The sequence below is a fragment of the Dreissena polymorpha genome, chromosome 1 (assembly GCF_020536995.1).
Source record: "Dreissena polymorpha isolate Duluth1 chromosome 1, UMN_Dpol_1.0, whole genome shotgun sequence".
Taxonomy (NCBI): Eukaryota; Metazoa; Mollusca; class Bivalvia; order Myida; family Dreissenidae; genus Dreissena; species Dreissena polymorpha.
The window spans coordinates 196,537,648-196,681,826 of NC_068355.1; the positions used below are offsets into that span (position 1 = coordinate 196,537,648).

Consider the following 144,179-nt stretch of genomic DNA (forward strand, 5'->3'; position numbering starts at 1 on the left):
TGCATTGCAAAGGAAGGAAGCATGTCCATCAAGCAGATATAATATCCCATGTTAATAAGTCAAAACTTATTGAGGAGATTGAATCTAGACTGGACATCAGTAAATGGAGTCGGGAATCTCTTCTTCCCACTCATGGCATTGTGGACTTCATGTCTAAGATGCGACATATGCCACCTGCACAATTTTACACTCTGGGTGGTGTCATCAGCTCAGCATTAAGCATGTGTGAGGGGCCAGAGTACATTCATCTTGTACAAGACTCATACGTTGAAATGTCTTTAAAGGAAGGTGAACGGTTGCAGCACGGAAACGAAGAAAAAGGTATTGCAATTATTGACATGAGCAGAGACACACCAATCCCACAACATCTTAATAAATTATGGGCATCCAAGGAAAATAAGCGTAATCTTCAACTATTGGTAAGGGATGTAATGTACAATGACGTCTGTGCCAACCCTATCATTGCAAGTTCAGTTGCCTCTGACAATGAAGCTCTTCCAGCAATTAAGATTGGTAATGAAGTCATTCCTGAACTGTTCAACTGGATTGAGGAGGCCGATGCCAGGGTATTGGCTCACGTTGAGTGGGCTGCTCGTATCAAACAGTTTCAAATAGCTGTTGTGATGTCAAACAACACTGCCAGCTTTGCATTATTGTTTCACTTCACTACATATTTTCAGACACCCGGTATGAAAGAAATATGGCAGCAGTATGGTACTGGTGAGAAGCATCGACTGTTTCTGTTGCATCAGGCAATTTCTCGACTTGGGACACTGCAGGCAAAGACAATGATAAAGGCTCACATATTGACAGGCGACGACTGCGTGAATAAAGTGGGAACCAAGCATGCAGCTGTGACCTCTGACCCAGAACAATTGTGATTGAATTTTCGAAAGACTGATACCTTGTCAGAGCAGGATGAAGCATTAGCAGAAAAGTTTCAGGTAAGCGTCTGGGCAGGGGCCAGACTGACGAATACTGCGGACACATTTGATCATATCCGACAAGAGAACTATACCAGTGCTAGTGCTGGACCAGATTGCCTTCCTCCTACAATATGGGTAATCAAAGGGCATATTCGTAGAGGAGCCTTTCTAATACATAGATTATGTAAACTGCTTAAAAATATTGATGGTCCCGAGACACGGCTGGCAACAGTTAAACATGGTAGATGGGAGGAGCACTTTTGCATTATGTTGCCCACAAAAGCCTGAAGCCTTTACCATGAAGCTTGCTGATATTGTGAAAGTGTACAGGAAAGTGCGATACTCGGCATTGTCCGTTCCGTGCTGCTGGGGCTTTGCATCAAAATTTTGTTATGGTAAAGTGGACAATTAACCTTGTGGAAACCTGACTTGAAATGACTAACTGTGGATCTGTATGTAATCTATGTGAAACAAAGTATTTTTATACCTATTTAAATGAGAATGATTTCATGTTGATGAGTTGTGTGCGTTTTTGCTATAATACCATATGGAATAAGATGTAAGCCCGTTAGCCTGTCCATAGGACTGGGGATAACTCAGTGATTACCCAACCAACACATAACATTGGTTCAAAGTCTTCCCGTCATCAAATAGATGTTACGTCGGTTTGACTTTGAGCCAACGTTGAACAAATATCACTGGTTTGCTTGTTAAGGGGTTTGGTCATTATCACATTTCCATACCATCTGAATTTGGGTTTGAGTCCCGCTCACTTTAGTATTTTTCCAACGAATGTGAAAATTTTCAATTTACTAGTCACTTATCTGTGAGAACAACATGCGTAAATTATATAAATGTGCCAACATTACGTAAAACGTCCACAACAATATTGTAATTGAATTAATTACGTCAAAATTTGTCACATTAAAGTTTATACACTGGCTTTTACTGTCTAAGGTAAACTCAAGGTCGTTGATGTTTCATATGACCTTGTACTTGACCTTTCCGGACCAATTACACTCAATTTTTAGCAAGACATCTCATAACGTACCAAAAAATATATAATTTAGAGGTAAAATATTTTATTTTACTCCAAAAGGCAATATTTTTTTCTTTTTCAACATCACCGTCGGCGGCCATATTAGATTTTGGTATTTTTAAGCTCCTGGCAGTGTGACGGACAAGCACCTCGGTGATTTATCATGTATAAGTACTAATTAACTCACATCAAGTGAGAAAATCTCCCAATCCAATTTTGCAAACGTGACTTCAGACCTAGTCCTGCACTATTAAGGGAAAATAACTCTAATCTACAAGTTGGCAACATATTGTCGAGTTGCTGACCTTTGTGTATCAAAATGCATATTTTACTACAAACTACAGGTTTTGATATTTTCAATAAACATTCGTACATGATGTTTTTTTTTAATTAAAATACCGCAGCGATGGCTTCACATGACATTCTTGACATTCTTATTTTTTTTTTGATTTTCTGTAGTGAACTGTATCTGCATATACTAAGCAATGTAACGAAACATTTAAACATAGTTTCTATTCCATTCCAATTTAGTATTAAAAACGCTATATTTATTCTATTTTAATCAAGCATGTCATCTATGGAATCTCTTTATTTGCAATTAAATACGTTGTTTTTCAATACACGTTTATATGTGTTGCTATGAATATTTTTCAGAATTTAAATCATTTGGGTGGAGAATGAAATCCATGTACTGTCAATGTGTACAATGTCCCAATTAAATAGATAGAATACTAACAATGTGTTTTAATTATTTTCATTAAATAAAATATCATGAATCAATAATTAATAATCCAAAATATCTGAAAGTAAAATTATGTCTATTTCCACAGAAATTGTATCAAAATATGTAACTAGTGCAATACTACAAGCATGGAAAATAGATTTGAATGGTATATGAAATTTATAAATTTTAACAAAATCATTAAATATTATCTCCGAAATAACGGACACGTTATGTACACAATTGTAAAATTATTTCCACAATTTCGTAATAATAATTAAAATGGCAAAATAATACATTATGACTATTTCATTGCAACATTAACTTTTGCTTAAACTCATTGTCAATTTACAACTTCTGGATATTATCAGTACTTAAAGGATTACAAAAAACAAGATTAATGGGCAGCTATGACACAACTTAACATCTTCTTGTACGGGAACCGACCTATGACCAGCATCTGAGTAAACCGATGTTCGTCATCTAGCAGTGAGGTACACATGGATCCTAGTCGTCATGAAAATGTCGCACGAAATGGATCATAAACACATGGGTATCAACAAATACGGGATTTGCATTTTATAAACTTACTGTTACTATATATTTATATTTAAATTGAGGCTGCATTTTATTTTTAAAGAAAAAAAAAGATTGCACCTTTTTCAAGTTTTCCAATAAATGTTATCTGATGAAAAATAGTGTTTAAGTTTTATGCAAATAGCATGAAAAAAATTATCGTTATGCATCGAAACATTATGCATGTTAAATTCCACCATGTGCATACCGTGCCAGCCCTATTTATGACACCGTATTGTATAGCTTATATTATGGGTCTTGAGAAGTCAGGTAACCGAGCATGATAATGGTCATCTTGAATTATCTCCATCTAAATATGAATGTCAAAGCCGACAATCTTTACAATACAATTATTGGATAAACGTGTTCCTCATTGTACAGAATAAACAACAATTTTTTAACTTGTGCAATAATACTCCAATGTAAACGTCTTCCGGCTGTTGATGTGTAGTCGACCGTGGACATCAGTCTGAAGTCCAGAGGAAGCAATTGTAGATATAACCACTCGGACTCGGGATTGGTTCCAGCACTCAACAGGATAGAAAATATATAGTTGTGTCTAGTTGAAATGTATGGTACAATGTTAAAATATTTCAGTACAAGCTTGAATTCAGTTTGAGTTTTTAAAAAGATCACTACAAACCAACTGTGTTTGGTGAACCAAGTCATCTACACATATGTCTATTATATAGCTCATTTTGATTTGTTTACACAGATATCCAGCTGTGTTAATTTTTTCATAATTGCGACTAGACTAATGTACTTTCTACTGTGTTTTCGTAATTGTTTGTGTATAAACATCACATTAGCCTAACTATTATGATAATAGATGCCCATGATCATGAATTATTGCAAAAACATGTGAATCTGTTGTGTCCCTTTTTTATTTTTTACTTTTTTGTTGTAAAAAACGAAAATGTATCTAGTGCTCTCCTTTAACGGTATATTTTTCAGTTTTCCAAAACATTTTCTTATACATGTAGCACTGTGATGAGGCCAAAAAAACGCATGTGTATTTATTACTATAAGTGTGTAACTTCCTTAACAAAATAATCTGACCGTCAAGTAGTGCTGTTATGGGCTAAAATATTCACAGCTGATCGTTCTTACAGGAGCTTGTTGTAAAAAGAAGAGTGATTAAGAGTTTTCTACTTTTTAATTTCGAGACTTTTCCACTCAATCTAATCTTTTGGTTAATATTAATTTACTGAACCTTGTGAAGCCTTGTTAAATCTGTTGATACCTAATTAGTGGTGTCGCATTCAAATGTGTATGATGTTCATTTTAGATGAGTGATAATACATGAATTCAACAGACAATATAATCAAAGTACTCGAAGTATTGGTGGGGCGATTTTGCTCAAATTGTGTCTTCGTTAAAACACTATACACCGTGATGCCAACAAATCAGCTTGTTTAAAGAAAACAGATGGAAGTAAGAAAGGGTGACAGGCTGTCAACATTATATGATTTAGCTATTGCGGTTAAATGTAAATGCTGCTTTTGAAAACAAGGCATTGTCGTATTTGCCAATTGATAGCTAAACTGCGAAGATAGTATACACTGACCCAGTTCAAAACTTGAAATAGATTTGATACGATAAATGTTAGTTTTTGAGCATTGGATACTAAAGGTCAATTTCAACCAGGGTTCAATGTTAAAAAGCCAATCCAATTCCAAACTAGTCATAAATTTGATAAAGACACGAATTGCAGTTATTTCTATTTAGTACAGTAAGGTTTCTGGTTCGTTCTTGCATAAGTACACGGGCTTCCGTGTGTGTCAAAGTATACAGTTAGTCCATTCAGTATCAAGAAAGATACGGCAAATGTTAGTTTTTTTAGCAATTGGCTACTAAAGGTAAATACCAACCAGGGGTTAAGCTACAAAAGTCAACATAAAGGTCTTGTCCACAGGGGTATTCTGTCCAAGAATTAAGGAAATCCATTCATGTCCACAAAATGTATTATTCAAAAAGATCCAATTATTTCCCATAGCTTTGACATCTTATGATTGGTCAATTTTTGCAACGGAAAATACCGATGTACTTCGTCAGTGTTTTTTGTGGCGCATAAATACCATGCGATAGGAGCTATTTTGTTTGCGAATGTAGAATTTGGGGATGCAAAGGGGTTGGTTGCAGTAACGGACTTATTTCTCCGGTATCGTATATAATGTTACATAAGGGGCGAATTGCAGAAGGCAATCGCCCAAAACAGGAAAGCTTTTTGTATTAACCCGATTTTGAATCAGCGTATTGATTCCAATAAGCATTACATTAATTGCAATAATTGTAGCAACATTTTCTAATAATATGGACTTAATACTAGCATGTGTGCATGGGCAACAGTATTTAATAAAAACAGTTTGGTCGAATATAACTTCAATTGTAAGTATATAAAACATATTGCGCACCTCTATGTATAATATCAACTTACTTTTATTAAACCGTTTATATAATGCATTAGTGAAAATGTCACTTGTTTCAATTGAACTGTCAATATATTAAATCATGTTTAATAATATGACCTTAATACAACGATAATTAAAATTTAGCTTTCATGACATCGTTTGATTATATAAGTACATATTTTCCTTAGATTGCATGCATGTTTTGAACAATGTAAGTTGTATTGAACACAATCAAATTAACGTTTAATTAATCAGGTTATACATTATAATTTGAGACACGTATCTTAATAAATACAATTTAAAGCGTTCCTTTCCCTTACACGTCATCTTATATTGAAGTGTGAAAACCTAGAGAATAAACAGTCGAAAATACCTTTTGATCCGACGTTCAGTTACGAGTGATCTAAAGATTTTTATTAAATCCAACACTTATCTTAGGTTTGTTTGAGCCGGGATATATTTCCTCGTGTCGTATCAACTTGTGATTCGATAGTCATTGTTATTGATTTAAGATCTTCCTTGTGTCCCCTCCAGACTTTAAACCCGTGACTGAAGAGAGTGAGTGTTGCTCTGAGTAGCTAATACTTTCTGTTCAACGGTATCAATTTAATTTTATGGTGATAGATTGCCGTCTAAATATAACACTTGCACGCGATTCGTAATCAAATTTAGTGGTTGTATACACGTTAATGCACAGAACCCATGTTACATTTTCCGTAATAGAACAACATGGACTAAAAGATTCGTGTGGGAAGTAGCTTCGAAGAAAAAAGTCATATTTCGTCTTTGTTGCATCATGTACACATAGAGATTTTTCACCTTCTTGTTTGATAATTTATACTGAAAGTGCCAATATTTCAGCGTCCAAATGTACACAAGCATGTTCAACGGTGATATAGTCATATAACTTGCACGTGACCATTCATATAGTTAAGCCAGTGTTTTAACTTTCTTTAACGTATGGTGCCCATTTTCCAGCGTGCAAATGTCAAAACCAAGCGCTTTCCCCGAGCATTTTCATTTTCCGAACTGTCAATCAAAAATAGTTACCCATATTCAACAAATGTGTGCATACATCAAGAGAAGCTTGATGTTTCTCTCTAGATGTTTAAAATAGCATTTTCTTATTATTTTAAAAACAGCAAATAGAACAAAATAGTCCATAATGAAGAAGTGAAGCGTTGGTTTTGCCGAGGCAAGTGAAGGTTGATTGGTTTTGTTAAAACTAAACTTGTTTTTTTTTTCATTTTTTCATCAATGAAATACAAATTTTTCCTTGTGCCAATACAACATATTTTAAAAACAAAATACTCATAACGTTTTTGTAGGATAGATATCAACATTATCTTGTGTTGTTTCCATAATATATGTACTATAAAGCATATGCTGTCATTAATAACTATATTATGCAGTTATGTATACATATAAACAGGTACTTGAACATACTTGCATTTATTATTATATTTGAATAGAAAATACATGTACTTCTAAAAATACTTGCTTGAGTGAGTAAAATGAGCTAAGCAATAGCAGCTTTTTATTACCCGATTTCTTACATAAGTTTCAAATACATCTGGGCCCGTATTCACCAACCGATTCTTAGACTTAAGAATAAAGAATAGACTTAGAACCAAGAAAAATGTGTTCAGTGTTTGAATATATACAGGCCTCCACTGGTGATTATGTCATTATCAAAATGTTCTACATGAAGAATAATATAGATAGAGATGTTTACTGCAGAGTTTGACTCAAAATTGAAAAAATTCTTGAATGTTCTACTTTAAAGAATTTTCTTTATTCTTAGACTTAAGTCTAAGAATTGTTTGGTGAATACGGGCCCTGGTTTGTTCAAGATAAATGTATGGGTACAAATTGCAAACAAATGGCCACCAAAATGAACAGATATAGGTTCGGCAAGGACGGATATCTAAGATTCCTTAATTTTTCTCCAAAATTTGTGTACACTTTTATTTTGGTTGCAGAATACAAAACAAATAGAAAATATTTGAAAAACGAACAGGAAATCAAAACTTATTACAGTGCTAACACTTAAAAAGTATATTCGGAAATGTACACATACATTACTAACGCATTACTTTACACTTAGATGTTACTTTACACTTGTGATCCTTTAAGACACTTGATGACGAAGTGCATATTTTTATGACGTGTTGATCAATCAATGCGTATATATTAAGAAAGTATGTATAATATTATACATGCGAGTAACATCAATATTAACACTCATTGATGTTATCGGGACTGCATGGTTTAGGAAAAAACAATGAGTCTTAACATCCTAATTATGTTTTAGGCACTGCAAAATAGTTAAAGCATATCATAACGAACCAACAATTAAAATGATTATTAAATATAACAAATGTAGAAATGTTGGAGCTAAAATGAAAAAAAAAACTTTGTTACAGCAAACTTTCGAAATGCTACCATGCAATATATGTGAATATATTTATAGTTATGGAATGTGCATTATCTATTCTGAAACGCAAATATTAAAACCATGTAAAACAATCAATATCGCAATATTGTGCTGTTATTTTTAAACATGTATGGCTTCTGGACAATCTATTGGTCATTATTATTAAACACGAAATAGTTTCGAAAAAAATAGAATGACAGAAAATAAGTTACATTTTCCATTACACATAGAACATGATTAAGTCCATTTAATTTCGACAATAAAACGTAATATTTTAAGATAATTTTAATGAAATGTGACATTTGAAGACCTTTCATTATTTTCTCATTGCAAATTATAATTTACCGGCCAAAAATATGTCCAAATGTTGTTCCGTTGTAGCCTAATAAATATCGACCATATTGATCACTTGGGAACCCACATTCTCCGACAAACATTGAGTGACGCCAGTTTGCTTTCCGGATATTTGGCGAGTGTTGACAGTTTACCAGAATCGATCTTCCGACATTTATTTCGATGGATAACCTGTGTGACATTAACGAAACACACTAATAGTCTCAAATAGAAGAAACATTAAAGTACAGAACGCGCAAATGAACGCAAACAATGATTTATGGCAAGATCGTATTTCAACATGGTTTCAACTATGTTACAAGGGATAAAGTTTTCTGACGTTATCCGAGTATTGTCTGTTTAGTTTTATTTTCACAATTCGTTGTTGAAATCGAATCGAAATTTTCATTTTAAACGTGTTTTTCTTGGAAAGGTAAAACTGTATGTGTTTACTCTCTACAAGGGTACATCAGGCATCTATATTGTCTCCAAATGTTTCTGATAGTGTGTTTGTTTTTTTAATCTGCACAACAGTAGGCTAAACACACAATTAATTGTGTGAATTTTCTGTCTTATTTTAATGTGCAAAGTTTGTAAATGATACACTATGCATAATGCAAACACATCATTAATGTCATGTTCATGTTGTGATGAATACACTATGCATAATGCAAACACATCATTAATGTCATGTTCATGTTGTGAATGATACACTATGCATAATGCAAACACATCATTAATGTCATGTTCATGTTGTGGTGAATACACTATGCATAATGCAAACACATCATTAATGTCATGTTCATGTTGTGGTGAATACACTATGCATAATGCAAACACATCATTAATGTCATGTTCATGTTGTGGTGAATACACTATGCATAATGCAAACACATCATTAATGTCATGTTCATGTTGTGGTGAATACACTATGCATAATGCAAACACATCATTAATGTCATGTTCATGTTGTGATGAATACACTATGCATAATGCAAACACATCATTAATGTCATGTTAATGTTGTGAATGATACACTATGCATAATGCAAACACATCATTAATGTCATGTTCATGTTGTGATGAATACACTATGCATAATGCAAACACATCATTAATGTCATGTTAATGTTGTGAATGATACACTATGCATAATGCAAACACATCATTAATGTCATGTTCATGTTGTAAATGATACACTATGCATAATGCAAACACATCATTAATGTCATGTTCATGTTGTGATGAATACACTATGCATAATGCAAACACATCATTAATGTCATGTTAATGTTGTGATGAATACAATTGTGTTTTATGTCTGCTTCTTATACAAGCAGTGCATGCACTTAAGTATTACAGGCTGAATCCACACGTAATGGAAGAGTTCTCTTAGTATATATGTCATCAATTCCAACTACAAATGCAACATCTCCAGCATTTGTTTATGTATATTTGAATAGTTATGTCCTATTGTACATACCTTGTATCCAGTATACATTTTACGTGTTATGTCCTCAAATATGATCGAACAATGACATGTATAGTATATACTATGTTATCAGTACTAATCCAATTGAATTTTCCTACTACGATGATTTTATACGTTTAAAGTATGGTCTTTTTTCAATGAACGGTTGTCTTCAAATGTTCTAGATTTGCAAAACTAAATGCAATATTAAAACTATAATATTGACTTTTCATCAACTACAGAGTCGTTTGCCACATTCCACATCATTACATTTTGTATGTTAAAATTGCTCCCAACATTTAACATAGACTTATCCATTTATTAAAGCCGTATACCTATGCATTTTATATGATATTAACCTGATCTTTAGAAATACGTATTACTACTCAATTTCGAAATCAGGTTACAACGATCCAAGAGTAAGGGTTGTGTGATTTATATCGACAGATGTTTGTTGTATGCTAGCATTATTATCTTTTGCATGTATAACCTGTTATGCATATGTACTCCTTACGTGTGCTACTTTGCTAAACTCACCTTTTTTATTTAAAAAACTGTATCGTATTTGCACATTAAAGTATATACCGACATACTTACTGCGTTTACACGAGCAACTATGTATCATGTTGTTTTTTAACACAAACTGTTTGTGTATGTGTGGGTATAATAATTGTGAATTAAATACGTATATAACGGTATAGTATAGCACATATTTTATATATTTCTTTCCTGACCATGGACTGTAGAAAAGATAAGTCAAATGAACGCACTACAAAAGGCTCCAATTTTAATATTACATGAATGATACAAATAGGCTAAACGTATCTGAGGTAAAGAATATATAGGAATAATGAAACATTATCGTGTACAACATTCTTATTATCAATCGGAAGTCTTTAATGTAAGGCATTTGATAATTTTCTTTACAATGCATACATACAGCCCGAAATCAAACAAAATGCATGAATAACATGGGTTTTCGCCTCGGAACGATCAAGACAAAGCATTTGAAACTTAAACGTGTTTTAGACATCTTAAACTCATCCTTTAATGAAGCACTTTACATAGTAGGTACACAATTGACTACTCAGACTTTAAATACAGACACCAACTATATTATCATGGTCGGTTATGTGGCTACCGGTTTAAAACTATACTACTTGTTGCTTGTATATAATAAATAGTGTTGCATACGAACCGTGTTGTTTATGTATTTTATCCGACAGCTTGTCTAATCCGAAGAATTCCGAATACTTAAGAACCGCGTCAACATCGTCGCCATTCGTCAGAATTTCGAATCTAAGGAACTCCAGAATATGTCCAAATATCTTACTATCGCAGTCGATTACGTATCTTCCATCCTTGTCTTTGTCAATATATTGTCGTCCGCTAAACATTGCCGCCAACATGCTTCCAGGGTATTTGGTCAGTGTGGACAATTTTGTTGTTACATATCGACCGCCAACATTTAAATCGATGACATTTCAACAAAATGAAATACAATATAATGCATTGACGAATAAATGTTTGGTACAGTAGAGGAAGAAACCGGCAGATTTTCAAGCAGGCATATAAACAGATTGAAAGAAAGTCTCACCAGCAGTGTGTTGACATCAATAACTCCGAAATAACCCCATAATCGCCCTGAGTTTTAAAATATAAAGACGTCTATTGCGCTCATCCCATTTTCTAAAAAATCACTGCGTTTTTTAACACTATTTCTATAATCCAGATTATCATCAGCATCATCAATAAAATAGTCCATTTTATATTATTTATGTTTTATTTTCGAACATTATTGTAATATGCATAATATAATAACACAAATACAAATAAGGAAATTGTGTTTGTATCTGATATTGTTTTTTACACATAAATGACAAATATGTTATGACGCCATTATGCCCGTATGGCTTCAATGTGCAACGGGGACCGACCTCAGTGGAAACGCCATTGAGTGAGCCATTTCGTTATATTTATGTTAAATCATGCGCACGTGTTGCATGTCATTAATGCAATATTCTTCATACAAATCAGACTACAGTCCTGAACTTAATATGTTTAAGAATTGTTTGCATGTCTATACGTATACCCCATACAATAATCGATAGTAACAACAGATTCATGTAATCGCACGCGGTATAATTAAAACTACTGCTAATTTGTATTTGTAATTTGAGTTTAATGACAACGGGATGTATAAGGACCAATGGCTCAATATCAAGCACACTTCATTACGTTATGAAACCTCTAGTTTGAGAGATATCTACACAACGCAACTATGACCAAATAATATATGCTTTTGATTGTATTAATGTACATTTTGATAAACGTTACACGTTAATGTCGCGTCAAATACAACTTTAACATAGTTTGCGGTACACATTGTTAAATGTCAATACAACGTCAATGTGTGTCAGAAGAAAACATTTACGGACGATCTTCATAAATAATACGAAAACGATAGTCCAATGCCAATAACTTCGTCATAAATCAATCAACCGGAACGAAACTCACACTTCATCTGTTAATAATGCTGGTAGTCTCGCGTGCTTGATGACAGCTCTATTTATGAATGCGATGCGCAAAACACTTCCGGATCACGGTTATAATAAAATGCATGACCAATGCCAAAAACTTCGCACAAAACAATGGACCTACACAAAACACACACTTCATCTGTAAGTTATCTAGGTTGAAAAACACACAAGTCAATATTTGAAAGCGAGCAAGAAAAAAGTCCTGAAAATGGAATGGACAGTGCGACTGCGATATGCCACCATACCGTTTTACATTGTGTATTTGACAACGGCGTTATGACTTTTATTAAGAAAGTCCATCGTCTGCTACAGAACCGGGAGCCAAAGTACACTTAACGTCACGTGTTATTAGAGACATGGGAATAACACACATTGCATCATTTATACAATTAAATACATTTTTGCAATAATGGCTTCGTCCGGTGAGTTTGAGATGGCGGGTTCACTCGATCTTCTGCTGTGCAGAACAACTAATAAAGCGGCGCACTATACATTCGTCACATTGAGCGCCTTACAAAAATGCCATATTTTATCCGTGTAAGATATGTGATTTATATATAATATGTAGAGGAGTCGCGCAGTGCATTTGTTTTCAGAACGAGCGAATTTAACTACTAATGCAAATATTGCGTCTTAGCTTTCATACTTAATATTACTAAAATGATTACCAGCGTGGTAACATGAATTTGAAAAAATAAAGTAACAATTGTGTATCGCATATATGAAATAAACAAACGTTAACATATACCGAAGTGAAGATTAAATTTCACTGATATTAATATTTGCAAAGATAACAAGCACGTGTTTTCCACTTATCGTGTTTTAATTTAATTTTATATAATTTATCTACTCATTATGAACACACACATACCATACCATATATCGCAAATATGAAATAAACAAGCGTTAACATACCCTTTTGTCCAAATTCTTATGCTTTCCAATGCCGCTTATATCGGATCGTTATACCAATGTGAAGATTAAATTTGACTGATATTAATATTTGCAAAGATAATAAGCACGTGTTTGCCTCTTATCGTGCTCTAATTTAATTTTATATAATTTATCTACTCATTATGAACACAAGCATACCACTGATTGTATTCTGACGTCAGCAACGCCATTATTGAATGCTTGTGGGCAGTTTACACAAAGGTTTAGTATACATTGACATTTATTTTGTACTTATCACGAGATACTTAGTAGTTCATTGAAATAAAGTTATGTATACTAATTTCAAGAACAAACGATGACTCGTGTAAGAGGTAATAACATATATTGGAACCATTAGGTTAACACGTATCTATCTTATGCATATACATCGTGATATGTATCCGATACAATGTATCGTGATACGATTGATAATTAAGCAGTTGTTACCTTAATATTCCGTTATACCTTCAACACTGTTTATGCGGGTTTTGTTTATTGCTGTGGTATTGTTAATAAACTTCTAAGGTATATACTTTCATATTATAAGTCATGTTAATGTATACGAGTCTTTCGATGCATATCGATTGTTCATTTACAATATAAAAAAGTACACGTTCATATCCGTTCTAACCCCTTTATTGCTGTTTTAGTGCTAAGTGACACAAAATCTCGATCTTTGGTTTTGTACTTTAGGGCAAGTGTTAAGTTAATCAGATATAGTTTATGCGGAAAAGCATCGCGGACGCTGTCATGAAACGGATCGGCCATATTGTTGGACTACACACCAGAAGATCGTGTTCTATCTAAGATGTCTGAAACGTCTACACAATGTTTTTCCAGGATTTTTCTCGACATTATTCCTACACCCATTTAGCCATTACCTTTCATTCTAAAGTGCCGCTATACAGTTTTAAACCGTTGTACCTGTAGGACGTGTGGCTGATGCCAGACCTTGTCTTATGTATTGTTAAGTAAGGCTCGAATATCTGAGTACACTTTTTAACGATACCTTATTATATCGAGCATTCACAAGCTTAATATAACTCGTGTGAACAATAACTGCAAACTCATGTACCAAGGTTTTATTTCCGAAATTCCGAAATCCAAAACAATAGGAAGTAAAGAGGAAGTGCGTAATCTTAAGACAGGAACAACTCCGGGAGGGTAAAAGTTCCCTCCCGAGCTGAAGAAGCACGCAGGAGAGACGCCGCCTGCAAAAAAGACGAAACTAGTTAACATGAATCAACACAGATTAAGTGTAAGGACGTCCACAGGAAGTTTTGGGTTATCGTTAACATTAACATTGAACGTGTCTATGGTCAGATTGTTATCATTATATATGTATAATCAACTAAGATAGTTACAATACAGATTGTAATTTAACAGCTTAGTTATATTCTATTTGGACTATGATTGTCCTTACTCTGCACTGAATGTGGTGCGAATGTCTTCGGTATAATTACAATTCCGGGGCAGTAAATGTTTTATAGAATGTTTAGTTTCATCAACACAATTCGAACGAATTGCTTTCAGCTCCAATGCAGCCCTAGCCAACTCCTTTAGAAATTATTTGAAATGAATCGCTATCTGATAACAGTTTCCATGACTGACGCTCACTTGTGCTCATACAAACTTTAAATATTCACATAGCACACATTAAATGTTACGAATAAACAATCAGAAGTCCTGACTAAAAGGTTACATGATTTCAGTTCATTAATGGTTGAGCGAATATTTTAAACTTCAGGTAAAATAGCATATTTTGGAATAAACGTGCTCGTATATATGTACGAACTAGTAAAACAAACGCTAGCTTTGCATTGGATTGTTATACTGGTTTATAGCCTCTTCTTTTTTGGATTGGATGTGTTCTCCCCAAAATGGCAGCCGCTATGTCACATAATGCCGGTAATTTCTCAGAGAAGTAGTTTGTATTAAAACACTCATAGTTTGTCTTAATCGTATTTTCTTCAAATGATAATGTCTTTGTCTATCTATCAAACCATGCATGTTGGTGTATTGCACATTATATTGGACTTTGTATACTCTGGCATTAAAGAATCGTCCCCGAGATGCATTTCGGTGAACTGTGGATTTAACTATTATGATGCTTCTTTCTCCCATCTTTAAACAATATTTAATTCAGTAAATATAATTTTTAACTTGGACAATAACACACGATATGACCAGAGGACCATTGTGCGGCTAGGGCCAATTATACACGTACGACCCATCTCTGACGTGTGTTAATGCTTGAATTGTTTAAACTTTATTTGACGTTTTAAATGTAGCTTACTTGAGAACGAAAGGCTCATTTTGACCTATCTCCGTAAATAATACATTTACGTACATTTCTTAATGAACAAGGTAAGAGTTCAACAAGAGATTGCCAAACAATATTGTCCGCTACCGGTGAAACTCCAACATTGTCAGTATTTCTTATATTTGTTGCCATAGAAACCATAATTCTTGACGTAGTAGCAAAATGAAATGACGTGCATAATCTTCATATTGTCATCTATTTATGTGTCAAGTTTCATGAAAAAAATATGAAGAACTTTTAAAGTTATCGCGGATCCAGAAAAGTGTGACGGACAGACAGACAGAGCGAAAACCATATTGTCCATCCGTTAACAATTGAACTTTTGCTCAACATCATGCTCTCAAGCCATCCTCAATTCATAGTTTACAACCTTAGTCTAGAACAGACGTTTCACATGACCAGCGTTTTTTTCTCCATTTCCCATCATTTTTTTTGGAAATTAGTATTGTTCTTTTTTTTTAAAATCAAATGCTGTAAATTTAGAATAAAAGTGATACAAATATTTTATTTACTAAGGTTTAACTTTTAGAGATGGATTTAAGATTAATTAAATGTTGAGACTTATTGAAGATAAAAGTTTTTAAAAATCTTTAATTGTGAATTATCATTTACCATTTGGGAAAAATATAAACTTTTTCAATTGGTCCTCCTACAAAACCCGAATTTTAAACACTGGACCAGCAGTAGCAACATGGAAAATGATTTTGAAAGTATCGCGAATCATTCCTTAACCAATTACCAATAAAAACAGTTATGTCTGAGACAAGATAAATATACGAAAAGGCCGAAGTAAATCTGAGAAAACTGTTTATTCAGTCTCTTGGCACATCATAGTGTTTCCTGAATAAATATTTCAACACATCACACGATGGAAACATTTGTATCACCAATACATAACTAGCAAACCTCTTACTAATAGTTATTACAATGAAACTACAAAATGCTATAATCATAAATGCGACCAACCAAGTCAAATGTATGCAGCTTTGTTAAAACCATTGAACTTCATTTGTTTTAATTTTGATATTTTTTTATCCCCCCTCCCCTGTTTTTCTTAACAGCAAATATCATTAAATGTATGTTGTTCTATTTTAGTATTGAAAAATGTGTTCTTTTGGGAAAAAAGACAAATAATACTTCCGAAAAAACAACAACACACAACTAAGTTCCCATATACACTATTATAAGCATATATGACCTAATCTCTACGATAATTGGGTATAAAAATATTTTACAGAAAATTCATCATTATCACAAACTTTTCCTTAGACTTTTTAATGAATCTTAAAACAAATCCAATATAAAGAAGTGAAGGCACTGCCTTCACAAAAACTATATATACAAACTGCTCATTTTTTTAAATTTTATTTTTTCTAATTTTTTAAAAGGTTATTAAATATGAATTCTCAAGACTACCTGACTACTTAATGTAGTCTATAAAACAATGATTTATTGAACAACACGTTTTGAAAACCAATCATTCATCAAATTAAATATCAATCTAAAAATTCAAAGTCAATTGAAAAGGCATACCAAGTAATTATTCAAATTAAAATCATAAACTAAATCCATCTTCAGCGATTTTTTTGTCCAATTGGGAAAAGTTCCCGTACCGGTCCAATTGGGAAAAATTGAGTCGTGAGAGCCTGAAATTGGGGAAAATCGAGTCTTGAAACCCTCAAATTGGGAAATTAGTGTATTTGATTTTATGCTCCCAAATACTTTTCAATTGATAACTAAGTGTTTTAAAGCTGTCAATATTATATTTACCTAGGTTCAAACCATAGAGCTGCATAGGGAAACTAACAAAATGTTGCATTTCCCCCCCCCCCCCCAAAAAAATTTTTTTTTTTTACCTTAAATTGGAAATTTTTTGGACAGAAATTGGGAAATTTGTAGTTTTTTCGTTATTGTGAAAGTGCCGTGTACCGGTACTTTATAAAGAAGGAAAAAAATCGCTGATCTTCTGAAACAACACCTGAATTAACAAACACTGTTCCTTGCGATAATTCTATGCTCTTAATAGATATTAAATTCCACATGTAAAGCATATTTACCCAAACAAAAGTTTTGTTCACATATATATCGAAACATAGAATATATTCACCACTTTATTCAATTCAAAGCATGTTATATAAAAAAGTTATCACTGGCAATGTCGATAAAAAATTTCATAACTCCTATTCCAATGCAATCGTTAGTCTCCGTAGTGCGCCTTTACACTAGTCAGTAGCGCGTCGCACGTTTTCTTGGCGTCTCCAAGCAGCATGTTGGTGTTCTCTTTGAAGAAGATTGGGTTGTCAACAGCGGCATATCCTACACCCAGAGACCTCTTCATTACGACAACCTGGATTAAAACACATTTCAAATATGAAATAGGTATTTCTGTAAAACACAAATTATTTGTTGGACACTAATATTTGGGCATTTTTGTTCATCCTCTCAGCACCGAAATCAAATGTCGAAATGACGTTGAGGTCGGAAGTTGTAGATCAGACATTTTCAATAAAAATTTTAGGATCAAGGGAAAATACCAGAAGACACAAAAGTTCATGTCTGGAAAATACATGAATCTAAGCAAGCAGTTTTCTACATGGCTCAGGGCTCGACAAGATGCAATAGCGTTATCATTGATTGGTTTGATATTTGTCAATGTACACAATTCTTTGCTTTAGACAACAGCATTACCTTAAATTCAGTTACTTATCAACATTGTGAAAACAACAGTGACACCTTTTGATGAGTAAATCGCTGATATATCAAATAGGACAATAAAAGCTCTTATAATTTGTAAAATAGTTTCTTTCTCTGCACAGACAGACGCCTGTCCTTGGCCTATCCACTATGCACCCTTCTACTTGTTGCGGGGATATACAGAACGTATTAAATAACTAATTTAGAGATCAGTAATCAAGTCAGTCGTAAATGAATATATTTCATTCTCTCAACGTTTGTGTAAAATATAACAAGGGCTGTTTGTAAAACATGCATGCCCCCCTATATGGGCTATAAGTTGTAGTAGCAGCCATTGTGTGAATACGTTTTTTGTCACTGTGAATGGTGGTAGTGGTGGTGGTGGTGGTGGTGGTGGTGGTGGTGGTGGTGGTGGTGGTGGCAGAAGAAATAGTAGTAGTAGTAGTAGTAGTAGTAGTGGTAGTAGTAGTAGTAGTAGTAGTAGTAGTAGTAGAAGTAGAAGTAGTAGTAGTAGTAATAGAGTAGTAGTAGTAGTAGGTGGTGGTGGTGGTAGCAGAAGAAATAGTAGTAGTAGTAGTAGTAGTAGTAGTAGTAGTAGTAGTAGTAGAAGAAGTAGAAGTAGTAGTAGTAGTAGTAGTAGTAGTAGGAGTAGTAGTAGTAGTAGTAGTAGTAGAGCAGAAGTAGAAGAAGTAGTAGTAGTAGTAGTAGTAGTAGTAGTAGTAGTAGTAGTACTAGTAGTAGTAGTAGTAGTAGTAGTAGTAGTAGTAGTAGTAGTAGTAGTAGTAGTAGTAGTAGTAGTAGTAGTATGCATTACAAAAATGCAGTTAGCCTTACATTTGGTAAAATTTAAATATATTACAAGGGAGACAAATCTGTAACAATAAATTTAAACTTATTGCATTTGTTTCCCCTGTAGTGTATTACCTCCCCTGTCCTGCTTATATTTATATTAATCAACAAAATTAAACATTAACACAATATTTAATATACAACATATACAAAAAATCTCATATTCTGATAATATTTTTATTGATCCACTGTATTTTACTAAAACGATGATGTTTCATTGGATTGATAATTATAGATTTAGGATTACAGACCAGTTGCTTCAGTAATATTGTTCAGAGTGTGCCCTGTTGGCCGCGTATGCATTCTTAAATTATCATTCAAAAAACCATTTTAATATTTCGAGTCACCGTGACCTTGACCTTTGACCTAGTGACATCAAAATCAATAGGGGTCATCTGCAAGTCATAATCAATGTACCTATGAAATTTCATGATCCTAGGCCCAAGCGTTCTTGAGTTATCGTATGACAATCACCTGGTGGACGGACCGACAGACCGACCGACAGACCGACATGAGCAAAGCAATATACCCCCTCTTCTTCGAAGGGGGGCATAAAAATGCTGTGACAAGTAACAAACACTAGCATTGTTGGAAGATATGAAAGCCCACAAAGGCCCTACGCACCTGTTTCGCGACCCAAACACGCAGCACGGGCATTCCAGCGATGATTGAGTTGGGGTCTTCCTCTGCAGCTGAGTTAACCGTGTCGTTGGCGCCGATGACAAGAACTAGGTCAGTATCCGGGAACTCATGGTTGAGTTCGTCCATCTCCTGTACAATGTCGTATGGCACACCAGCCTCAGCCAGGAGTACATTCAGTTGTCCAGGCATACGACCTGTGTAGGGAGAAGTTGTGGTTAAAGACCAATCGAACATTTCCATGAGGCACAATGCTGTGCAATGCTGTTCCAATGCGGAGATCTAAGATCTAGTGTGTTGAGTTTGTTGTGGTCTTGTGTTGTATTGTTCATTATCATTAATAAAGGTCCACATCCTAAAAGAAGGTTTCTCTCTTAAGGTTTTAGTTGAAGTTCCACTTTGTGAATATAAGGAAAGATTAGGAATTTCATCACCATTCAACAAAAACAAAAAACAAAATAACTTGAATAAGACATTGTTGTTTATTTGAATATTTTTTCGCTTTTAACAGTACTAATGTCAAAACACACCTGGAAGGTAACTTATGCAAGTTATTGATAACTCACCCACAATCATACAAACAAGTATCATATCAGAATACATATATACCATACTGTTAAAACTCACCAGCAACTGGGTGAATTCCGAAGCGCACATGCTTTCCCTTCTTCTTCAAGTAGTCTACCATCTCTGCAATCGGGTACTGGGCCTTTGCGACGCACAGTCCGTAACCAGGGACAATGATGATGTTCTTGGCGTTCGCAATGTACTCTGTGCAGCCTGTCACATCTACCTCAGTGTGGGTGCCTGTATTGGATTGTTTAATACTTTAATTGCCAAATTAATAACCATTCGGAGTCCTTTTTCATTAGTTCATACACCTAGCAAGATGTATCTTAATTGTTGTCATCACTGTAACGTAATTCATTAAAAAAACAAGGGACAAAATTGTCACAAAACCAGGTTTTCATTGTGAAAAAAATCTGATAAAGGGAGACAACTCAAACTGAACTTTTGAAATGAACAAACAACATTAACCCCATTTGTAAGTTTGTTTTAAAATAAATCTATTTTTAGTCGTGGCGACCTTGACATTGGAGATATTGACGTGATTCTTTCGTGCGACACACCGTCCCATGATGGTGAACAAATGTGCCAAATGATTTTAAAATCTCATAATGAATGACATAGTTATGGCCCAGACAAGCTCATTTATGGCTATTTTTTACCTTTGAACTTAAAGTGTGACCTTGACCTTGGAGATATTGACGTAATTTTTTCGCGCGACACACCGTCTAATGATGGTTAACAAATGTGCCAAATGATTTTAAAATCTCACAATGAACGACAAAGTTATGGCCCGGACAAGCTTGTTCCGCCTGCCCGCCAGCCAGCCCGCCCGCATTCGCCAATCTAAACCAGTTTTTTCCTTCAGAAAACCTGGTTAAAGATGCAAACAACTCGAAGAACTTTTCATTTAAGTTTATTCTGTTGATTTAGAAGACATAAACGCCAGACAGGCGGTACAAACAGGACCCTTGTACTGGAGGCCAAGCCACTGTAACAAACAACTTAAAACTGACATCCTACTTTATGACTCTCTGAACTCTTTGAACACAGAATTTAAATTGCATTTCCGTTTAAATCTTGATAAACCAAACCTGCATATGGATACAAAATGGCAATATATTTTTTTCTATTTGATGGGGGCCTGTTAGCAGAGGCCCCCTAGCTAATAGACGATGAGACTAGCTTGTTTAACGATGAAGCACATTCCCTCACCTGTGATCTCCATTGGTTTACCACCAGCGTGGGACTTGGTTCCAATGTTGTAGCCTCCAAGAATGACGTTAGCCAAGGACCGGTTCATGGCCTGAAATTATAACCAATCATGTCTTGCTAAACATTTTATCACACATTGAAGCCACAATTTCAAAGTAATATGTTTTTTTCGATAAAATTTTAGGCAACAGAACAAATTTCTGCAACATAAAACTAAAATAAAAAAAAAAATTGAAGCTAAATATTTAAACATATTTGGAGCCAAACACTTTTCAACAAAAATTTTATGAGATTTTTGTACTGAAAATATTTTTTTGTGAGCTCTAAATTTGTTGTTGTTTTAACAAGAATTTGCGCCCATTATGCATGAAAAGAACACGTTTACAGGCCAATATTGTTCACACATAATCTACAAGACTTTGTACATCAGACAAGTGTGTATCTACTAAATAACTATGAAGATTCCTGTATAATCACACTTTCTTTAGTGTTCTGCAATCACAACGCACCTTGCACATGATATAGGACAGGATGGCTCCAGAGGACCCGATGAGGGCGCCGACGATCGTCATCAGGTTGTTGTTCAACATGAAGCCTTCAGCGCAGAGCGCCCATCCAGAGTAGCTGTTGAGAACGGTGATCACCACCGGCATGTCGGCACCTGTAAAAATACCAGACACAGACAGAGTTAAAGTTGTGTTTAGTTACGGTCAAATTTTGAACTAAGATCTCAATCTTCACTGTGGTACAAAGAATTCATACAAAAATCAATAACCCAACTTTCTATGCAGATGTCGCGATGCTGTAAATGTTCAGCATAATTTACATGTGATTTTATCGGGACAAAGAATCAACAGGAAATACATTCACACACTTAATTTGAAGCAAGAATTTGTTAATGTCGCTTTTACATTGAACTAAGAAAGTATGTTTTGGATTACAAATTTGTGTGTAATCAATGATAAATTATAACAAGAATATTGCCAAGATATAAAAGTCCCCTACCAGCTGCACCATTGTCAGAAATTTCACCATTTTCAGATTTTTTGTTTTTGTTTCCATAGCAACCACAATTTTTGATATAGGAACAAAATGAAATGACATGCATAATATCCATATTGCCACCTATCCATGTTGCAAGTTTCATGAAAAAATATTAAGAACTTTAAAAGTTATCGCAGGATCCAGAAAAAAACACCATTTTCAACACTATTTCTAGTCTATTTGTTGCCATAGCAGGTTTTTTTTTTAGAAAAAGGGGAAGACGCTGGACGCTGGGTAAAAGGCGAAAATCGAGCGCGAAAGAGACATATTTGGGGGAAAAATAAAAACTGTTCATTTTAATGTCTATAGCTCGCCTACAGACTTCAGGTTTTGTTTTAAAAAAAGAGGCATGTCTCTGACCTTTTTGTTCTTAAACACATGAACAAGTATGATATTAAAGTCAAAGTCCTAAATATAGTTGCAGGTGTAGATCTAATAATGAGAAATGTTTTCAACTGGGGCCGGGGAACGTTGTCAATATTATGATTTCAATTTCATGATGAATGGGTTGACGATATAGATCTGCTACAGTATTGGAAGGGAAAGGTGCGGCAGCTGCCGATTGTCTACTTTCACTTTCACAATAATCCGACAGTATTAATCGATGTTGATAACATGTACCTCCGAATCCTGCTGGGTTTCAACGGTTTTTGATGATTCATTCTTAAAAAATGCGTCAACCAATTAATATTTTCCGAGTCCGATCGTTTTATTTTGTTCGTGTATGAACGCCAATTGTGAGACTTTTTTTCTGTTTTAACGTTTATATCTTGGCTTTCATATAACCCGGATGAAAATTGGACTGGTTTCCGGTAATTAATTGACAAAACACTCTTCTCGCGCAAGACCGGAATCCAGTAAAATAGTCACATGATTAATACGATTAGTTACCCGGTTTCCATGACGTACTTTAAGAGCTATATATAGAATCACTGGGATTCCCAGATTTGAGTGTTCGTCGGGAGAGAGAGAGAGAGCGAGATCGTTGTACATGGTACAAATTGGATACGTGTCGACTTTCCCAAAAGAAAAAAAACATGTCTTTGAGGGTAAAATATTATATTTGGGTGAAAATTATATTTTTTGGGGGGAAATGTTATTTTTAGGGGAAAAATTCTGGTAAGGGAAGACGCCGAATATCGGCGTCACTTTCTTAGTAAAAAAAACCCCTGCATAGCAACCACAATTTTTTACGTAGGAACAAAATAAAATGACGTGCATAATGTCCACATTGCCATCTATCCATGTTCCAAGTTTCATGAAAAAATATTAAGAACTTAAAAAGTTATCGCAGGATCCAGAAAAAAACACCATTTTCAGCACTATTTCTAGTCTATTTGTTGCCATAGCAGCGTTTTTTTTCCTTCTTTAACTAGTACCGGGGAACGGTACCTTTCCCAAAGCCTACCGGAGGCTTCCCAATTTTAGCACCGGACCTTTCCCAATCTCGATATCTACCGTTCCGAACGATTTTAGGTGCCGTTCCCAATAGCCAGTGCCTTTTATTTTCGCTGGAAATACCTTTTGATATTGTCGAGCCTTTCATTTTCGGCCATTTATTTTCGCCGGACATTGTTGCGTAGAAAGTAAACAAAACTTTTCAAATGGGGCGCAACTCTAACCGCTGTGTAAAATGTGAATGGATTACATAACCGCGACGAGTGATCGATATTTCCCGTGAAAGAATTCCATCGCTAAGACCAGTCTTCCTTACATCAATAAACTTTCTCAACACTAATTTTTCGTTGACATAAAAAAAAAACGTAACCGTATTGAGTTAAATGCGCATATTACTTCTATGTATAGTTTTTTAAGTGTTAAATCCGGACAGTAACTATTCGGATACGGATATAAACAAATAAAAGTTTAACATAAAATTAAAAATAATGAGGCATGGGTGTAAAATCCTATAGTTATTTACAACATATACATAAGCATTTAATGGCAGATGATCTTAATATCTTATTTGATGATTTGAAAAAAAAATCAAAACAAAATATAAGACTTACCTTTGAAAATTATTGTTAAAGCATTCCACTCTAAAAACTCATTTTGGTTACGTGTGACTATTCTCACTGTCTATTGTTAAAAGATGTCAATCCAGTACAAGATTCATTGTTGTTGTTTTTGTTTAGTTTTTAAGTTTATAATTTAACTCACATGAAACATTGCAGGGCTTGTAAGACTTTTAAGGGCTAAAACAAAATTATTAATATTATTTTTTATGCAACCTCAGTGCTTATGCCTATCACTGGAAGATATTTTTTTCCAATTGACGGGCACATCCTAACTGAAGTGGCAATAACACAATTTTCACATGACATGATACGATAGTCAAAATATCATAACCGTACTGTAGTTTTTCTGTCAAAACCTAGAGTTTAAAATGCTTTGTGATGCAGAATATAGCCCCTAATGATAGATAACATGCATTTTAAAGGTTCCCAATTCATCAATTTTGCGACTCGAATTTTTCCCAATTCATTGATTTCGCGACTCGTTTTTTTCCCAATTTGAAGATTTCACGACTCGAAAAATTCCCAATTGTAGGGGTACAGGTACCTTTCCCCTTTGGGGAAAAAAAACGCTGCATAGCAACCACAATTTTTGACGTAGGAACAAAATGAAATGACGCGCATAATGTCTATATTGCCATTTATCCATGCTTCAAGTTTCATGAAAAAATATTCAGAACTTTTAAAGTTATCGCAGGATCCAGAAAAGTGTGACGGATGGACAGACGGAGACAAAACCACAAGTCCCCTCCGGTGAAACCAGTAGGGGACTAAAAACACTTTACCTGATGAATCACATGCTTTTACAATATTATACACCAAATGCACAATGTCCACGAGGATTGCACCCGATTGCATCATCAGTCTCCGAAATAATTTTCAACGATTTTATAGTGGAAGAGTACACCAAGGGGACAGATTAGCAAGGTAGGTGTAACCAGTGATTTTTTTTGCTTTTTTTTTGTTACAGCCTGTGGCATTTGGATTGGGAAAATTAGCGCGATAAACCATGAAATTGGGAAAAATAGCGCGATAAACCATGACATTGGGAAACATTATAAATATGATTATAAGAACAGAATAAAAATTGCTAAGTTCATGTTTGACAGCATTTTCATATTATAAAGTGTTGCTTTCATGTCTTTTTACAACGTTTAGTTAATATCCTTCCACATGCATATTAAACTTGCAATAATCTAAAGATTCTTCAATATACATGTACCATTATGATTTAATCATAATCTCTTTAAGAGTATGAATTTAATTCAGGATGTTTTTTAAAGTAAAATATGATATGGCGAAAACATTAACAAATATTAACAAACACGCTTTTGTGTTCTTGCTGTGTTAATGTTGTATTAAATGGAGCTAAAATAATACATTTCATTTGTTTACCTTTTAATATCTTGCACAATTGACATCCTCAGTTCAATGCTATTTCACCAAACTATACAGCGTGACAAACATAATAAAGCAGAATATGCGTATGAATCTGAATATACACAGATCCACTAACATATAAATCAAATCATGTTTGTCTCTTTCCATTTTCGAACGGTTCTCGTCTTAAATCATAATGCTTTATCTTTGTGAACTCCAATTTCCCAACACAAATTTCCGTGACGCACATTCACTGTGAACATTTCTAATAAATATTTGTTGTTGTTCATCTCAAACCTAGTATTTTGCGTTAATTGACACACACATTAAATTATCTCCTAATAACCATGTGATATCCGCTGTTAATTTTAGTGTTATTTATCATTTTCGCTGCTCATCGCAAACTTCTCGTCTGCTTGCCGCCATCTTGGGCGTGTGTAAAAACAGGCGTTAACAATCGGGATACATCGACTATCCGTCGGTATCCTCCGCAATATAGAGAGATGTGTGGATAGCAACGTAAAATCGTATTCGGCTACATTCGTGAACATTCGTAAGTCAGTCGGCGAAGACTCGACAAGCTCGATCGTCACTCGTTCTACGAAATTTACGCTAAATGACATTGTAATCTTATTGGCTTAATTGGCAAAATTTGGTCATTTTTTGGGAAATTTTGGTCAGATTTTTGGGAAAAAAACGTCATTTTTTGCAATTGGGAAGCAGCCCAATATCGGCTGTAATTTTGGGCAAAAAAAATCACTGGTAACAAAGCTGCCCCACTTACCTCCGATAGCCATGGTTAGTGTTACACCCATCACGCTGGACAGAGTTGTGGTTGACGCAAGCATGGTCAGCCCGCTCATGTAGGCGCCATCCATCATGAAGTAGCCGTAGGCACCAACGTTGGCCAGCAGCATGCCAAGGTTGAGTGGGTGTCGCCCAGGCAGTAGCAAGGGGTTGGACTTAAGAACCCCTGCAACATTAAACAAACAATTCAGGGTCTTAAGTTGAACTCTATTTTTGCCCTTGGCATATTAATGCCAGGGTAGACCAAATGTTACATTTATCAAACTATTAAAAATAACCAGTTTTTACTATTCTTTTTCTTTGCACTATTACAAGTTGTATTGCTTAATTGGAAGTTATTCACTTCGCATACTTAAAATGACAACCATGACATTGTTTACGGGCTGTAACAATGGGTTGTTATTTGGCAGGTGAGGGTATGGGACAAATTTGAGTTTTGGAGGAAAACAGCCACATAACAAGGTAAACCAAAACGCTTCTTTGTGAATACTGCACAATTAAGAGCTAGCCGATGTTAAATGTTGGCTTTGAAATGGAAATCAACATCTCACCTCTTTAAAACAACATACCTTGAAGTTTCCCAAAGGCCACCAAGGACCCAGTAAACGTCACACCACCGATGTACGTTCCAAGGAACAGGGCTGTCTTATGAACGCCAGCGGCTGGATCTGTGGCGAAATGTGGGTGCTCTGCCATAAAGTTGGCAATACACGTCACCACCGCTGCGGCACCGACAAGGCTGTGGAACAGCGCCACCATCTGAGGAAGGTCAGTGACCTCAACTTTCTTGCCCCCAACAACTCCGAGGAGACCACCTAAAAAGGTTTAACAAATTATGGCATTATTGCATTAACATATCGCAATCATCAGGGAAGGGTCTGGTGTTATCAATGCTCTTTCCGAGGAGACCGCCTGAAAAGGTTCAATAACTTCGTTCCTTCATAAAATATGCAGAAACAAGGGACAAAATTGTCACAAAACCAGGTTTTCATTGTGAAAAAAAATCTGATAAAGGAAGAAAAGTCAAAGTGAACTTTTGAAATGAACAAACAAAATTAACCCCCTTTGTAAGTTTGTTTTAAAAAAATATCTATTTTAGTTGTGGCGACCTTGACATTGGAGATATTGACGTGATTCTTTCGTGCGACACACCGTCCCATGATGGTGAACAAATGTGCCAAATGATTTTAAAATCTCACATTGAATGACAATAGTTATGGCCAGGACAAGCTCATTTATGGCCATTTTTGACCTTTGAACTCAAAGTGTGACCTTGACCTTGGAGATATCAACGTAATTATTTCGCGCGACACACCGTCCAATGATGGTGAACAAAGGTGCCAAATGATTTTAAAATCTGACAATGAACGACATAGTTATGGCCCGGACAAGCTTGTTCCGCCCGCCCGCCAGCCAGCCCGCCCGCATTCGTCAATCTAATAATCAGTTTTTTCCTTCGGAAAACCTGGTTAAAAACCTGGTTAAAAAACAAGTATCATGGTCACAGTGTAAGACATATAGCGTCAATTTTTTACCAAAAAGTTTCGTAAATCAGTCTCAGAACCTCATTAAAGACCACAAGTACTGAAGAAAGAAATTGAGAGTGTTGACATTAGCCAATTATTTTTACTTCAATCAAGTCAAATAAAGTACTACAGCCTACCAGCTCCAACACATGCAGCCATCTGTGCAAATGATTCAGGTGTGGGTGCGAGTATTCCTACTGTGGCAGCAAGACCTGAGGATACACCGATCATTCCCAGAGCATTACCTGAAAATAATACAAAATCATGTGACATCAAGTTGTACCTTACCAATAACTGACCTTTATTTATGGACTTTTTCAAGCAATATGAAAATAGGAAGTCTTAGTAGATCCTGATATATCGTACTTAAAGGTAGCTAATCAAAGACTGGTGTGTTTCTGAAAATATCATTTTATAAATTAACAAACACAAGTGTGACATTTGTAATAGTTTCTTAATAATCACAATTAAAAAATAAAAAGACATTTTTAAGAATAAAAACCAGAAACTCTTGCGGTTTGAAAAGTCAAAGAGAATCGGATTGATATCTCCCGACTTTTTCAAAATTGTATAACAGACATACAGAATAATGGACTGACATTGACCGATGAGAAACAGCTAAATTATTACTAACACAAAACGAAGGATTTTAAATTTGGATTCCTTACCACTTAGATTGTGATGCAGGGTTAATTAAATCAGGTTGAATACAAACATTTAGAAAATTTTGCTAACGAAAATCTCCAAACTGTGACTCACCGAGCCTGCAGGTGGTCTGAGAGGAGAGTCCAGTGAGGGCACCCACGCAGCACAGCGACGCGGCCAGGTAGGTCATCTGGTGGATGTCGGGGTAGGCGCCCGAAGCCGCCAGGGCCCCGTAGCCACCCACAAACCCTAGAGCTGGCAACCCGTACAGCCAGTTGTGCTCCGATGGGTCTCCTATTGACAAAATTGACAAAACATTAAAACATGAATGAAATGAAATGTTATGTGTCTATCAAAAAAGCTCAGGTTCTGAGGGATGAACTACCGGTAAGTAAACTCAGTCGCCCCCGAGTTTAAACATGTCCAAGATTTTATAATAGACAGTAAGATAACCACCCATATGTTTTCTATATATTATGCCACTAGTGCACATTCACGTTCGAGACGCTGACATATTTTTAAGTGTTATCAGATACCCAATCGGATAAGGCTTCTAAACTCTGCCCATCAATAACATTTCTTAACTCCTCCCACATTTGAGTTCATCAATCAAATTTGAAGCGTTCTATGTTCGTTCAGTCCCGCCATTTCATAGATGAATATACAAGGCAAGCCTTTCCTTTCCCTATGTCATATCAGCCTCAAAAATCACCAACCATATATTATCTATTTATGGGGGGGGGGGGCATTATAAAAACAATAAATGGGTAGAGTGACTTAAAGGGATCTTTTCACGCTTTGGTAAATTGACAAAATTGAAAAAAGTTGTTTCAGATTCGTAAGTTTTTGTTTTAGTTATGAGATTTGTGAGGAAACAGTAATACTGAACATTAACCATGCTCTAATATAGCCATTATATGCATCTTTTGACGATTTTAAAACCTAAAAATTCTAAAGCGTTGCAACGCGAAATGATTGAATAATTTGGAGAGTTCTGTTTTTGTCGTTAAATGTTGTGCAACTACGAAGATTGCTTATATAAGGTATAAAATACGTCAGAAATGTGTACTCGGCGGAATAGCTCAGTAGGCTAAAGCGTTTTTACTTCAGGACTCTGGCAGGACTCCAGGGGTCACTGGTTCGAAACCTGCTCCGGGCAATGTTCTTTTCCTTTTTTTAATTTTTTTTCTTGATTTTTTACTGGAGCTTTTACGATCCAATGTTTACATTTATCAATATAAAGCATTTAATGAATAAGTTAAAAAAATGCCAAAATCTGTGAAAAGGCCCCTTTAAGAATTTAAAAAAAATTGGTTTAACCGTGACTTGAAAGCCACAAATATAATCATAAAAACTGCCAACCAATTTTTTGGTTGATCAATTCTCACTTTTACAAATTTGAAATTCTTTTACTTAATTTTTGTGCAATCATAACACGTATTGGAGTACAAGACATAGGCAACTTTTGTCAGGAAAAAAGTTGTCTGTTATAATCCCGACTAATATGGTTATAACATTACGTTAAGATATCATGAAATTTACCTGGTCGTCTAAACATGTCCAACATACGCTGGGTCACAGTGAAGCCACCACCGATGTTGATACTGGAGATAAAGCAAGCCACTGCAGCCAAAGTCTCAACCGTGTTTGTGGGCATGTACCTGTAATGATGACAAAGCTCCAGATAATTCATCTTTATATTTGATCTGGGGCCATATTCCAGTAGCTTCTTAAGTTTTCACTTAAGTTAGAAAATTTCTTAAATAAATTTTTAAGTTAAATTTGAAACGTCAAAAACAATACATGAGACGCTTAGTATTTCTCTTTAAGAAATTTCTTTAAGAGTTAAAGGAAGTTAACTTAACAGTGCTCCAGCTAAGATTTGAAAAGGGCAGGGGGGGGGGGCTTTTTTGTCAAAAGGGCACTTTTGTGCGCGCGGGCGTTTCTGGAATGCTTCCTATTATATGTTAATTTATATGTTATTAATAATTGTTAGAATATATTATTCCCATTTTTATTAAACAATTCTAATATAATGTCTACAATGATGCATACATTAATTGCAATGTATTGTTATAAGAGATTTATTAATCATCGTATACTTTTTTGTTTTGTTTCTTTAGGGCGGGGGGGCCAAGGAAGGGCCGGGCGGAGGTTCTGGAGCGCAGGGCGGGGCGCCCTTCTATTTAGGCCTAGCTGGAGCACTGCTTAATTCTTAATTATATTAGAAAAAATACACAGAGTAAAGAAATTTATTAAGTTTATTGAGCTACCAGAATTTAACTTAAGTGAAATCTTTTGTTTAAAGAAAAAATGGCGGAGATAAGAAAAAATATTGCGCAATATTTCAACATAAGTTATTTTTTAACTTAAGAAGCTACTGGAATACGACCCCAGGTACAGAGAAAACTCAGGGATTTTTAAGAGCATGTTGTAAGATTGAAACCTTAACCCTCTAGATACGTATTTTGACATATTTGTAGTCCGCATAGAAAGCTAGATTTAATTGAATACTATTCTTACTAAATTCAAGTTTTATAGGTCTTTTTCCAACCCTAAGATACTGATGAGCAACAAACATCATACAACCTGAACAGACTGCAAGTTACTCGCAGAATGTTCTGGTTTTATGCTGGTTGCAGAAGCCATTTTCACTTTGCTTCTTACAGGGGAAAGGGTAAACATACACATACATAGGGAAAGACATCACATGATCGCTTGTTGTAGAGTTTTGTAAAGGGGCAATTTTGGTCAGATCTCAAGAAATTGTTTTATGACTGCTTTATTCAAGGAATTGAGTGTTAAAATTTTAATTTTCATTTTCCTTTAAATATTTGCAAACGACAGGAGCTGTGCTTTGACAACAGGGGGCTTAATTCATGTGCTTAAAGTGCCAGCCCAGATGAGCCTGTGCAGACAAGTGGGGCAATTAGAAACAAAAACAGTGATTGTTTTGCCCTATTGGGAAAAGTACCGGTACCAGCCCAATGTGCGCAAAAAACCCTGCATTGGGAAAATTCGTGTCGTAAAGTCTTCAAATTGGGAAATTGTTGCATTTTATTTTTTGCTCCTAAATACTTTTAACTTAGTGTTGTAAAGTTGTGAATATTATATCAACTTAGGTTCAACCCAAAGAGCTGCATAGGTAAACTAACTAAATGTTGCATTTTATTTAAAAAAATATAAACAAGAGCCGTCACCATAGGATGACTTATGCCCCCTATAAATGCTTGATAGAAGTTATGAGCTATTTCGAAACCTAAACACAGATTTTGAAACCTAAACCCGGACCCTAAGTTCAAGGTCAAAGGGGTCAAAATTTGTGTGCGTATGGAAAGGCCTTGTCCATATACACAAGCATGCCAAATATGAAATTGCTATCTAAAGCGACATAGAAGTTATGAGCATTTTTCGAAACCTAAACGCAAAGTGACAGACAAACGGATGGACAGTCTGATCACCATATGCCCTCCTTAGGGGGCATAAAAATGAAAAATCTTTAATTGGGAATTTTTTTGACAGCAATATGGAAATGTGTAGTTTTTTCATAATTTGGAAAGTGATTAGGGGGCATAAAAATGTGAAATCTTTAATTGGGAATTTTTTGACAGCAATATTGAAATTTTTAGTTTTTTCATAATATGGAAAGTGCTCCCAGGGCCCGTATTCATCAAACAATTCTTGGACTTAAGTCTAAGAATAAAGAAATTTATTTAAATTAGAAAATTAAAGAATTTCTTTAATTTTGAGTCAAACTCTGCAGTAAACATCTCTATCTATATTATTCTTCATATAGAACATTTTGTTAATGACATAATCACCAGTGGAGGCCTGTATATATTCAAACACTGAACGCATTTTCTTGGTTCCAAGTCTATTCTTTATTCTTAAGTCTAAGAATCGGTTGGTGAATACGGGCCCTGTTTTCCTGTACTAAAGAAAAAAAAACACTGACAAAGTACCAACCCTTTGCTCATGAGCAGCATTCCACCAACTGCGGTGATGCCAGAGATGGCGTTTGTCACGGACATGAGGGGGGAGTGTAACGCTGGGGTTACATTCCACACTGTGTAGTAGCCTGTGAAAAGATAGTAATAGAGTGAAGTGTAACATATTTCAACAATATGAGTGGTAGTAGTTATTACATACAGTGATATTGCTACTTTGGGTATTCTCCTAGGGATCACAGGTTGTTTTTTTTCTTGATTTGGGAAAAAGGATTTGGCATTCCATTTTGGGGGAAAAATATTAAACAAGAGGCCCACGAGGGCCTGAATCGCTCTACTGGCTGGAATCAATAGGGCTCAAGCCCTTGATAGTATGAACAATTCTGAGTAAGTTTTAAACAAACAGACCCAAAATGGGAAATTTATCGCATAAACAAGAAGAAACATAAAATTTCAAATGGCTCCTTTTCAACAATAAGTTGGACAAATTTTCTTCACTCTCAATGGGGTTCTGGCCATTGATAATATAAACATCCGTTGAAGTTTCAAAAGGATACAGAGCTCCAGATAAGGGTCGTATTTTCGTAATTACGAATTATTTTGAAGTACGCATTTATTTTTAAATCTTGTCGTACCATTAAGAATTGCAAAATCAAGTTACAAATATTATTTTTACATCGGTTTGTATCGATTTTTATTGAGTTCTTTTCGCGTATTAAATATCTTTTCAGTGCTTATATAAAATGATTATTGGGTTTGTTTAACAAAGCGCATTTTTTCCAATAAAAGGGGCGTGTACAGTCTCTCAAAAAACAATGGGGGCGCCCAGAGAGCGTCCTAAAACACTGCAAAGCGAGCCGACATTAAGAAAGACATTATAGAAAAGATCTTATACGATATTGTATGTTCAGTTGCCGAAACAGTCAGAAAAGCTAAAAAAACCGCGACAAGACGGGTCAAAACTTAAACAAAAATACATTGAACGAGTGGAAGGGACAATTCCCGTGGCCAATCGTTGAAAAGATTGAAGGGGAGACCCGTTTTAATTGTGAAATATGTAACAATTCATTGAAGGCATGCAATCTAAGCACAGTTTGGGCATATGAAGGTATTTGAAAAATAAAATTGTATATTACTGAATAGACACTGTTGAACTTGTTACTTTGATTTTTGCATGAAAATAACCATTATTAATTATTTTTAAGTCATTTAGAAAAGTTAAGAATTATTTTCCAAAACTTAGTAGTAACGTTAAGAATAAAATTTTAGAGTTAAGAATTCTTTTTGAAAATCTGGTAGTAACGTTAAGAATTTCACAAAACCTTATCTGGAGCTCTTGATTTGAACTTTATATGCAAACAAACAAGAAATGTGTTTGTCGGAAACACCATGTCCCATTCTGCGCCACTTCGATTTTTTTTTTACCTTTGATCTTGAAGGATGACCTTGACCTTTCACCACTAAAATATGCAGCTCCATGAGATATACATGCATGCCAAATATGAAGCTGCTATCTTCAATATTGCAAAGTTATGGCAAAATGTTAAAGATTTTCATTTTTTTCTCAAATTCAAGGGGAGATAATTCTGGACTTATAACTCCGATATTGCTCATTTTCAATAGGGTATGACTCATCATTCAGAAAAAGAGACTGTTGGGAAATGATTGGATGAAAACTGGACTTTATTACGTAAACAAGCCTTATTTCACAATTTTCTCAAATTCAAGGGGAGATAATTCTGGACTTTTTACTCTGATGTAACCCATTTTCAATAGGGTTGGAGTCCTCATTAATATAAAGACACTGAACAAGTTTGAAGAAAATCGGATGAAAACTGTGGACTTAATCGTGTAAACAAGAAAAAGTCTAAATCACGCATGGACGGACGACGGAAACCACGCCATGACATAAGCTCTTCAGGCCTTCGGCCAGTAGAGCTAAAAAACTGAAAAAGGGGAAGCAATGTCCCAAAGTAAGCATGAAATTTGGGAAAATGTGCAAGATTTTAAAGAAATTGTCTTAAGGGAAGGGGCCTTTCTCTTGGAGTTTTAGGGGAAGGGGCCTTTCTCTTGATAGAAGGGGCCTAAAGAAGGAAAAAAAGCCCTGTACCACAAAAACTTTCCCTTTGAAACACATCTTTTAAAGTTAGCATCTATGATAAAACTATCTTAGGATTTCAATAAGCTAAAATGAGGTTAAATCAAAATTAAATCATTGAATTTCGGTTAATCTTACCTACAATTCCAGCCAACCCAAAAGTCGTCACCATGGTGGTAAAGGCAGGGTTAGGTGAGACAGCTCCAAGGGCCAGCATAGTGCCGAGACCTCCAGAGTATCTCATTGCGTTGTTGAAGGTCCTCGTCTTGGGGTCCACAGGGGCGGGGGGTGCAACCCCTGGGGCCTTGGGCTTTGCCGCCACGGCAGCGTCCAGCTGTGGGGGCGGGGCTGGGGGAAGGATCTCACCCTGAGGTCATATAAAGTAGTGTCTGTGTTATTTTATATTATGATTGCATTGTCATACACCATACTTCCTTGATTATAATATGAATTGACTATAAGATTGGGTCCTTTGACCATACTTTGACCAACTATCCCATGCACTATCACTAGGTGAAAGCATTAGATTACTTTGTTCATACGTTTTTGGTTTGACAGCTTGGAACCGTCCTGTTACCACTTTGTTCATACGTTTTCATTATCTTGCAAGACATGATTGTGTGTGTGTGTGTGTGTGTGTGTGTGTGTGTGTGTGTGTGTGTGTGTGTGTGTGTGTGTGTGTGTGTGTGTGTGTGTGTGTGTGTGTGTGTGTGTGTGTGTGTGTGTGTGTGTGTGTGTGTGTGTGTGTGTGTGTGTGTGTGTGTGTGTGTGTGTGTGTGTGTGTGTGTGTGTGTGTGTGTGTGTGTGTGTGTGTGTGTGTGTGTGTGTGTGTGTGTGTACTTCATTTTTATTGGTACAGAAGACGTTCTTTCATTTATTTAGAATGTTTACAATTAATTTTTACCATCAAGGCAAATAATTAAATTCCATGTTCAAATAATTTATTAACACATTTAATGCCAATAAATGCGATTAAAATTGTAATTAAATCATGAGATTTTGATCATTTTAGTTGAAGTAAAGGTAAATAATTCAAAGACTCTTAGAGGCAATTTTAACTGTCTTTAAGAATAGTCTCCCTTATTTCACAAATACTGTCAATGCATAAAATGGCAGTTTTCTTACATCTAATTTCGTAATTAGCATGTTTCTAATATATATTTGTTTAAAAATATATTGAGACAAGCTCAAAATATGTATTTAATAAACATGCTCTTCAAAAATATATGCTTTTTTCAGCAGTTTTTTGACTGTTTTGATGAAAATTACATTCAGAAGTCAATAATTTTTTTTTTAGATTTTCAGACGGGTCATCAAACTGTTAGATGAAATTCTAAGGTAAATATTCCTGTCTTACAATCAAGGAGGTATGGTAGTTATAATTGCAAAGTCATGCATATTCACATAAATTCTGCGATCTTCTTAAATTCTTATCAAGGTTTCTGTGATTATAAGCTCGGCTGTTTTCGGAGAAAACCTGAGGTTTTGTCATAGCCAGCTCGTCGTTGCCATGTCCTTGTCGTGTCGTCAGCCGGCGCCGTGCTAAAACCTTTACATTTTGCTCTACAATCAAAGTGCTTCCACCTACAACTTTGAAACTTCATATATCGGTAGATGCACATTGATGAGTTCTACACGTCACACCCATTTTTGGGTCACTAGGTCAAAGGTCAAGGTCACTGTGACCTCTAAAAAAAAATAAAAAAATCTGACAAGCTTTCGCAGCCGAGCGTGGCATCCGTTAAGGCCGTTATGCGATGCTCTTGTATTTCTGTATACCAGACATTACATATTTTGTTGAAATGCAGGAAAATCCTATTCAACTTGCAATAATATAGCCACATTTTTAAATCAATATATGTGAAATCTGGAGTAGTATAATTGTTTATTAAAGGTGATTCAGAATTAAGTGAAGGGATAACAGACCTTTTTTCGTATCATCACTTTTATTCCAAACTTGTTTTATTTTGAACAGTTTACAAAATGAAGTAAAGTCATCTACTGAAATATAAAAAAATGTTGCTTTTTTTAAGTCCCATTAACACTCAAAATCAACAAAAAAAAAGAAAAATAAAGTAAACACATAATAAAAAGCAGTGTTCCGTATAGCAAAACCCAAAATTTCAACGCTAGATGTGGTCTGGTAATATAGATTTTACAAGATACAACCACAAAAACCTCATTTTTATATTTTGTGTGACAATATATTCCATGTGAATTTCCCACAACGATATCCAAATATTTAGAGAACTAAGTGGTGCTTCCAACGCTGCCCGAAGACAATGTCGAGTTCGCTCGTAAATGTCCAGATATTCATGCAAGCAATCCACTTGGAATATATTGTGACACAAAATATAAAAACAAGCATTTGTATCTTTCTAAATCTATTATGACCTACCACACCTACCGAACACTGATTTTGTAAAGGTTAACTTTTTATTTTACTAAATTTTTGTTTAACCGAAAAAAACTCCCCCCCACCAAGAACTGCCACCGACCAAAACAGTGCAAGGACTTGAAAGCTCCTATACTTACATTCTTTGTGACAATAGAGCCTCTTACAACCTCGTCATCTAAATTGATATTGAAGTGGTCCTTCTCTCCTGAATAAAAAGAACTATCAATACAAGAAGTACCATAAAAGTCACTTCATATGGCGGTACTTTTGGGCTGGTAAAAGTGGCTAATACTCAAAAGCCAAACCAGTTTAGTGACATCTTTTTATAATTTGAATTTGGTCATTCCAAGAAGTTTCTTATTTGAAATATTGTAGCAGAATCATATTCATTATTTACTATTTTAGTTTTGCATAAAATCAGGGCTCGAATTAGGTTTTTTATCAACTCGCAAAAAATTGCGAGTTGTTAAAAAAATTTCTTTACAACTCGCAATACAAGTTTTAAAAAAAATGCATCCTTTGGTAGATCTTAACTCGAAAAATAAAGCCCTGAACTTGTAGTGATAATGTGGTAACAGAAACACAAATATAAAACTGGAGGAACAATGTTTATTTTAACTTAAAATGTTTAAAAATGCAAGAACAGTGCAAATAACACTATTTAAAGGTATACTATGATCTAGGCCTTTCTCAGCAACTCATTCAGCCCTTGTGACAACTTGTCGAGTATTTTTGTTTTTAAATAAAGTATACACTGATTGCACAGCTTAAAAATGAACTGTCTGATCAACAACCCGACGTTTGAACTTTTTTTCAGCGAAAAACCAAATATAGTACACATCTGAAAAATCGATTGGGGTTACATCATGCTATTTGTTTTAAACACAAAACATATAACAATCTTAGATTGGTTGCTATTTTAAAATTATGTCGGATGCGCACACATCGCTCTGGGTTGGTTTCGCATGTTCAATGGGAATACCCTGTTTAACGTCATCATAGCGTGTGTTATCTTGTGCTATTAACGCGCACCTGACACTTCTGACAAATGGCGACCGGTTGTGTCTATTCAATTCTCAAACAATACTTTCGTTCATTCTCGGTCTGCATTTGTGTTTAAATATTAAAGTGCTGGATTAAATAATTATCCGGGATAATCAGGTAATACATATTAAGCAATATGTGATACCTGATCTTAATTTTACTCAAACTCGCAAAAAATTGCGAGTACCTAATTTGTGCACTCGCATTTTAGACGCGTTTTTTTAAATTAACTCGCAAATGGCCAGTTTGCCAGTGCTTGTTTAATTCGAGCCCTGATAAAAATATAAAAAATAAAAATATAAAAAAATGCAAATCATTTGTTATATTTCTCAATAAGGATAAGACTAGGCTTTTGATACAATCATGCTAAAATACACTAGTGTAAACTTATCTCATTAAAGTGCTAAATACGATCTTTATTATGTAATTATTACCCATTAGAGGACCAATGAGGACGTGGCGTAGTGTATCTGGCTCCCGCCTAGAGATCAGGAGGCCAAAGGCTCGATCCCTACTGTGGGAGATTTCTTTAGATCTACCCCATAAACAGTTCTAGTCCAAGGAAACAGACTCAAGAGTGTTTCAAATAAGCCTTAGGCTTTCTATGCAATCAAGCTAAAATGAATAAGTTTGAACTAACCCAAGAAGTGTAGGATCTTGTAAATGTTTTCTTACAGCTACATCTTACCCTTCACATGCATCATGTAACACCATATCTACTTGTTTGCAATATTTGCAAAGTCCCATAATGTTAACCATAAAAAGAAGCAGATTGGGGATGTTGTTCCAATACAGTGTAATGGACTGGGTCCCATTAACTTTCCCATAGACAGTAGCAGCTTGGTGATGTTGTTCCCATACAGGGTACATATTAAAAAGTCCCATACACTTACCCATAGACAGTAGCAGCTTGGTGATGTTGTTCCCATACAGTCCCATACACTTACCCATAGACAGTAGCAGCTTGGTGATGTTGTTCCCATACAGTCCCATACACTTACCCATAGACTGAAGCAGCTTGGTGATGTTGTTCCCATACAGTCCAATACACTTACCCATAGACAGTAGCACCTTGGTGATGTTGTTCCCATACAGTCCCATACACTTACCCATAGACAGTAGCAGCTTGGTGATGTTGTTCCCATACAGTCCCATACACTTACCCATAGACAGTAGCTGCTTGGTGATGTTGTTCCCATACAGTCCCATAATCTTACCCATAGACAGCAGCAGCTTGGTGATGTTGTTCCCATACAGTCCCATACACTTACCCATAGACAGTAACAGCTTGGTGATGTTGTTCCCGTACAGTCCCATACACTTACCCATAGACAGTAGCAGCTTGGTGATGTTGTTCCCATACAGTCCCATACACTTACCCATAGACAGAAGCACCTTGGTGATGTTGTTCCCATACAGTCCCATACACTTACCCATAGACAGTAGCAGCTTGGTGATGTTGTTCCCATACAGTCCCATACACTTACCCATAGACAGTAGCAGCTTGGTGATGTTGTTCCCAAACAGTACCATACACTTACCCATAGACAGTAGCAGCTTGGTGATGTTGTTCCCGTACAGTCCCATACACTTACCCATAGACAGTAGCAGCTTGGTGATGTTGTTCCCATAAAGTCCCATACACTTACCCATAGACAGAAGCAGCTTGGTGATGTTGTTCCCATACAGTCCCATAATCTTACCCATTGACAGTAGCAGCTTGGTGATGTTGTTCCCATACAGTCCCATACACTTACCCATAGACAGTAGAAGCTTGGTGATGTTGTTCCCATACAGTCCCATACACTTACCCATAGACAGTAGCAGCTTGGTGATGTTGTTTCCGTACAGTCCCATACACTTACCCATAGACAGTAGCAGCTTGGTAATGTTGTTCCCGCACAGTCCCATACACTTACCCATAGACAGTAGCAGCTTGGTGATGTTGTTCCCATACAGTCCCATACACTTACCCATAGACAGTAGCAGCTTGGTGATGTTGTTCCCGTACAGTCCCATACACTTACCCATAGACAGTAGCAGCTTGGTGATGTTGTTCCCATAAAGTCCCATACACTTACCCATAGACAGTAGCAGCTTGATGATGTTGTTCCCATACAGTCCCATACACTTACCCATAGACAGTAACAGCTTGGTGATGTTGTTCCCATACAGTCCCATACACTTACCCATAGACAGTAGCAGCTTCGTGATGTTGTTCCTATACAGTCCCATACACTTACCCATAGACAGTAGAAGCTTGGTGATGTTGTTCCTGTACAGTCCCATACACTTACCCATAGACAGTAGCAGCTTGGTGATCTTGTTCCCGTATAGTCCCATACACTTACCCATAGACAGTAGCAGCTTGGTGATCTTGTTCCCGTATAGTCCCATACACTTACCCATAGACAGTAGCAGCTTGGTGATGTTGTTCCCATACAGTCCCATACACTTACCCATAGACAGTAGCAGCTTGGTGATGTTGTTCCTGTACAGTCCCATACCCATAGACAGCAGCAGCTTGGTGATGTTGTTCCTATACAGTCCCATACACTTACCCATAGACAGTAGCAGCTTGATGATGTTGTTCCCGTACAGTCCCATACACTTACCCATAGACAGTAGCAGCTTGGTGATGTTGTTCCCGTACAGTCCCATACACTTACCCATAGACAGTAGCAGCTTGATGATGTTGTTCCCATACAGTCCCATACACTTACCCATAGACAGTAGCAGCTTGGTGATGTTGTTCCCATACAGTCCCATACACTTACCCATAGACAGTAGCAGCTTGGTGATGTTGTTCCCGTACAGTCCCATACACTTACCCATAGACAGTAGCAGCTTGATGATGTTGTTCCCATACAGTCCCATACACTTACCCATAGACAGTAGCAGCTTGATGATGTTGTTCCCGTACAGTCCCATACACTTACCCATAGACAGTAGCAGCTTGATGATGTTGTTCCCGTACAGTCCCATACACTTACCCATAGACAGTAGCAGCTTGATGATGTTGTTCCCATACAGTCCCATACACTTACCCATAGACAGTAGCAGCTTGATGATGTTGTTCCCGTACAGTCCCATACACTTACCCATAGACAGTATCAGCTTGGTGATGTTGTTCCTGTACAGTCCCATACACTTACCCATAGACAGTAGCAGCTTGGTGATGTTGTTCCCATACAGTCCCATACACTTACCCATAGACAGTAGCAGCTTGGTGATGTTGTTCCCATACAGTCCCATACACTTACCCATAGACAGTAGCAGCTTGGTGATGTTGTTCCCGTACAGTCCCATACACTTACCCATAGACAGTAGCAGCTTGGTGATGTTGTTCCCATACAGTCCCATACACTTACCCATAGACAGTAGCAGCTTGGTGATGTTGTTCCCGTACAGTCCCATACACTTACCCATAGACAGTAGCAGCTTGGTGATGTTGTTCCCATACAGCCCCATACCCATAGACAGTAGCAGCTTGGTGATGTTGTCCCCGTATAGTCCCATACACTTACCCATAGACAGTAGCAGCTTGGTGATGTTGTTCCCATACAGTCCCATACACTTACCCATAGACAGTAGCAGCTTGGTGATGTTGTTCCCGTACAGTCCCATACACTTACCCATAGACAGTAGCAGCTTGGTGATGTTGTTCCCATACAGCCCCATACCCATAGACAGTAGCAGCTTGGTAATGTTGTCCCCGTACAGTCCCATACACTTACCCATAGACAGTAGCAGCTTGGTGATGTTGTTCCCATACAGTCCCATACCCATAGACAGTAGCAGCTTGGTGATGTTGTTCCCATACAGTCCCATACACTTACCCATAGACAGTAGCAGCTTGATGATGTTGTTCCCATACAGTCCCATACACTTACCCATAGACAGTAGCAGCTTGGTGATGTTGTTCCCATACAGTCCCATACACTTACCCATAGACAGTAGCAGCTTGGTGATGTTGTTCCCGTACAGTCCCATACACTTACCCATAGACAGTAGCAGCTTGATGATGTTGTTCCCATACAGTCCCATACACTTACCCATAGACAGTAGCAGCTTGATGATGTTGTTCCCGTACAGTCCCATACACTTACCCATAGACAGTAGCAGCTTGGTGATGTTGTTCCCATACAGTCCCATACACTTACCCATAGACAGTAGCAGCTTGGTGATGTTGTTCCCATACAGTCCCATACACTTACCCATAGACAGTAGCAGCTTGATGATGTTGTTCCCATACAGTCCCATACACTTACCCATAGACAGTAGCAGCTTGGTGATGTTGTTCCCGTACAGTCCCATACACTTACCCATAGACAGTAGCAGCTTGATGATGTTGTTCCCGTACAGTCCCATACACTTACCCATAGACAGTAGCAGCTTGATGATGTTGTTCCCATACAGTCCCATACACTTACCCATAGACAGTAACAGCTTGATGATGTTGTTCCCGTACAGTCCCATACACTTACCCATAGACAGTATCAGCTTGGTGATGTTGTTCCTGTACAGTCCCATACACTTACCCATAGACAGTAGCAGCTTGGTGATGTTGTTCCCATACAGTCCCATACACTTACCCATAGACAGTAGCAGCTTGGTGATGTTGTTCCCATACAGTCCCATACACTTACCCATAGACAGTAGCAGCTTGGTGATGTTGTTCCCGTACAGTCCCATACACTTACCCATAGACAGTAGCAGCTTGGTGATGTTGTTCCCATACAGTCCCATACACTTACCCATAGACAGTAGCAGCTTGGTGATGTTGTTCCCGTACAGTCCCATACACTTACCCATAGACAGTAGCAGCTTGGTGATGTTGTTCCCATACAGCCCCATACCCATAGACAGTAGCAGCTTGGTGATGTTGTCCCCGTATAGTCCCATACACTTACCCATAGACAGTAGCAGCTTGGTGATGTTGTTCCCATACAGTCCCATACACTTACCCATAGACAGTAGCAGCTTGGTGATGTTGTTCCCGTACAGTCCCATACACTTACCCATAGACAGTAGCAGCTTGGTGATGTTGTTCCCATACAGCCCCATACCCATAGACAGTAGCAGCTTGGTAATGTTGTCCCCGTACAGTCCCATACACTTACCCATAGACAGTAGCAGCTTGGTGATGTTGTTCCCATACAGTCCCATACCCATAGACAGTAGCAGCTTGGTGATGTTGTTCCCATACAGTCCCATACACTTACCCATAGACAGTAGCAGCTTGATGATGTTGTTCCCATACAGTCCCATACACTTACCCATAGACAGTAGCAGCTTGGTAATGTTGTCCCCGTACAGTCCCATACACTTACCAATAGACAGTAGCAGCTTGGTGATGTTGTTCCCATACAGTCCCATACACTTACCCATAGACAGTAGCAGCTTGGTGATGTTGTTCCCATACAGTCCCATACACTTACCCATAGACAGTAACAGCTTGGTGATGTTGTCCCCGTACAGTCCCATACACTTACCCATAGACAGTAGCAGCTTGGTGATGTTGTTCCTATACAGTCCCATACACTTACCCATAGACAGTAGCAGCTTGGTGATGTTGTCTCCGTACAGTCCCATACACTTACCCATAGACAGTAGCAGCTTGGTGATGTTGTTCCCTTACAGTCCCATACACTTACCCATAGACAGTAGCAGCTTGGTGATGTTGTTCCTATACAGTCCCATACACTTACCCATAGACAGTAGCAGCTTGGTGATGTCATTCCCATACAGTCCCATACACTTACCCATATACAGTAGCAGCTTGGTGATGTCATTCCCATACAGTCCCATACACTTACCCATAGACAGTAGCAGCTTGGTGATGTTGTTCCTATACAGTCCCATACACTTACCCATAGACAGTAGCAGCTTGGTGATGTCATTCCCATACAGTCCCATACACTTACCCATAGACAGTAGCAGCTTGTTGATGTTGTTCCCATACAGTCCCATACACTTACCCATAGACAGTAGCAGCTTGGTGATGTTGTTCCCATACAGTCCCATACACTTACCCATAGACAGTTGCAGCTTGGTGATGTTGTTCCCATACAGTCCCATACACTTACCCATAGACAGTAGCAGCTTGGTGATGTCATTCCCATACAGTCCCATACACTTACCCATAGACAGTAGCAGCTTGTTGATGTTGTTCCCATACAGTCCCATACACTTACCCATAGACAGTAGCAGCTTGGTGATGTCATTCCCATACAGTCCCATACACTTACCCATAGACAGTAGCAGCTTGTTGATGTTGTTCCCATACAGTCCCATACACTTACCCATAGACAGTAGCAGCTTGGTGATGTTGTTCCCATACAGTCCCATACACTTACCCATAGACAGTAGCAGCTTGGTGATGTTGTTCCCGTACAGTCCCATACACTTACCCATAGACAGTAGCAGCTTGGTGATGTTGTTCCCATACAGTCCCATACACTTACCCATAGACAGTAGCAGCTTGGTGATGTTGTTCCCATACAGTCCCATACACTTACCCATAGACAGTAGCAGCTTGGTGATGTTGTTCCCATACAGCGTACTGGACTGGGTGGGCAGACGACTGGGCAGGTCGGTGTAGCCGATGTGTACCACATCCTTGTACTTGTACAGCTCGCCTGGTCGGATTGTCTCGATGTTCCCACCAGCCTCAGCAGCCAGGTCCACAACCACCGAGCCTGGCTTCATTGTCTCTATCATTTCCTGAACAAGTAGAATACACCAATAGTTATTTAGCAGAAACCACAGGCAAAGTGATGTCTTTAAAATTTTCTAACTTTAACTATGCCAAAGGTCAATGGAAGCTTAATAATAGTCTCTGAGGTGATATCAACTACACAAACACTATTAATATTTGAAGTTATAATGCCTTCACCACACAACCTTTAATACTTGAAATTCCAAGATCTTAATAGAAGTACACAATAAACCCCTCCATTAATATGCCATACTATCAAATTAACGCTCTTGGACCTCATGTGTGTAGCGATTAAAATATTTTAACATAAACTTTATTCCATCAATGCATAAAAGCGTCTCCAGACTTGAAGTCAGCCTTAGGGTAAGAAATAGGATAACAATTCTTTACAGTATCATTTATGTAACGTACCGTGTTGGTACTAATAAGAAAATATGGGTAATTATCATGTACATAATGAAATAAAATATTCATTTCTATTAATATCAGACTCAATTTCATGAGAAATTAAAAGAACTTTCAATCCAAATAATTTAGAAGAAATTTCATTTAATTAACTCTTTCCCACTTATATACGTATTTTGATGCATTTGTAGTACCTTAGAAAGTTACATTTAATTAAAGACCTTTTTTCCTAAATTCAAGTTTCAAAGGCATCATTCTAACCCTTAGACACTGATGAACAGCAAACAGCATAAAACCTGAACAGACTGTGAGTTACTCTTGCAGGCTGTTCTGGTTTTGCACTGCTTGCAAATAGCCATTTTCACTTTGCTTCTAAGTGGGAAAGGTTTAAGTGAATCTTGCTGAACTCGATAACCATTGTGGAACCAAACCTTTGTGATCAGAATGGGGGCCTTTTTCCCAGGAATGAGAGCCGTGGTGATGATGATGTCCACCTCATTGCACTGCTTGGCGTACAGCGCCTTGACAGCGTCCTGGAACTCTGTCGACATTTCTTTAATGTCCTTGGCGTAGCCACCAGCCGCGGCGCCGGATTCCTGAGGGACAAACATTAAAACAATCAGGACTTATTTTGTGGTCAGGCCATCTGTCAGAATATATATGTACAGCAGTAACCCAAGAAAAATAGTACGAAAGTTTTTTTTTATACAAGTGTCTAATTATTTTTAAATCTCACTTTTACTTAAATTGCATCTTACAAAGAATATTACCATAATTTATATGATTTTGTTCTCATAATTTGAAATATTATAAAGTGTTAAATGAAAATCCTTTTTTAAAATCAGTGGTTTTTGCACGCAAACAAATTCCCAATCCGGATATTTCATTTTTCCCAAAAGGGCTTGTTAGTATACACACTCATTGCTGTGACATTGAAATCTCAATTGTTGAATGATTTGTCAAAGCCGTCTGGCATTGAGTTAAATTCTGCATAAATGAACACAAAATGTGTCATGCAATTGGTGTTGGCAACCTTCTATGTGGGTGGTAGTAAAGGGATGATCATACGAGAAACTAAATCAGGCAAGGGCTTTTTTTTTAATTGATTTGTGAAAGATTTCTGCGGCAAGTACTTTAAAATTGTGTATACTACGATTTGTGAGTAAATGTGAAAGATCCCCACGAAGAATAGATAATGCTATTGCTATTTTTCTAAGGACAATATAATACTGTTCATTCTTCCTCATGAATAATGATGGCTGAATTTTTTAGTGAAGAATAATATTTAGAACTGGAAAAAAAATACTCAGCAGTTATAAGATGTCCAATGTTTTATAGAAAAACCTGGAGAAAAATTGAAAAAGAGAATCATTTACTATTTTTCCTTCATAAATAATTATGCTTTCTTCTTTTAAGTTGCTCAGAGAAGCAGAATACCTGGGGGGAAAACACGTATAGCAGTTAAAAGGTGTTCAGACAGTATTTTATTTTTAAAAATGTATTGATTTATCAACAATGAAACCGCTTTTATTGGTGAACAAATTCAGAAAAAAATTCCGAACCTTAACAGAGACTTCTAAGAATTCCGCTCCAAGAGATTCTGCCTGTTCCTTCACCGCCGGCCTCACATCATAGAGCCGCGTGATAGCTCCAAGGTTTCTGGCTGCACCCGCAGCTGCAAGACCAGCCACACCGCCTCCGATTATAAACACCTTCGCCGGGGGCACCTTGCCTGCAGCTGTGATCTGGCCTATGTAAGAAGAGAGACCATTAGCAATAAATTTTCATAATTTTAGTTTTACAACAAACCATGCTTTATTAAAAGCTTTTTGATTTGACTTCACATTTTAGACTTTAACATGCTCTTTACTTTAACCGATCAGCCTTTCCCCAAAACTGACAAGAAATATTGTGCATTTCTTATAACTTTTAGAAACTTAATTACCCTGAACAGGAGTTTGGTTTTCTTGTAGAAATAAAGACTTGAATTCCTGTACAACAGTTTTTATCAAATCGCGCAGTCATCAAGAATCAGATGTGGATCAAACATGAAATAGTTTTCTTCTGATATTTTGTAGCCTACATTTCCATACACTTACCACTGAAAAACCTGCCATAGTTGTTGGCGGCTTCAATCACAGCCTTGTAACCAGAAATGTTGGCCATGGAGGACAAAGCGTCGAAAACCTGAGCTCTGGAGATTCTTGGCACCTTGTCCATGGCGAATGTGGTGAGTTTGTGAGCGGCAAGTTTCTTTACAAGCTCTGCATTTTGTTGTGGGTAGAGAAAGCTGATCAAGGTACCATTCTCTTTAAACAGCGGAATTTCAGAATCGCTTGGTGGTCTCACTTTCAACACAATGTCAGACTTGTACGTGTCACTCTTTGCAGTTATCTTGGCACCGACCTCCTGGAAGTTTGCATTCGTGAATTTGGCTTCAACCCCCGCACCATCTTCAATGTTCACATTCCAGCCTTTCTTTACTAGCGCTTGGACGGCAGTCGGAGAAATGGCTACTCTCCTTTCATTGGGAAAACTTTCCTTGGGAACTCCGACTGAGAGCTTTTTGTAGGGCGTTCCTGCGATTACTTTCTCCTCTTTTGGGGCTTTTTGGCAGTAGTTTCGGGCAGCGTTCTTGAAGCCACGACTACACCTTACTGAAAGCTTCTGGACGTGGAAACCCATGTCCACTAACATGGACGCCGACTGGATTCGGGGAAACATGGCTGATTAATGTTTTCAACCTGAAGGTGTTTGTAAAATAGAAATAAGAAAAATAAACTTGTTGATCTTCCTCTATTCATTTAATAATACTATAGAGAGTAAACATTCTGGAGTTTTCAGCAAATGAAAGCAAGCCTTTACCAGATAACAATCAAAGCACATTTTTAATGTGAAATGCAATCGAATCGAACACAATGTAAGTTTTAGTGTTGTGTAACCTTATCCGAACTTTTATATCCGAATATTAATGTCAATACATGACACTTTTCTTTTAAAAGTAAATAACCAACAGGAACAAAGGGATTTGATTAACGCTCCTTTAGCAAAACAATCAATTGGTAACGTTAAACTTGCTTTTCTTAGATGTAATTAATATAAAAGTATGATCGCTAAACGCAAGGTCAGACGTTGTCTTTTACCGCTACCAATTAGCAAACGTCTTTGAAAATTAAACCAAAAGTTGTTATAAAAAAGTTATCGATTCATAAACTGGTACATTACTAAATGAAACAAAGTCGTGAAAATGCATGCCATTACCTTATTCACCCCGCATGCGGCACTTTTCAGTACCTTCCAAGCGAAGCTGAAGGTCTTGCCACGGAAACGACGATCCGCGTGAGGACACACATTAATGGACCAATCAGAATTCGTTACGTTTGACGTCACGATATCCCTGGAAAAGTTCATTCTCGTACAGGGAGATTTTAATTTTTACCTACAAACCAAGATTTTGAACAAATTGCGATGATTCCGAAACAATATGAAACAATGCAATTATTGTGTTTATAACATAAATTCAGCATTTGTTAAGTGGTATTTGCCTTTCAAACGATTTCTTGAAGGTGTTTGACCGGTAACACGGGATATACCTACAGGCTGATTATTTAGGACCTTCCACTAGTATTTCCGGTGCCGGTAATTCTTCGACACAAGGGCGAAATTATGGCGAGTTCTGTCGCAAAAATTGTGAAAACTGTCAGCAAAACTGGCTGTCAGTTGCATAATTTGGCTGCCCCAGTAACACTGAGTGTGCAGCAAAAGAGACACTGTAAGTTTTACTTGTTTTGTTAGTTTTTTTTATGTTTCAGTAACCTTGACTTTACCATGCACCCGTTGTTAATCTAAACGTAAAACTTGTAAATTGATACAAGTAGGTTACACACGATATTAAGTGATGCTCGGAAAATTTACCAAAACTATAATTTCGCTATGCATTCATAAAACTATGTGTCACTCATAAGTTGAAATTAATAAGTTTAAAAACATCCGTTATAAGGCTCACAACTACATCCCCACCCACTTTCCTTGCAATTTCTTAGTCTAACATAACATGAAAATAAGCTAGCTTCTTGTCAGCAACTTGTAAAGCCCATTGTCAATAATTGTCCGTATTGTATTTATGTACCAGGTGTGTATGTTTGACCGTGTGAGCATTCTCTATTTAGCCAAAGCTTGCTACTCATTTCCACATGTTATATTCCTAGTTCTTCTAAAATGCCTCGCGCTTTAATATGTACAAGTTCACCTCAAAGTTCTTCCTTGTAATGGCATTAACCATGTAAAACAATATCTCTCATGCATGTCCAGGGGTGGCGAAATCTAAAAAAACTAAACTTGTCCACGGACAACCATTTAGGAAATTTAACTTGTCCATTGCTGAACTACACTTGTCCGTTAATGTTTATATAAATTATAAACGCATTTATTGATTAATGTAAAACAATGTGGAATATACCAAAATGAGAATGATTTGCTAGTTTTGTTTATAGTTGTATTTCAATAGTACATTCATTATAGCAGTATATTATAAACATTATAAAGACTTTCTAAAACATTTAATCTTGCAAAGCTAGTGTTATTAAAACATGTGTTGAACATAAGTAAATCGTAATCTTAACAAATTAAACTAGTCCAATATGTCGACCTCATCAGACTGAGGCTCTGCGCCGCTACTGGTAGCAATTTGATTATCATCAACTGGTAACCATTGAAAATCTGTGAGCCAAGTTTCTTGAAATGTTCTGGTGCGTTTACTTAGATCATATTTTTTATCATAATCTTTCTTAGTTTTTTTGGGAGGTGGACTGCTCAAAGCTTCGGATTTCTGCTCCGTTGTTGAAGATTAAAAAAACTAAATGTTCCATTTTTACCATTAAAGTCGTCTTAAATAACAAGGTAGACCGTGTTTTTATTATCTTACTTTGATACTTTTTATTTCCGTCTGATTGTAAAAATAAAGAAACCAGTCTGTACACTGTGTTAAAAATGCGGCATGCCTCCTGGTCTCTTACAGAATAAGGGAGATCACTGCGCAGGAGAGTGCCCGTATTTTAGCTTGATTGCTCCGCAAATAGCACTGACAATGTAATCGCATGTCAACATCCGGTTTTGTAAAACTTAATTACGGCTTTAATACAATGTATTTTTTGGTATACCTGGGCCAGACTTTTAAAAAACTTGTTGTCCACGGACAACTTAATTGAAAAAAATCAGTTGCCCAGACAAGCAAATGTACGACTCGGGCAACTCGGACATTTGATTTCGCCACCCCTGATGTCTATACAATTGAGTTCAATAAATTTATCACATACATCATAATAAACACAATACACTGTGACTACAATATAGCGCGGTCAATGGGGTCCAAGCCGCGAAACAGCGTTATAACGGATCCGCGTTATAAGTTTTGAGTTCATTTACTGCAGGGCGCTATAAAAAAACAGGTATAGAATAGCCTATAATATAGGTCATGTATATTGCCATGCTGTGTTGACGCAAATACTTGCATATAAACTGAATCGTATCGATAACAGTATACATACCGCTTTTCTTATGTGCACATTTATCCGATAATCCAATAAAATTGCAACATCACTTAAAAAATAATAATCTTGAACATTAATGACGATATATGTTTAAGAAATTCGTAAACACAACCGTACGCATATATGCCATTTTCAGAAGTGTTTAGAGTACAATGCATTATGGGGCAGAGCTTTCATTGGACGAGCGACTTTAAATTTAGATTGAATGCAATACGATTCATGTACAAAAAATGTTTTATTGCGTCATACGCATGCATAAAACGTGTTTCCCAGGGACTTTCTGATGCCGCGCGAAAATGAAAGTGAAACTCTTACCGGTACACTGCGTTATTTAATTTCTTATACAGCGATTTTCCTCCTTCTTTATAAAGTACCGGTAAACGGTACTTTCCCAATCGAACGAAAATTCCCAAATTCCCAAAACGGTACTTTCCCAATCGAGCGAAAATTCCCAAATTCCCAATCGGGATCTGGAAAAATCCCAATCAGCGTCCGAATTTTTTCTCAAAACGATAGAAAGTTTCGTAAAAAACCAACTTTCGGCGAGCGAACAAAGAAAATCGTATAGTTGTGTGTAACCACGCGCTCGATTAATTTCGGGTTTTATTATTCAGCGCATTCAATCAATAGAGTTGTTACTGTTTCCGGTTCTTTTGCCAGGCAGCCAGCGTACTGTTTTACGTCGGTTTGTAACCTTATCGTAGTTTGAAATGAGTCATAATAGCAAATATTATGCCAAAAACCCAATCGGAACCATCTATCACAGGACACATTGACAGCAATAATGATGCTGTGCAGGGCGGGATGCAAGCAACTGAGTGATGATCAAACATCAAAGATTGTTGAAATTTTCACAAAAATGAAAGAGAGAGACATTGCTTTAAAAGAGATTAAAACAACTAGTAATTGATTTGGTGTGTTCTTTATAATATTTTGTTATTTATATAAACTTTATAACTTAATGGTCATTAAGGCATGCCTGCAAATGATTATTTAAATGGGTATGTTCAATTAAGTATGAACTGTATGATGTATTCAATAAGACCCAAACTTCACGACGCGATTTTCCCAATGTCAGGATTTCACGACTCGATTTTTCCCAATTTTGAGGTTTTCACGACTCAATTTTTCCCAATCGGACCGGTACGGGTACTTTTCCCAATTGGACAAGGAAAATCGCTGTATACACAAACTGAAAGATTAAATGACATAATACTAGAACAGCGATTTTCCTTGTCCAATTGGGAAAAGTACCCGTACCGGTCCGATTGGGAAAAATTGAGTCGTGAAAACCTCAAAATTGGGAAAAATCGAGTCGTGAAATCCTGAAATTGGGAAAATCGCGTCGTGAAGTTTGGGTCTTATTGAATACATCATACAGTTCATACTTAATTGAACATACCCATTTAAATAATCATTTGCAGGCATGCCTTAATGACCATTAAGTTATAAAGTTTATATAAATAACAAAATATTATAAAGAACACACCAAATCAATTACTAGTTGTTTTAATCTCTTTTAAAGCAATGTCTCTCTCTTTCATTTTTGTGAAAATTTCAACAATCTTTGATGTTTGATCATCACTCAGTTGCTTGCATCCCGCCCTGCACAGCATCATTATTGCTGTCAATGTGTCCTGTGATAGATGGTTCCGATTGGTTTTTTGGCATAATATTTGCTATTATGACTCATTTCAAACTACGATAAGGTTACAAACCGACGTAAAACAGTACGCTGGCTGCCTGGCAAAAGAACCGGTAACAGTAACAACTCTATTGATTGAATGCGCTGAATAATAAAACCCGAAATTAATCGAGCACGTGTTTACACACAACTATACGATTTTCTTTGTTTGCTCGCCGAAAGTTGTTTTTTACGAAACTTTCTATCGTTTTGAGAAAAAAATTCGGACGCTGATTGGGATTTTTCCAGATGACGATTGGGAATTTGGGAATTTTCGCTCGATTGGGAAAGTACCGTTTTGGGAATTTGGGAATTTTCGTTCGATTGGGAAAGTACCGTTTACCGGTACTTTATAAAGAAGGAGGAAAATCGCTGTAGAATGATAATGAAATGACAGAAAAAGTTGTTTTATACAGTGGGCAGTATATTTCACAGCCGCTCATTTAATATAGTCAAACTGCAACCATATCAAAGTAAGAATGTTTCAATCGTTTTGAATTACTTTCATTGTATAACTATCCCGCTTGCACTTAACTTATGGAAATACTCGCACTGAACCGCTCTGATGAGAAATACATGTAATAAACACTGACACGCGAGTTTTTTACACCTTTATTGACATTACACAACAGATTAACACCAATTAGCTGTCGGTGTTGTTTAACCTCAAGGCGATTATAATCAGTTCAACGGACGGTTGAATAAAGCAATCAACATGTGATTGCCGCCATCTTTGAATTGTCTGAAAATACATGAAGTTGCATAATACGGATTTGAATCAGAAATCAAATGGAAGGTTGGAGAAAAAATGGGATCCAAGCACCCCCCGCGTTATTTTGGATTCAGCGTTATAACGGAGCGCGTTATATGTGAGTTACAGTGTATATATGTGTTACAATCTTCATTAATTAGTGTATTTTATGGAGAAATGCTCAAACAAAAACTTGATAAAAGAATAGCGTTATAAAAGCGTTATCAAACCGAAATCGGAAGATTTGAATTGGCGATTCAATCTATTGTATGGAGTTTCAGAAGATAGTCGATGTTTTACGATTGCTTAGTTAGACAAGTATCTTATCTTGCGAGGGATTCCGGAGACAGGCAATAATGTTTGCATATTTCCGAATTAGGAATACTCTGCATTGTCAATTGCAAATTATAACACATTTCCATGAACTGTTGAGGTGTTTGAAAATTGGATTAAACTTGGATTAATATCTTTATTCTGTGAGCACAATATATCATGTAAGTTGTTTTAATTTGCGCATTATTTTGTGTATTTAAGCCAGAAAATATGCAGGGCCCTCACACTACTTTGGGGGAAGGGGTCCGCAGCCCTGAGGAGGGGGAATTTTCGCGGCGAATCCCTTTTTAGGGGATTTTTTTTACTTACTCTCTCATTATTTCATTTGTACATGTTTGCACTATATCCATTGCATTTTTCATAATTTAGTATGTTTGAAAAGATTAAATTGAAATAGAATTGAAATACAATAATCATGAGACACAACTTTCTATTCCAAAAAAAAAAACAATTTTTTTTTTTTTTTTTTAAGGGGAATTTTTCCCCCCAAAAGGGGAAAAAAGTATACTTTTCAGGTGGGGGACTGCCACTGAAATTCGGCGGCAGATTTGATAGATTGAGGGCCCTGCATAATATGTGTCTCATATAACCGTTAAAAGTGCCAGGCAGCGAGTTCACAAAAGCCTTTTATCAGTTGGATTTTTGCAACTGTGTCTGTAAGCAAGGTAAAAAATATAACTTCCCCATTTAAGACGTTATTTAATAAATGAGCAGCGATCTTGGAAATGGGGCTTAATGTGTCTCTCAGATTAGCAGTCAGTTAAGGGTTGACACTTTCTGCTTTTATGGAATTTTTTTTAAAGAAAGTCTTCTCACTAAAAATCCAGTCTTTGCGGAAAGTGTCGTTCCTGATTAGTCTGTGCGGAACGCAAAGGCTTATTTGGGCAACACTTTATGGCTTTATGGACATGGGTTAATCCTCATTTTTCCAGAAGGCAACTCGTGTCTTACCATTTTATGACTTGGAATATTTTTGCTTACAAATGGTTTGTATCGACAGATGCCGACAGAAAACGTATCAAGGTGGCCAACCCAGTTGTGGAACTTGACGGAGACGAGATGACAAGAATCATCTGGGAGAAGATCAAGGAAAAGGTCTGTACCAGTTTTCGATAATTTATATCAATGCTGTATAATTTGCCTATTAGAAGCTCTGGTAGGATATTATATAATTTAGTATTAACCTATTGATTTTTGCGCGATTGCGTTGAAAGTGTAAGGCTTAATGAAACACCTTTGATCTAAGAAACATTCCTATTAAAATTACTGGCGCATTTGTAGCCAATGGCGACGAAATTGTAAAAATTGCTAATGAGTACAGTTTTTCATTTATTGGTGATTTTTCAAAAGACAATGTTTGTGCATTAACTTTTGCTTAATTCACAAAAGCGGCCAGTCTTACAGACACTTAACAAACAAGAGCAGGTTGCCCATGTGCAAATGTACCACAAGGGCTTGTTATCAGATTACTAATTAGCCTATAATTGCTTATGAGAGTGGTGTATAACTGAAAGTTTATTCTCACAGCAGCTGTTTCGCACTTCAATGGTTAGGTTCAAATATTAAAAGCTCATAAACCCTCAAAATCAACGAATATTTCGTACAATATTTCAAAGAAATAAAGTTAACACATAAAAAAACATTAATATTCCTAATAGCAATAGCCAAAAAAAGGTCATAGTAGCTAGTGAGGTTCATATTTCTTTATATGGCTATGCAGTGTGTGTTTTTATGCCCCGGGATCGAATGATCGGGGTATATTGTTTTTGGCCTGTCTGTCAGTCATTCTGTCATTCTGTCCCAAAACTTTAACCTTGGTTAAAGTTTTGCGATAACTTTTGCAATAATGAAGATAGCAACTTGATATTTGGCATGCATGTGTATCTCGTGGAGCTGCACATTTTGAGTGGTAAAAGGTTTTGGTCATCCTTCAAAGTCAACGGTCAAATATATGGCTTCAAAGCAGCGCAATAGGGGGCATTGTGTTTCTGACAAACAAATCTCTTGTTTCCATTCAAATGTTGGTCTGAAAGAGTATATATTTTCCCCAAATGATATTTAAATAATCCAAATGGAAGCAGGGGTCTCGATCTGCAATTTGAGGGCCAAAATTCGGCCCAATTCTCCCTGTCAAAAAGTATATATTTTTCCCCCATTGCAGACGAAAATCCCCCCTTGGACCGAAAAATGTTTTGTAGTGCTGTGTAACCTTTCCGCACACCTGCTTTAACTGGTACCCGTTTCTGATTTAATAACAAAATGTGGTTTAAAATACAGCATTAACGAAAATAGCCGATAGGTCAGTGATTATTCTGGAACCAAAGCTTATATTTGGATACATTTGGTCTTTCTTTTGTCATGTCGCATAATAAAAAATCATACCGAAAGAAAATTACGAAACCATGTCTAAATCATGCAAGAAAATTAAAATTGTACTGAAACAGAAAACCCTTAGTCAGATTCAAAGTACCGGTAATGAAATCAATGACGAGACGGTGCTTAGCAAAACAAATGAAAATCAACAATGTGTCAATACCTCGACATTGTTACCGCTTCCGAAATGTAATAAAAATGACAAGACACTGCCTTGTTCTGAAATTGACAGCCAAATAATTAATTGATTCTTCGATGTCATTACCCCACCCACCATGTCATGTATGAAATGTTTTTAAGTTTTAAACTGTATTGACAGTATGAAGATAATACAAACCAAAAAATGATGTAAAATGTCTATATTTTGTATTCATATATATTTATTGGTGGAAAATCCCCCTTTTTAAACAAACAAGCTAATTTTCCCCCGCCTGAGCACAGGTGGGTAGCGTGTGGCTATGATATTAATTAGTGAAAACATCATTTTGAATGATAAATAATCATATTATAACGAAAAATTAACTTTTCTGAAAAAAAATATTTCACTATCAAATATATATATAACAAGGTATGCAACTCAAAATCAGCCCAAAACGGGATGCATCGCTTTGAACAGCCATATCTTCATCAATTGTGCAGCGATATTCACGATCTCGGTCTTATTCAACGCAGAAATGAATTTCCTTTCTGGAAATGTATATGTCTTGCAATATTTTTACAAATGCTGGGTCAACTTTTAAGAAATAACACGATACACAACTCGCATGGCCCAGTTGACAGTGATCATGCATTCTTTCTGAATGAAATCCCCAGTTGTAAAGACGCATTGGACCAATGAAATCACTCGTATGTTTAAAATGTCAGTTAGTTGAAATGTATGTAAACACAGGTTTCAAACGGCGCTGGACAGTTAGTCTTGATGCAGAATGTAACGACAAGAACGGTAGTAATGTTTTTTCATACGTTTTATTGAATTATGGTATCGAACTACATGAACTTTGTAGGGAAGTTGCCCTTTACTCCGTGAAGATTTCAGTCTCAAAGACAGCATGATCACTGTCAACTGGGTCATGCGAGTTGTGTATCGTGTTATTTCTTAAAAGTTGACCCAGCATTTGTAAAAATATTGCAAAACATATACATTTCCAGAAAGGAAATTCATTTCTGCGTTGAATAAGACCGAGATCGTGAATATCGCTGCACAATTGATGAAGATATGGCTGTTCAAAGGGATGCACCCCGTTTTGGGCTGATTTTGAGTTGCATACCTTGTTATATATATATTTGATAGTGAAATTTTTTTTCCAGAAAAGTTAATTTTTCGTTATAATATGATTATTTATCATTCAAAATGATGTTTTCACTAATTAATATCATAGCCACACGCTAACCACCTGTGCGCCTGAGGGTACAGGTACTGTTCCCCCGGACCAGGAAGAGACCCCTGGGAAGGTTTCCAAAAACAAATAAATACATTATTATTCAGTCTCAAAACACAGGTATTGATATTTATTTTGAATTGTGTTTCTGTAATATATCTAAGACACTAAAAATGCATTGTAGTGTATTCATTGTTTGCTTTTTAACCCTTTCAGTGCGGGAACCGAATTTTGAAGGCCTTTGCAAACAGTTTGGATCCAGATGAGATGCCACATAACGTGGCGTCTCATCAGGATCCAAACTGTTTGCTATTCTGATAGTATTCTTTGAAGACAATCCTAATTTTAGAAATTCAGCAGACGACATTTTAGCAGACGACAAATTTCCCAGCATGCAAAGGGTTAAATCACAAACTACTTATCTGTACTACACTGTATACATCTTCATTGTGTACATGTATTCACTATTGACTCAGTTATTGATTATTGCCAGAAATCTAGTTTAAGACATAAAGAGCACATCTACTAATCTACTAAATTTGTAGGCTGTAGGTAGGCATATAATACCAGGCCAGGGCTGATAAGAGATATGCAGATAATCAGGTCAAATGTGGTCTGAGGGGAGGTGAATGGAAAGCTTTGTTCCTTCTGTAATGTCAAGCTTAGTGCCAGCTAAGCAGTTTTTAGTCTTAACATTCTTCAACTCAAAACATGTTCCTCAAAGTCGTCTTTGTAATATTAACCCTTTGCATGCTGGGAAATTTGTCGTTTGCTAAAATGTCGTCTGCTGAATTTCTAAAATTAGCATTTTCTTCGATTTTTTTTTCAAAGAATACTATCAGAATAGCAAACAGTTTGGATCCAGATGAGACGCCACGTTCTGTGGCGTCTCTTCTGGATCCAAACTGTTTGCAAAGGCCTTCAAAATTTGGTTCCCGCGCTGAAAGAGTCAAAGGCATTAGTCTGTTCTGAAAAAGATATTTTAAGTTATGTTTTTAAACTAATGAATGTGTAGTATCTTTAATCAGATATCTTCATTGAAAATAATCACAGACAGGCATTCGTATTAACGCATTATAAAGCATTTGAAAACTTGTTCTGCTGAAATTTCCTCACACTAACAATGCTCTTTTTTTTCAAAGGAGATTTGTTTCATTTTCATGGGGAAATCGTTTCAAATTTTAGCCTCCAAAATGGTCCCCAACTTGGACTTGTTAAATACTGCACTTTTGAATAAATTATGTATAATGTATTTTTCATAACATTCAATGTGCACAGGCTAATCAGAGACCTTACTTTCGGCTTAGGCCTGATTTTTGCTTGAAGAGTCATCCTTCAAATGAAAAATTCCATACCAGCTGAAAGTGCCATCCCAGGGCCCTTCTTAAGTCTAAGAATAAAGAATATTCTTTAAATTGATTTATTCAATAATTGCTTGAATTTTGAGTAAAATGTGTTATTAAACACCTCTATCAATGGCATTCTTCATATAGAACATTGTGTTAATGACATAATTACCAGTGGAGGCATCTATAAATTCAAACACTGAATGCATTTTTCTTGGTTCCAAGTATTTTCTTTATTCTTAAGTCTAAGAATGGGTTGGTGAATACAGCCCCTGATAAGCCTGTAAAGCTCATAAACTCTTGTATTTGTCAGCTGATCTTCCCCTACCTGGAGCTTGACTGCAAGTATTACGACCTCGGTCTGCCCTACCGTGACGCCACGGACGACCAGGTCACCATCGACTCTGCCGAGGCCATCAAGAAGTACAATGTGGGCATCAAGTGTGCCACCATTACGCCCGATGAGGAACGTGTCAAAGGTGCAGACCCAGCGATTTTTTTTTTGGTCCAATTGCAGGGCTTTTTTTCCTTCTTTGGGACCCGCCGAAAATCGGCCCTTTCCCCTCAGATTTTTTTCCCCTCAGCAGGTAAATTTTCCCCCAGACATCATTTTTTAACTTTAAATACATAAGTTAACCTGATCCAGTGTAGAAAATATAACATATTGCATAATTAAATTATCTGTTGCCTTGATTTTGTTTTAAAAACAGCAAAATATGTTGAATTGATTATTTAAGACTTTCCTTATTTTCCCCCAAATCCGGCATTTTGCGCGATTTTTTTCCCCTCAAAAAAGGCCAGACCCTTTCCCCAAAATCAGATAAAAACCCCTGAATTGGATAAAGTACCCATACCGGTCCAATTAGGAAAAATTGAGTCTTGAAAACCCTCAAATTGGGCAAAATCGAGTCGTGAAACCCTCAAATTGGGAAATTGGTGTATTTGATTTTATGCTCCAAAATACTTTAAAATCGATAACTTAGTATTTTCAAGCTGTCAATATTATATTTACCTAGGTTCAAACCATAGAGCTGCACAGGGAAACTAACAAAATGTTGCAGTTTCCAAAAATTTTTTTTATTTTTTTCTTACCTTAAATTGGGAATATTTTGGCCAGCAATTGGGAAATTTGTAGTTTTTTCGTAATTGGGAAAGTGCTGTTTACTGGTACTTTATAAAGAAGGAAAAAATCGCTGAGACCTGACAAAGTGTACCATTATTATTCAATATGAGCCACAACATGAGAAGATGCGTCTCATGTCATATTTGGCCAGTGTACCTTTATTCTACATAAGCTACACCATGGGAAAATGGGTCTTATGTCATATTTATCATATATGACCAGTGTACCGTATCTATTCTACATAAAGTCGCTGTTCTTCGAAAACGGCGTAAGTCAAATTTGGCGCAAAATGTTATTTGTTTTTATAAGAACGGCGGGTTCACGGGTCATTTTCTACGAAAATACTGGATTTCATATCCAATTGGAAGGCATAGTTATGAGCATGTGAGAAAATCCTGAACACTCATTGGTGCACTAATTGTTTCTGCAAAAACTGCTTAAGTCAATTTTTCCAACTTTTCAAAAAACATTTTTGAAATATTTTTTTAAGTTTTAAAATATATTAATTTAGATAGTCTTAATCAAAATGGGCATACTTTTTATTTATGAAAATATAAAGCCTGTAGTTGTCATTTTAATTCTAAAAATGGACTTACGCAGTTTTCTCTTTAATATTTGGTTCAATTCTTAAAATGGACTTACGCAGTTTTCTCTTTAATATTTGGTTCAATTCTTAAAATGGACTTACGCAGTTTTCGAAAACGTTTTTTTTTTGCCTATTGAAAAGTTGTAAAAATTTACTTACGCGGTTTTGGAAGAACAGCGACAATAAGCTACAACATGAGAAAATGGGTCTAATGTCATAGCTGTCCATTGTACTGTATTTATTGTACAGCTATAACATGAGAAAATGGGACTTACATGTATGTCATATTTGGCCAGTGTACCGTATTTATTCTACATAAGCTACAACATGAGAAAATGGGTCATATGCAATATATGGCCAAAATCGCTGTCCACTGTAGTCTCGTTTATGGTTTGAAAGATGATAATCAATAATATGTTTCAGTGTCTGAAAATAGACTTGCAAACAAAAGTTGACAATGTAAAAAAAACACAAAGAGATAAAGAGATGCAAAAAATAATTATTTGTTAATACATACTATTTCATTGTTAGCTCGACTATTATATATGAGATATATATAGTGGAGCTATCCTACTCACGTTGGTGTTCCCGTTCCCGTTATCGTTAGTGTGCAAATGTTAAAGTTTGCGTACCACCCCAAATATTTTCATTGTCCCTAATCATATTGCTTTAATATTTTGCATACTTCTTTACCAACATGACCCCAACCTGTAAACAAGAGCAGACAACTGTATCAAGCATTTTGTAAGAATTATGGCCCTTTTTTCACTTACAATATGCATATTATTGATAAATCTATGTTAAAGTTTGCGTACCCCCTCAAATATTTTTTTGCCCCTTTACATATTGCTTTCATATTTTGCAAACTTCTTAACCAACTTGACCCCAATCTATAATCAAGAGCAGACAACTGTATTAAGCATTTTGTAAGAATTATGGCCCTTTTTTCACTTATAATATGCATATTACTTAAGTTACATTGCCATAACTTCTTTATTTATGATCAGATTTTATTAATACTTTGAAAAAAACAACACTTCCCTGAATCCCACAATGGATTACACCCAAACAATACCCCACGCCCCAACCCAGAATCCCTGCCCCCTCCCCCCCCCCCCAAAAAAAATAAATTATTTTTATTTTTTCCTTTTTTTATTTTTGAAAGATCGTCTAATAAATGACCCCACCCCACATTATACCCCCCTCTCAACCAACCCCCCCCCCAACCCAAATCGAATATTTTTTCTTTAAAAAGTAAACATACTAAAAGAATGCGTAATGTATCTTTACTTATCAATATGGTTGCTTTCTAGAGAATTATACGGAAACAAATAATATAACATAATCATGTGTAATATTATATACCTATTATGGCTTTTATGTAATTACCCATACATTTCTTCACAAGAATTTAAGCTCAAGAAGATGTGGCTGTCGCCCAATGGCACGCTCCGTAACATCCTCGGTGGGACGGTGTTCAGGGAACCAATCATTTGTCAGAAGATCCCTAGGCTGGTTCCAGGCTGGACACAGGCAATTGTAATTGGCAGACACGCCTTCGGAGACCAGGTATAGGATATTAGTACAGAAAGCAAATATTGCTGCCTGGAAACTGACTTGATGTTTTTAAAGAGTTGTTATCATTATTTATTTTGAATATTTAAGAATTTTTTACACACCTGACCTACTTTTGTACATCGACATACTGGAGTGTGCCATTGAATTAACACACAAGGTTCCTAGCTGGGGCATTTATGTCTTATGAAGATGGCATATTGTTTTAAAACTTGAGCACAAAAATATGCCCTTTTTTAATACAAACTTTCAACTACTAACCAACTGACATATATATATGGTATGTTTGTTAAGCCCTCGACAATGGTTTAGAGGTAAAAGCTGTCTTTTTTTATATCAGTAAAGCCTTTGATAAGGTCTGGCACAAAGGTCTTCTCCATAAACTAAATGCTATTGGCATTTGAGGAAAGTTACTATCCTGGTTTACTAATTATCTTCATAATAGACGACAACGCGTAGTACTTCCAGGCGCAGTCTCTAACTGGGCAATATTAGAAGCCGGTGTTCCCCAAGGTTCCATATTAGGGCCTCTGTTATTTTTAATTTTTATTAATGATATTGTTTACGACATCAAAAGTAATATTCGCCTTTTTGCTGATGACACTTCCCTATACATTATTATCGATGATCCAATCATCTCAAATACAATACTACAGAGTGATATCAACAAAATATCTAAATGTGCTTTAGATTGGCATGTATTATTTAATCCCTCAAAATCTGAAACCCTAACATTCTCCAGAAAGCAACATCCAAATCAATGTACTTTTACAATGATGTCTAAACAACCAGAGGTCGGTTCCCACAAACATCTAGGGGTTTTCCTCTTTAAAGACTGTAAATGGAACATCCATATTAAATACATTACAGAAAAAGCATGGAGTCGAATTAATATTATGCAAAAACTAAGGTTCACACTTGATCGGAAATCTCTTGAAATAATTTACATATCGTTTATTCGACCTCTTATCAAATATTCAGATGTGATATGGGACAATTGCACCCAAGCGGAAAAAAACGAAATTGATAAAATTCAAAATGAAGCAGCGCGAATCGCTTGTGGATCGTCTAAACTAGTTTCATTAACTGACCTGCATAAGGAAATTAACTGGGATTCGCTTCAGGACCGCCGTGACAAACATAAATTAATATTATTCTACAAAATGCAAAATTCGATTACCCAACAGTATTTATCCGACCTTGTACCCCAACATGTTGGATCTGTTGCTAGGTATAATCTTCGCAATGCTTATGACTTACGTACTTCCGAATCTAGAACAACCCTTTACTACAATTCATTCGTACCCGCAGTCACTCGAAAATGGAATAACCTACCAGATGATGTTAAAAATAGTGAATCGTTGAATGCATTTAAATTTAACTTAACAGGAATAAAGTTATAACACCATCGTACTATTACATAGGTAAACGTCATTCTCAAGTCATTCACACGCGATTAAGGACCAAATCCAGTTCCCTTCATGAGCACCTTTTTGCTAAAAATATTATTGATTCTCCTCTTTGTCGCTGTGGAGATTTTGAGTCTAACTTCCACTTCTTCTTCACATGTTCTTATTATAGCGTAATACGGACAAATTAAAGAACAATGTCTTAGGAATTATAAGTCCTGTAGACCTTGATACGCTCCTCTTTGGCAATACATCCCTAAACGATGATGATAACTCTACTATCTTTCTTTGTGTCCAACAATACATCACTGAATCTAAGTGTTTCTTATAACAATCCGATCCCGACTCGACGTTGCATATATTTGACATTGACCCACAACCAAAATCCTTCATCCTACCTTGATCACCTCACTTTTTTAAATGTTTATATCCCGTCTTGTTACTACTGGCATATATCATGAAATGTATAGTCTTTAAACACTGCCACTTCCATGTGTAAATATTAATTCTAAGGAGAGAAACTATATAAGAACTTGCTTCTTTCGTTTCAATCCTTTTCTGCTTATATTGTGTAACATCTGTATAAATTGTACAGGCCATAAGAAATAAATATGTTTAAACTAATACAAACTTTCTCCCTTTTTTCCAGTAAAATTTTTCTCATGATTTTACAGAACAAACTTTTTCATCATTTAGTGCAAACTCTTTACCTTTTTCAGTACAAACTTTGCCCCTAATCTCCCGTACAAACTTTGTCACTAATTTCCAGTACAAACTTTATCACTACTTTTCAGTACAATCTAAGAACATTTATTGCTTTTTCAGGAAAAACTTTCTCGCTATTTTCCAGTACAATCTCTCTCGCTATTTTACAGCACAAACTTTCTCATTATTCAGTGCAAACTTTTTTATACGCCCGTATAAAATACGGGACGTATTATGTGAAACCCCTTGGCGGCGGGCGGGCGGCGGGCGGCGGGCGGGCGGCGGGCGGCGGGCGGAAGGCATCACTTTGTCCGGACTCTAATTCAAATTGTATTCATCCGATCTTCACCAAACTTGGTCAGCAGTTGCATCTAGTTGATATCTAGGCCAAGTTCGAATATGGGTCATGCCGGGTCAAAAACTAGGTCATAGGGTCAATAAGTGCATTTTCAAAGGGGCCACTTTGTCCGGACTCTATTTCAAATTGTATTCATCCGATCTTCACCAAACTTGGTCAGCAGTTGCATCTAGTTGATATCTAGGCCAAGTTCGAATATGGGTCATGCCGGGTCAAAAACTAGGTCATAGGGTCAATAAGTGCATTTTCAAAGGGGCCACTTTGTCCGGACTCTATTTCAAATTGTATTCATCCGATCTTCACCAAACTTGGTCAGCAGTTGCATCTAGTTGATATATAGGCCAAGTTCGAATATGGGTCATGCCGGGTCAAAAACTAGGTCATAGGGTCAATTAGTGCATTTTCAACGGCGCCACTTTGTCCGGACTCTAATTCAAATTGTATTCATCCGATCTTCACCAAATTTGGTCAGAAGTTGTGTCTAGATGATATGTAGGTCAAGTTCAAATATGGGTCATGCCGGGTCAAAAACTAGGTCACGAGGTTACTTAGTGCATTTCAAGCATTTAGCATGGTGTCCGCTCTCTAATTGAAGTAGTTTTCATCTGATCTTCACCTAATTTGGTCAGAAGTTGTGTCTAGATGATATGTAGGTCAAGTTCGAACATGGGTCATGCCGGGTCAAAAACGAGGTCACATAGTGCATTTCAAGCATTAAGCATGTTGTCCGCTCTTTAATTGAAGTAGTTTTCATCTGATCTTCACCAAATTTAGTCAGATGTTACATCTAAGTGATATCTAGGTCAAGTTCAAATTTGGGTCATGCCGGGTCAATAACTAGGTCTTGAGGACACTTTCAAGCATTGAGCATGGTGTCCAAAACCTTCGAACGGGCGTATCTTGTGACAGTTTGGCACTCTTGTTGCTTTTTCAGTACAAACTTTTTCCCTAATTTCCATTACAAACTTTGTCACTATTTTCTAGTGCAAACTTTCTTACTACTTTTCAGTACAAACTTACTACATTTCTTACTTTTTCAGTACAAACTCTCTCGCAATTTTCCAGTACAAACTATAGTTATACTTTTTAGTACAAAAATTGTTGCTGTGTCATTAAAAACTTACTCGCTATTTTCCAGTACAAACTTTGTTTCTTCCACTACATTTCACTATTTGTCATTACAAACTTGTCTACCTATTTTCCAGTCCAGATTTTCGCTCTATTTCAGTACAAGCTTTCTCGCTATTTTCCAGTAAAAACTTTCTCTATTATTAGTTCTAATTTACTTGCTATTTTTCATTTCAAACTTTCTAGCTATTTTGCAGTACAAACTTTTTTGCCATATTCCAGTACAAACTTTCTCGTTATTTTGCAGTACAAACTTTCGCTATTTTCCAGTACAAAGCCACAGACATGGTGTTTGATGGGCCCGGGAAGTTTGAGGTCGCCTGGACACCTGCGGGAGGCAAGGAGACGAGGACCACGGTGTTCCAGTTCAAGAACGGAGGCGGCTGTGGCATGGCCATGTACAACACAGATGAGGTAGCCAATGTTTTGTTGCCTTTTAGTCCCTTGCCAGTGTAACCAGAGTGGACTGTAGGGTTAATTTTAACCCTTTCCCACTTAGAAACAAAGTGAAAATGGCTATGTGCAAACAGCATAAAACCAGAAGAGCCTGCGAGTAAACAGTCCGTTTAGGTTTTATGCTGTTTGCTGGTCATCAGTATCTTAGGGTTGGAAATGAAGCCTTTAAAATTTGAATCTAGTAAGAAAGGTCCTTTATTAAATTTAAATTTCTGAGGGACTATAAATGTTTTAAAATACGTATCTTTGTGGTAAAGGGTTGTACCAAAATGTTGCTCAATTCTCCTGCTATATAATTTTGTCTTAACTATTTTTAGTAGCTCAATAGTGGTTTATTACTGGAGGTAGCTGTATATAACGCACAGTATTGGGCACAGTTTTTACCTCCATGTTTCAATTGAATTGTAAACACTCGTTGACCATTGATACAATGCTATACTAGCTGCTGGTTAATTAAGGTGTGATTCGCTAGTTTTATTATCCCCACGCTTTTTGAAAAAAAGGTGGGGATATTGTGGTGATCTCCGCCGTCCGTCCGTCCGTCCGTCTGTCCGTCCGTCTGTCCGTCCGTCTGTCCGTCCGTCCTGGCCACTATCTCCTCCTACACTAAAAGCACTAGAACCTTGAAATTTACACACATGGTAGCTATGAGCATATGTGCGACGGTGCACTATTTGGAATTTTGATCTGACCCCTGGGTCAAAAGTTATAGGGGTTGGGGTGGGGCCGCGTCAGAAATTATCACTCATTTTTTTAGGTTATTTTACATTTACTTCTTTATTTCTACACCGATTCACTTCAAATTGATACTGGACCTCACCTATGACAATACAGTCAATCTCAACCATGCATGGCCCCATTCCCAACCCTGGGGCGCCCCACCCACATAGGCCACACCCACCAAAAATTTCCATTTACTATAATTTTTTCATTTCTACACGGATTCACTTCAAATTGATACTGAACTTTTGTTATGACATTAGGGTCAATCTCAACTATGCATGGCCCCAATCCCAACCCTGGGGCGCCCGCCCACATAGGCCACACCCACCAAAAAATTCCATTTACTATAATTTTTTCATTTCTACACGGATTCACTTCAAATTGATACTGAACTTCTCTTATGACATTAGGGTCAATCTCAACTATGCATGTTCCCATAACCAACCCTGGGGCCCCGCCCACATAGACCACACCCACCCAAAATTGCCTTTACTATAATTTCTTCATTTCTACACCGATTCACTTCAAATTGATATTGAACTTCTCTTATGACAATACAGTCAATCTCAACTATGCATGGCCCCATTACCAACCCTGGGGCGCCCCGCCCACATAGACCACACCCACCCAAAATTGCCTTTTACTATAATTTCTTCATTTCTACACCGATTCACTTCAAATTGATACTGAACCTCTCTTATGACAATACGGTCAATCTCAACTATGCATGGCCCCATTACCAACCCTGGGGCGCCCTGCCCACATATGTCACACCCACCCAAAATTGCCTTTTACTATAACTTCTTCATTTCTACACCAATTCACTTCTAATTGATGATGAACTTCTCTTATGACAATACGGTCAATCTCAGCTATGCATGGCCCCATTACCAACCCTGGGGCACACCTAGGTCAAACATTCGGCGTGGGGATACGCGTCGGCCTCTGCCGCGCCATTTCTAGTTGTCATTAAATCTGTTTCCTCCTTTTCGGCATTAAAATACCAGGTGCACGTTACATGTTGTTAAGCTTTACACGGTAAAGTACAATATATGCGTTCTATTTCAGTCCATCACAGGGTTTGCCCACGCCTGTTTCCAGTACGCTATCATGAAAAAATGGCCGCTCTACATGAGCACCAAGAACACGATTTTAAAACGCTACGACGGGCGATTCAAGGACATTTTCGAGGATATCTACCAGTTAGTGATTATGATCTTCTCATGATATATTCGGGTCTCGTTTTGGGCAAACTGGGCTTAACGCAGGTGTTAGTGTCGTCCCAGATAAGCCTGTGCAGTCCGCACTTTCCGCCTAAATAGGATTTTTGCTAAGAAGAGACTTCATTTAAACGAACAATGTCTTAAAAGCGGAAAGTGTTGTCCCTGATAAGCCTGTGCGGACTGCACTGACTAATCTGGGACGACACTTTATGCACATGCATTATGCCCAGTTTTCTCAGAACACGACTCGTATAATCAATTCATATTTCTAGTTAGGAGGGAATACATGTCGTTAGGCAAACACCATTCCCACTACCTACACAGTGACATTTGCATTGTTTGTTTGTTAATTTAACAACAATGTTTAAAAAATAATAGGGGGGAAGCGGCCGAATTTCGGCCGTGGATTTGACAGATTGAGGGCCCTGGTACATGAGGGACTTTGAAAAGTAGAAGACACGGTATCTCAGGCATTCATGTTTAGACAATAAATATGTGTCTTGTTCTGACAAAACTTGGCATATTGCATGTGAGTAAAGTGCTGTTCCAGATTAGCCTGTGCAGTCCGCACAGGCTAATCAGGGATGACACTTTCCGCTTAAACTTGATTTTCGGTAAGAAGGGACTTCCTTCAAACTAAAAATACCATACAAGCGGAAAGTGTCATCCCTGATTAGCCTGTGCAGACTGGACTGCACATGCATTATGCCCAGTTTTCTCAGAACAAGACACGTATATACAGAGTCCTCCTATGGGGACACAGGCATTAATGCCTGTGCGTAAAGTGTGGTTCCAGATTGGTCTGCATATGCATTAAACCCCCTTTTCACAGAGCATGGCTCACAAATGATTTTACAGTATTTGATCTCAAAAATGTATATCTCTCAATGATCTATACAATTAATTATTCTCAGGAGGGAATACGTAAAGGAATTCGAAAAGTTGAAAATCTGGTACGAGCACCGGCTGATAGACGACATGGTTGCCCAGGCACTGAAATCCAGTGGAGGCTTCGTGTGGGCCTGCAAGAACTACGACGGAGATGTGCAGTCTGATGTGGTGGCGCAGGGTATGAGATTTAGTGCACTTAAGCCTACATTAAGTGATCTGTAACCTACAGATTGTTGTCTCTCCGTTGATTAGCAATTAAAAAAAAACAAACTGGTTGTCCTTATGCAGGCAGACATTTACATTCAAGGTATTACATGGACACTGCCCAGAGACCATATTTGACTCATTTGTAGTCCCATAGAAAAATCAATTTAAATGAAAGACCTTTCTTTTTATGTCCCCAGTAGGGTGGCATATAGCATTTGAACTGTCTGTCCGTCCATCCGCCAGTCCGTCCGAAAACTTTAACATTTGCCATAAATTTGCAATATTGAAGATAGCAACTTGATATTTGGCATGCATGTGTATCTCATGGAGCTGCACATTTTGAGTGGTAAAAGGTCAAGGTCATCCTTTAAAATCAAAAGTAAAAAAATACAATCCAAGGGAAGTAATAAGCTTTAAAAGGGAGATAATTTCTAAACCTGCCAAATGATATATTGAAATTTTATTTCAAAGCGGCACAATAGGGGGCATTGTGTTTCTGACAAACACATCTCTTGTTATGTACTGTGTGTTTGTCTCCCAGGTTACGGGTCTCTGGGTCTGATGACCAGTGTGCTGGTGTGCCCAGACGGGAAGACCATTGAGGCAGAGGCAGCTCACGGCACAGTCACCCGGCACTACAGGGAACATCAGAAGGTATGCCCGGAAATAACAATACTGTAAAATTTCTGGCAATCACCACAATTAACTTTTTTCAGTCAAAAATGGCTGAATAATGTTTTTAAATGATTAAACTGTTAAACAATTATTTTTTGTGTGTGAAATGTTGTGGTTTTTACAAAAATGTCTTTTGTGGACAAAAAACTTGTGGAATTTGGGTTAGTCATTTACCAGAAGGTAAGGCAGGAAACGAAAATAGTTGACATATGGACCTTTAGTTTAACCCTATCCTGCTAAGATAGGCATTCTAACCCGTTTGTAGTCCCTTAAAAAATCAAATTAAATTTAAAACTTTTCTTAAGGCTCAATTACCTATTGCTATGAGCCTTGTTCTAAGAAAACTGGGCTTAATGTTAAGCAGCAATATTTTTTCATCATTTTGGAAATGGGGCTGGGTCCCTTTGGATGGGGAAATGTTGCATCCTTTTTACTAAAATTGGGAAATTAATGTTGTTGATTTTATGCTAACAAAAACTTTAAAATTGATAATAAGTGATTTATAATTATATTTTCTAAGTTTCATCTAATTAGAGCTGGATTTTGAGATGAATATCTTGCTTAGACTTATTTAAAATATTATGTTTTTTGAAAACCTTCAATTTGGATTTTAAGGGCCCATTTGGGAAAAAAATATATACTTTTTCCATTGGGAATGTTTCCCCCTATCAGACCCAAATTTGAAAAAAAAATGTATATGCATTGAGTGTTGTCCCAGATTAGCCTGCGAAGTCCAACCCATGAATAACCCATTTGCCTGCAATGCAGGCAAACTTAAATAAAATTAAAATAAATAGTTTCAAACTATATGATTCTCGTTTTCTCCACTAGGGCAAACCAACCAGCACCAACCCAATAGCCAGTATCTTCGCCTGGACTCGAGGTCTGGAGCACAGAGGAAAGTTGGACGGTAACCAGGAGCTCATACGTTGGTCTCAACTCCTCGAGAAAGCCTGCGTGGACACGGTGGACAGTGGAAAGATGACAAAGGACCTCGCAGGATGCATCTACGGCCTTAAGAAGTGAGTAATGTTCCTCATTTAAAAAATAAAATAGTCATGTGTTTTGGGCATGGGGGGGGGGGGGGGGGGGGCTTTCTTTCACCTCATCTGTTTGCATTATTTTGGCATTCATTTTAGGCATGGGGGGATAAGGCTGTTTATTAGCTTTTTGAGGAATATTAGTGTAATTGGAAAATTGGGGGTTTTTTGCAAACAAATACTTTAAAGTTGAGAATAAAAATGTTTTCAATGTTATATTTTCTAAAGTTAAACTCACAGAGCTTTATGGGAGATGAACTAAATATTGAGATTTCTTTGGAAAAAAAATCGGGAATGGGGAATTTTAGGCAGTAATTTGAAGAAAATAAAGACTTAGAGATTGGCAATGCAGGGGCAAAATTGTTGGCCCCAAATTTGACCCCCCAAAAACGTGGCTTACATGTTTACATGTCATATGAACATGTAAAACTTTGTACATTCCAGTGTGAAGACTGAGCACTACCTTTACACAATGGATTTCCTGGATGCTATTGACGAAACCTTCCAGAAACTGCAGAAGAAATAGACTGCCAAATACCCCTGTGATATATGCTTCGTTCTCGGATACATTGTCTACGATCATTACTGACCAACGAAAAACGTTGTGTACATTTCTAAAAAAGAACATTTTTTTTTTTTCGCTTGTGTGATATTTTTCTAAAAATCTATTTTTGTGCTGGCAACGATTTGTGTAAATGGACAGTTGGTTGTCTGCTTCTAGTGCGTCCCTTTTATTCAGGAGTGTTTAGTTCAAATTTGAACTTCAATTATTTGTCATTTATCAGCATTAAAATACGATGTATTTATTAGGAGCATTTGGAATAAATTGACAAATAATCAACTAGGATTTCTATATTTTCTACAAAGACTTCACTAGATATGCTGCTTTTAATTGTACGCATCTATCTACTCGAGTCATTAGACCACAGGTGTTTGGCGTGTGGCCAATTCACTGAAACATATGTGTCATAATACAACATTTTTCATCACATCAACAAAAACAATCTGATAATTATATCATTTATATAACATCAGATTGTTTTTTGTCTATGTGATGAAAAATGTTGTTTTATGACATATTGATAGTGTTTCAGTGAATTGGCCATGCGCCTAACACCTGTGCATAAGACATAAACTTTTCTTGGTTCCTTCAATTTTATAAAACTTGACATTTCATAATTTATTGAGATTCTTCAAACCTGTGGCTGTTGTAATAATGTTTCTTAAAATGTTTAAAAATTGTAAACATTTAACACTATTTAACAGTTTTGTTAACACAAATCAACATCAGGTATTTCATCAAATTTAGTTCAGATGTTCATCCGTCAGTTCTGTAACTGTTTTCGGAGGTTTCTTGTCTAAACGCTTTCAGATATTTACCTTATGTGTGTGTGAGTAAACCTGCACGACTTACAGATAAAATTTGAGTTTCATACAGGTCAATTGATTTGATCAGTGCGGGAACCGAATTTTGAAGGCCTTTGCAAACAATTTGGATCCAGATGAGACGCCACAGAACGTGGCGTCTCATCAGGATCCAAACTGTTTGCTATTCTGATAGTATTCTTTGAAAAACAATCTAAGAAAATGCTAATTTTAGAAATTCAGCAGACGACATTTTAGCAGACGACAAATTTCCCAGCATGCAAAGGGTTAAGTAATGGGCCTTGGACTTAAATTGTTTCTAAAATAACACTTCTGGAAAGTTCAAATGGGATGTAGCTGTTTGCTTCAATGTACGGTAGGCGGCATTTTGTTACAAAAACACAGCTTCATCAAATAATTTTTCAAAGATGTAGTACACGGTGTTCCCCAGAAAAATTTTAGAAGACAGTTACATTTTCAAAGTAGCCGGCAACTAAGCAATGAAATGTGTGTATTTGTGCCATTTCCGTTTATATTTTGGATAAAAGTAGCCGCCATTAAGATTGAATGTAACCGGTGAAATCGCTGGCTGCTGGAGCTTCAGAAGAACACTGGATGTAGGCTTGACAAACAAGTAAAAAAAAAAGCCTAGACATATTGGCAACAGTTTTATGCAAAACATAAAATCGACATTTTCAGAAACAATACATGTGATAAAATGAAACACTGTAAATGCTTCACCTCTCTCATAAAACTAAAAAATATGGATACTCAAAAATGCTCCAAAATGCCAAAACATAAAAATGTGGCTTAGGAAAATATTCCAAAATACTAATAGGTATATACAGCTTTGGCATATCTGGATTTTTATGCTCCCCCAAAAAAAATTATGGGGGGGAGCATTTAGTCGCCGCTTCGTCTGTCCGTCCGTGTGTCCGTCCGTCAGTGCACAATTTTTGTCCGGGCTTGTTCTCAGCAATTTATGACTGGAATTCAATTAAACTTTATGGGAAGCTTCACTACCTAGAGATGTGTGTATTATCAGCCGGTTCTGGCCGGATGATTTTTCACAGAGTTATGGCCCTTTGAAATTTTCCATTAACTGTACATATAGTGCAATTCTTTTCCCCCCAACTACTAGACGTTTCCTTTTATCTGAATATATAGTGCAATATTGTGACAAAAAAAACTTTGGGGAGCATCACCTGTCTCAGAAGGTTTCTTGTTTATTTGTAGTTTCTGTACCAATTTTAAATAAACTCTCCAAAATTATCCAAGAACGACCTTGACTCACCAAATTAACCTTGGTTCATGAACATGTTAAAATACAATGAAGAACTTACTTGTACGACATTCATATTAGTTCAGTTCTATAAGAATCTTGTTAAACAGATTGGACAACATCCAACAAAAATACCATTGCAATATTGTGAATGACCTATATTTGACATAAGGACCCTGTACCTCTCACCTGATATTAGGAAAGGTTAGAAACTACTAAAACAATTAAGTTAAAATGTATTTGTTTGAGCTTGATTGCATAGAAAGCCTCGGGATTATTGAAACGCTCTCTCGAGTCTGTTTCCTGGGCCTAGAACCAGTACTTGGTGTCTTTCTGGGAAATCTATAGAATGGTCCTACATTGGGAATAGAACCCGTGACCTCCCAGTCGCTAGGCAGACACCTTATCCATTATACCACGTAGACCTCAAACTATTTCAAAAGATCGGCTGATTACAGTCACTTCAGGATTGTTAATTGGCATTTTCATTAGTTTTACTTCGCGACAGCCTGAACACTTCTGCAATATATTCTGAGGCAACTGGGCTGAACTCCTCAACTGGATTTCCCAAAGAAGAGACTTTCTGTAAACACAAAGTTCCTTACAAGTGGAAAGTGTCATCCCTGAATAGCCTGTGCCAACTGCACAGTAGCCTGTGCCAACTGCACAGGCTTATCTGGGACCACATTTTACTCGCATGCATTAAGTCCAGTTAACCTACCTAGAAGGAGGGTTATGTTTATGAAATCTGGCAATAAATGTGACTTGGTTGAGTTTTGATGTGCTTATCTTTTGTAAGACCCAGAAACCTAGTTTTTTGGCCCCACATTACCCAGTTTTGAACTTTACTGATATATGGATTGGACAATGTTCTGATCAAATTAATCAATTATTTTAGTTAAGGGGCGTAGTGGATGTGGTGTTGGCCTAGCGATCGGGCGATTAAGGGTTCGATCCCCACTGTGGGAGCAATCTTTAGAATTTCCCCATAGACACCAAGTACTGGGTCTAGTCCCAGGAAAAAGAGTCGAGATCATTTCAAATAGGCTTAAGGGTTTCCAAGCAATCAAGCTAAAATAAATATGTTTAACTAAATTAGTTAATCTTTGGCAATAAATGTTACCTCTAGGTTACATGGTAAATGTCAATGACAGATATAAGGTTAAAACATTTAAGTCAAAACATAATAACACATGATATCATATGCAAAAACATATGTTTGTGTATAGTACTTATGAAATTAAAGTTACATAAAAGGTTAAATAGTTAACAACAAAAATCAAAGTGTGCAAATAAATATCAAACTGTACAAGTCATCTGTACACAAAAAGTAAGGAGTAACTCGGAAGTATTTTACAATATGTAAACTTGTATAAAAACAACATTTAAACCTTTAAACAACACATTGCTTCATAATTGAACACGTTGATGACAGACAGATGATCACAAAATCTCAATTCAGAAGATAACAAAATATCACTGAAAATGCAATACACAGGTGAGCTATAAATAGCCTTACACGTGACTTTCGAGCTCGGTTTTAACTAGCAAGGTATACGCAAGCTATTTCATTGGCCTTTGTAATTAAAGTTGGTACCCCAAGTTTAAGTCCTGCTCATGAGGTTTTATTACTCCAATGCTGCATTCAGAGCTTGGTCGAGGTACTTCATGAATCGATGGACGTCCTCGAAGGAACAATACAGGGGAGCAGGGGCAACACGTATCACCCTTGGCTTTCTTTCATCACACTGGAAAATATTGTTTTATAGAAGAGATAAATGTGGTTAAACGATTCAATAAAATAAACAAGGGCTGTTTGTAAAACATGCATGCCCCCCATATGGGCTGTCCGTTGTAGTGGCAGCCATTGTGTGAATACGTTTTTTGTCACTGTGACCTTGACCTAGTGACCTGAAAATCTATAGGGGTCATCTGCGAGTCATGATCAATGTACCTATGAAGTGTCATGATCCTAAGCAAAAGCGTTCTTGAGTTATCATCTGGAAACAATTTTACTGTTTCGGGTCACCATGACCTTTGACCTAGCGACCTCAAAATCAATAGGGGTCATCTGCGAGTCACGATCAATCTACCCATGAAGTTTCATGATCCTAGGCATATGCGTTCTTGAGTTATCATCCGACAACCATTATACTGTTTCAGGTCACCTTGACCTTTGACCTAGTGACCTCAAAATCGATAGGGGTCATCTGCAAGTCATGATCTATTTACCTATGAAGTTTCATGATCCTAGAAGTATGCGTTCTTGAGTTATCATCCGAAAACCATTTTACTATTTCGAGTCACCGTGACCGTGACCTAGTGACCTCAAAATCAATAGGGGTCATCTGCAAGTCATGATCTATCTACCTTTGAAGTTTCATGATCCTAGGAGTATGCGTTCTTGAGTTATCATCCGCAAACCATTTAACTATTTTGGGTCACTGTGACCTTGACCTTTGACCTAGTGACCTCAAAATCAATAGGTGTCATCTGCGAGTCATGATCATAAACCCATGAAGTTTCATGATCCTAGGCATATGCGTTCTTGAGTTATCATCCGACAACCATTTTAATGTTTCAGGTCACCTTGACCTTTGACCTAGTGACCTCAAAATCAATAGGGGTCATCTGCAAGTCATGATCTAACTACCTATGAAGTTTCATGATCCTAGGAGAAGGCGTTCTTGAGTTATCATCCGAAAACCATTTTACTATTTCGGGTCACCGTGACCTAGTGACCTCAAAATCAATAGGGGTCATCTGCAAGTCATGATCTATCTTCATACTAGTATGAAGTTTCATGATCCTAGGAGTATGCGTTCTTGAGTTATCATCCGAAAACCATTTTACTATTTCGGGTCACTGTGACCTTGACCTTTGACCTAGTGACCTCAAAATCAATAGGGATCATCTGCGAGTCATGATCAATCTAGCTATGAAGTTTCATGATCCTAGGCGTATGCGTTCTTGAGCTATCATCCGAAAACCATTTTACTATTTCGGGTCACCTTGACCTTTGACCTAGTGACCTCAAAATCAATAGGGGTCATCTGCGAGTCATGATCTATCTAGCTATGAAGTTTCATGATCCTAGGCGTATGCGTTCTTGAGTTATCATCCTGAAACCATTTAACTATTTTGGGTCACTGTGACCTTGACCTTTGACCTAGCGACCTCAAAATCAATAGGGGTCATCTGCGAGTCATGATCAATCTACCTATGAAGTTTCATGATCCTAGGCTTATGCGTTCTTGAGTTATCATCTGGAAACCATTTTACTTTTTTGTGTCACCGTGACCTTGACCTTTGACCTAGTGACCTCAAAATCAATAGGGGTCATCTGTGAGTCATGATCTATCTACCTATGAAGTTTCGTGATCCTAGGCCTAAGCGTTCTTGAGTTATCATCCGGAAACCATCTGGTGGACGGACATACATACATACAGACAGACCGACAAGTGCAAAACAATATACCCCCTCTTCTTCGAAGGGGGGCATAAAAATTAATGACGATTAAAGACTTTAGACAATTTACCACTCCTTACGATTAAAAATTCATGGTAATAAAATACTAATGACAATTAAAGATAAATGACTATTATAGACTCGTGCTAATAAAAAATTGAAGATGATTAAAGACTCGTGACAATTTACAATTCAAGATGATTAAAGACTAGTGACAATTATAGATTAATGCTGATAAAAGATTCATGGCAATTACAGATTTATGATCAATAAAGACATTACAATAAAAAAGAAATTATGATTTAAGATACATGGCCATTGAAGAGTTATGATGATTACCCGGTAAAGACTTGGGAAAATTAAAGATAAACAATGATTACAGACTGAGGGCAATTAAAGGTTCATTCCAATTAAAGATAAATAATGATTAAACAATTATGATGATTAAAGATTTATGAAGATTAAGAAAGTGTGATGAATAAAATTTCATGGCAATTAAAGATTCATGGCCTTTTGAGATTCATTACATTTAAAGAGTATTATAAAAAACTGATTCTGGTTGATTAAACAATTGATGATGCTTAAAAATGTACCATTGATTGATGCCTCCAACAAACTGGAGTGCAGACAATATGACCTTGCAAGTGTTGAGAGAAATGCATCAAATTCCACATGTTACTGTACAACCACATTTATTTGGTGTCATTAAATTTTGTGTTTTTTTGTGGACACCAAAATGCACGGATTTTTTTTAACAAAAAGATGAGGAATTTGGGTCGGCCATTTTCCAATTTGTTTGTGTTCAATTCCTGTCTCCGTCAACCCAATAAATCAACGAAAATTAACATACCACAAGTAATATTGATTTTACAGTATTTAACAATGTGTAATAATCATTCTCACTTGATATCATCTTTTAAAATACATGCAAAGGTTGAGTGTTAAAAAATATAGGAGTACTTCTTCATTATGGTGCATTTTATAATCCCACTTGCTATTACTATTTTGTTAAAACACACCAAATAAGGGAATAACTAAAACATTAACTGAGTTCCCCATTTTGTTTCAGTTCTTTTTTTTTCAACAAGAAATGTGTTTGTCAGCAACACTATGTCCCCTTCTGCGCCGCTTTGACTTTTTTATTTTTTTTAACTTGAAGGATGACCTTGACCTTCCACCACTCAAAATGTGAAGCTCCATGAGATACACATGCATGCCAAATATGAAGTTGCTATCTTCAATATTGCAAAAGTTATTGCAAATGTTAAAGTTTGACCAAACCAACAGACAGACCAATGTACAGACCAACAGACAGGGCAAAAACAATATGTCCCCCACTATAGTTGTGGGGGACATAAAAATGATAAAGGAATTTTCTCAGTGAATGATTTAAATCTAGGAGCTCAGCACAGTATATAGAGCCAAACCCCGCCTCCCACCCTTAAACATAACTGCACTTAGTTTATACTTATTTATTTAAGCTTTAATGCATTGTAAGCATAAGGCTTATTTGAAACTCTCGAGTCCATTTCCTGAAACTGCACTTACCACAACCCCTCTCTTCCGAAGTTCCTCAAACACTTGAGTGATATTAATGTTGAACGACAGTGACAGCTGTGCCCCGCGTTGATTCACATCTGATGGAGTAAGAATCTCAACATAAATCCTCTTTGCTCCATTTTTATCACTTTCCCCTCCATTCTCAGTACTTTGGGCTCCATTCTCAGTACTTTGGGCTCCATTCTCAATACTTTGGGCTCCATTCACATGCTCGCCAATACTTTCCCCATTTTCCTCAATTAGTCTGTGAGTCTTGTTATACTGGCGCTGGGTGTCAGGATAGCCGTACTTGGCGATGATCCTTGCCTCCAGGTAGCCAGTCAGTAGTCGACTCTTCTTGGTCAGCTCAGACATGGATGTCTTTTGGAAAATCTGTTCACACAAATATAATTGAGACTTGCTATGGGAAAATGAGGCTTAATGCATGTGCATAGTGTCATTCCAGATTTTCCTGTTAAGTCTGCACAGGCTAATCAGGGAAAACACTTTCCACCGAGACAGGATTTTGTTTTTAAAAGATACTTTCTTTAAAGTAAAAATACCATAACAGTGGGAAGTGCAGACTGCACATGCTAATCTGAGAAGACACTTTTAGCACATGAATTAAACCCTGTTTCTCAGGTATACGTTCCAGGTTGCTTACCTAAGTAGCATATACAGTGGAAACCCTCTAAACCGGATCCTCTCTATACCAGAATCCTCTCTAAACCGGACAAATTGTCCGGTCCCATTTTTTTCCGCTATAAAACCATGCGTAAAATATCTCCTCAAGACCGGAATCCCCTCAATTCCGAATACTGGTCATTCTTTTGATCAATATTGGGTCATTCCATACGTCATTGTTCCTCTCTAAACCGCTCAGGGCCGGTTAATTGCACCTTAGACCTAGTGTCAAAAAGTTGTGAATAGCGGATTAAAGACGCGTGAAATTAATGAAGGTGGTCGAAAAATTTACTAACTGTAAACATCGCAAAACAATTTAAAGGTACTTGTCCTGTGATGTACATATCGATCAATAGAGGTGATAATACTGATTATAATTACTGATAACAAACAGAGTTCTTTAGTGTGTTTTGTTTTTGATGTAGGAAGCCTTTCTAAATTTTAATAATCGTTTATGCTATTTAATATTGTGTTGTTTATTACAATTGCTTATTTAGTGTCATATAAAATGGTGATTTGCAGAGTTATAGAAGCATTTGCATTAAGATATTAATTTAGATTTTCAAATATGTAATTAAGATAACTAAGACTAAAAATGTCCAAACTTCCTTCCACATTAAGCTATGTCATTGACTTTCTGAAAGTTAGATAGTCAATGTCCTCTCTAAACCGGAATCCTCTCTAAACTGGAATTTCATCTCGGTCCCAAGGTTGTTCGGTTTAGAGGGGTTCCACTGTATATATTTTAAAATGCAGACAATTTACATGTAGAACAGTTAAATATCTTACACTTCTTGGAAATATTTAACGCACCGAAATTCAGAAATTCACATATAATTATGTACGGTAACAATTAAAAGGTTTGCAGTTTTACTGTGTATGAAATTCACATGGAAAGCCCAATGAACCCATTTATGCCTAGCGTCTAGAAAAAAGGACTTTGCAAACAGGGTAGACCCAGATGAGACGCTGCATGATGCGGCATCTCATCAGGGTCTGCACTGTTTGCTTAAAGGAATTTCAGTAAGTAATATTCTTAATAAAGAAATAAACATACTAGACATCCCTAATTTTGGATCCAATTTAGAAGGATGGGAGAGTCCACTAGGCTTAAATGGGTTAAACACACGAAACAAAAGTGCAAATACTGCTGCTTTTGTTGTTCATTCTTCACCCTACCTCAAGACTAGCTTTAATTGGTGGACACAGCAGCCCCGGTGTGTTGCACAGACGATAACCCAAGGCTCCTGGGTAAGGATGGAAATCTGAAATTTAACAAGGTCACTAAGTATTGTTCATTAAAAAAATTAATTCAGCAAGTACTTTAATCATTAAGATTTGAGAATGACTCAAGTCATTTGTTATGTGAAAATAGCAACAGGTTGTGTAAAATGAACAACATAAGAACAAGAGGGCCAAGATGGCCCTTGTTCGCTCACCTGAGAGGAGTCGGTTCATTCAATCTTTACCTAATGTCAAACTTGACCTAGATATTTTACCAGACAAACATCCTGGTCAAGTTTTATCATTATTGAACCAAAGCTCTGGCGTAGTGAGTGTTTTAGTTTTTGTAAGATTTGAAATGGTGACCTACATTTTGAGTTGACCCCCCTTACCAAACATAAAACTTTGCTTAGAAGGATTTTGTATAATACAATGAAAATTTGGACAATCTAAGGGCAATAATTATGGCATTAATTATGTGATTTTGCTCATCATCAAACTTGACTGAGATCTTTCAGCAACTTTGATAAAGAATGCTTGAGAAATGTGAATGCTAGAGTGTTTACAAACCAAATGTGGACGGATGGACAGCGGACAAAGACCAATCCTAAAACCTCACCTGAGCAATCAGGTGAGCTAAAAAGTGTGTTTCACCAATCTGAGCCATTTTCCAACTTGTCCAAGAAATCAATAAAACCAATGTATTGACAAAGTTTCACGATGATTAGGCAAAAATGTGACTTCTATAATGTTTGATCACAAGGTTTCTCTCTATATCGTCACATAAGGAAAACTGCCCCACCCCCCTGGCAACCATGTTTATTGACCCATCGGGACCATTTGCAAACTCATCTGAGATATATATAAAACAAATTTATTCACCAAGTTTCATGATGATTGGGCAAAAAATGTGACTTCTAGAGTGTTCACAAGCTTTTTTTTATTATATAAATATAAGAAAACTGCCTCCCCCCCACTGGAGGCCATGTTTTTTCACCGATCTGGACTATTTTCAAACTCGTTCGACATATCAATAAAACCAATGTTTTGATTAATTTTCATGATGATTGTGCCAAAATTGTGACTTCTAGAGTGTTTACAAGGTTTCTCAATAACCATATAAGGAAAACTGCCCCGCCCACTGGCGGCCATGTTTTTCAATGGACTGGAACCACTTTTGAACTCAACCAACATATCATTAAGACAGACATTTAGACAAAATTACATGAAGATTGGGCATTAAATGTGACATCTACAGTGTTTACAAGCTTTTTTTTTTTTGACCTAGTGACAAATTTTTTGACCCAGCATGACCCAATTTCAAACTCGATCGGGATATCATTGAGACAAATCTTCTGACCAAGTTTCATGAAGATCGGACAATAAATGTGGCCTCTAGAGTGTTTACTAACAAATGTCGACGGACGGACGACGGACAAAGACAAGTCACAAAAGCTCACCTGAGCAATCAGGTGAGCTAAAAACACGAGCTGTCACCATAGGATGTCATATGCCCCCTATAAACGCTTTGATAGCAGTTATAGCATTTTTTGAAACCTAAACGCAGGGGTTACAGGGGTCACAGGGGTTAAAATTTGTGTGCGTATGGAAAGGCCTTGTCCATATACACATGCATACCAAATATGAAGGTTATATCTCAAGGGACATATAAGTTTTGAGCATTTTTAGAAACCTAAATGCAGATTATGAAACCTTAATGCGGACCCTAAGTTCAAGGTCAAGGTCACAGGGGAAAAAAATGTGTGCGTATGGAAAGGCCTTGTCCATATACACATGCATACCAAATATGAAGGTTATATCTCAAGGGACATAGAAGTAATGAGCCTTTTTCGAAACCTAAACGCAGATTTTGAAACCTAAACAAAGACCCTAAGTTCAAGGTCAAGGTCACAGGGGTAAAAAATGTGTGCGTATGGAAAAGCCTTGTCCATATACACATGCATACCAAATATGAAGGTTATATCTCAAGGGACATAGAAGTAATGAGCATTTTTCGAAACCTTAACGCAGATTTCGAAACCTAAACGTGGACCCTAACTTTAAGGTCAAGGTCACAGGGGTAAAAAATTGTGTGCGTATGGAAAGGCCTTGTCCATATACACATGCATACCAAATATGAAGGTTATATCTCAAGGGACATAGAAGTTATGAGCATTTTTTAAAGCCTAAACGCAGAATTTGAAACCTAAACGCGAGCCCTAAGTTGAAGGTCAAGGTCACAGGGCTAAAAAAATTGTGCGTATGGAAAGGCCTTGTCCATATACACATGCATACCAAATATGAAGGTTATATCTAAAGGGACATAGAAGTTATGAGCATTTTTGGAAACCTAAATGCAAAGTGTGACGGAAAGACGGACGGACGGACAGACGGACCGACAGACGGACAGTCCTATCACTATATGCCCCCTTTTCTTTTAAAGGGGACATAAAAACATCCAACCTCGAATAACAATTAACACATAAATGAAACTTAACTACAGTGTATTATTATGAAAACATTAATAATCAAAGGAGAGTAACTACTGTAAACTTAAATGCAATATTTTAGAAGAGTTGTCTCGCATGTTACATGACCTTAATTCATGATTGTTTGCAAGCCTTTTTACTATATAAATATATGGAAAACTGCCCCGTCCCCCTGGCAACCATGTTTCTCAACAGACCGGAACCATTTTCAAACTTAACTCATGTATCTAGGAAACAAATGTTCTGACAAAATTTCATGAAAATCGGGCCAAAAATGTGACTTCTATACATATAGAGAAAAAAATGCCCCGCCCACTGGTGGCCATGTTTTTTTACCAATCTGGTCCATTTTGGAACTTGTCCGAGAAATCATTAAAACCAATGTTTTGACCAACTTTCATGATGATTCAATAAAACCAATGTTTTGACCAACTTTCATATGATTGGGCAAAAATTGTGACTTCCAGAGTGTATACAAGGTTTCTCTATAGCCAAATAAGGAAAACTGCCCCGCCCACTGGTGGCCATGTTTTTCAACGGACTAGAACCACTTTTGAACTCAACCAACATATCATTAAGACAAACATTTTGACAAAGTTACATGAAGATTGGGCATGAAATGTGACATCAACAGTGTTTACAAGTCTTTTCTTTTTTTTGACCTAGTGACCTAGTTTTTGATCCGGCACGACCCAGTTTCGAACTCGACTGAGATTTCATTGGGACGAAGCTTCTAACCAAGTTTCATGAAGATCAGACAATAAATGTGGCCTCTAGAGTGTTTACGAACAAATGTTAACGGACGGATGGACGGACGACGGACAAAGACCGGTCACAAAAGCTCACCTGAGCAATCAGGTGAGCTAAAAACTGGAAGAAAAAATGATTATTGTGACTCATAAACTTATGTCAATTCAAGGTAAAACAGGAAAAATCATCTGTAGTTTTATTTGAATTAAAAACCATGCTTAAATCAAACAAACAAACAAAAAGAGGCGGCCAAAGGCAGACCCATATGCAAATAGCTCAAAATATGTTGAGTCAGCAGCAGCGTAATCATAAACACATGGCAACTAAATGTGGTCCATTTCAAGGCGTGTGCTTAAACTTAATGTGGTCCATTTCAAGGCGTGTGCTTAAACTTATGGCAAATTATTTCAGTCCATGTGGAAGTTGATGCTCAAACTCATGGTGACTTACTATGATCAATTTCAAAGGTTATTTCTAAGAAATAATTCCTTATTATCAAGAATATTGCCCATTTCAAATATTATTCATACACTTTTGACAACTTACAGTTGTATTTGTCAAAGAAAATTCTTCAAATTATGGCAGGTTTATAAAGAATATCTTCTATTTCAAAGATTACTTTTAAAATGATGATAGGATTATAAAGAATGCTGTTCATTTGAAAGTTTATTCTTTCACTCAAAGCAGTATTATGAAAAATGTCGTCCATTTCACGTTTTATGCTTCCACCTATGTTGGCGTCCTGTGGTCCATTTTAAAGATTATTCTTAAACTTATGGCAGGGTAATGAAGAGTGTTGCCTTTTTCACAGTTAACGCTAACACTGATGTTGGCTTACTGCTGTCAATCTGACAGGTTACACTACACTTATGTTGGCTTACTGTAGCCAATCTGACAGGTTACACCACACTTATGTTGGCTTACTGTTGCCAATCTGACAGATTACACTTCACTTATGTTGGCTTACAGTTGTCAATCTGACAGGTTAAACTACACATATGTTGGCTTACTATTGTCCATCTGACAGGTTACACTACACATATGATGGTTTACTGTTGCCAATCTGACAGGTTACACTACACTGATGTTGGCTGACTGTTGTCAATCTGACAGGTTACACTACACTGATGTTCGCTTACTGTTGTCCATTTCAAAGCGCGTGGTCAGCTGATGTCCCCACCATCCTGTCAGTCGAGGGTAAGAGTTGTTGAAATGTTTCTCATGAATGAAGAGTCCGGCCAGGCATCCAGCGCCGCTGTTCAAATACTGAAACACAGGGACCAAGGCTAATATTTTTTTAAATGTGTGTGCCCAAAAAGGCATTCCTTCACCTGAGTTTTGTTTAAAGTAGAAAGTGTTGTCCTTGATTAGTCTTCGAGGAATGCACAGGCTAATCTGCAACTAAACATTAAGCACATGCATTAAGCCCTGTTCTCCCAGAGTAAGGCCATACAATAACCATGTGCAGTTATGTTTGTAATACAAATATTGACACATCAGGGGCTGTATTCCAGTAGCTTCTTAAGTTAAAAAATAACTCAAGTTGAAATATTGCGCAATATTTTTTCTTATCTCCGCCATTTTTTCTTAAAACATAAGATTTCACTTAAGTTAAATTCTGGTAGCTTTATAAACTTAATAAATTTCTTAACTCTGTGTATTTTTTCTCAGATATTTAAAATAAAGTTAACTTCCTTTAACTCTTAAAGGAATTTCTTAAAGAGAAATACTAAGCGTCTCTTGTTTTGTTTTTTACATTTCAAATTTAACTTAAGAAATTTATTTAAGAAATTTCTTAAGTGAAAACTTAAGAAGCTACTGGAATACGGCCCCAGGCCTATAATTTGAATAAGGAGGGCAAAATCATATAAATTATAGTTATATACTTTGGTAGATGTTAATGAAATAAAATATCAAAACCAAAATTAATTTAGGTGGGAAATTGGGAAATTTGTTTACAATTTCGGTTTAGGATCGGGTCCTTTTGCTTTACGGCCTTTTTTAAGAAGCAGAAATAACCTGCAGATTATTCTAAAACTGTGTAGAGTCTAACCTTGTAAGTGCACCAGCAGGCAAAATCCACTCCCCAGTCATGCAGACTGATCTCCACATTACCCACAGCATGGGCGAGGTCCCAGCCCACCACACAGCCCTGAAAACACGTTGTAGTTATAATATTTGTAAGGAAACAGTAATAATGAACATTTACCATGCGCTAAAATATCCATTATACGTATCTTTTGACGATTTAAGAACCTGAAAATTATCAAGCGTTGCAACGCAAAATGATTTAATAATTTGGATAGTTTTGTTGTTGTTGTTATATTTTGTGACATTATGATGATTGCACGTATGGACAAGTGGTCTTAGGGTTGGACTTTTACTCCAGGGGTCAGTGGTTTGAGCCCAGTTGAGGGTTACTTTTTTCTTTGTTTAATTTTGTTCTTGTTTTCGTTACTGAACCTTTAAGATCCAATGTTTACATTTATCAACATAAAGTATATAATGACAAATTTCAATACATGCCAAAATCTGTCAAAAGGTCCCTTTAAGGCTACACTGCATAATGCTCTTTTATGAGCCTGTATCTTCATTAATTCTCTTTACAAATAAACTGATAAACAGTGGAAAAAATGGGTTAGCTTTAAAAAAAAAGTTAGATGCCTTGTCGGACTAAAACTTTTGAAATCAACATACCCAGGCCATGGGCAAAAAGGCAACCACTGATTTCAATCTCTGCATAGTTTATTTACTCTTCTTACATCCAAATTCTATTTAATGTGAAGATTCATTCTTAAGAAATGTAAGCCCCTTATCAGCCTTTCAGAATACAGAACCTTTTTATGTCCGACCCTGGTGATTTCTTCCATGAGGAACTTCTGCCCCGTATAGTACTGTACTCCACTGAAGCAGACGAGGGCTATACTGTCTCCTTGCTCCTCTATTGTCCTCAGAATGTCCTCGTGTCGTAGAATGGTCTCCCCCTGTCGAAAAACCAAACAAACTTACTTAATTTTTTATATATTTGATTTCAAAAATTTCTTTATAATTATAAACTTCACTCTTGTAAAAGAAGCTCAATGTGTTGGCAGAAAGTGTCATCCCTGCTTAGCCTGTGCAGTCTGCACTGGCTAAAAATGTTCTATATATAAGCCTCACTCTGGGAAAAGGAAGCTAAATGTGTGTGCGTCAATCGTCGTCTAAGATTAGCCTGTGCAGTCTGGGACAACACTTACCGCCTTAACTGGATCTTTGGTAAGGAAAGACTTGCTTTCAAAAACAAACTAAAACACAAATGTGAACAGTGTCTTCCCAAATAAGCTTGTGCAGTCTGCACTGAGATTAAAGGGAAAAAACTTTTCGCATTAGTTGGATCTCTGCTGTGAAAAGACTTCCTTTAAATGAAAAATATAATAAAAGCAGGTGTCATTCCTGATAAGCCTGTGTGGACTGCACAGGCTAATCTGGCACAAAACTTTAGGTGCATGCATTCAGCCCCATTTTCACAGAGCCCCGCTTGTACAAAGAACACTTTGACATTTTGAAAGCTATGTCATCCCCTTTGTCTTCTATTGTCTGCAGAATGTCTTCGTGTCATAGCGTTGTCCCCCCCCCGGTTGAGAATTAAAACATTCATCCTTTATTTATTAAATTTATTTAAAAGATATCAAAATGTTCTATAAACTCTGGGTAAAGGGGGCATAATGTGTGTGCATAAATAGTCCTCTTAGATTAGCCCTTTGCATGCTGGGAAATTTGTCGCCTGCTAAAATGTCGTCTGCTGAATTTCTTAAATTAGCATTTTTTTCGATTTTTTTTCAAAGAATACTATTAGAATAGCAAACAGTTTGGATCCAGATGAGACGCCACGTTCTGTGGCGTCTCATCTGGATCCAAACTGTTTGCAACTGGATTTTTGCTAAGAAAAGACTTTCAACGAAAAAATACCCTTAATGCAGAAAGTGTCATCCCAGATTGGCCTGTGTGGACTGCACAGGCTTATCTGTGACCACAATTTACGCACATGCATTAAGCCCTGTTTTCCCAGAGCCGAACTCAAATAAAGAACATTTTGAAGTTTTGAGAGCTATGCTGTTTCCCTCTTTTTCTATCGCGCGCAACATGTCCCCTGTAAACTGGTCTCCCCTTGTTGAGAAACCAAACAGACCCAGCCAGCACACAACATGTTATTTTTTAGACAAAACTGATATTTTACTAAAAATATTTCTTAAAATAAAACTCATTTTTTATTTATTTACCCAATTCTAAAATTTTCTTAACAGATATCTCGATTGGGAGCCCGGCTTAGTGATTATTGAGATATATGGTATAGTATAACTTTGCTTTTAACTTTCTAAATACCGACAGACAGACAATTTTGACAGACAGACAATTTTATTGGCGAATACAATCAGTACATAGCCATTTAAACATAATACATATTTCAATTCAATAGCATGTCAAGGAAATTGATTGATAGAAATTAGTTTATATACGGAGAATGTTCTTAAAATATTTGAAGTGAACTTAATATTTGGAATCAAACTTTAACTGAACCAATAAGTGAAGTATTATAACTGCTGATAAATAACATTTGACCGTTCCTACTAAAAAAGACAAACAACAAAGACAATACAAAATAGATATTAACTTAATTATAATAATTACGTCAAAGGGTTAATCAAAAACTAACTTACCTCTTTGGGTTCGAGACAAATCATGGCATCTTTAGGGTCGTAACCTTTCAGTCGTATCTGACTTTCTATGGCATACTGTAAAACCAAAGAGAAATAAATGTATTATATGTTTAATATATGTATATAATGCGTAATATGTTTAGTGCATTATATATATGATATATCATATGAATAATATATATGTATAATATGTAACATATAATATGTATAAAATTACATATGTATATTCTATTTAATGCATAATATACAATAAGTATAATATATAATATGCAAAATATAAAATATGCATAATATATAACATGAATTATATATAGTGTGTGAAATATATAATATGCATTATATAAAACATGTAAAATAAACATCATGTATAATATGTAACATGTATAATAAATAACATATATAATAAATAACATGTATTATAATAATTTGTATAATATATAATATATACTATTAATCATATTATATGTAAATAAGGGCTGTTTGTAAAACATGCATTCCCCCCATATGGACTGTCAGTTGTAGTGGCAGCTATTGTGTGAATACGTTTTTTGTCACTGTGACCTTGACCTTTGACCTAGTGACCTGAAAATTTATAGGGGTCATCTGCCAGTCATGATCAATGTACCAATGAAGTTTCATGATCCTAGGCATAAGCATTCTTGAGTTATCATCCGGAAACCATTTTACTATTTCAAGTCACTGTGACCTTGACCTTTGACCTAATGACCTGAAAATCAATAGGGGTCATCTGCCAGTCATGATCAATGTACCTATGAAGTTTCATGATCCTTGGCGTAAGCATTCTTGAGTTATCATCCTGGAACCATTTTACTGTTTCGAGTCACTGTGACCTTGACCTTTGACCTAGTGACCTGAAAATCAATAGGGGTCATCTGCCAGTCATGATCTATGTTCCTATGAAGTTTCATGATCCTTGGCGAAAGCATTCTTGAGTTATCATCCGGAAACAATTTTACTATTTCTGGTCACCGTGACCTTGACCTTTGACCTAGTGACCTGAAAATCAATAGGGGTCATCTGCGAGTCATGATCAATTCACCTATGAAGTTTCATGATCCTAGGCATAAGCGTTCTTGAGTTATCATCCGGAAACCATTTTACTATTTCGGGTCACCCTGACCTTGACCTTTGACCTAGTGACCTGAAAATCAATAGGGGTCATCTGCGAGTCATGATCAATGTACCTATGAAGTTTCATGATCCTAGGCATAAGCCTTCTTGAGTTATCATCCGGAAACCATTTTACTATTTCGGGTCACCGTGACCTTGACCTTTGACATAGTGACCTCAAAATCAATAAGGGGTCATCTGCGAGTCATGATCAATGTACCTATGAAGTTTCATGATCCTAGGCCTTAGCGTTCTTGAGTTATCATCTGGAAACCATCTGGTGGACGGACGGACATACAGACACACGGACCGACATGTGCAAAACAATATACCCCCTCTTCTTCGAAGGGGGGCATAAATATTGTTCAATTGGTCATTTTTGGCTTAGGTACAACTCGGGTACTACTTAAAAGTACCCTAGGTACTCTTAAGTGTACTAGATTGTATTCTAGGAATACTAACACTAAATTGGTCATTGTCAGCTCATTTTTTTCAAATAAATTATGTTTAATATTTATGTAAAAAGGCCTCTATATTTTCGAAAGTCTTTCTCAAAGAACCATGTGAAGGCAGGTTTTGTTCAAGGATAATTTTGTTTCATAATCAGAACTCCTAGATTGACAAAAAAACAATACTGTTTTACGGTACTCGGGAGCGTGTACAGACTAATATTGGCCGTGTAAGTTTTAGTAATTTAGTATAATTTAGGTACCTAGGGTACATTCTAGTATACTTAAGAGTACCTGGGGTACTTTTAAGTAGTACCCAAGCCGAAAATGACCAATTAAGCGTAAATATTGCACCCCCATGAGAATGATGTCTACCATGACATTACTCTTTTAGAAGGGTAATATCTGATAATACCTTCAACTGCCTATGATATTTATCTTATTATAACTATGGAACAAACATATTTTTCTAAAGACAACACATACAAACAGATTTTACTGGAAAATCAAACACTTATCAACATTGATTTTAGCAAGTTTATTTAAATAAGCACCTACCTATTATTTCCTAATACAGATTTTTTGGAAAACATTATTTTCTTAAGACCCATGCGTTGGGGTATTTTTATGGGAAATTACAATAGGAAATGGAAGTGAGGTGTGAACAGTTAAATCAGTATTTCTTGATTTAAATTACACAGATATTTTCAAAATCATTGATGATTGAAATATTTTTTACAATTAATATCAACATTTATCATCAGTCACTTATCAACTCTACTTTGTTCAGATACTGTTAAGCAATTGTAATGCCTGTTCCATTTTCTTTCAGGTGTTCAAAACTGTTCATTTTATATATACTTTCATTGCTTACATAAGCTCAGTGTTTTTTATGGCAATTTCGGGGCCGATATTCCCCTCAAAAAAGAGTATATATTTTTCCCCCATTTTGTAGAAAAAATCCCCTCCAAAAGTAAAAAAAAATTATTTTTTTTTTTAAATAACTGTCTTATGATAAATATACAGGGCTCAACATTTATGGTTGTCCTATTGCCCCTGGCAAGTAAAAGTTGGGTCTGGGCAAGTTATTTTATGATCTAGTTGTCCGCCGGGAAAAGTGCAAAATAGAACAAAGAGCATATAATTTAGACTTTAATTGCTGTAATCATTTTGTTAAATGTTCAAAAATAAAAAAGGTTTTGTGGTGTATCATTTTGGTTTATCAAACAATATGAGGTTTACAGTTTATGTGATATTTCATGTTTGGGCAAGTTGCTTTACGTTCAGTGCAAGTAGATTTTGGAAGTACTGGCCCGGTAGGGCAAGTTGGTTTTTTTCGGTTAATGTTGAGCCCTGATATATCTCAAATTTATTTCATAATCAACTAATAAATTTATAACTATAATTCAATATGATTTTGAATTATTATAAAGAGTTATATTAAGTTAGTTTTTCCCAAATCAGTTAATTTAACATGAATTGCATTTTTTTCCCAGAATGGCCAGGGAAAGGCCTGATGTATCTAGGTATATTGTGTCAATATTCTTTGATAAAAACATTCCAATTTGGTCCATTTTATTGATACAAAAATCCTCAAATGTTCCATTTTATCGATATAAACAATCCCAATTAGACTCAAAATGGCAAGGAAAACTAAGACTGTGCATGAAGGCTGAACTGTCTGAAACTAATGTTGAAAAAATCATTGGTATATATTTAAGAAATAGGACAAAGACATTCAGCTGTGAATATGACATTCATGCATACATGTGTATTCATATAATAAATGTCATTACATATAAAAGAGTAAATTTTTAATTTTCCCCTTTTCCTCAAAAACGACGCGTTTTTCCCCTTTGGACGGGCCCCGCCACCATTCCCCTATAGGTGAAAAAAAACACTGCATAAGAAATAATTAATTATACATCCATGCTTTAACTTCTAGATGTTTGTTCTCCTAATAATCACTGTTTGCATTTTCTGCCATTTTCATTTTAAGAAAACCATATCATACATGTCCAAACAATGTACTTTATCCACGTCATTAAAAAACTTGTTTGACACATTCATTTACATGTTCATGTTAATAATAATGTGTGCCTGATTATAAAATTGAGTGCAAAGTGACCTGCCTTATGATATAGCTTAGTGAAGATAAACCTATTTGACCTGATTATAAAATTGAGTGCTGTGTAACCTACATGATCTGATGGGAAGGCATGCCCTTCTAGCAGAACTTTATATCGCTCCGGTTTTGGTCGATAAAATGATACCTAAAACAAAGAGCACAAGTTATTTAAAAATAGATTTTGCATGACTGTATACATGTATCAAATCATTCTCTGGTTATTGTGTGGAAAAGCAATGGCCTAAGGAAAGACCATCCAACATACATACGACCCGCTTTCTCAAAGGGGGGCATACAAATAAAGTAATATAATTTCTTAACTTAAAAAAGCATAACTGTGATAATTTTCGAAGTATGATACTAAAAATTACCCATGCACAACTTCTGATCCAATGGAATCAAATAAAGCCAAGTTCCTGGAAAACAGTACTTAATGCTGCTTTTTTTGCATGTTCGGAAAGTGTCGTTTCAGATTAGTCAAGCAGTCTGCTCAGGCTCGGAAAGTGTCGTTTCAGATTAGTCAAGCAGTCTGCACAGGCTCGGAAAGTGTCGTTTCAGATTAGTCAAGCAGTCTGCACAGGCTCGGAAAGTGTCGTTTCAGATTAGTCAAGCAGTCTGCACAGGCTAATCAGGGGCAACACTTTTAGCTTTCATGTATTTTTTGTTTAATGGAAGTCTTTTTTACACAACCATCCAATCTAGATTGAAAGTGTCGTAACTGATAAGCCTGTACAAACTGCACTGGCTAATTTGGGATGACACTTAACAAATATGCACTAAGCCCCATTTTTCCAGAGCGAGGCTCCATTTGAAAAGGGGAAGTACTACCATACATGCCAGACATTGTAAGGTCCTAATCGGGACATTCCATAAATATTTTAAAATGTAGGGATATTTGACAAAAAGCGGGACACCTAAATGATCAACCATGCCACCTTTACTGTAGTCAGTTATAGGTTTATTTCTTACAAAACCTCATAATTTCTGGCCAATAATGACAATAAATGTGTTTGAGAATTTCATGAACACAAACGTTCTCAATTTTCCGGAAGTAAACACATGTGTACTATGTGGATGAATGGATAATGTGAAATGTGGGGCATGTCTCTATTTGACATCAAACTGTACTGCATCAGACAATATTTCATCTACAGGCACAATGCAATTTCTCACCATTTCTTGTCATCTCTTACTGCAATATGGGGGGAATGCATGCCAACTTACGCTTGATTGGTCATCATTGGCTCGGGCACTACTTAATTGTACGGCAGGTACAGAAAAAAATACAAAAAACGTACCGGAACAATTTAGACTGTACCTGAGTTTCAATCCCACCCAAAATCCGATGACGTAAAATGCGCTAAGGAATACGAAACAATATTCTCTTTAAACAAAATCTGCTTCAACATACTTTTTTGAGTAGGAGCTTCGATAATATAGAGGACATTTTACAGAATATTGACATAAATATAAACATAATTATTTTTTTTTAAATAAGCTCTTTAAGACCAATTAAGCGTTAGAAATCCTGGGTACGTTTAAGTATATTTTTAGAATTCCTGGGTACGTTTCAGTATATTTTATGTACCTAAGGTACATTTTAGTACACTTAAGAGTACCAAGGATACACTTTAGTTGCACCTGAGCCGACAATGACCAGTCGAGCCCAACTTACCAGTAACAGATGGAGATTGACTGTCAGTCCATTCATGATTCCTACCTCACCCTTCTTAGCACCTGTGTCAATGAAAGTAACATGTTAGCCCATTCATTATTCCTACCTCGCCCTTCCTAGCACCTGTGTCAATGAAAGTAACATGTCAGTCCATTCATGATTCCTACCTCGCCCTTCTTAGCATCTGTGTCAATGAAAGTAACATGTCAGACCATTCATGATTCCTACCTCACCCTTCTTAGCACCTGCGTCAATGAAAGTAACATGTTAGTCCATTCATGATTCCTACCTCACCCTTCTTAGCACCGGTGTCAATGAAAGTTACATGTCAGTCCATTCATGATCCCTAACTCGCCCTTCTTAGCACCTGTGTCAATGAAAGTAACGTGTTAGTCCATTCATGATCCCTACCCCACCCTTCTTAGCACCTGTGTCAATAAAAGTTACATGTCAGTCCATTCATGATCCCTACCCCACCCTTCTTAGCACCTGTGTCAATGAAAGTAACATGTTAGTCTATGCATGATTCCTATCTCACCCTTCTTAGCACCTGTGTCAATGAAAGTAACATGTCAGTCCATTCACCTACCTCACCCTTCTTAGCACCTGTGTCAATGAAAGTAAGATGTTAGTCCATTCATGATTCCTACCTCACCCTTCTTAGCACCTGTGTCAATGAAAGTAACATGTTAGTCCATTCATGATCCCTTCCTCACCCTTCTTAGCACCTGTGTCAATGAAAGTAACATGTTAGTCCATTCATGATTCCTACCTCGCCCTTCTTAGCACCTGTGTCAATGAAAGTTACATGTTAGTCCATTCATGATTCGTACCTCACCCTTCTTAGCACCTGTGTTAATGAAAGTAACATGTTAGTACATTCATGATTCCTACCTCACCCTTCTTAGCACCTGTGTCAATGAAAGTAACATGTTAGTCCATTCATGATTCCTACCTCGCCCTTCTTAGCACCTGTGTCAATGAAAGTTACATGTTAGTCCATTCATGATTCGTACCTCACCCTTCTTAGCACCTGTGTTAATGAAAGTAACATGTTAGTACATTCATGATTCCTACCTCACCCTTCTTAGCACCTGTGTCAATGAAAGTAACATGTTAGTCCATTCATGATTCCTACCTCGACCTTCTTAGCACCTGTGTCAATGAAAGTAACATGTTAGTCCATTCATGATTCCTACCTCACCCTTCTTAGCACCTGTGTCAATGAAAGTAACATGTTAGTCCATTCATGATTCCTACCTCGACCTTCTTAGCACCTGTGTCAATGAAAGTAACATGTTAGTCCATTCATGATTCCTACCTCGACCTTCTTAGCACCTGTGTCAATGAAAGTAACATGTTAGTACATTCATGATTCCTACCTCACCCTTCTTAGCACCTGTGTCAATGAAAGTAACATGTTAGTCCATTCATGATTCCTACCTCACCCTTCTTAGCACCTGTGTCAATGAAAGTAACATGTCAGTCCATTCATGATTCATACCACGCCCTTCTTTGCACCCGTGTCATTCAAAGTAAAATGTGTTTTGGACATTTCATTATAAAATAAGTTCAATGGAGACTTACCCATATAGAAGCCATGAAATATAGTAATGACATGTTGATATATTTATCATAACATGTAAAAACCAATAATGTGATCCAACAACAAATTAAAAAAAATAAATTAAAAAATTCCTCTCTCTGTTTCCAAAATCAGATATATACAATTTACTTGTCCATAAAAGTCTTTTTTTTTTAAACCTCATAATTTCATGCTGAATAATGTTGATGAATGTACAGTATTTTGCACATTCTATTAAGACTTCTCAATCTCAGACAGTCTACTTAATATACAGGGAATTTTGTCCTTCTTTACTAGGGGCTTTTTAACGACAATATTCCTCCACATTACATAGGCATCCCCCAATCTAGCCCCCTGCCCCTCCTAATCTAGACCCATCCCCCTTCTTATCTAGGCCCCTCCACCACCTTATGTAGGCTCCTCCGCCTACCAAATTTGGGCCCCTCCTCCTCCACCTTATTAGGCTCCTACACACCTAATATAGGCTCCTCATGCACCTTACTCCTCCCCATCTTATCTTAGCAACTCCCCCACCTTATCTAGGCCCCTACCATATTTAATATATGCTCCTCCCCCACCTAATCTAGGCCCCTCCCCCCACCTAATATAGGCCCCTCCACCATCTAATAAAGGCCCCTGCCCACCTAATGTAGGCCCCTCCCCCAACAAATATAGGCCCCTCCCCCAACTAAATAAAGACCTCTCCCCCCAACTAATATAAGCCTCCCCATCTAATCTAGGCCCCTCCCACACCTTAAATAGGCTCTTCCCCTCCTTATCTAGGCTCATCCCCCACCTAATTTAGGCTCCTCCCCCCCCACCTTATCAAGGCCCCTCCCCCATCTAATGTAGGCCCCTCCCCACCTTATTTAAGCCCCTCCCCAACTAATTATAGGGCACCCCCCCACACCTAATTATAGGCTCCTCCCCATCCAATATAGTCCCCTACCACCAATTAAAGGCTCCTCCCCACATTTTATAGGCCCTCTGCCCCACCTAATCTATGCTCCTTCCCCACCTTAAGTAGGCCCCTCCCCCACCTAATATAGGCCCCTCCCCAACCTTATCTAGGCCCCTCCCCAAACTTATCTAAGCCCCTCTCCCATCTATGTAGGCCCCTCCCCAACCTTAAATAGGCCCCTCCCCCACCTTATCTTGGTCCCTCCTCCACTTATTGTAGGCTCCTCTCCAAAAGGATTTCTTTCGAATGATGCACCTTTTCACAATTTTCAAATTGACATATTGGACCATTTCTTTATTTTCCTTCATTATGTCAATAAATAAGTTCCCTAGATTGAAAAGCTACACCCTTTCCCCAAATTAAGGAAAAATTTAAACTTTTTAGGACAGCACAAAATCACGTTTTGGACTTTCCTACATAAAACATAAAAATATGCGTAATAGCAGTGCTAACAATCATAAATTATTCTGTATATAATGTGATTTTTATTCAAAATCAGAAAGATAGATGCTTTTACATGTGAAACACATAATGCCTGCAGCCCTCCCCCTCCTCCCAGCCTAAACACATAATGCCTTCAGCCCTCCCCCTCCTCCTAGCCTAAACACATAATGCCTTCATCCCTCCCCCTCCTCCCAGCCTTAGAGATTTAAACACATAATGCCTTCAGCCCTCCCCCTCCTCCCAGCCTTCGAGATTTCATGGTGTTAATCATATTCAATATTTATCTAAAAAGTTATGACCATGTTAACCTTAAAATTGATGACTTAATTTCATCTCAAGTAACCATGATAGCAATTTGCATGATCGTATGTCAAATAGTTCTCATTACTGCGAAAAACAAACTGGTCCAAATTTTATGCTACAACACCATTGACCTTGACCTTTGACATGTTGACCTCAAAATTGATAAGCATTGAGTTTCATCCAAATTAAACATAATATCAATGAGGTTTGATGGTCAGTTTGTAGATGATCATTTCCTTTCCTGAGAATATCTAGAGAAAAATCTTTGAGTTACAGTCATGCACATTGGTATGGTGATTACTAATATATGAAAGAAAGGGGGCTATCTACATCTCAGGGCCGTATTCACGAAGCCATTTTTAGACTTAATAATAAACAAGAGCATGGCATAATGGGTGCCAACACTTGGCTGCCGGTGCAGTTTTGAATAAATGAAAGATTTCAGAAATTATTTTTTTTTAGAGGTCACAGTGACCTTGACTTTTGACCAAGTGACCCAAAAATGGGTGTGGCGTGTAGAACTGATCAAGGTCCATCTACATATGAAGTTTCAAGTTTGAAGGTGGAAGCACTTTGATTTTAGAGCCAATGTTAAGGTTTTAGCATGGCGAACGGCAGACACCGGACGGCAGACGCCGGACGGCAGACGCTGGACGACGAGCAGGCTATGACAATACCTCGGGTTTTCTCCGAAAACAGCTGAGCTTAAAAAAGACTTACAATCAAGAAAAATACATCCAGTGTTTGAATATGTAAAGGCTTCCACTGGCGATTATGTCATTAACAAAATGAAGAATGAGGTAGATAAATGTGGGTAATGCCATTTTGACTCAAAATTAAACCAATATTTGAATATTCCAATTTGAAGAATATTCTTTATTTTTAGACTTAAAACTAAACATTGTTTGGTCAACATGGGCCCTGGTATTTACCAACAAGCACCCCCATCTGATCATCTAGACCCTCGTCACACCAGGCCCAGGGCAGATCCCCGTTTGTGTGCCCCTCAAGACCTCTGAAAAGAACAATGATGTTTCATTACTTGAATTGCGTTACACATTTTCTAAGCCTAATACACAACAACTTTACCATTCTCAGTACATTCACTCACATACATACTCTCACTAAAAACTTGCACACAAGCCTTTTCACAAGCAATGTAAAATGCTCCAGTTAAAACATTTAAAAATGTAAGCAAAGTTTAAGAGCAATACAGCAATGAAAACCCACAAATATCCTCCAAGTATCTTTTGCAACTAAGCTACTCTCACCAGCAAACTTAACATATCATATAAGTCAGCGATGTTTTCCCTTCTTTGTAAAGTAACGGTAAAAGGTTCTTTCCCAATAGGAAATATGAAGAAAAACTACCAAATTCCCAAATGCAGTCTAAAACAAGAAATGTGTTTGTCAGAAACACTATGTCCCCTTCTGCGCCGCTTTTTTTTTTTACCTTTGACCTTGAAGGATGACCTTGAACTTGACCTTTTACCACTCAAAATGTGTGGTTCCATGAGATACACATGCATGCCAAATATCAAGTTGCTATCTTCAATATTGCACAAGTATTCATAAAATTAGTGATTTTGGTCACATATATTTGACCTCTGACCTTGAAGGATAACCTTGACCTTGACCTTTCACCACTAAAAATTTGCAGCTCTATGAGATACATATGCATGCCAAATATCAAGTTCATATCTTCAATATTGCAAACCAACAAACCAACCAACAGACAGGGCAAAAACAATATGTCCCCCACTATAGTGGGTGGGGGACATAAAAATCCCAAAAAGAAGGAAAATTTCGCCAATTTTGTTCCAAAAGTGCATTATCTGCAAGTTAACAATTAAAATGAGCACTGACACTGAAGATTTCAAGCCAAAATGAATGTTAATCAATATTTGAGTTGATTTGTGCTATTGATACCAAGCACTTAAAAAGAACCATCATTCCCAGTTGGGAGATATCACGATGCAAATTTTCCCAATTTCAGGGTTTTTTCGCACTAATTTTTCCCAATTGGTATGGTACAGGTACTTTTCCCAATTGGGGAAGAAAAATTGCTGTTAGCAACTGATAATTCTCAAACAAGAAACAATTTTCACCAGCAACTTACAGCGTTTATTCACCATTTTGGAATGGGGCAGGGGCTCTTTGGAGTGGGAAAAATCGCGGCTGTTGACTAGAATTTGGACATGGGCCAATTCTCCTGTTTTTTTACTTGTAAATACTAATTGAGAATGGAAGCGTTAAAGTGTTGCAATTTATTTATTTTCTGGGCAGGGGGAACTTTCATTGGAACTTTTTGGGCAATAATTTGGGGAAAATGTATACTTTTTGATATTGGAATGGGGCCAAATTTCAGTCCACAACTTGACATAAAATACCCCAATTACAACTTACGTTTTCTCCCACTTGTCCACTTCAATGGTGACGTATTCCCGAGTTTTCTTTGGACAGATTCCCAGAGAGTTGCCACAGAAGTAGACACAGTCCTCCTCTGGGTTGACTATACTCTGATCCACTGAAATATAGTTAGTTTCATAAACTCTGATCCACTGTAATACAGTTACTTTCATATACTCTGATCCACTGAAATATAGTTAGTTTCATAAACTCTGATCCACTGTAATACAGTTACTTTCATATACTCTGATTCACTGTAAAACAGTTACTTTCATATACTCTGATCAACTGTAATACAGTTACTTTCATATACTCTGATCCACTGTAATACAGTTATTTTCATATACTCTGTTCCACTGTAATACAGTTACTTTCATATACTCTGATCCACTGTAATACAAAGGCTGTTATTGTAAAATCATTTATTTTCGCCAAAAATAAAACAATAGATGTGTTCGTCAGAAAAACAATGCCCTCTATTGCGCCGCTTTGAAAAAAAAACAACAAAACCTTTGACCTTGAAGAATGACCTTGAACTTCCACCACTCAAAATGTGCAGCTTCATGATAACGCTGCTTTGAATTTTTATTTTCTTTGACCTTGAAGGATGACCTTGACCTTGAAGGATGACGTTGACCTTGAACTTCCACCACTCAAAATGTGCAGCTTCTAAGAACGTCGCTTTGAAATTTTGAAATTTATTTTTTGACCTTTGACCTTAAAGGATGACCTTGACCTTGAACTTCCACCACTCAAAATGTGCAGCTTCATGAGATACACATGCATGCCAAATATCAAGTTGCTATCTTTAATATTGAAAAAGTTATCGCCAATGTTAAAGTTTTCGGACGGACAGACGCCATATATTTTACATTTGACCTTGAAGGATGACCTTGACCTTCACCTTTCACCACTCAAAATGTTCAGCTCCATGAGATACACATGCATGCCAAATATAAAATTGCTATCTTCAATAGTGAAAAAGTTATGGCCAATCTTAAAGTTTTTTCGGACGGACAGACAAACTGACATACACACATACTGACATAATGACTGACGGACAGTTCAACTGCTATATGCCACCCTACGGGGTGCATAAAAATGGTTGTTTTTCAAAGAAATACTATTTGATGGACAAGTTAATTCTTGGATTTGTGATTTGGGGAAAAATAGAAGGAATTAGTTAAGGTCATTTTCCGTCGTGTTCGTTTTAAATTTGTGGATCAGTCAGCCCACAAAATCAATGAAAAATAATGATCCACAAATAAAATTCTTTTAACAGCACTTTATTGCAGCAAAGTTAACTGTAGTCTTTAGCTATAATTTGGATTAGCCTTGCAAACAAAAGAGCCAAATTAATTTGTGTTATGTTTCTCAAAGACCCCAGGTGATGTCACAAGGCCACAAGCCATAGGCCACAAGCTTTTAACACAAATGGTTAAACTCATTACATATCATCACCATTTTCCACTGGGAAGCATATTAAGTGGACCATGGAATTTGTAACTGATAAGCCTAAAATTAGTTACCAGGCAATGAATCATTTGATAAACATCAAAGAAGAAGGTGATCATATTTCATTTAAAAGCTCTTTAAAGTTTACATGAAAGCTGTATTTTTTATTAGGATAACACAGACCTGATCCCAGAGTCTTCATTTTCGGATAATGAAACTCATTCCTGAGATGTCGCAGTGGGTCAATGGAGTCCATGTGCTGTGCAAACTCTACCGTGTCGAGGTCATGGCCGATTTGTTTTGAGATCTGTCGCAGTGGTTCCAGTGGATGTGGAGCTGTTCAACAATGAAATCGGGGCTGAATGGGGCCTTTTCAAGTTTTGGTAAATTGACAAAATTAAAAAAAATTGTTTGAGATTCACAAAGTTTCGTTTTAGTTATGATATTTGTGAGGAAACAGCTATACTGAACATTTACCATGCTCTAAAATATCCATAACATGCATCTTTTGACGATTTGAAAACCTAACAAGAGCTGTCAGAGGACAGCGCGCTCGACTATTTGAGCGCTTTACAGTATAACGTAAACCATCATGGGGAAATTGTTCATTTTCAATAATTTATTAGACGATCTTTCAAAAATAAAAAAAGGGAAAAAAAATATTTAATTTTTTTTTGGGGGGGGGTAGTGGGAGTTTAGGGGGTATAATGTGGGGTGTGGTCATTTATTAGATGATCTTTCAAAAATATAAAAAGGAAAAAAAAATTGGGGGGGGGGGGGGAGGTGGGGGGGGGGCCGGGAATCTTGGTTGGGGCGTGGGGTATTGTTTGGCTGGAATCCATTGTGGTATTCAGGAAAATGTTGTTTTGTCAAAGTATTAATAATATCTTATCATAAATAAAAAAGTGATGGCAATTTAAGCGAAATTTTCAATTATCTAAGTATAAAAGGGGCCATAATTCTGTCAAAATGCTTGATACAGTTGTCTGCACTTGTTTATAGGTTGGGGTCATGTTGGTTAACAAGTATGCAATATATGAAAGCAATATATCAAGGGACACAGGAAATATTTGGGGTAGTAAGCAAACTTTAACATAGATTTATCAATAATATGCATATTCTAAGTATTAAAGGAGCAATACTTCTGTAAAAATGCTTGATACAGTTGTCTGCTCTTGTTTATAGTTTGGGGTCATGATGATAAACAAGTAGGCAAAATATGAACCCAATATGTCAAGGGACACAGGAAATATTTGGGGTAGTACGCAAACTTTAACATACAATTATCAATAATATGCATATTCTAAGTATAAAAGGGGCAATAATTCTGTCAAAATGCTTGATAAAGTTGTCTGCTCTTGTTTATAGGTTGGGGTCATGATGGTAAACAAGTTTGCAAAATATGAAAGCAATATGTCAAGGGACATTGGAAATATTTGGGGTAGTACGCAAACTTTAACATTTGCACGCTAACCCCAACGCCAACGCTAACGCAAACGCCGGGGTGAGTAGGATAGCTCCACTATATATATTTCTTATATAAAAGTCGAGCTAAAAATTATAAAGCGTTGCAACGCGAAACAAGTGAATCATTTGGAAAGTTCTGTTATTTTCGTTATATTTTGGGTGACTACGAGGATTGCTTATATAGGTAAAAAATACATTGGCTCACAGCATGAACACGGATGGTCGAGTGGTCTAAGCGGGAGACCTTTTACTCAAGGACTCCAGGGGTCAGTGATTCGAGCCCTGTTGAGGGTTACTTTTTTTCCTTTTTTAATTGTATTCTTGTTCTTTTTAATAGAGATTTTTAGGTCCAATGTTTATAATTTTCAATATAAAGCATTTAAAGACAAGGTTCAATACATGCCAAAATCTGTGAAAAGGCCCCTTTAATGCATGTGCCTAAAAAGTGTTGTCACAGGTTAGCCTGTGTAAGCCTGTGTTAGCCTGTGTAAGCCTGTGCAGTCAGAAAAGGTTAATCAGCAATAATACTTTACGTCTACAGTGGATTTTTGAAACACAGAACAGAGTTCCTTTAAACGAAAACTATCGTAAGCGGAAAGTGTCGTCCCTGATAAGGATATGTGCGGATTGCAAAGACTAATCTTGGACTTCAATTTGCACACATACATTAACCCTTTGCATGCTGGGTAATTTGTCGTCTGCTAAAATGTCGTCTGCTGAATGTCTAAAATAAGCATTTTCTTCAAAAAAAATTCAAAGAATACTATCAGAATAGCAAACAGTTTGGATCCTGATGAGACGCCACGTTCTGTGGCGTCTCATCTGGATCCAAACTGTTTGCAAAGGCCTTTGAAATTCCGTTACAGCGCTTAAAGGGTTAAGCTTCATTTTGTTCATTGGCTAAAAAGAGTTAATATTATTTTGCATTACTTGTATTTGTTGACGTATTGTAAATACCAGACTTCAAAAAATGCAAGTTTTTGTATAAATTTGATATCGAAAATGTATAAATGTAATCATATTTGTTTATTTTGTGAGTCTTTAATAAAAATACTAACTTTCACAAATGTCTTGTTTTTTTTTATTCCGTAACACTTTTTACGCTCAGCATTTTTCATGATATTGTGTATTACTTTGATTATTTTTCATATTTAAATGAAAGGCTTTGTGTAACAGACTTTGAAAAATTTCATGTTTACCTTCATGCGTGTAAGCCACCTATGCAAACAATTATAGAAAAATACCTACATCCAAACTGAATTTATTAAGCAGAATCTTTTTTTTTCTACTTTTAGTAACAGTGATCTTGTTTCTAATGGCCTCAAATCCAATCGTGCATGTAACCTACCTATCTGCACACACATTCTGTAAGTATCTGCACACACATTCTGTAAGTACAACAACTCCATCCTAATCAAAATAACTGAACGCAATCTTTGAAGATATTTTTAGCAACAATGACCTTAAACTTAAACCAACTGGTCCTTAATGCTGCCACTTATTAGATATGTTCTAGGGGCATAATTCTGCTTAATTTCAGGTCAGAGTTGTAGGCCTTGGTCCACATACAGGGCTCAACATTAACCTAAAAACAAACTTGCCCTGCTGGGCAAGTACTTAGAAAATCTACTTGCCCTGAACGTAAAGCAACTTGCCCAAACATAAAATATTACATTAACTGTAAACCTCAATTTTTTTTATAAAGATCAAAATGATAAACCACAAAACCGTGTTTTATTTTTGCACATTTAACAAAATGATTACAGCATTTAAAGTCTAATTAAAGTCTAAATGTAATGCTCTTTGTTCATTTTTGCACTTGCCTGGACGAACAACTAGATTATGAAATAACTTGCCCGGACCCAACTTTTACTTGCCAGGGGCAATAGGACAACTGTTAATATTGAGCCCTGACATAAACTTATTTTTAAGTACATTAAAGGAACATTATTCTTCCAACTTGCAGGTCAGAGTTATAAAACTTGGTCAGAGACCTCACACCATGACCACTATTGCCTGTGTGAATTTTCACTTGAATACACCAGTTCATAATTTCATTTCATTGTTCCTCAAAAAGTTGTAACTCTGTTATTCTGGTCTCCTTCCTACCACTTTGAAATTAAATGGTAATTAAATTGAATGCGTTTTAATTCACTTTGATTACTGTTTAATTTAAGTTTCAATGCTATGAGGTTAAATTGTATTTACACTTATATCGATGCTCACAATTTAAAATGCCGAACCTACATTTTTTGGCATTTCGCGATTTTGATTCTGTGCAAAGCGGGAAATCAATGCGCATGTACCCCCAAAATAACGAATTAGTTAACCAATCGCAAAAGCTCAAAAAAGTCATGTGATGTAATGACGAACCGCAATTGGTTGAAGTCAAAATGACGAAGCTGCAAAATAGTGTTACTTCGCCATTTTGCGCGCTAATTAATACATAAAAGTATCAATATAGCCTTGTATGTTTAAGGTAAATTGACGAAACGTAACTTTTGCTGATAGAATAATTTAATGATGTACATTGTATAGTATTGCTGAACGCAAAAAGAGATCAAAATAATATAAAATGTTGAGGCCTTAACTTAGTAACTTGTGGCCACAACTCATAGCTTGTTTCTACAACTTATTAAGTTGAGGTCTCAATATAATAAGTTGTTCCTTCAACTTAATAACTTCTGGCCGCAAGTTACTAATCTGAGACCACAACTAAATTAGTTGTAGAAACAACTAAGTTTGGACCACAACATAGTTGAACCAATCAGATAAGTCGTTTCATCTTTATCGTTGTATCACTGTTAGTACCCTTATGCTCGAACTATTGTGTGTTCGGGTTCAAGCGCCGGTTTGAGCACTCTCCCTGTAAGCTATGGATGCTGGGATTGAGCCCCTGTCTGAGCACTTGCCTTGTTAGCGACTGGGTTCAGGGTTCCATCCCCGGTCTGAGCACTAGCAACGTAAGCGTCGGATCCCGGTTTCGAGTCCCGAAGCACTCGCTTCATTAGAGAGTGGTGCATGGTGTTTGGATTCTAAACCGGGACCCTTCTTGTAAAGGGCGATTGCTCTGACCGGGGCTTGATCCAGGGAATCATCGCTTACGAGGCGAGTGCTAGATGCCGTAGTTTTCGACGGTCCCTGGGTTCGAATCACGGTAAGAGCACTAGTCCTTAAAGCTAATTTGGATTTTTCGACGGTCCCGGGGTCCGAATCACTGTTCGAGCACTAGCCATGAAAGAAGCTTTGTGTCTCTAGATCGAACCTCGGTTTGAGGACTTACCCTATAAGCGAAGGCTTGAATTCCGATGTGCGAATTTGCACCAACAGTGACAGGTCCCGGAATCGAGCTCCAGTCTGAGTACCAGCCATGAAAGCTATCGAACCCGGGTTCAAGCCTGTGTCTTACCACTTGCCCAGTAAGGGAAGGATCCCGGTTGCGACCCTCAGTCTGAGCGTTCGCACCGAAAGCTACGGGTTCACACAGGGACTCGAACCATACAGCCTTCGCTAACATACCATACTGAGCACTCGCCTTCTAAGCGACCGGTTGCCGAAATAAACACTAGCTACGTAAGAAACATTTCCTGGTTTTAAGTCCCGGAATGAGAGCTCGCCTCGCAAGCTATGGGTAATCGGGTTAGAGCGCCGGTCTGAGCACTAGTCATGTAAGCTATAAATCCCGCACTTTTTGGGTCCGGCGCTTAGACTAGGTCTTGGATCAGCGTCCGTTCGCTTAAATAATAAGTACTTAAACCGGGATTTGAGCCCGGGGCCCATAGCATACAGGGTGAGTGCTCAGACATGGCCTCCAAATCGGGACCCGTTACGTAGGGTGCGAATGCTCAGACTGGGGTCCCAGCCGCTTACAGTCCTTAGACTGGTGCTAAAACACAAAGAACCATCGTTTAAAAAAGAGCTATCAGGCCTGGATTCGAAACTGGAATACGTCGCTTATGTGGCTAGTTTTCACACCAGGGTTCGAAACCTGAACCCAGTCGCTAACTTGGCGATTGCTCAGATAGGGGCTCAAATCTGGAATCCATGGCTTACATGGCAAGTGCTCAGACAGGGCTCGAACTTCGGATCTATAGCTAACAGAGATATTGCTCAAACCGGCGCTCGAGCCCGAGCACCTAGTAGTATAAGGGTTACTAATTGTGATAAAACGGTAAAGATGAAACGACCAATCTGATTGGTTAAACATAAAGTAGTGACCTTTACTTAGTTAGTTGGTCCCACAAGTTATTTAGTTGAGGCAGCAACTAATAAGTTGTGGGAACAAGTTATGAAGTTGTCGCCACAAGTTTCTAAGCTGAGGCCTCAACTTGGTAAGTTGTTCCCGCAAGTTATTAAGTTGAAGTAATAACTTAAATGAACAAATTACTAAGTTGAGGCCACAACTTTATAAGTTTTGGGAACAAGTTATGAATGTGTAGCCACACGTTACTAAGCTGAGGCCTCAATTTAATAAGTTGTGGGGACAACACAAGTTATTAAGTTGAAGCCAAAACTTATGAAGTCGTTCCCACAACTTTATAAGTTGTTCCCAGAAGTTACTAGGTTGAGGCCACAATATAAATACAGAATTGCGGTTGTCACTTCTTTGCCACCGTGTACAACAGAAAAAAACACGCATTGCTTTGCTATATATAATGGAAAACAGTGGAATAATTCATTCTATTGAAACATAATACATTACAATTAGCTGTCCAATTTGCCGAAGCATCACATAAATGCAATTCTAAATGACGAAGATACATTTTACAGCAGATTTATTAACTTAACGTCAAAATAATTTCATACGAACATGCTCCATCATGAGACACTTACAAAAATGTTAAAAATAATATTTATTTAATTTTGTGTAAGAAATATTTAACAAAAATACGTCTCCTGAAAACTTGCGTTTTTGTAGGTTCGGCATTTTAAATTGTGACAATCGATATGTATCATGAATATTGCTGGGCAAAGTGTGAGGTTGAGTGCTATAAAACCTGTTTAACCCTTTCAGTGCGGGAGCCGAATTTCGAAGGCCTTTGCAAACAGTTTGGATCCAGATGAGACGCCACAGAAACTGTTTGCTATTTTGAAAGTATTCTTTGAAAAAAAATTGAAGAAAATGCTAATTTTAGAAATTCAGCAGACAACATTTTAGCAGACGACAAATTTCCCAGCATGCAAAGGGTTAAACCCCCAGTGCTTAGCATTGACCATTCCAAGGCGGTAACCCCAGCTTTATTCTTCTATGTACGTATGTTGTTCCGTATTGTTCCTTACTGTTTAGGCAATTTTTTACTTACCATTTTATAAGTAAAGGACCACAAACGTGTGTATAATGAATAGCCATGCAATACTGCTGGAGAAACTGGAGTTCCATTTCTTGATAATGTAGTAGAAAAAGTGAAATGAAGATGTTGAACGTTTACCTTAAGAAGACGCAGCTGCTGATAATTGGGTGAGAAGTTTAGCTCAGACTTTTTAGTGAATAGTCCTGATAAGAACAATAAGAAAAACACAATTACCTGTAATTTCTTTACTGCATGCAGACATTTTGGCCCTCTTCAATATGTGTGAATCAAACACTTCTGTAGATATATGCAGCCTTTCTAATCTGCAATTAGACAAATGATCAGTCGAATAATTGGACACAAAATTAGCATTGCTCAACATCAAAAAAGAAATCTGGTTAACTCTTTCAGTGCTGTCACCGAATTTTGAAGGCCTTTGCAAACAGTTTGGATCAAGATGAGACGCCACAGAACGTGGCGTCTCATCAGGATCCAAACTGTTTGCTATTCTGATAGTATTCTTTGAAAAAAGTTGAAGAAAATGCTAATTTTAGAAATTCAGCAGACGATATGTTAGCAGACGACAAATTTCCCAGCATGCAAAGAGTTAACTGCACCCTTTCCTCTGCATCTGTGAACTGATTCCCACTGATAAGGGTCACTGCACTGTGACCACTGCAGTAGTTGCCTGAAGAGAGGGATATAAAACACACGATTCAAGATGGGTAAAGAAGGCTAAAACAAATGTGTGGCCCCTCAAGAGTCTTCACTTAGTGTATTGGTCTTTCATAAAATGTCTCATTTGTATCTGTGATCCTCTGTCACAGGTAAAAGAGCAATCCCATGTCAGTAGTGATTTTCAGCTGAGTATGCCTTGAAACCACAGCAGTGTGCTTGTATATATGGATATAATCGATAATACATGGGATTTTGGAGGGGTCAAATATAGAGGTTTTTTGGTTCAGCCGCCTCTCTCACCTAGGCAACCAGGTGATCCCCGCCAAAAGTGCACGAGAGTTTGGTTGATGGTCTGGTCAGACTGAGCAGGTGGGGCTCCTGGAGGTACTTCAGCCCCCTCCACAAGACCACACAAAAATTGAATATCTTCCAGTAAAAATGAAATATCAGCCTGGACATTCAAGCTTTAAATCAAAATTTATCCTAACTAGTTATTAATTATTAATTAATTTAAATATTACTTGATCAAAAAAATAAATAAACACTGTTTTATTAATTAATTACATTATAATGTGATAGACATTTTACAATTATTTACTGATGCAAAACAAATGAATTCTATTTATAAAATAAGACTACTCAATGTCAAATTATTGGTTTGACCTTGACCTTTAAAGTTTCACTTGAAGAGTGTAAAAATCAGTTTTTATTTAAAAGAAAGGACGAGGCTGACCAGTAACCCGGGTATGTTGGCTGCATTGCACCCCCTCCCTTCCCCTCTGACACCCCCCTTCTCCTTCAAACTCGAAGAGCCATGTCAGACAGGAGTGCACTGTGCAGTCATGTACACCTTGCAATACCATTTTAGACTTTAAGGGTATTTTTGAACTTTTGGGATTATTGTAACTCTCCCTATTAGCGGTATACATGTGTATTAACAATCATAGCAAATAAAGTACTGTTGTACAATTTTTATCTTAATTTGAGAAACTTGCTAATTTTGTATAGTTAGTAAATAAGATGTTCTTGTACCTTTTCTTTTAACTTGCATCATCCCCTATATATTAGTTTCTATAGTATGGATGCTAGCTTTTTGTGGGTTATTTCCTGCATTGTTGTATGAGTTGGTCCTTACCAATCCCACATATTACTAGAATATTTCAGTATATTAAACATTAGAGTGTATTATTTCTTTCTTTTGATTTATTAATTACCATGTGTAGTTCTCTTAGTTCCATTTACCGTGCATTCCCTCTAGTCTAGGGGACAAAACCATCAATACTTCTCCATACAAAATTATCTCCCCTACAAAAACCCAAGTTGATTTGCCCCTGCTGGAAACCCCCCCCCCCCCACCCCACCACACCACACCCACCTACACTTCCAAACTGCTTCTTTTAACCCCCAGGGTGGCAACTTGTTTTTTACCTATCAATAAGTGCATATAATATTGTACATTCTGTACATAATCTGCTTTTATGTATAAACATTGTTTGTTTTGTCTAATTTTTAACTGTAAAGCAGAGCTCCAGATAAGGGTCGTATTTTCGTAATTACGAATTATTTTCAAGTCCGTTACGTATTTATTTTAAAATCTTGTCGTTCCATTAAGAATTACAAAATCAAGTTACGAATATTATTTTTTCATCGGTTCGTATCGATTTTTATTGAGTTTTTTTCGCGTATTAAAGATTTTTTGCGGTTTTTATATAGCGCATTTTTTCCAATAAAAGCGGCGTATACAGTCTATCTGTCAAAAAACAATGGCGGCGCCCAGAGAACGTCCTTAAAAAACTGCAAAGCGTCCAAAAACACGCTTTTAACATATTGTACGCAAAGTGAGCCGAAGTTAAATGTTTAGAAAGACATTATAGAAAAGATCTTTTACGATGTTGTATGTTCAGTTGCCGACACAGTCGGAAAAGCTAAACAAAAACGCGACACGACGGGTCCAAACTTAAACACAAAAAAACAACATTGAACGAGTGGAAGGGACAAGTCCCGTGGCTAATCGTTGAAAAGATTGAAGGGGAGACCCGTTTTAATTGTGAAATATGTAAAAATTCATCTAAGGCATGCAATCTAACCACAGTTTGGGCATATGAAGGTATTTGAATAATAAAATTGTATAATACTGAAAAGACACTGTTGAACACATATAAATAAAGTTGCTAGTACCGGTATGTTTATTTTGTGTTTTTTTACATGAAAATGACCATTATTGTTTATTTTTAGGTCATTTAGAAAAAATAAGAATTATTTTCCAAAACTTAGTAGTAACGTTAAGAATAAAATTTCAGAGTTAAGAATTCTTTTTGAAAATCTGGTAGTAATTTAAGAATTTCACAAAACCTTATCTGGAGCTCTGCTGTAAAGTACATTGTTTTACCTTTGGTTTTTTATGTGGCCCTAAAGAGGTAACCTTTGGCGACACGCAAGTTATAACCTTTAAATATATAAATATTATCATTCAATTTCTTTTAAATATTGTCTTAACGCCACTCAGGGGGGACGTCCTTCCTTCATAGCCCAATCCTCTATAAGTTCCATACAGACAGGGTCTTAGGTTGGAGCATCACGGCTATTTTCCCTGTCTGCAAGTGTTCAACATTGTGCCACACTAACAAATATATGCTAATTTTAATACTAGATATAATTTAGAACTATATTGCATTACCAATCTTGATTGTTTGTTAAATTTCTATATAATTGCATGTTTACATGCAAATCGCCTTCTTTTTTTCTTATGAGAGCTATTAAAACAGGCTCTACCTTCCCTATTAATTAAGGTTTACAAATCTCTATATCTTCCCATCGCATAGAGTTCCTAGCATAACATTTAACTCAAACACCAAATTACACCTATTTATAGGTTTATTATGTATGTAGATATATACGGGCAATGTTGAACCACTTTGTAATCTGAAAAAAACTAAAAGATTAATAATTTTTGCATATATTATACATATCACACTTGCGTGTAATCCTTCCTCTCCCTAGAAACATAGAATTAAAAGTATTATTATGTTAATTTTAACAATAAAATCACAGATCACAAAGCCTAAAGACTCCAACAAACCCATTGCAGTATATACTGAACAGTGGGTCTAGTAATAATGATGCCACATACAACAGTATGTGTTTTCACCATCTTTACTTATAAAAATTGGGCTATTCTCTCTCTATCTTTTTCCTTTCTAAAAACATCTAATAACAATATCATATTAATAATAATAATTAATAAGAAGTATAGCAACATAACAGAAACATAGTAATTTATAACTATAAAACAACTCATAAATTTCTTTAAAATCCAAGTTCTCTTGGATGTAATTATCCCCACGCTTTTTGAAAAAAAGGTGGGGATATTGTGGTTATCTCTGCCGTCCGTCCGTCTGTCTGTTCGTCCTGGCCACTATCTCCTCCTACACTAAAAGCACTAGAACCTTGAAACTTACACACATGGTAGCTATGAGCATATGTGCGACCCTGCACTATTTGGAATTTTGATCTGACCCCTGGGTCAAAAGTTATAGCGGTTGGGGTGGGGCCGCGTCAGAAATTATCACTCATTTTTTTAGGTTATTTTACATTTACTTCTTTATTTCTACACCGATTCACTTCAAATTGATACTGGACCTCTCTTATGACAATACGGTCAATCTCAACCATGCATGGCCCCATTCCCAACCCTGGGGCGCCCCGCCCACATAGGCCACACCCACCAAAAATTTCCATTTACTATAATTTTTTCATTTCTACACGGAATCACTTCAAATTGATACTGAACTTTTGTTATGACATTAGGGTCAATCTCAACTATGCATGGCCCCAATCCCAACCCTGGGGCGCCCGTCCACATAGGCCACACCCACCAAAAAATTCCATTTACTATAATTTTTTCATTTCTACACGGATTCACTTCAAATTGATACTGAACTTCTCTTATGACATTAGGGTCAATCTCAACTATGCATGGCCCCATAACCAACCCTGAGGCCTCGCCCACATAGACCACACCCACCCAAAATTGCCTTTACTATAATTTCTTCATTTCTACACCGATTCACTTCAAATTGATATTGAACTTCTCTTATGACAATACAGTCAATCTCAACTATGCATGGCCCCATTACCAACCCTGGGGCCCTGCCCACATAGACCACACCCACCCAAAATTGCCTTTTACTATAATTTCTTCTTTTCTACACCGATTCACTTCAAATTGATACTGAACTTCTCTTATGACAATACGATCAATCTCAACTATGCATGGCACAATTTCCAACCCTGGGGCGCCCTGCCCACATATGTCACACCCACCCAAAATTGCCTTTACTATAACTTCTTCATTTCTACACCAATTCACTTCTAATTGATGATGAACTTCTCTTATGACAATACGGTCAATCTCAGCTATGAATGGCCCCATTACCAACCCTGGGGCACACCTAGGTCAAACATTCGGCGTGGGGATACGCGTCGGCCTCTGCCGCGCCATTTCTAGTTATCCTTTTTCTGTCATTTCTATATTTTCTGCATAAAAATTATTACTGTTTACATTCTGTAAAGTGCAATGTTAAGGTAGTCAAGCCGTGGGAAAATTTCTACGCTTTTTGAAAAAAAGGTGGGGATATTGTGGTCATCTCCGCCGTCCGTCCGTCTGTCTGTCTGTCTGTCTGTCCGTCCGTCCTGGCCACTATCTCCTCCTACACTAAAAGCACTAGAACCTTGAAACTTACACACATGGTAGCTTTGAGCATATGTGCGACCCTGCACTATTTGGAATTTTGATCTGACCCCTGGGTCAAAAGTTATAGCGGTTGGGGTGGGGCCGCGTCAGAAATTATCACTCATTTTTTTAGGTTATTTTACATTTACTTCTTTATTTCTACACCGATTCACTTCAATTGATACTGGACCTCTCTTATGACAATACGGTCAATCTCAACCATGCATGGCCCCATTCCCAACCCTGGGGCGCCCCGCCCACATAGGCCACACCCACCAAAAATTTCCATTTACTATAATTTTTTCATTTCTACACGGATTCACTTCAAATTGATACTGAACTTTTGTTATGACATTAGGGTCAATCTCAACTATGCATGGCCCCAATCCCAACCCTGGGGCGCCCGCCCACATAGGCCACACCCACCAAAAAATTCCATTTACTATATTTTTTTCATTTCTACACGGATTCACTTCAAATTGATACTGAACTTCTCTTATGACATTAGGGTCAATCTCAACTATGCATGGCCCCATAACCAACCCTGGGGCACCGCCCACATAGACCACACCCACCCAAAATTGCCTTTACTATAATTTCTTCATTTCTACACCGATTCACTTCAAATTGATATTGAACTTCTCTTATGACAATACAGTCAATCTCAACTATGCATGGCCCCATTACCAACCCTGGGGCGCCCCGCCCACATAGACCACACCCACCCAAAATTGCCTTTTACTATAATTTCTTCATTTCTACACCGATTCACTTCAAATTGATACTGAACCTCTCTTATGACAATACGGTCAATCTCAACTATGCATGGCCCCATTACCAACCCTGGGGCCCCGCCCACATAGACCACACCCACCCAAAATTGCCTTTTACTATAATTTCTTCTTTTCTACACCGATTCACTTCAAATTGATACTGAACTTCTCTTATGACAATATGGTCAATCTCAACTATTACCAACCCTGGGGAGCCAAAAAGGATCTTGTCCGGGCCATAACTATGTCGTTAATTGTGGGATTCTAAAATCATTTGGCACATTTGTTCCCCATCATTGATACTAAACTTCTCTTACAACAATACGGTCAATCTCAATGTGGCGTGGGGATACGCGTCGGCCTCTGCCGCGCCATTTCTATTTTAAAATGGATTGACCAATTTGTAATTTTTAATAAGAAATTTTGGCCAATCAGTGCCATTGTTATAAAAGCCTTTTAACCCTTTGCATGCTGGGTAATTTGTCTTCTGCTAAAATGTCGTCTGCTGAATTTATAAAATTAGCATTTTCTTCGATTTTTTTCAAAGAATACTATCAGAATAGCAAACAGTTTGGATCCATCTGGATCCAAACTGTTTGCAAAGGCCTTTAAAATTCAGCTCCAGCGCTTTAAAGGTTAACCAATACAAACGGCGCTTTTTAACAGCGTTAGGCTCAGCCAATTTGCAGTTTATAATGAGTATTGCATTTATATCCCATCTAATTTAATTATAAGTAAAGCTATTTTTTAAATCACTAGATTTTTATTAAAGCACCGCACCAACACAGGGTCCTCAATCCATTTTAGGGGAAGTGGGTTGCTACCCATAGCAGGAGGAATTTTCGCGGCGTTTCCCTTTTTGGGGGATTTTTTACTTACTCTCTAATTATTACATTTGTACATGTTTGCACTATATTCATTGCTTATTTCATAATTAAGTTTGTTTTAAAAGATTAAATTAAAATAGAATTGAGATATAATAATCATGAGACATCTATCTAAAAAAAAAAATAAAAAAAAATATTTATTTTTTTAGGGGGAATTTTTCCCATTTTACTTTTCAGGGGGGTGGGGGGGAATTTGGCAGAATTTCAGCCGTGGATTTGACAGATTGAGGGCCCTACAACACTGCAAATTTTTCTATTTTTATCAATGGTACAGCCCAGTAAAATTGGGCTGTCCATTTTATGGCCGTTCTTGACCTTTTAATGCAGAGTTTTATGTTAAGCAGTGTGCTCAGGCAATGGTTTATTAACGCTTGATTGGTCATTGTTGGCTCAGGTACTACTTACATGCGGCCTGGGTACTCTTTAGTATACTTACATGTACCCCGGGTACGGTAAATATACAAAATTGTACCCGGGAATTTTCACGCTAAATCGGTCGTTGTCGGCTATTTTTTTATAATTAATTATTTTCACCTTATGTCAAATTTTCTGTTAAATGGCCTCTATGTTCTTGAAATTTATACTCAAAAAGCATGTTGATGCAGTTTTTTTTAAAGAGAAGTTTGTTTAAGATAAACAATATCGTTTTACGGTAATCGGTAGCGCGTTTTACAACTTCGGATTTTGGGCGTGAATACAACTCGGGTACAGTCTAATATCGACCTGGTACGTTTAAGTATATTTACCGTACCCGGGGTACATGTAAGTATACTTAAGAGTACTCGGGGTACATGTAAGCAGTATCCAAGCCGACAATGACCAATCGAGCTTTATTAACCGAAGTCCCGAGGGTAAACAACCCCATTAGTTAGTTAGTAAAAATCATTCTGATATTATAACATAATTGTTATAGTGAGATGGAGAAGTTGTTTATTAAATTTTGTTCAAAACCGGAAGGTAATGGCAAGTTAGCAATGAAACCATTATTCATGAAGTGAAAGTGAAAATAGAAGCTCTGTCAATTAAAGTGAAGCACATTTAATTAATAAACTTGTTAAGAACATATATTTACGTTTATTTTGAAAAAAAATATTACGTATATCTCACAATTTATATTCCTGTAGAGCTATACAGTTACCTTTGTGAAGTACATTAAAAATGCATATTAATTATAATCAGGCTTTCAAGTCCGGATGAACGTCCGAAATAACATCCCACTTCATAACAAAAAAGCAACATAAAATATGCATAAAACTATACGCTTAAATGTATACCTTTCCATTTGATTTGATTTATCGTTATCACAGAATACCAAAATTGTCCTATAGTTAAAAACTTGAACACGAATGACAAATTATCAAATTGTTGATTGTGTTGTTGTTGTGAGCAATTAACCGGCAAAATCAAAAGCACTCCGAGTAACCAACGTTCGGAGGCCCGTCTGTCAGACTGACGTTGGCTAATAGTAACTTATGCAACGATCTCCAAATAAACCGTTAGTTTAATTTCTGGTGTTAATGGGTTTTTATTGTCCGTTTTCAACATTATTTCATTCATATAATGACCGTCGGTTCATATACTTGTATTTTTTCTTTGGTAAACTGATTGATTAAAAACGTACAAAGTATCTAGTTATTAATACCAATTCTAATACCAAGCAACTAAATCTTTTGCAAGGGATGTTAAGATGGGGTGCAGTGTATCGGTGCTTTACCTCGGGCGATACAAAGAACTAGGGACGCCTCTGGAATCGGGGCGTTTCCTGTATCCTGCTCGAACCCATCTATCAGCTCTCGGGGTGAAGAGCGCAAAACAAAAATGTAACCCATTAATTCCAAGTGGACTCTCCAAACCTTACAAATCCCATCTGATGAGCCATAGAGATGAGAGTCCTTTCAAAATGATGTCGTGGAGACGCAGAGGGACGTAAAAACATATACATTTATGGCCCATGAAGTACATTTGGTTGTATCCCGAATCCTAACGTTATGTGGAAAGTTGGGTACAGAAACAGGATCCTCGTTATATTAGATCTTTAACATCGAAAAATAATTCAATGTATGCAAAAGGCATCGGCTCAATTCGTCACTGATTTCCATCATAGCTCCGTAAGTTATCATAAACGTATCAGCCTCGGTCTGTGAAAACGGGGCTTAATGCATGCGCGTAAATACGTGTGTTTGTCTACATTTTAAACGGAAATGCAAACAAAGTGAAGCCTCCTCCCCAATCAGCCTGTGCGAATTGCATCGACAAATCAGGGACGACGCTTTACGTGTTTGCGAATTGCATAGGCAAATCAGGGACGACGCTTTACGTGTTTTCTGGAATTTTTCATGTAACATCTAGACAATCCACTTTATGCGGAAGGTTTCGTCCCCGATTAGCCTGTGCAGTCTGCACAGGCTAATCTGGGACTTGACGCACATGCATTTAATACCCTTTTCCCCTGCGCGAGACTCATATATAACCCAATATTTGCTGATGATGATACCACCGGTACTGTTGTTAATTGTTCTTCTGTTGGTAACCAGCTGTTATCAACCCTTACAATGATAACGATGTCATATCCGTGAAAATTAAGTTGTTTACCAATACATCCATTTGTATGTTTTTTATATAAGTGCGACATTGAGCTATATACAATATGCTATTGCAAACAGTACCGGCTATTCAGAATATTCTTAAAAGAACAAACACAATAACTTACTTACTTCAATTTGGCGTGTACATGTAAACACGTTTGTAATCCACACTTTATTGTGCACTCGTTTTTATATGCAGACCACGCACACACAGTTATGCTCACTCTATACTACCCTTATCGGTCACTTAACAAGGTCACTTCTTTGCAATTTAACATCTATATATGCGTTGTTTAATGCAGCTTTGATGAACTATTTCTTATCAGGCCAAATGTAAATACATATTAGGTTCTCAGTTCTTTTCAAATGATGGTAAGTAAGGACACTATGTGTGTACGGATGAAGTTCGAACCCCAGGTACTGTTTATTGCACGGAAAAATATGGCCTCGTTCTGGAAAATTCGTGCGTAAAGTGCCATCCCTGATTAGCCTGTACAGTCCGCACAGGCTAATCAGGTACGATTCTGAAAGGCTTAATTTGATTTTCGCTAAGAAATACTTCCTTCAAACGAAAAATACCACGAAAATGCAGATGGCACAGGCTAATCGGGTACGACATTTTAAGCACATGCATTAAGCCCCGTTTTTCCAGAACGAGGCTTAAATAAACTAGTGTCTTAAAATCTTAGCGTGTACCGCGCCTCGGCCAGTCCAAGCTTTGACTGTGGTTTGTTATACGTCAATCTGATCGAACGATAATCTTGTGTGATCGTAAGCCATATTCAAAGACATGTGTATGTATTGTATTCAATTCAATGTTGATTCGCAATATTCTTTAAGAACAAAGCACATTGACCATTTTTACGGATCTGGTATTTTTACCTGAATAATTGACAAAACACAGTAAATGGTGCTGTGCCTAAGTCCGATATTTTAAAAGTCGAGAACAGATCGAGATTTACATTCATATAAATCATGTTTGGTTCAATATACATTTGATGGCAAATTTTGGAATATTTTGTATAGTAATAGTGCAAAGCGCTATTAAAAATCTTTTATGAGTAAAAAATACCGTGAGATTGCCTAAATCCGCCACCACTCTAAAACCAAAAAAAAAACAGCCTTGAAAATTATATATGTTTAATTAAAAAACACTTGCATTTACCGGGTAGTTCAAAACGAAAAACAACAATATTGGTTTATGCAGAGTTTGTTTCCTAAACGTTTACAGTGCCGTGATTGTGTAAAACCGTATATATTGAACCATCATAAGCTTATTCTACTTAACCCATTTATGCCCAGTGGACTCTCCCATCCTTCTAAATTGGATCAATTTATTTCCAAAATTAGGGGTGTCAAGTATATTTATTTCTATATTTAGAATATTTCATAGAGAAATTCATTTAAGCAAACAGCGCAGATCCAGATGAGACGCCGCATTTTGCAATGTCCTTTTTTCAGGACGCTTGGCATAAATGGGTTAAAGGGATCTTTTCACAGTTTGGTAAATTGACAAAATTGAAAAAAAATGTTTCAGATTCGCAAATTTTCGTTTTAGTTATGATATTTGTGAGGAAACAGTATTACTGAACATTTACCATAGTCCAATATAGCCATTGTAATGTATCTTTTGACGAGTTGAAAACCTAAAAATTATAAAGCGTTGCAACGCGAAACGATTGAATAATTTGGAGAGTTCTGTTGTTGTCGTTTAAATTTACGAAACTACGAAGATTGCTTATATAACGTTTAAAATACTTAATTTGTGTCTACCCGGCGGAATGGCCGAGCGGCTTATGCGTTTTTACTTCAGACTAACTCCAGGATTCCGGGTGTCACAGGTTCGAGTCCTGGTACCGGCTACTTTTTTTCCATTTTTACATTTTATTCTTGATTTTTTACTGGAGCTTTTAAGATCCGATGTTTACATTTATCAATATTAAGCATTTAATGACAAACTTCAAAATATGTCAAAATCTGTGAAAAGGCCCCTTTAATATTGGCTACTGTTTTAATTCAGCCTTCAATATACTGTGAAACTGTGAAACAATAATTATTCGTTAGACATTAATTTTCGTCTTTTTCGTCCTTCGAGTAAAAAGCAGTGGTAAATGTTTAAAGGGTGCTGCCATGTATTTAAATACTTCTGAATGTGTGTTCGGTAGTCGTGTGTAGAGCTCTGAAAATGATGCCGTTTGTGTGCGAAAACGAAGTAATGCGCCTTTTGGACGCCGTGATATCAATTAACTGATGTTTACAACGAAGGTGCCCTTAATTGGCAGTTTATCTTATGTAAACATAAATGAGCCGTGCTATGTGAAAAAAAGGGTTAAATGCATGTGCGTAACGTGTCGTCACAGATTAGCCTGTGCAGTCTGCACATGCATATCAGGGATGACACTTTCCACTTTTATGATATTTTTCATTTAAAGAAAGCATCTTCTTTGCAAAAATCAAGTTTAGGCGAAAAGTGTCTTCCTTGATTAGCCTGTGCGGATTAAACAGGCTAATCTGGAACGACAATTTATGCACATGCATAAAATCCCCTTTTCACAGAGCTCGGCTCAATTAAAATTTGCTTACTAAAAAAATGGTAAATTCACATAACACGGTGACGCTGTTGTAGGATCGGCACAACTCTAGAGGGGGCCACATAATAGCGCATGTGCACTATGGTACAGAAATCCCCGTAACATATGTACATTTAACGGGTATACCCTGTATACGTACAACACCGTGTCACCTTATCTTCAGAATCACAGGTGGTTAGCGTGTGGCTATGATATTAATTAGTGAAAACATCATTTTGAATGATAAATAATCATATTATAACGAAAAATTAACTTTTCTGAAAAACAATATTTCACTATCAAATATATATATAACAAGGTATGCAACTCAAAATCAGCCCAAAACGGGGTGCATCGCTTTGAACAGCCATATCTTCATCAATTTAGCAGCGATTTTAACGATCTCGGTCTTATTCAACGCAGAAATGAATTTCCTTTCTGGAAATGTATATGACTTGCAATATTTTTACAAATGCTGGGTCAACTTTTAAGAAATAACACGATACACAACACGCATGACCCAGTTGACAGTGATCATGCTGTCTTTAAGACTGAAATCTTCACGGAGTAAAGGGCAACTTCCCTACAAAGTTCATGTAGTTCGATACCATAATTCAATAAAACGTATGAAAAAACATTATTACCGTTCTTGTCGTTACATTCTGCATCAAGACTTACTGTCCAGCGCCGTTTGAAAACTTTGTTTACATACATTTCAACTAACTGACATTTTAAACATACGAGTGATTTCATTGGTCCAATGCGGAGGTGTGTCTTTACAACTGGAGATTTCATTCATAAAGAATACATGATCACTGTCAACTGGGTCATGCGTGTTGTGTATCGTGTTATTTCTTAAAAGTTGACCCAGCATTTGTAAAAATATTGCAAGACATATACATTTCCAGAAAGGAAATTCATTTCTGCGTTGAATAAGACCGAGATCGTGAAAATCGCTGCACAATTGATGAAGATATGGCTGTTCAAAGCGATGCACCCCGTTTTGGGGTGATTTTGAGTTGCATACCTTGTTATATATATATTTGATAGTGAAATATTTTTTTTCAGAAAAGTTAATTTTTCGTTATAATATGATTATTTATCATTCAAAATGATGTTTTCACTAATTAATATCATAGCCACACGCCAACCACCTGTGTTCAGAATCACACATTTATTAAAGGTGTAGAATCATTCTAATATGTATTACCAATATCCAAAATCTATCCAGCATATGTGTTTAATATTATGAAACAAGCAATCATGTAAAATAGTGTTAACGATAACGGTTTTGATGCTGGTGGCATTAAGATTTTGTCTGCATCGGCCCCTATCTTCCAAACAGTCTGATGCCATGTGTTGCCTTACAACAAAGCAGGCTCGTCAGCTTTGCGCGGAACCTGGAGCCGCTGAACACGTAGATGACAAAGTTGAAGGTGTAGTTGAAGTAGCTGTCCAGAATGGCAACACCGAAAAGGAAATAAAAATACACGGTATCGTACAGGGCCGTGTAAGGATCAACTGACATGAGCGCCTGGAGCTTCTCAAGCTGGTAGGGGGGAATACAACAAAAAGACTGATATCGGTGTCATCGTGACGAGGAACAGCATGCACAGCCCGATCATTAGAACCGACACTGGACGCGTGTCGCGTGCCTGATCGGAAATGTTCGTCCGCTGACGTCTTGAACGGGAGCGCGCGAGCTGCACTACGATGGTGACGTTGCCAATGAGTAGCAGCAGGAACGGCGCGCCGAAAGTTAACGTAAAGTCGATCCATCCGTAATTGTAGTAAAGAAGGTCGTAGTTCTCCGTCGTGGACGGAGCGCACGTCCAGCCCGTATATCCATTCACATCAAATATCACGAGTAGTATTACATTAATTCCGAACACGGCTAGCACAATAGTGACGATGATCAGCCCAGCGTTTCGTGGGGAACAGCCGAGTCTCACTTTATGCGGGAACAGCACGCAAGCTGTTCTCTCAAGTGTGACAGCCACGATCAGCCACGAGGAGAGGTGGGTGCTGCAGTAGGCAAGGTGAACTATCGTTTTACACCCGGGGTTACTCAGCATATTGATGTCAATGCCCCATGTATATAACACCCAGACTGGCAGAAGTGTGCTGAACAACACAAGCGTATCTGAAAGCGCCAGAGCAAACAGGAACACCGCCGTTGACGTCATCTTCTTCTAACGAAGCAGCACGAAAACAGTCATAGCGTTTCCGATCGTTCCAATGGAAATAAGAATCGGCGGAATCACCCTCCAGAGCAGCGCACTCGTGTCTCCATAGAAACCGACCGGCGTAAACTCTCTTCCGGAAACGTTTGATGACGTCGTGTTGAACGTTTCCTTTTCTGTAACGCTTATCAATTTCACATTACTAGCAAATTGTGTAGTTGTATCCATAGTTTCCTTAGTTTCGATTTTTTCGTTAAAATTCCTTTACTTAAAAAAGTATTATAAATTTAATTGTATCGAGCACTTTTTTTGAATTTAGAAGACTTTTCTATGAACGTACCGGTGAGTTTTCATAGATTCTCACCAAATAGCGGATATGGTTCTGCCCAGATAATTCGTTTAGGTGAAAGTTGCCTGATGTCAAATATGTTTATGTTATTAATATAATGGAGGAAGGCTAAATCATCTCATACTGTTATGTTCGTGTTCAAAAGGTTGAAACATTACATTAAAATTAAATACGTTAATAATTGATTACCCGTGGCGCAGTCTGACAATTTCAATTTACTTCTTTCTAAGTAATGACGGGTCCTATAGAAAACACAAATACAAAGAGAAAAAAAGCTGAAGAGAAGTAAGAAGTGAGAACAGTCTTTTTAAGAAAAAGGTCATTTTGTGGCATTCAATACCTGAACATATATGAGAAATGGTAACAGTATTTGGTATGTTATTGTCAAGAAACAGCAGTGGCTTTGTTAACGTAAATGTAACACATACTAATGTTGAACAATTTATTATTTAAATATTATGTTCTCTGTTCTTTTGGAATGGTGGTAAGGGTGGTAAGTGTGTACGGATCTTGTTCGACTATTTTGTACTTTTTATTCCGCTATGCACATCTATAATAAACATACATTATAAAACAATTCAAACAATTGTGTTCGTGTATGTACAGTTTAGCTGTTGCGTGTTATATGAGTAAACTGTTCTAACGATTCGGTACCAAAATAGTCGACGCTTACTTATGTCATGTTGGTTCCGCCAGATTAAAAAAAAGCGATGTGAACACTACGAAACTGCTGTGAACACAACGAAACTCATGTGAACAATACGAAACGGCTGTAAACACTACGCAACTGCTGTGAACACTATGAAAATGCTGTGGGACACTATGAAAATGCTGTGAACACTACGAAACTGCCGTGAACACCATGACACTGTTGTGAACACTACGAAACTGACGTGAACATTGCATAACTGTATTACACGGCGACGATATGCGACAATGCGAATTTTTGTATTGTCATCATGGGCAGATTTCGCGAATTCTTAACAACAATATAAATTAGCATAGCTCTGGAAAATCGACTGGATTCCTCACGTCAATATAAATTAGCATAGCTCTGGGAAATCAACCCAACAACAATATAGATTAGCCTAGCTCTGGGAAATCGACTCAAAAACCATATCAATTAGCATAGCTCTGGAAAATCGACTCAGCAACAATATAAATTAGCTTAGCTCTGGGAAATCGACTCAACAACAATATAAATTAGCCTAGCTCTTGGTAATCGACTTAACAACAATATCAATTAGCCTAGCTCTGGGAAATCGACTGTATATTCTGACCAACTATATAGATTAGCCTAGCTCTGGGAAATCGACTGGATTCCTCAACAACAATATAAATTAGCATAGCTCTGGGAAATCGACTCAGTAACAATATAAATTAGCATACCTCTGGGAAATCGACTCAACAACAATATAAATTAGCCTAGCTCTGGGAAATCGACTGGATTCCTCAACAACAATATAAATTAGCATAGCTCTGGGAAATCGACTCAGCAACAATATAAATGAGCATACCTCTGGGAAATCGACTCAACAACAATATAAATTAGCCTAGCTCTGGGAAATCGACTGGATTCCTCAACAACAATATAAATTAGCATAGCTCTGGGATATCGACTCAACAACAATATAAATTAGCCTAGCTCTTGGTAATCGACTCAACAACAATATCAATTAGCCTAGCTCTGGGAAATCGACTGTATATTCTGACCAACAATATAGATTAGCCTAGCTCTGGGAAATAGACTGGATTCCTCAACAACAATATAAATTAGCATAGCTCTGGGAAATCGACTCAGTAACAATATAAATTAGCATACCTCTGGGAAATCGACTCAACAACAATATAAATTAGCCTAGCTCTGGGAAATCGACTGGATTCCTCAACAACAATATAAATTAGCATAGCTCTGGGAAATCGACTCAGCAACAATATAAATTAGCATACCTCTGGGAAATCGACTCAACAACAATATAGATTAGCCTAGCTCTGGGAAATCGACTGGATTCCTCAACAACAATATAAATTAGCATAGCTCTGGGAAATCGACTCAACAATTACATAAATTAACATACCTCTGGGAAATCGACTCAACAACCATATCAATTAGCATAGCTCTGGGAAATCGACTCAACAACAATATAAATTAGCATACTTCTGGGAAATCGACTCAGCAACAATATAAATTAGCATGGCTCTGGGAAATCGACTCAACAACCATATCAATTAGCATAGCTCTGGGAAATCGACTCAGCAACAATATAAATTAGCATACCTCTGGGAAATCGACTCAACAACAATATCAATTACTAGCAAATTGTGTAGTTGCATCCATAGTTTCCTTAGTTTCGATGTTTTCGTTAAAATTCCTTTACTTAAAAAAGTATTATAAATTTAATTGTATCGAGCACTTTTTTATCTTTGAATTTAGAAGACTTTTCTATGACCGTACCGGTGAGTATTCATAGATTCTCACCAAATAGCGAATATGGTTCTGCCCAGATAATTCGTTTAGGTGAAAGTTGCCTGATGTCAAATATGTTTATGTTATTAATATAATGGAGGAAGGCTTAATCATCTCATACTGTTATGTTCGTGTTCGAAAGGTTGAAACATTACATTAGAATTAAATACGTTAATAATTGATTACCCGTGGCGCAGTCTGACAATTTCAATTTACTTCTTTCTAAGTAATGACGGGTCCTATAGAAAACACAAATACAAAGAGAAAAAAAGCTGAAGAGAAGTAAGAAGTGAGAACAGTCTTTTTAAGAAAAAGGTCATTTTGTGGCATTCAATACCTGAACATATATGAGAAATGGTAACAGTATTTGGTATGTTATTGTCAAGAAACAGCAGTGGCTTTGTTAACGTAAATGTAACACATACTAATGTTGAACAATTTATTATTTAAATATTATGTTCTCTGTTCTTTTGGAATGGTGGTAAGGGTGGTAAGTGTGTACGGATCTTGTTCGACTATTTTGTACTTTTTATTCCGCTATGCACATCTATAATAAACATACATTATAAAACAATTCAAACAATTGTGTTCGTGTATGTACAGTTTAGCTGTTGCGTGTTATATGAGTATACTGTTCTAACGATTCGGTACCAAAATAGTCGACGCTTACTTATGTCATGTTGGTTCCGCCAGATTAAAAAAAAGCGATGTGAACACTACGAAACTGCTGTGAACACAACGAAACTCATGTGAACAATACGAAACGGCTGTAAACACTACGCAACTGCTGTGAACACTATGAAAATGCTGTGGGACACTATGAAAATGCTGTGAACACTACGAAACTGCCGTGAACACCATGACACTGTTGTGAACACTACGAAACTGACGTGAACATTGCATAACTGTATTACACGGCGACGATATGCGACAATGCGAATTTTTGTATTGTCATCATGGGCAGATTTCGCGAATTCTTAACAACAATATAAATTAGCATAGCTCTGGAAAATCGACTGGATTCCTCACGTCAATATAAATTAGCATAGCTCTGGGAAATCAACCCAACAACAATATAGATTAGCCTAGCTCTGGGAAATCGACTCAAAAACCATATCAATTAGCATAGCTCTGGAAAATCGACTCAGCAACAATATAAATTAGCTTAGCTCTGGGAAATCGACTCAACAACAATATAAATTAGCCTAGCTCTTGGTAATCGACTTAACAACAATATCAATTAGCCTAGCTCTGGGAAATCGACTGTATATTCTGACCAACTATATAGATTAGCCTAGCTCTGGGAAATCGACTGGATTCCTCAACAACAATATAAATTAGCATAGCTCTGGGAAATCGACTCAGTAACAATATAAATTAGCATACCTCTGGGAAATCGACTCAACAACAATATAAATTAGCCTAGCTCTGGGAAATCGACTGGATTCCTCAACAACAATATAAATTAGCATAGCTCTGGGAAATCGACTCAGCAACAATATAAATGAGCATACCTCTGGGAAATCGACTCAACAACAATATAAATTAGCCTAGCTCTGGGAAATCGACTGGATTCCTCAACAACAATATAAATTAGCATAGCTCTGGGATATCGACTCAACAACAATATAAATTAGCCTAGCTCTTGGTAATCGACTCAACAACAATATCAATTAGCCTAGCTCTGGGAAATCGACTGTATATTCTGACCAACAATATAGATTAGCCTAGCTCTGGGAAATAGACTGGATTCCTCAACAACAATATAAATTAGCATAGCTCTGGGAAATCGACTCAGTAACAATATAAATTAGCATACCTCTGGGAAATCGACTCAACAACAATATAAATTAGCCTAGCTCTGGGAAATCGACTGGATTCCTCAACAACAATATAAATTAGCATAGCTCTGGGAAATCGACTCAGCAACAATATAAATTAGCATACCTCTGGGAAATCGACTCAACAACAATATAGATTAGCCTAGCTCTGGGAAATCGACTGGATTCCTCAACAACAATATAAATTAGCATAGCTCTGGGAAATCGACTCAACAATTACATAAATTAACATACCTCTGGGAAATCGACTCAACAACCATATCAATTAGCATAGCTCTGGGAAATCGACTCAACAACAATATAAATTAGCATACTTCTGGGAAATCGACTCAGCAACAATATAAATTAGCATGGCTCTGGGAAATCGACTCAACAACCATATCAATTAGCATAGCTCTGGGAAATCGACTCAGCAACAATATAAATTAGCATACCTCTGGGAAATCGACTCAACAACAATATCAATTACTAGCAAATTGTGTAGTTGCATCCATAGTTTCCTTAGTTTCGATGTTTTCGTTAAAATTCCTTTACTTAAAAAAGTATTATAAATTTAATTGTATCGAGCACTTTTTTATCTTTGAATTTAGAAGACTTTTCTATGACCGTACCGGTGAGTATTCATAGATTCTCACCAAATAGCGAATATGGTTCTGCCCAGATAATTCGTTTAGGTGAAAGTTGCCTGATGTCAAATATGTTTATGTTATTAATATAATGGAGGAAGGCTTAATCATCTCATACTGTTATGTTCGTGTTCGAAAGGTTGAAACATTACATTAGAATTAAATACGTTAATAATTGATTACCCGTGGCGCAGTCTGACAATTTCAATTTACTTCTTTCTAAGTAATGACGGGTCCTATAGAGAACACAAATGCAAAGAGAAAAAAAGCTGAAGAGAAGTAAGAAGTGAGAACAGTCTTTTTAAGAAAAAGGTCATTTTGTGACATTCAATACCTGAAAATATATGAGAAATGGTAACAGTATTTGGTATGTTATTGTCAAGAAACAGCAGTGGCTTTGTTTACGTAAATGTAACACATATAATGTTGAACAATCTCTTATTTAAATATTATGTTCTCTGTTCTTTTGGAATGATGGTAAGGGTGGTAAGTGTGTACGGATCTTGTTCGACTATTTTGTGCTTTTTATTCCGCTATGCACATCTATGATAAACATACATTATAAAACATATAAACAATTCAAACAATTGTGTTCGTGTATGTACAGTTTAGTTGTTGCGTGTTATATGAGTAAACTGTTCTAACGATTCGGTACCAAAATAGTCGACGCTTACTTATGGAAAGTTGGTTCCGCCAGATAAAAAAAGCGATGTGAATACTACGAAACTGCTGTGACACTACGAAACTCGTGTGAACAATACGAAACGGCTGTAAACACTACGCAACTGCTGTGAACACTATGAAAATGCTGCGGGACACTATGAAAATGCTGTGAACACTACGAAACTGCTGTGAACACCATGAAACTGTTGTGAAGACTACGGAACTGACGTGAACACTACATAACTGTATTACACGGCGACGATATGCGACAATGCGAATTTTGTATTGTCATCATGGGCAGATTTCGCGAATTCTCAACAACTATATAAATTAGCATAGCTCTGGAAAATCGACTGGATTCCTCAACAACAATATCAATTAGCATAGCTCTGGAAAATCGACTGGATTCCTCAACAACAATATCAATTAGCATACCTCTATGAAATCGACTCAGCAACCATATAAATTAGCATAGCTCTGGGAAATCGACTGAATGTTGCTAAGCAGACCCTTCGTTGAAACGAAAAATACCATAACATTGGAAAGTGTCGTCCATGATAAGCCTGCGCGGAATGCTTTGACGCACATGCATTAAGCGCCGTTTTCCCATGACGAGGCTCAAATTATCTGAATTCTTAAACTTGTAACGGGTTATTCTACAATTGTCATACGCACTACGCCAATGCCAGATTTAGCTTCGATAGTGATTTGTGTCTGCGTCGATTCGATCGGACGATAATCTTGTGTGATCGCAGGCGATATTAAAAGACATGTTTATAATTATTTTTGTATTGAATTCAATGTTGATCCGCATTATTTTTTGAGAACAAAGCGTATTGACCATGTTGACGGAGTTAGTATTTTGACCTGAATAATTGACACTATAGTGTGTTGGTTCTCTTATTAATAAACAGTTACTGGTGCAGTGTCCGCTGCATTTGCCATGGTGGGTATTTTAACGATATTTTATAAAGTGAAGCACCAATCGACATAAATATTTATATAAATCATGTTCGGTCCAATAAACATTTTATGGTATATTTTTTGGAAATTTTTTGAATATTTTCTATCATAAAACTAAAACAAAATAGTAAATGCCTGATACGGTATGTGTAAACATGACTGAGAGAGAAGCTAAATCCGCCACCCTTCTTCAAAAAAGTCAAATTGCCTGGGAATAATATTTGTAATGCTTTCTGTTTTCAAAAAAGTTTGCATTTACTTCTAAACAAAAAATAACATAATTATGTTTATACGGCGTTTATTTCTTTACCGTTTACAGAGGCGAAGTTTTGTACAATCGTCAACATGGAACCGTGATAGGCTTAATCTACTTTATATGGACTACTATTCTAATTCATCTTTCAATTAAAAACAGCAGTACATGTTAAAATGGTTTTGCAATTTCGTTAAATGCTTTTATATGTGTCAATGATAGTCCACTTGTGAAAATGATGCCTTACTTGAGCGAACGAAGTAATGCGCTTTTTGAAGGCCGAACACGCTCTCTTTTTGCAGTTTTCCATATTTAAATGTAAATAGACAGTGATTAATTAAAAGTAAGGTGTACATACATAGCACAAGGATTATATTGCTAACACTTTTGGCCATACATATATAATATATCAATTTTACCCGTATCCAAACGTCCAAACTAGATGCCAGTTGGTGACATGTTAAGCTCATAGTCTAGAATTCTTGCAATTATTTTACAAGCTGCATCATTCCCATGTAAGGAACTACGGACCTCTAAGTCACGTTGACATGTCGAGCTCATGGTCTAGAATTCTTGCAATTATTTTACCAGCTGCATCATTCACATGTTTGAACTACGTACCTCTAAGTCACGTTGACATGTCGAGCTCATGGTCTAGAATTCTTGCTATTATTTTACCAGCTGTATCATTCACATGTTTGAACTACGTACCTCTTAGTCGCGTTGACATGTCGAGCTCATAGCCTAGAATTCTTGCAATTATTATACCAGCTGCATCATTCACATGTTTGAACTACGTACCTCTAAGTCACGTTGACATGTCGAGCTCATGGTCTAGAATTCTTGCAATTATTGTACCAGCTGCATCATTCACATGCTTGAACTATGGACCTCTAAGTCACGTTGACATGTCGAGCTCATGGTCTAGAATTCTTGCAATTATTTTACCAGCTGCATCATTCACATGTTTGAACTATGGACCTCTAAGTCACGTTGACATGTCGAGCTCATGGTCTAGAATTCTTGCAATTATTGTACCAGCTACATCATTCACATGTTTGAACTACGGACCTCTAAGTCACGTTGACATGTCGAGCTCATGGTCTTGATTTCTTGCAATTATTATACCAGCTGCATCATTCACATGTTTGAACTACGGACCTCTAAGCGTGACACTGCCGTTTGCTTAAGGAGCATAGGACACTATTTCTCCACTGTGTAAATTTAGGTGGTAAATTATTTTAAAATTGCATCATGAATGATGAGGTTTCAATCCGGACTATCTGTATCAATCTCCTAGTGCAGGTGACGTTCCATGCATGCAATGTAACCTTTCGTGCAAGAGATTAAATGTGTATTTTGTACAAATATTACATTTGACCGGTGAGCGTGACCTTGACCCGTGCGATACGTCTTCACATTGTAAACATTTGTTTTGTAAGTTTATTTAAATTGCATGATGAATGACGAAAGTTCTGTCCGGACAGACTGTTTTATGCCCTACTTTGACCTTTAATAGTGGCCCTACTGTTTAAGCCATTTAGATGGGTTTTGCCAGCGTTGAGCATGTGTGGTAGATCGACGTTCTCTCAAGATTGCACGATGAATAATGAAGTTAAAGCCTGTGCAAGCTCCGAATGACTAATTCACGCACACACACTTAAGCATTGTGACGGCTAGCTGGCTTGATATTAAATGTCTTCTCTCTGGCGATGCACTGCAGACATGCAAACTTGTTTAATTTCATGTTAGCCTCGGTCTGCGAAAACTGGGCTTAATGCATGTGCGTCAAGTGTCGTCCCGGATTAGCATTTGTATTCCGCAATGCTATATAGGGTCGACTAATTCCGCTTTTATGGAATTGTTCGTTCATACGGCGCCTCTTCTAATCCAGTTAAGCGGAAATTGTCGTCCGTGATTAGCTTGTCCGGACTGTACTAGCTAATCTGGGACGACACTTTAAGCAGGTGCCTTTAGCCCAGTTTTCACAGAGCATGGCTCAAAGGTCATTTCTGGGGCGATGTACTGTAGACCGCAAACGTGTTTGATTTCATATTATAGATGACAAGCGACTGATTGTTTTAAAAAAATATCGTTGAGGCTGTCTTTGGGAAAACGGGGCTTAATGCCTGTGCGAAAAGTGTCGTCCGAGATAAGCCAGCGCAGTCATCACAGGCTATTCAGGGACGACACTTTCCGCCTAGACTGGATTTTCGTTCAGAGGCGTTCCTTTTTCAACAAAAAATTCCATTCCATAAAATCGGAAAGTTTCGTCCCTGAATAGCCTGTGCGGATTGCAAGGGCTAATCTGGGATGACACCTTACGCACATGCATTAAACCCAGTTTTGCCAGAACGAGGCATATTTTAAAGATAAGCAGCTACTTATTATTTTCAAAAAAAATAAATGTATAAGTATCAAACAATTTGTATATTGACTGCTCGGAGTTTGAAAATCATTGACAAAGATTTAGCTGAATTGAATATAACAAGAGTGGATCCCAAATATGAGTCACTCTTGAAAAACGGGGCTTTATGCATGTGCGAAGAGTATTGTCCCAGATTAGCCTGTGAAATTTTTCGTTTAAATGAAGTCTCTTATAAAAGAAATTCCAGTTAAAGCGGAAACGTTTTTCAATGATTAGCCTGTGCGCATTGCACAGGCTAATATGGTCGACACTTTATGCATATTCAATTAGCCAAGTTTTAAAAAGGCTTGGCTAAAATAATTCCTCGGGAGACTTCTTTTTAGGCAAAAATCTATAAGTAAACCTTTGTTTTTTATTTAATTATGTTTATTTATAGATCTGATCTTTGTAGTGAGCGTTGCAGAGTCATATAACACAACTGACCATAGGCCTTTCCAATATCAGCGCAGAATTGTTGTTCCTTTCTATCACATACAATCTCTGCCATCACAAGAAAATACTACCAGATTTGGTAGAATTTAATTTTATTGGTTTGAGTATTCTAATATAACAAGTAGTATCATTTTCTTTAACATTTTGAAAAAAGTGTTTAAGTTTAGGTTCATTATAAAAAATTAATTACCTAAATTTAAAAAGTAAAAACAACAACGGTAATATTATTGTGCCACGTGGATAGGCTGTCATCACATGATTGGTTATGAAGGCATGGATTTGATCCAGCTATGCTGGTGTCCGTCAAATCTCTGCGCGGAAGTCCCGTCAAATCTCTGCGCGAAAGTCCCGTCAAATCTCTGCGCGGAAGTCCCGTCAAATCTCTGCGCGGAAGTCCTGTCAAATCTCTGCGCGAAAGTCCCGTCAAATCTCTGCGCGGAAGTCCCGTCAAATCTCTGCGCGGAAGTCCCGTCAAATCTCTGCGCGGAAGTCCCGTCAAATCTCTGCGCGGAAGTCCCGTCAATCCTCTGCGCGGAAGTCCCGTCAAATCTCTGCGCGGAAGTTGAGGCCTTTCATAGAGTTGAAGGCCTGGAAATGAGCAACACCGTTTCAACTTAATTTCAAAATCACTCATTTATTTATGGTGTAGAATATTTATTTCCAATATCCAAAATCAGATCCAGCATATGTGATAAATATTATTAAATACATGTATGCAACTATGTAAAATATGTTTAATGATAACGGTTTTCGTCGGCATTTTGCTGCTGGTGGCATTAAGATTTCGTCTGCATCGGCCCCTAGCTTCCAAACAGGATGGCGCCTTGTGTTGCCTTACAACAAAGCAGGCTCCTCAGTTCTCCGCGGAATTTCGAGCCGCTGAACACGTAGATGGCAAAGTTGAAGGTGGCGTTGAAGTAGCTGACCAGAATGGCAACAGCGTGAAGGAACTGAAAGTACTGGGCCTCGTACATGGCCTTGTAAGGATCATTTGACACGAGCGCCAGGAGCTTCTCCTTCTGGTAGGGGGTGTACAAAACAAAGACTGACACCGGTGTCATCGTGAGGAGGAACATCACGCACAGCCCGATCATTAGAATCTACACTGGACGCGTGTCGCGGGCCTGACCGGAAATGTTCACCCGCTGACGTCTTGAGCGGGAGCGCGCGAGCTGCACTACGATGATGACGTTGCCAATGAGTAGCAGCGGGAAAGGCGCGCCGAAAGTTAACGTGAAGTCGATCCATCCATAAACGTAGTGAAATAGGTCTAGATACTCTTTCGTGGACTTAGTGCACGTCCCGCTCGTGTATTCACTAACATCAAATATCACGAGTAGTATTATATTAATTCCGAACACGGCTAGCACAATGGAGATGATGATCATACCAGCGTTGTGTGCGGAACAGCACAGTCTCACTTTGTGCGGGAACAGCACGCAAGCTGTTCTCTCGAGCGTGACGACCACGATTAGCAACGATGAGAGGTGGAAGCTGCAGTGATGAAGGTAGACTATCGCTTTACACCCGGGGCTACTCAGCGACAGGACGTTAATGTCCCAGGTATTATACACCCAGTTTGGCAGAAGTCCGCTGCACAAAATGAGCGTATCTGAAAGCGCCAGAGAAAACAGGAACACCGCCGTTGACGTCATCTTCTTCTGACGAAGAAGCACGATAATAGTCAGAGCGTTTCCGATCGTTCCAATGGAAACAAGAATCGGCGGAATCACCCTCCAGAGAAGCACACGTGTGTCTCTATAGTAACTGTCTATAGAGTAAGGCTCCCATCCGGAAACGTTTGATGACGTCGCGTTGAACGATTCCTGTTCTGTAACGTTTATCAATGTCACATTACTAGAAAACTTTGTAGTTGCATCCATACTTTCCTAAGTTTCAATTTTTTCGTTCAAAACTCCTTTACTTAAATAAGTTTTATGATTTTATTATTATCGCGCCACTTTTTATTTTCCGTCAGGCCCCTAGGCCCCTATGTTGTTCTATATCTGATCCGAGGGGACTCCTCTGAGCAAGTACTGGTGTATTTTCATAAATTTTATTAATTAGGTAATTAGTCAAAAGGAAACTTGTTCAGTGAGGGGAAAGATAAAGCACAAATTCTCTTGGACCAATTCAGTTCCGTATTCACAAGGAGAGACAAACGCGTATTACCACCATCATAAAAAAAACAGTATAAACCAAGTTACCTCCCTTAAACATAACAACACCCGGAATAGAGAAATTATTAACATCACTGAAAGTCGCAAAAGAAGTCGGTCCAGACAATATTCCAAATATAATATTGAAAACCTGTGCTAAACAACTCGCACCTGGAATACGCCAAATCTTCCAAACATCAGTAGGCAGTGGCGAACTAACATCCGACTGGGTTAATGCTAATGTCACACCGGTATTCAAATCAGGGGACGTACACCTCGCCGAAAACTACAGGCCAGTATCACAGGTGGTTAGCGTGTGGCTATGATATTAATTAGTGAAAACATCATTTTGAATGATAAATAATCATATTATAACGAAAAATTAACTTTTCTGAAAAACAATATTTCACTATCAAATATATATATAACAAGGTATGCAACTCAAAATCAGCCCAAAACGGGGTGCATCGCTTTGAACAGCCATATCTTCATCAATTTAGCAGCGATTTTAACGATCTCGGTCTTATTCAACGCAGAAATGAATTTCCTTTCTGGAAATGTATATGACTTGCAATATTTTTACAAATGCTGGGTCAACTTTTAAGAAATAACACGATACACAACACGCATGACCCAGTTGACAGTGATCATGCTGTCTTTAAGACTGAAATCTTCACGGAGTAAAGGGCAACTTCCCTACAAAGTTCATGTAGTTCGATACCATAATTCAATAAAACGTATGAAAAAACATTATTACCGTTCTTGTCGTTACATTCTGCATCAAGACTTACTGTCCAGCGCCGTTTGAAAACTTTGTTTACATACATTTCAACTAACTGACATTTTAAACATACGAGTGATTTCATTGGTCCAATGCGGAGGTGTGTCTTTACAACTGGAGATTTCATTCATAAAGAATACATGATCACTGTCAACTGGGTCATGCGTGTTGTGTATCGTGTTATTTCTTAAAAGTTGACCCAGCATTTGTAAAAATATTGCAAGACATATACATTTCCAGAAAGGAAATTCATTTCTGCGTTGAATAAGACCGAGATCGTGAAAATCGCTGCACAATTGATGAAGATATGGCTGTTCAAAGCGATGCACCCCGTTTTGGGGTGATTTTGAGTTGCATACCTTGTTATATATATATTTGATAGTGAAATATTTTTTTTCAGAAAAGTTAATTTTTCGTTATAATATGATTATTTATCATTCAAAATGATGTTTTCACTAATTAATATCATAGCCACACGCCAACCACCTGTGTTCAGAATCACACATTTATTAAAGGTGTAGAATCATTCTAATATGTATTACCAATATCCAAAATCTATCCAGCATATGTGTTTAATATTATGAAACAAGCAATCATGTAAAATAGTGTTAACGATAACGGTTTTGATGCTGGTGGCATTAAGATTTTGTCTGCATCGGCCCCTATCTTCCAAACAGTCTGATGCCATGTGTTGCCTTACAACAAAGCAGGCTCGTCAGCTTTGCGCGGAACCTGGAGCCGCTGAACACGTAGATGACAAAGTTGAAGGTGTAGTTGAAGTAGCTGTCCAGAATGGCAACACCGAAAAGGAAATAAAAATACACGGTATCGTACAGGGCCGTGTAAGGATCAACTGACATGAGCGCCTGGAGCTTCTCAAGCTGGTAGGGGGGAATACAACAAAAAGACTGATATCGGTGTCATCGTGACGAGGAACAGCATGCACAGCCCGATCATTAGAACCGACACTGGACGCGTGTCGCGTGCCTGATCGGAAATGTTCGTCCGCTGACGTCTTGAACGGGAGCGCGCGAGCTGCACTACGATGGTGACGTTGCCAATGAGTAGCAGCAGGAACGGCGCGCCGAAAGTTAACGTAAAGTCGATCCATCCGTAATTGTAGTAAAGAAGGTCGTAGTTCTCCGTCGTGGACGGAGCGCACGTCCAGCCCGTATATCCATTCACATCAAATATCACGAGTAGTATTACATTAATTCCGAACACGGCTAGCACAATAGTGACGATGATCAGCCCAGCGTTTCGTGGGGAACAGCCGAGTCTCACTTTATGCGGGAACAGCACGCAAGCTGTTCTCTCAAGTGTGACAGCCACGATCAGCCACGAGGAGAGGTGGGTGCTGCAGTAGGCAAGGTGAACTATCGTTTTACACCCGGGGTTACTCAGCATATTGATGTCAATGCCCCATGTATATAACACCCAGACTGGCAGAAGTGTGCTGAACAACACAAGCGTATCTGAAAGCGCCAGAGCAAACAGGAACACCGCCGTTGACGTCATCTTCTTCTAACGAAGCAGCACGAAAACAGTCATAGCGTTTCCGATCGTTCCAATGGAAATAAGAATCGGCGGAATCACCCTCCAGAGCAGCGCACTCGTGTCTCCATAGAAACCGACCGGCGTAAACTCTCTTCCGGAAACGTTTGATGACGTCGTGTTGAACGTTTCCTTTTCTGTAACGCTTATCAATTTCACATTACTAGCAAATTGTGTAGTTGTATCCATAGTTTCCTTAGTTTCGATTTTTTCGTTAAAATTCCTTTACTTAAAAAAGTATTATAAATTTAATTGTATCGAGCACTTTTTTTGAATTTAGAAGACTTTTCTATGAACGTACCGGTGAGTTTTCATAGATTCTCACCAAATAGCGGATATGGTTCTGCCCAGATAATTCGTTTAGGTGAAAGTTGCCTGATGTCAAATATGTTTATGTTATTAATATAATGGAGGAAGGCTAAATCATCTCATACTGTTATGTTCGTGTTCAAAAGGTTGAAACATTACATTAAAATTAAATACGTTAATAATTGATTACCCGTGGCGCAGTCTGACAATTTCAATTTACTTCTTTCTAAGTAATGACGGGTCCTATAGAAAACACAAATACAAAGAGAAAAAAAGCTGAAGAGAAGTAAGAAGTGAGAACAGTCTTTTTAAGAAAAAGGTCATTTTGTGGCATTCAATACCTGAACATATATGAGAAATGGTAACAGTATTTGGTATGTTATTGTCAAGAAACAGCAGTGGCTTTGTTAACGTAAATGTAACACATACTAATGTTGAACAATTTATTATTTAAATATTATGTTCTCTGTTCTTTTGGAATGGTGGTAAGGGTGGTAAGTGTGTACGGATCTTGTTCGACTATTTTGTACTTTTTATTCCGCTATGCACATCTATAATAAACATACATTATAAAACAATTCAAACAATTGTGTTCGTGTATGTACAGTTTAGCTGTTGCGTGTTATATGAGTAAACTGTTCTAACGATTCGGTACCAAAATAGTCGACGCTTACTTATGTCATGTTGGTTCCGCCAGATTAAAAAAAAGCGATGTGAACACTACGAAACTGCTGTGAACACAACGAAACTCATGTGAACAATACGAAACGGCTGTAAACACTACGCAACTGCTGTGAACACTATGAAAATGCTGTGGGACACTATGAAAATGCTGTGAACACTACGAAACTGCCGTGAACACCATGACACTGTTGTGAACACTACGAAACTGACGTGAACATTGCATAACTGTATTACACGGCGACGATATGCGACAATGCGAATTTTTGTATTGTCATCATGGGCAGATTTCGCGAATTCTTAACAACAATATAAATTAGCATAGCTCTGGAAAATCGACTGGATTCCTCACGTCAATATAAATTAGCATAGCTCTGGGAAATCAACCCAACAACAATATAGATTAGCCTAGCTCTGGGAAATCGACTCAAAAACCATATCAATTAGCATAGCTCTGGAAAATCGACTCAGCAACAATATAAATTAGCTTAGCTCTGGGAAATCGACTCAACAACAATATAAATTAGCCTAGCTCTTGGTAATCGACTTAACAACAATATCAATTAGCCTAGCTCTGGGAAATCGACTGTATATTCTGACCAACTATATAGATTAGCCTAGCTCTGGGAAATCGACTGGATTCCTCAACAACAATATAAATTAGCATAGCTCTGGGAAATCGACTCAGTAACAATATAAATTAGCATACCTCTGGGAAATCGACTCAACAACAATATAAATTAGCCTAGCTCTGGGAAATCGACTGGATTCCTCAACAACAATATAAATTAGCATAGCTCTGGGAAATCGACTCAGCAACAATATAAATGAGCATACCTCTGGGAAATCGACTCAACAACAATATAAATTAGCCTAGCTCTGGGAAATCGACTGGATTCCTCAACAACAATATAAATTAGCATAGCTCTGGGATATCGACTCAACAACAATATAAATTAGCCTAGCTCTTGGTAATCGACTCAACAACAATATCAATTAGCCTAGCTCTGGGAATCGACTGTATATTCTGACCAACAATATAGATTAGCCTAGCTCTGGGAAATAGACTGGATTCCTCAACAACAATATAAATTAGCATAGCTCTGGGAAATCGACTCAGTAACAATATAAATTAGCATACCTCTGGGAAATCGATGCTCAACAACATGCTATAAATTAGCCTAGCTGCTGTGAAACGACTGGAACTGACTGAACAACAATATAACTGTATACACGGCGACGATATGCGACAATGCGAATTTTGTATTGTCATCATGGGCAGATTTCGCGAATTCTCAACAACTATATAAATTAGCATAGCTCTGGAAAATCGACTGGATTCCTCAACAACAATATCAATTAGCATAGCTCTGGAAAATCGACTGGATTCCTCAACAACAATATCAATTAGCATACCTCTATGAAATCGACTCAGCAACCATATAAATTAGCATAGCTCTGGGAAATCGACTGAATGTTGCTAAGCAGCACCCTTCGTTGAAACGAAAAATACCATAACATTGGAAAGTGTCGTCCATGATAAGCCTGCGCGGAATGCTTTGACGCACATGCATTAAGCGCCGTTTTCCCATGACGAGGCTCAAATTATCTGAATTCTTAAACTTGTAACGGGTTATTCTACAATTGTCATACGCACTACGCCAATGCCAGATTTAGCTTCGATAGTGATTTGTGTCTGCGTCGATTCGATCGGACGATAATCTTGTGTGATCGCAGGCGATATTAAAAGACATGTTTATAATTATTTTTGTATTGAATTCAATGTTGATCCGCATTATTTTTTGAGAACAAAGCGTATTGACCATGTTGACGGAGTTAGTATTTTGACCTGAATAATTGACACTATAGTGTGTTGGTTCTCTTATTAATAAACAGTACTGGTGCAGTGTCGCTGCATTTGCCATGGTGGGTATTTTAACGATATTTTATAAAGTGAAGCACCAATCGACATAAATATTTATATAAATCATGTTCGGTCCAATAAACATTTTATGGTATATTTTTTGGAAATTTTTTGAATATTTTCTATCATAAAACTAAACAAAATAGTAAATGCCTGATACGGTATGTGTAAACATGACTGAGAGAGAAGCTAAATCCGCCACCCTTCTTCAAAAAAGTCAAATTGCCTGGGAATAATATTTGTAATGCTTTCTGTTTTCAAAAAGTTTGCATTTACTTCTAAACAAAAAATAACATAATTATGTTTATACGGCCGTTTATTTCTTTACCGTTTACAGAGGCGAAGTTTTGTACAATCGTCAACATGGAACCGTGATAGGCTTAATCTACTTTATATGGACTACTATTCTAATTCATCTTTCAATTAAAAACAGCAGTACATGTTAAAATGGTTTTGCAATTTCGTTAAATGCTTTATATGTGTCAATGATAGTCCACTTGTGAAAATGATGCCTTACTTGAGCGAACGAAGTAATGCGCTTTTTGAAGGCCGAACACGCTCTCTTTTTGCAGTTTTCCATATTTAAATGTAAATAGACAGTGATTAATTAAAGTAAGGTGTACATACATAGCACAAGGATTATATTGCTAACACTTTTGGCCATACATATATAATATATCAATTTTACCCGTATCCAACGTCCAAACTAGATGCCAGTTGGTGACATGTTAAGCTCATAGTCTAGAATTCTTGCAATTATTTTACAAGCTGCATCATTCCCATGTAAGGAACTACGGACCTCTAAGTCACGTTGACATGTCGAGCTCATGGTCTAGAATTCTTGCAATTATTTTACCAGCTGCATCATTCACATGTTTGAACTACGTACCTCTAAGTCACGTTGACATGTCGAGCTCATGGTCTAGAATTCTTGCTATTATTTTACCAGCTGTATCATTCACATGTTTGAACTACGTACCTCTTAGTCGCGTTGACATGTCGAGCTCATAGCCTAGAATTCTTGCAATTATTATACCAGCTGCATCATTCACATGTTTGAACTACGTACCTCTAAGTCACGTTGACATGTCGAGCTCATGGTCTAGAATTCTTGCAATTATTGTACCAGCTGCATCATTCACATGCTTGAACTATGGACCTCTAAGTCACGTTGACATGTCGAGCTCATGGTCTAGAATTCTTGCAATTATTTTACCAGCTGCATCATTCACATGTTTGAACTATGGACCTCTAAGTCACGTTGACATGTCGAGCTCATGGTCTAGAATTCTTGCAATTATTGTACCAGCTACATCATTCACATGTTTGAACTACGGACCTCTAAGTCACGTTGACATGTCGAGCTCATGGTCTTGATTTCTTGCAATTATTATACCAGCTGCATCATTCACATGTTTGAACTACGGACCTCTAAGCGTGACACTGCCGTTTGCTTAAGGAGCATAGGACACTATTTCTCCACTGTGTAAATTTAGGTGGTAAATTATTTTAAAATTGCATCATGAATGATGAGGTTTCAATCCGGACTATCTGTATCAATCTCCTAGTGCAGGTGACGTTCCATGCATGCAATGTAACCTTTCGTGCAAGAGATTAAATGTGTATTTTGTACAAATATTACATTTGACCGGTGAGCGTGACCTTGACCCGTGCGATACGTCTTCACATTGTAAACATTTGTTTTGTAAGTTTATTTAAATTGCATGATGAATGACGAAAGTTCTGTCCGGACAGACTGTTTTATGCCCTACTTTGACCTTTAATAGTGGCCCTACTGTTTAAGCCATTTAGATGGGTTTTGCCAGCGTTGAGCATGTGTGGTAGATCGACGTTCTCTCAAGATTGCACGATGAATAATGAAGTTAAAGCCTGTGCAAGCTCCGAATGACTAATTCACGCACACACACTTAAGCATTGTGACGGCTAGCTGGCTTGATATTAAATGTCTTCTCTCTGGCGATGCACTGCAGACATGCAAACTTGTTTAATTTCATGTTAGCCTCGGTCTGCGAAAACTGGGCTTAATGCATGTGCGTCAAGTGTCGTCCCGGATTAGCATTTGTATTCCGCAATGCTATATAGGGTCGACTAATTCCGCTTTTATGGAATTGTTCGTTCATACGGCGCCTCTTCTAATCCAGTTAAGCGGAAATTGTCGTCCGTGATTAGCTTGTCCGGACTGTACTAGCTAATCTGGGACGACACTTTAAGCAGGTGCCTTTAGCCCAGTTTTCACAGAGCATGGCTCAAAGGTCATTTCTGGGGCGATGTACTGTAGACCGCAAACGTGTTTGATTTCATATTATAGATGACAAGCGACTGATTGTTTTAAAAAAATATCGTTGAGGCTGTCTTTGGGAAAACGGGGCTTAATGCCTGTGCGAAAAGTGTCGTCCGAGATAAGCCAGCGCAGTCATCACAGGCTATTCAGGGACGACACTTTCCGCCTAGACTGGATTTTCGTTCAGAGGCGTTCCTTTTTCAACAAAAAATTCCATTCCATAAAATCGGAAAGTTTCGTCCCTGAATAGCCTGTGCGGATTGCAAGGGCTAATCTGGGATGACACCTTACGCACATGCATTAAACCCAGTTTTGCCAGAACGAGGCATATTTTAAAGATAAGCAGCTACTTATTATTTTCAAAAAAAATAAATGTATAAGTATCAAACAATTTGTATATTGACTGCTCGGAGTTTGAAAATCATTGACAAAGATTTAGCTGAATTGAATATAACAAGAGTGGATCCCAAATATGAGTCACTCTTGAAAAACGGGGCTTTATGCATGTGCGAAGAGTATTGTCCCAGATTAGCCTGTGAAATTTTTCGTTTAAATGAAGTCTCTTATAAAAGAAATTCCAGTTAAAGCGGAAACGTTTTTCAATGATTAGCCTGTGCGCATTGCACAGGCTAATATGGTCGACACTTTATGCATATTCAATTAGCCAAGTTTTAAAAAGGCTTGGCTAAAATAATTCCTCGGGAGACTTCTTTTTAGGCAAAAATCTATAAGTAAACCTTTGTTTTTTATTTAATTATGTTTATTTATAGATCTGATCTTTGTAGTGAGCGTTGCAGAGTCATATAACACAACTGACCATAGGCCTTTCCAATATCAGCGCAGAATTGTTGTTCCTTTCTATCACATACAATCTCTGCCATCACAAGAAAATACTACCAGATTTGGTAGAATTTAATTTATTGGTTTGAGTATTCTAATATAACAAGTAGTATCATTTTCTTTAACATTTTGAAAAAAGTGTTTAAGTTTAGGTTCATTATAAAAAATTAATTACCTAAATTTAAAAAGTAAAAACAACAACGGTAATATTATTGTGCCACGTGGATAGGCTGTCATCACATGATTGGTTATGAAGGCATGGATTTGATCCAGCTATGCTGGTGTCCGTCAAATCTCTGCGCGGAAGTCCCGTCAAATCTCTGCGCGAAAGTCCCGTCAAATCTCTGCGCGGAAGTCCCGTCAAATCTCTGCGCGGAAGTCCTGTCAAATCTCTGCGCGAAAGTCCCGTCAAATCTCTGCGCGGAAGTCCCGTCAAATCTCTGCGCGGAAGTCCCGTCAAATCTCTGCGCGGAAGTCCCGTCAAATCTCTGCGCGGAAGTCCCGTCAATCCTCTGCGCGGAAGTCCCGTCAAATCTCTGCGCGGAAGTTGAGGCCTTTCATAGAGTTGAAGGCCTGGAAATGAGCAACACCGTTTCAACTTAATTTCAAAATCACTCATTTATTTATGGTGTAGAATATTTATTTCCAATATCCAAAATCAGATCCAGCATATGTGATAAATATTATTAAATACATGTATGCAACTATGTAAAATATGTTTAATGATAACGGTTTTCGTCGGCATTTTGCTGCTGGTGGCATTAAGATTTCGTCTGCATCGGCCCCTAGCTTCCAAACAGGATGGCGCCTTGTGTTGCCTTACAACAAAGCAGGCTCCTCAGTTCTCCGCGGAATTTCGAGCCGCTGAACACGTAGATGGCAAAGTTGAAGGTGGCGTTGAAGTAGCTGACCAGAATGGCAACAGCGTGAAGGAACTGAAAGTACTGGGCCTCGTACATGGCCTTGTAAGGATCATTTGACACGAGCGCCAGGAGCTTCTCCTTCTGGTAGGGGGTGTACAAAACAAAGACTGACACCGGTGTCATCGTGAGGAGGAACATCACGCACAGCCCGATCATTAGAATCTACACTGGACGCGTGTCGCGGGCCTGACCGGAAATGTTCACCCGCTGACGTCTTGAGCGGGAGCGCGCGAGCTGCACTACGATGATGACGTTGCCAATG

At 37.2% G+C, this 144,179-nt stretch overlaps 7 protein-coding genes across 8 annotated transcripts in view; 1 reads left to right on the forward strand and 6 right to left on the reverse strand.

The window, feature by feature from the left end:
• Positions 1-16,500: 16,500 nt before the first annotated feature.
• LOC127864476 (NAD(P) transhydrogenase, mitochondrial-like) lies at positions 16,501-49,104 on the reverse strand. Its single transcript, XM_052404097.1, has 18 exons — positions 48,966-49,104; positions 47,804-48,448; positions 47,267-47,454; positions 46,136-46,300; positions 45,100-45,304; positions 37,672-37,739; positions 35,275-35,503; positions 33,058-33,169; positions 30,634-30,752; positions 29,206-29,385; positions 28,584-28,691; positions 27,490-27,735; positions 26,898-27,086; positions 22,184-22,335; positions 21,675-21,765; positions 20,520-20,699; positions 19,878-20,089; positions 16,501-18,057 (listed from the first exon to the last, which is right to left on the reverse strand). The coding sequence occupies exons 2-18, from the start codon at positions 48,426-48,428 to the stop codon at positions 17,908-17,910; spliced, it is 3,219 nt and encodes a 1,072-aa protein (XP_052260057.1). The 5' UTR covers positions 48,429-48,448; positions 48,966-49,104; the 3' UTR covers positions 16,501-17,907.
• A 204-nt stretch (positions 49,105-49,308) lies between these two features.
• LOC127864480 (isocitrate dehydrogenase [NADP], mitochondrial-like) lies at positions 49,309-72,055 on the forward strand. The gene is made up of 10 exons (XM_052404103.1): positions 49,309-49,476; positions 55,022-55,116; positions 59,433-59,598; positions 62,237-62,397; positions 66,274-66,417; positions 68,251-68,384; positions 69,320-69,474; positions 70,045-70,157; positions 71,010-71,200; positions 71,663-72,055. The coding sequence occupies exons 1-10, from the start codon at positions 49,371-49,373 to the stop codon at positions 71,742-71,744; spliced, it is 1,347 nt and encodes a 448-aa protein (XP_052260063.1). The 5' UTR covers positions 49,309-49,370; the 3' UTR covers positions 71,745-72,055.
• Positions 72,056-73,238: 1,183 nt separating this feature from the next.
• Positions 73,239-117,934, reverse strand: LOC127864478 (kynureninase-like). Of its 2 annotated transcripts, none has more exons than XM_052404102.1 (14): positions 117,799-117,934; positions 108,249-108,337; positions 101,440-101,592; positions 99,799-99,919; positions 98,325-98,407; positions 94,100-94,161; positions 92,498-92,569; positions 88,717-88,791; positions 86,857-87,003; positions 86,073-86,171; positions 85,159-85,285; positions 80,736-80,821; positions 78,882-79,265; positions 73,239-75,613 (listed from the first exon to the last, which is right to left on the reverse strand). In XM_052404102.1, the coding sequence occupies exons 2-14, from the start codon at positions 108,274-108,276 to the stop codon at positions 75,494-75,496; spliced, it is 1,557 nt and encodes a 518-aa protein (XP_052260062.1). In that variant the 5' UTR covers positions 108,277-108,337; positions 117,799-117,934; the 3' UTR covers positions 73,239-75,493. The 2 variants fall into 2 exon arrangements, with proteins under 2 accessions (XP_052260062.1, XP_052260061.1); XM_052404101.1 differs by lacking the exon at positions 117,799-117,934 and adding an exon at positions 116,359-116,495.
• Positions 117,935-121,569: 3,635 nt separating this feature from the next.
• Positions 121,570-122,425, reverse strand: LOC127865613 (psychosine receptor-like). Its single transcript, XM_052405485.1, has 2 exons — positions 121,895-122,425; positions 121,570-121,788 (listed from the first exon to the last, which is right to left on the reverse strand). The coding sequence occupies exons 1-2, from the start codon at positions 122,423-122,425 to the stop codon at positions 121,570-121,572; spliced, it is 750 nt and encodes a 249-aa protein (XP_052261445.1).
• An 11,119-nt stretch (positions 122,426-133,544) lies between these two features.
• LOC127865618 (P2Y purinoceptor 4-like) lies at positions 133,545-134,327 on the reverse strand. Its single transcript, XM_052405501.1, has one exon. The coding sequence runs from the start codon at positions 134,325-134,327 to the stop codon at positions 133,545-133,547; it is 783 nt and encodes a 260-aa protein (XP_052261461.1).
• A 1,719-nt stretch (positions 134,328-136,046) lies between these two features.
• LOC127865622 (psychosine receptor-like) lies at positions 136,047-136,902 on the reverse strand. Its single transcript, XM_052405511.1, has 2 exons — positions 136,372-136,902; positions 136,047-136,265 (listed from the first exon to the last, which is right to left on the reverse strand). The coding sequence occupies exons 1-2, from the start codon at positions 136,900-136,902 to the stop codon at positions 136,047-136,049; spliced, it is 750 nt and encodes a 249-aa protein (XP_052261471.1).
• Positions 136,903-144,079: 7,177 nt separating this feature from the next.
• LOC127865632 (P2Y purinoceptor 4-like) overlaps positions 144,080-144,179 on the reverse strand; it is a 783-nt gene continuing 683 nt past the window's right edge. Inside the window, exon 1 of the mRNA XM_052405523.1 lies at positions 144,080-144,179. This exon is cut by the window's right edge and continues 683 nt beyond it. Coding sequence (XP_052261483.1) covers positions 144,080-144,179 — 100 coding nt within the window.

Excerpts from the sequence above, each read along its gene's own strand:
- LOC127864476 (XM_052404097.1), bottom strand. The coding sequence starts at position 48,428 with ATGTTTCCCCGAATCCAGTCGGCGTCCATGTTAGTGGACATGGGTTTC. Across the intron at positions 29,386-30,633 it reads GGACATGTTTAGACGACCAG|GAGACCCATCGGAGCACAAC; the intron begins GTAAATTTCATG and ends TTTTGTCAATAG. Across the intron at positions 22,336-26,897 it reads ACTAACCATGGCTATCGGAG|GTGCCGACATGCCGGTGGTG; the intron begins GTAAGTGGGGCA and ends GTATTTTTACAG.
- LOC127864480 (XM_052404103.1), top strand. The coding sequence starts at position 49,371 with ATGGCGAGTTCTGTCGCAAAAATTGTGAAAACTGTCAGCAAAACTGGC. Across the intron at positions 59,599-62,236 it reads CGATGAGGAACGTGTCAAAG|AATTTAAGCTCAAGAAGATG; the intron begins GTGCAGACCCAG and ends TTTCTTCACAAG. Across the intron at positions 68,385-69,319 it reads ATTTTCGAGGATATCTACCA|GAGGGAATACGTAAAGGAAT; the intron begins GTTAGTGATTAT and ends AATTATTCTCAG.
- LOC127864478 (XM_052404101.1), bottom strand. Across the intron at positions 101,593-108,248 it reads ATGCAGTAAAGAAATTACAG|CTCCACATCCACTGGAACCA; the intron begins GTAATTGTGTTT and ends ATTGTTGAACAG. Across the intron at positions 87,004-88,716 it reads TTTGTCTCGAACCCAAAGAG|GGGGAGACCATTCTACGACA; the intron begins GTAAGTTAGTTT and ends GTTTTTCGACAG.
- LOC127865613 (XM_052405485.1), bottom strand. The coding sequence starts at position 122,425 with ATGACGTCAACGGCGGTGTTCCTGTTTGCTCTGGCGCTTTCAGATACG. Across the intron at positions 121,789-121,894 it reads GGACGAACATTTCCGATCAG|CTTGAGAAGCTCCAGGCGCT; the intron begins GCACGCGACACG and ends CCCCCCTACCAG.
- LOC127865618 (XM_052405501.1), bottom strand. The coding sequence starts at position 134,327 with ATGGATGCAACTACAAAGTTTTCTAGTAATGTGACATTGATAAACGTT.
- LOC127865622 (XM_052405511.1), bottom strand. The coding sequence starts at position 136,902 with ATGACGTCAACGGCGGTGTTCCTGTTTGCTCTGGCGCTTTCAGATACG. Across the intron at positions 136,266-136,371 it reads GGACGAACATTTCCGATCAG|CTTGAGAAGCTCCAGGCGCT; the intron begins GCACGCGACACG and ends CCCCCCTACCAG.